The sequence below is a fragment of the Carassius gibelio genome, chromosome B7, assembly GCF_023724105.1.
Source record: "Carassius gibelio isolate Cgi1373 ecotype wild population from Czech Republic chromosome B7, carGib1.2-hapl.c, whole genome shotgun sequence".
Classification (NCBI taxonomy): domain Eukaryota; kingdom Metazoa; phylum Chordata; class Actinopteri; order Cypriniformes; family Cyprinidae; genus Carassius; species Carassius gibelio.
This window is the reverse complement of record NC_068402.1, coordinates 15,283,229-15,427,407: the sequence shown is the minus strand read 5'-3', so window position 1 is coordinate 15,427,407 and position 144,179 is coordinate 15,283,229. Positions and strand designations below refer to the sequence as shown.

General features: G+C 37.3%; 8 protein-coding genes across 15 annotated transcripts; 4 read left to right on the top strand and 4 right to left on the bottom strand.

Moving 5' to 3' along the window:
* The first annotated feature begins 2,022 nt into the window (after positions 1-2,022).
* Positions 2,023-18,323, top strand: LOC127961176 (growth arrest-specific protein 2-like). 2 transcript variants are annotated; one of them, XM_052560164.1, is made up of 8 exons: positions 2,023-2,157; positions 7,428-7,593; positions 9,807-9,916; positions 10,892-11,033; positions 12,939-13,002; positions 13,094-13,490; positions 13,600-13,707; positions 17,319-18,323. In XM_052560164.1, exons 2-8 carry the CDS (start codon positions 7,449-7,451, stop codon positions 17,526-17,528), a joined length of 1,176 nt encoding a protein of 391 aa, XP_052416124.1. In that variant the 5' UTR covers positions 2,023-2,157; positions 7,428-7,448; the 3' UTR covers positions 17,529-18,323. The 2 variants fall into 2 exon arrangements, with proteins under 2 accessions (XP_052416124.1, XP_052416125.1); XM_052560165.1 differs by having other exon boundaries at positions 2,060-2,157; positions 7,431-7,593.
* Positions 18,324-18,484: 161 nt separating this feature from the next.
* LOC127961175 (transmembrane protein 178B-like) lies at positions 18,485-29,166 on the bottom strand. The gene is made up of 4 exons (XM_052560163.1): positions 28,106-29,166; positions 22,146-22,259; positions 20,899-21,036; positions 18,485-20,718 (listed from the first exon to the last, which is right to left on the bottom strand). The coding sequence occupies exons 1-4, from the start codon at positions 28,887-28,889 to the stop codon at positions 20,468-20,470; spliced, it is 1,287 nt and encodes a 428-aa protein (XP_052416123.1). The 5' UTR covers positions 28,890-29,166; the 3' UTR covers positions 18,485-20,467.
* Positions 29,167-31,893: 2,727 nt separating this feature from the next.
* Positions 31,894-44,995, bottom strand: slc39a13 (solute carrier family 39 member 13). Of its 4 annotated transcripts, none has more exons than XM_052562047.1 (11): positions 44,803-44,961; positions 44,092-44,126; positions 43,140-43,518; positions 41,514-41,621; positions 40,407-40,540; positions 36,435-36,563; positions 36,195-36,284; positions 35,413-35,463; positions 35,063-35,195; positions 33,288-33,387; positions 31,894-33,163 (listed from the first exon to the last, which is right to left on the bottom strand). In XM_052562047.1, exons 3-11 carry the CDS (start codon positions 43,489-43,491, stop codon positions 33,088-33,090), a joined length of 1,173 nt encoding a protein of 390 aa, XP_052418007.1. In that variant the 5' UTR covers positions 43,492-43,518; positions 44,092-44,126; positions 44,803-44,961; the 3' UTR covers positions 31,894-33,087. The 4 variants fall into 4 exon arrangements, with proteins under 4 accessions (XP_052418007.1, XP_052418005.1, XP_052418004.1 ...); XM_052562045.1 differs by having other exon boundaries at positions 43,140-43,499; XM_052562044.1 differs by lacking the exon at positions 44,092-44,126 and having other exon boundaries at positions 44,803-44,995.
* A 16,915-nt stretch (positions 44,996-61,910) lies between these two features.
* On the top strand, positions 61,911-69,044 carry spi1b (Spi-1 proto-oncogene b). Of its 4 annotated transcripts, none has more exons than XM_052560795.1 (6): positions 61,911-62,268; positions 62,816-62,908; positions 63,008-63,086; positions 64,834-65,027; positions 67,847-68,015; positions 68,109-69,044. In XM_052560795.1, exons 1-6 carry the CDS (start codon positions 62,227-62,229, stop codon positions 68,420-68,422), a joined length of 891 nt encoding a protein of 296 aa, XP_052416755.1. In that variant the 5' UTR covers positions 61,911-62,226; the 3' UTR covers positions 68,423-69,044. The 4 variants fall into 4 exon arrangements, with proteins under 4 accessions (XP_052416755.1, XP_052416754.1, XP_052416757.1 ...); XM_052560794.1 differs by having other exon boundaries at positions 63,005-63,086; XM_052560797.1 differs by lacking the exon at positions 62,816-62,908 and having other exon boundaries at positions 61,912-62,268.
* si:ch73-314g15.3 (uncharacterized protein LOC368688 homolog) lies at positions 68,943-74,435 on the bottom strand. Its single transcript, XM_052560793.1, has 12 exons — positions 74,054-74,435; positions 73,487-73,575; positions 72,729-72,847; positions 72,464-72,566; positions 72,293-72,381; positions 72,018-72,167; positions 71,769-71,936; positions 71,620-71,689; positions 71,456-71,534; positions 71,209-71,362; positions 70,874-70,978; positions 68,943-70,639 (listed from the first exon to the last, which is right to left on the bottom strand). The coding sequence occupies exons 1-12, from the start codon at positions 74,158-74,160 to the stop codon at positions 70,589-70,591; spliced, it is 1,284 nt and encodes a 427-aa protein (XP_052416753.1). The 5' UTR covers positions 74,161-74,435; the 3' UTR covers positions 68,943-70,588.
* A 157-nt stretch (positions 74,436-74,592) lies between these two features.
* Positions 74,593-78,164, top strand: LOC127961606 (ARL14 effector protein). The gene is made up of 5 exons (XM_052560798.1): positions 74,593-75,312; positions 75,784-75,982; positions 76,100-76,240; positions 77,430-77,482; positions 77,674-78,164. The coding sequence occupies exons 1-5, from the start codon at positions 75,242-75,244 to the stop codon at positions 77,900-77,902; spliced, it is 693 nt and encodes a 230-aa protein (XP_052416758.1). The 5' UTR covers positions 74,593-75,241; the 3' UTR covers positions 77,903-78,164.
* A 1,293-nt stretch (positions 78,165-79,457) lies between these two features.
* On the bottom strand, positions 79,458-83,709 carry fshb (follicle stimulating hormone subunit beta). The gene is made up of 2 exons (XM_052560799.1): positions 80,702-83,709; positions 79,458-79,863 (listed from the first exon to the last, which is right to left on the bottom strand). Exons 1-2 carry the CDS (start codon positions 80,873-80,875, stop codon positions 79,645-79,647), a joined length of 393 nt encoding a protein of 130 aa, XP_052416759.1. The 5' UTR covers positions 80,876-83,709; the 3' UTR covers positions 79,458-79,644.
* A 1,979-nt stretch (positions 83,710-85,688) lies between these two features.
* On the top strand, positions 85,689-116,743 carry kcna4 (potassium voltage-gated channel, shaker-related subfamily, member 4). The gene is made up of 2 exons (XM_052562249.1): positions 85,689-89,275; positions 112,129-116,743. Exon 1 carries the CDS (start codon positions 85,932-85,934, stop codon positions 87,930-87,932), a length of 2,001 nt encoding a protein of 666 aa, XP_052418209.1. The 5' UTR covers positions 85,689-85,931; the 3' UTR covers positions 87,933-89,275; positions 112,129-116,743.
* Positions 116,744-144,179: the final 27,436 nt, after the last annotated feature.

The window sequence follows — 144,179 nt, the reverse complement described above, 5'->3', positions numbered from 1 at the left end:
AATTCAATATAACATCAGTACCTGTTCACACAACTGAAAATATCAATCTGATTACAGTGATATGGGTTTGCCTCTCTCAAGCCTGGGAAGCATCTCGAAACCCACAGGAATATTGCAGCCCCACCTAGTGACGACTTTATGAATAAATCGTACAAGGCTTCTCTTGCAACTGCGTGAAACATGTTTATTGTCTATTTATTTATTTATTTATTTATTTATTTATTTATTTATTTATAAAGAAATTGTAACTAAAATTATTTTAAATAAAAAAATGTTTTTTTTTAAATACTTTATTTAATTTAACATTATTGACACACGCGAAATGATGATACAAGAAACTCGTGGCAAATAGTTATATGTGAAACAAACTAAACGGTTTCAAGATCTGATGTGTACCAAATACGACGTCACTAATGGCACATTATTTGGCAACAGTAACTCTAATAACTTCACGTTCTCTGCAGCAGTGTACAATCTGACAGCAGCAGTACAGTAATTACTGCAGTTGCACCCTGAGGCCATTGACCCGGATGTTGAGTTGACGTTTTATGAACCGAGACTGCTTCACTCACTCTGTCTGCAAGAAAGCAATACTATAATTAAAGCTGTGCCTTTCCGAGTAAATTAAGACATGGCGCATATGGCAAGTAAATTAACTTACCTGCGCGACTGTCAGGCGCCATCTCTTCATGATAACCCACATGTGCTTGTTTTCCTCCCTTTATTCTGTTTTCACGTTTACTTTTTATGGTGGGTTTTGTTTCTTGATCTAAATGAAAGTTGTTGAATTTTTTAATTATTGAAATATTAATATTAATATTTAGATGTAGCCTAGTCTATAGTTGAGTGCATGACACGTCATGGATCTATATCGAGCATAAAGACTAAATGCTGTGGGAGAAAGAACTCCAATTAGTGAACTCCATCTAATGTGAATGGGCCCTACAGACCCCAGGGACCAATTGGGACAGGCACGGGCCTAGTGTTTCGCGCGTGTCTATCCATCACCAGACGCGTTCCTTGGTTGTCCAGGAAACGCACAATGCCGCCTTCTGTCACGTGTCTAAGCAGTGATCCCTGTCGTGTAGCCGAGGATCCCTAACTAGAGAGAACACACATTACCCGCCATAAACAACCGAGTAGGTGGAAAAAACAGACATTTCAAACACGCCCTTTCAGGCCTAAAACAATGCGTCAAATGGATGATACATTTCAAAACATTTCATGTTTCATTTCAGAACATCAACGCGGACACTTGAAATTAATTAATATATTTAAAAAATGCTTAGACCTGAGAAAATGTGCCAACGTTACTTAAGAATTAAGTTAACAGTGACGCAAACTCATCCCAAAAAACTTCTACTTAACGTTTTACAGCAAAGGCAATGCCGATTACAGTTTCGATGCCATCTGCTGGTTGAAGTAAATGAAGGTTCATGTTTTTTTTTTTTTTTATAAAAGCAAGAGATTATTTGAAGCGTGTATATGAACACAACGGTGGAATGTTACATAGATAAAATATAAAACCAACCAACAAATAAGGTCAAAGACTTTATCCACGCTGTAAAAATAGTTTTCACGTTCCGTAAACTTGATTTTACATAGGCTTTAACACGGATATGCAAATCCTAGGTGGGTAAACAAACAACAGAGGAAGTTTATCTTCTCATCGGACAGAAATATCATAGCCCTTATTCAAATTCATCCCACTGAAAAAAAAAAAAAAAAAAAAAAAAAAAAAACAGAATATTTCTTGATAATGCATCGCAAAATGTTGAAAATCAAGAAAATATATGTAGCCTACATGACTTTCATGCTAGCCTACTCTACCGTTTTTGCTAATAATGAAGAAATATATCAGCTGAAGATGACTAAACGTGTTTATTAAACCACAGTATTCTTCCTAAAGACATCGGAGAGACTGCTCCCAAAAACTTTTTTTTTTAATTGGACGAATCTTTATTACATTTGTATACATACGTTAGCAACCACTGGTATAGCTGACTACAAAAATATGAATGACTGTTAAACACGAAGCCACTGATGAATTTGCGCAGGTAGTGTGTGAATGCAACTTGACACCGAGCGCGTTTGGGGCAGAGAGTGAAAGTTTTGACAGTGACATTGTTGGCGGATCTGCTGAGGACACACAGAGAGGTAAGCACTGTATGCTCTCATGTTTTTGTCTTAAGATGTATAGCACAGAAAATAGATAAAACTGTAATTTAATATGATAGACTTAATTATTTATTTATTTATTTATTTGCAAAGGTCAACAAATTCATCAGTACTTACACGTTAGAGTGGTTGCTGTTACCGATCTGAGCCCAGATATATTTTAAGTTGTTTTGAATATCTTACAGATGGCTTTTCATAAAACCGAACTCTTTTGCTTCTTTTGGCTAGGTCGTTATCTGTAGATTATCTTTGGCTAGATAGCCAAAGAAATATAATGTATAAATTAACTGTTGCTGAAAATGTCTTCATTGTCAATGTTTCGTGACAGGCTTGATGTAGCCTATGATGTAAAATTACACAGCAATAATATCAATGTATTACCATCAGGACAGGACTTTATCTGTAATCTTAACTCTGCACTCATAGAAACAAGTTCAGTAAGGTTTTATATTTTCTGTGAGCGTGGGAAGGTTATTGCCTAATTTTTTTGTTTTACTTGTGGCACCTATTACTGCCTAATAAAGTTTCACTGTCACGGTAGTGCTCAGTAATGAGGACTGGAAGACGAGACAGTATTTGCAGTTCACGCAGAAATGAAACATATAATAGTTTAGTCACACTCGTGACATTCCAAACATGTTTGACTTTCTATATTCAGTGGACCACAAAAAAGAAAAGCTTTGAAGAAAGTTTGTGCTGCTGTCTGCCATATAATAAAAGATGACCATAAAAGTCAACCATAATGCATTATATTCTAAGTTTGTGTGTATTATTATATTATATTTTGTGGTATATTAGTAGTCATTTGAAGTCATTTGCTTTCTGTGAAGAATAGAATAAAACGTAGGCACGTGGTCATTTCATGAAAGTCTAAATGTACCCCTTTTAACGTCATTATATTAAAAAGACCAGTATGGGCTATCAGTTAAAAATAATTGCTATTGTGTTCCATGGAGGAAAGAAAGTCATACATGTTTTTGAAGACATGAGTGTGATGAACACACATTAAAGAGTAATACCACCCCAAAATGAAAATTTTGTCATTAATCACTTATCCCCATGTCGTTTCAAACCCATAAAAGCTTCACTCGTCTTCGGAACACAATTTAAGATATTTTGGATGAAAACCGGGAGGACTGTGACTGTCCCATTTACTAATTTGAGTAAATCAGAGTAGTCCCTCTGTCATCAGTGGTTCAACCATAACGTTATGAAGCGACAAGAATACTTTTTGTACTCAAAGAAAACTTAAATAATGACTTTATTTAATAATCTGTCTCCTCTTTGTCTCTTTGCACCACCGTAGTGCCATTTTGGAGAACATCCACTTAATGCAAAACTGCATATGCTGTTCAGTGTCAGCCACAATACAAGGATATGTTTTCTACGTGTATTACCACTTTGATTGGACTGAAAACTTACACAGAAGAGTGTACGCAGTTTGAATCCAGGAAATATTCTTCAAAATGGCGCTACGGTGATTCAAAAGAGACCAATTTTTTTATAAAGTCGTTATTTTTGTTTTGTTTGCTTACAAAGAGTATTCTCATCGTTTCATAAAATTCTAATTGAACCACTGACTGCAGATGGATTATTCTGACAATGTCTTTGATACCTTTCTGGACCATGACACTGACACAGTCCCATTGACTGACAAGTAAATTGCACTGTCAATTTTTTTTTTTGGTGAACTGTCCCTCTAAGCAAACTTGTGCAATGGCCAAACTTGTCACAAACTTGTATTTGATCACCTAATGCAAATTGTACACAGTTTGCTAGATACAGAGGGTGCTCATCTTTCACACCAACTAATTTTACTCCACATTCCCAATGGCCCCAATGAATTGCAAGTTTCACTCACTCTGTTTGTGGTTTTGATCCACTCACTATAAGCAGTGTTCCACTTACGGTGGTCTCTCAAGTTTCACTGAAATGTAGACCTTTGTTGTAGTCAAATTTGTTGAGTGCGCAAACATTCTCAGTTATATTTTGCTGCTGAAGTTCAGTTAGACATGCCATAATAAAATACAGCCTCTGTGTTGTTTTTATTCATGGATTTTCTCCAAAGTAGATTAGATGCCTTGGGTGTTCTTCTACATGCTTTGAAGCAGAGATCTTATCTTTACACCCAAATTCCTTGATAGAACAAGTACTCTACATTTTGCCTGTCAACCCAGTATTATGTATGGTAATATAAAGCCCTTTCTCCACTTTAACTCATGGCTGTAATTTAACAGAGGTAAGAGAAGCCAGTCTACCAGGCCAGAAGGAATGTGATTTATTGTGCTGGACGTACCCTGAACCTGACACTTAGATTGGTATGGCAGTTTGGATCTGTTTTAGCTTGTATACCTATACATGAGCTTTCAGCCTTAACTAAGTTATCAACCAGAACATGAGTAGATGACAATTACAGTCTGTGAAATTTGACTGTTTGATGCGGAGCTTGCATGAAAAATATAATTGGATGGGTGCAGCTGATCCTCTGTATCTCATGTGTTGTCTTGTGTCAGTGTGTATTAAGCAATGTTCACACCTATCTCTCGGCGGTGAACTGGAGCGTAAGTCCTTATGTGTGTGTTTTAGTGTTACGTGCATCTTGGTGTGTGTGTGTGTGTGAATGAACATAAAGCGTATTTTTGTCTGTGGGTTTGGATGAAGACCTCTTCCTCTCCTCCTATCTGAGTTTGGCGACGTTGCAGTGTAGGTGTGAATGTGGCACCTGTGTGCTGTAATCCTGTTGTGTGGGCTTCCCATGCTCCATCGGTTAAAGAGCTTCAGCCATTGACACACTAGAGGGCCTGGAGTTCAAGGCCTGTTTATGTTTTGCTGTTATTTAATCATTCATTCTGACAATTCTGTCTATTACTTCTGCACATTTCCACATCATCCTTGTCCACCTCCATCTGATTGGCAGATCCCTGTGATGATGAGATGATATATCATGCTTTAGTTTGATTGTCTTTCCTGTTGTTCAGGCGTGTTACTGAACTAATTGTGGAATTGTGGTGTCAAAGCCATGATGGTACTCTAGATTTATATAATTGTGTACAGTATTGATGTACAGAATTTTTACTGTACAGTATCCACCTTTTTCCTCAATGTCCGGTTCATTAGCGAGGAGAATAACAACGTGCAGTAAACGGTAAAACTCTTTGCAGTACAAACCAGTGTGTTCTTAATTAAGATAACAGATTAAAATAATATGATAGGAAACATCAATTGTTAATATTGAGCAGCAAAATGAACTGTTTTGTACAGCTAAAAATAGCTGGTCGCAAATGAGACCGGAAGCTAGACCCATAGAATTTACAAATGGTGGCACCAATTTTTACATCAGGAAAAAAAAATGGATATTTATATATATTGTTCAAGCATCTGTCCTTTTTTTGTGTTATATATTATTTTCATTGTGGGGACACTTAATTTACTAAAGCATAATTTGTGACTTTTTACTTCACTATTTCACTGATGTTCAATTCATAAATTAATTAGGGGTGCACGATAAATATCGGCCGATAATTAATGCGCATCTCGTCAGTAAAGTCGGTTCTCTAATCAGCTGTAAATTCCATCAGGTGAGTGATTTCACATAGATCCAGGAACATGTTGTACTTGGTGAAATCACGCTCACTGTTACGACCAACAGAGCCGTTGTTAACTGACAAGCTGCGCCACTGATAATGAACGCTATGAATGCTATGATAATGAATACTTTTGGTACTTTCACTTAAGTAGAAAAAGTAAAAGGAGTTATTTTACTGGAGTGATGTATCATCATGATATTTGTACATTAACTCAACTATAGGATTTCATCTCCCAGTTTCAGTTTCAGCTGTCTCTGTATCCTCTTTTTAATCACGCCACATGTATTATTTCAATTTTCTATTGTATCTAAAAAACCTTTGATACAAAGCTTCTCTTTTCTTTTTTGATCTTGCACTATTCTTGGGTGTAGAGCTTTTATGAAAGCTTCCTTTATGATTTCTCCCTGCTCACATGGAACCACTCTAAACATACATAACATCTCATCACCCCTCACTCTGTGCTGTGGAGGACAACACCTGATGTCCCAGAGTTTATGTGTCTTACTCTCCTCTTCCTCAACGACGTTCTCCTGGCAAGCTCTCCAACATCAGGCCCCTCTGATCACTCGATAGCTTCTGCTCATCCAGCTTTAGTAAAATAAATAGGTCTGGACTAACATTTACCACTAATTCTCTCTGCGCTTGTTTTGATTGCACACATCTGCCCTGCAGGTGTCTGCTCTCCTTCCTCTGCCTTACAAAGCCTTGGCAGTTATGGGAAACAGGGGCATGTTTCTACATGTGAAAGGCCCCTCTGATGAATAGTTACTTGAATAGGGGGGAAATTACAGGACAGAGCATTCTTCAGTTGCTAGGGATTGAAGTAAGACTTCTACATTAAATCCTACCCTGAGCTGGTATTTGTCTGTTTATGTTTGCCCCTTTTTTCCCTTCCAGTCTAGCATGACAAATCTTAATGGTTTTCACTGCACAGTAATTGAATGCACACTTCCAAACATTTTTAAAAATGTTTTATTTATACAGTCTTCCCTCATTCTAATTGTACTCTTCAGAAGATTTTCATATCCAGGTGATAATTTGTACAATACCTGGCATCAGTTAGACTAAAAAGCTGACTTTAAAATTGTAGTAGCATTAATTGCCATTACAATTATCCCTATCTCATCCTTAGCCTGTTTGCCTGTCAGCAAAGTTGATATTTGTCTTTCATTGCTTTGGTCAGTTTTAAAGAACAGTTGGAATGTGGCAGTTGTGCATCATTAGGGACAGTGTAAATCCAGCAGTAGGTTGAGGTAAAAATCACACACTGGCCTATATACAGAAGCAATAAGAGAACAGATGTGCTTCTATTATTCATATGTGCAGCATATTTAATAGTCCATTCAGCCTGCCCATTGCTGCAGAGGAAATGTATGCTAGATTATGTCTTCAAAGAGGTAACAGATTTCATCCAATTGCAGTTGATCTGGATTAATTTAAAACTTATTTAATTTAAAAAAATTTTTTTAAAGAAATTATTACTTTAATCAATCAAAGATGCATTAAACTGATCAAACATGACATTAAAAGGCCAACAACAACAAAAAAACAATAAGAAAGTTATCTGCCAGTTTGTTTTGGATGTTTTCTAGATGTTATCATTTTAGAAACAACATTCACTTTAATTAACGATATTGTTGCCCTCTTTCCTTCTCTATCCAGCAGTGCACTACTTGAGTCAGAATGAACTGTCCCTTCAGTCCCAGGTGGGAACCAGGACCTGACCTCTCCTGTCTGCACCAGTACAATGAGTGGCTGGCGTGTAGGCATAAGTCCAGTCTACTGCCCATGAAAGAAGATCTGGCCATCTGGCTTAACACAATCCTTGGTAAGAAAATAAAAGCATGTTCATATTTGCATAAGCATTAGTGATTTGTAAACTAATGTCCTTAAAAGCAATGTTAACCCAAAAGTGATACTTCAGTCATCATTTTTTCACCCTCGAGTCATTTCAAGACTGTATGGCTTTATTTCTTCTGTGGAACACAGAAGAAGATATTTAGAAAAATGTATAACCAAACCACATTGGTCATCCTTGATTTACAGTGTATCGGTAAAAAACTTTTCTCAAAATATCCACCACAAGCAACAAGGATGGAGAAGTACCTGAATATGGACAATCCTTAATGTAGGAGTGCAGTTAGCCAGAACTGGCTGATTGTAGTAAAATCTTAAACTTTAGGGCAACACTGAGTCTTTTACAGCAACCAAAAATTGCATTTGGCAGTTTAACACCGGAAAACTTCTAACTACAGCTACACATGAAATGTGAAGTGAAGTCTGTATGTGTTTTGCATTTCAGCTTTTCTGCCATATCATCATTTAAGATTTCTATTAAATCTTCTTGTGAACAAGAACACATGTCTATATATCTCAAGGTTACCATTTTTTCCACGGCTGATTAAATCCTGATTAAATCCTGCACAAGCCAACAAACAAGGATTATTCTGTCTGTCAGATCAGGAATATCATCGTGTTTACATACAGTCATTTTAATAGAATCCCTAAATTCCTCTGCACTTTGGATCAATGGCACATGCCCTGATAAAACCCCAAAGCAGGAATTGCCTTTATCAAAAGGAGTGTCTTATACGTGTACCTACGTGTCTTGACCTATGTTATTTGTTGTCAGAACCTTTTACTACTTCTGTGGGCTGAAGAGGCTTGATGAAAGCAACACACAACACATAAAAGGTCAAAACACTACAAAACCCTTAAGCCAACAGGCTGGTTGTTCCTAAATATACAGTAGAGACACAACAACCTGAGAAATGAAATGAGACGTGATACAACATCAGAGTTGTTGTTGTTTTCACCAAAGAAGCTGATGAGGGATTTCTCTTATTAACACATGCTTCTCTTCCTCAACTCTTCCTGTTCCTGCTGATCTCAGGGCAACGTTATGACTCTGTGGTTGGCAGACAGCAGGGGATCTCTTTGTTTCCTTACACACTTTCCCCCCACTCTATGCTAATGACCAGCCCCAGTCATTCTGCACATCAGGATTTCTGTTTTTGTTGTGGTTTCCCTCCGCCGTTGCCTCCTGTGTTCCCCCTCCCCAGGCCCCCTACTCCCCCTTCCCCGTGATGGTAAGCTCTGGTACCACTGCTGTGTTTGAATCTGTATGTACTTAACACCCAGGCCTCAGGAATGTGTCTGCACCGCCGTGAGAATCTCAGAGCGAGTGTACTTAGTGGATTTTTTGGGGGCATCTTCAAGTTGCCTTAGGTAGTGAAAGAATGGTAAATAAATGATGGAGAAGATTATTTGTATGGAAGTTAAAACAACAAGCATGAAAATTTTAGAGAAATGTATGTAAGCCTAAGTGTCAAAATGTATTTTATAGCCACCAGTTCATTCACTATAATTCATTCAGTGCCTTTATAACGTTACTTTTTAGTACTGGAAGTTTGTTGATCACTCTGAAAGGTGTCATGAAACTGCCTTTTTAAAATTATTTTGTACTGTTCTCTGAGGTCCACATACAGGATAAAAAACATAATTTAGAAGTAATAGGTTATTTTCTGTCCTGTTTTCATATGAAACGATCTGTAATAACAGACAAAGCAATAGTGTTCAGAAAATACTCAGTCGAATTGTGCCTTGCTTGTAAATGAATCCACAGTAAAATGAACGGAACAAAGGACCAAGTTCTTACTGACGCAGTCTAGTACTTTATTAAAAAAAAAGATTATTATTTGGTTTCTTCTGTGACCTGCATTTGTTGCTCTTATCATTTACCTATCAGTGGGCGGGGCTAAACAGGCAGCGATGTAGAAGCAGGCGTTGATCTTCTTCTCCAGAGGGAAAGGTGTTTAGCCACACTATTGCATCATAGAGTTGTACATTCCACAAAGGTTTAGCAGATTGGCTTCAATATAAGCTGTTTTTATACTAACAAAATAGTTTTGAGTTCTGAAACTTACAGGATGTTTTTATAACTCCAAGAACTCTTATATATTAAAAGATCAAGGGAATTCTGTTTTCTAAGTTTATGACCTCTTTAATGCTCATTTGTTTCTCTTAACACTCTCTGCACAGGTTTGGATATAACAGTGGATAACTTCATGGACAGACTAGACAATGGTGTCGTCCTGTGTCAGCTTGCAGAGGCGCTACAGGAGAAGATGGTTCTGGCCAGCAATGAAAAGGTGCTTATAGCATTAAACATTACATTTATGGGTAGTTTGATCAATGATTATGTGCTAATTATTGTGAATTAGTGCTAATAGTGTTTCAACGTCATCTGTATTTATGTCACTGCCAGGACTTTAGTCTCACTAATTAGCTGTATCTAAAAAAAAAGAAGATCCATTTGTCAGCCGCATACATCATCGAAGATGTCTCGTTTCAGAAAAGAAATAAAATGCACTGTTATTCCTCATGAGGTGTGATTTGCTGGAATGTCTTTTGTACTTTGGAATGTAATGGTTAGTTTTCTTTGACTTATACGGCCGACAAATGTAACATCCAGAGGGCTCAGCCTTCAAAATGAGACACAACATATATCACTGCTTTCCTGGCAATCTTTCAGTCTCTGACATTGACCTTCACCTGTGTATGTGTGTGTGTGTGTACTTGTTTTTCTATTCTGGTGGGGACTTAAACCTGAATACACACAGACTCATGGGGACTCGTGTCACGGTGGGGACCTAAATTGAGGTCCCCACGGGTAAACAAGCTAATAAATTACACAGAATGAAGTTTCTTGGAAATCTAAAAATGCAGAAAATTTCCTGTGAGGGGTAGGGTTGGTGTAGGGCGATAGAAAATACGGTCTGTACAGTATAAAAACCATTACACCTATGGAGAGTCCCCACAAGGATAGCAGACCAGATATGTGTGTGTGTGTGTGTGTGTGTGTGTGTGTGTGTGTGTGTGTGTCTCCATGCTGGTGTTGTGGAGGTGCATCAGTATCTGTTTTTTTCCCTCAGCTATTTAGAGACTAACTAACACTAGCAGGATAAAGCAAATTTCAAACACATGATGCAGGGCTTATTTTTGAACAATATGTTTTTTGAAAAATAAATGATCTGTTGTGCTATTCATATTGTTAAATATTCAAATGAACACATACTAAGCTAATCAGAGATATATTTATTTTCTTTTTTTTTTTTGTCCCATAGCCCTTTATTCGGTGTGTGATTCGCTGGCGGTCTGATGCAGCCTCTGGATCATTCTTTGCTCGAGACAATACAGCTAACTTTCTGTACTGGTGCCGTAAAATTGGAGTGGAGCAGTCACATCTGTTTGAATCCGAAGATCTTGGTGAGTACTCAAATCAGCATCTTATCATGAGACGTTTAAATGTTTTTGTTGTGCATACTTTGTTGATATATTCTGCCTTTGTGATTAAGACGACTAGATTCTTTGGTTTTAATAGTCATAATTCTGTGAGGTGATTCACCAACAATCCTGAGAAATCTGACCATGGATATTAAGCACAGAAAAATCTATGTTTCCCTTGTTCATTTTTACACTTTTTGAGATCATTAAGTGAGATGTCCAGTTACAATAGGCCTTACTTTCGGTCTATGCAGGCTGTTGTCCTGTGTGGCTGTTGCCCTAAAGAACTGCTGAATAGACAAGCAGTATCAATATCTGTGTCACTCCACTGTTCACTGCTTCACACCCCTGGCCCCCGCTGTCTATCACCCTGTGAAGAATAATGGAGAGAAAGAGAAGGAAAGAGAAATGAAAGGACAGTAGGTCAGGGGGAAAATGGGGAATGGAAAAATAGTCAAAGATAGATAATATAGTACAATAATAGATAAAAAGGAAAAGAGTGCGCCTTGAAAGGTTTTAAGAGGATAGATAAAATAACATAGCGTTCAAGAATGAGATAAGTCGATAACTGTTATAAAAACAACAAAACCCTTTTATCAGTCTCCTAGTTTTGGTAGGTTTACAGGTTTGTAGGTCATATTACATTGAGAAGGGGCTGAAATACTATAGTCTTAGAACCCGAGGGATATTTGCAGTGACAGAATCAGAGTTGATTTAAATTTGTGCCTGTGCATGACTTTTATATACTGTATGCACATGCCTGTTGAAATGGGTTTCATGAACTGTTTGACATTAATGAACATTCTATGTTTATTTTAAACTTCAAACCAGTCTACAGTGATACCTTCTCATTAGGACGGTTAATCTTGCCAACATTAATCATAGCTTTCAACATGGGGCTATGTTGGATTTATCCATTGTTTCTTTGTTTTCATAAGGATTCACACCTTCAAACCTTGTCAGAGTGTAAGGGAGACAGATTTCTGTTTTTGTTCTTGATGATACAAGTTTCAACAACCTTTTTATCCCTCAAATTAGTGTCTTTGAGTTTTTCCCCTTTCCACTGCACAACAAAGATACAGTATCACTATGACCTCTGCAAGGTTTGACTACAAAGTTTTGCGTCTGCATTGCAAAGGCTCATGGGTTGGGAAGCTCATGCAAACATATTTTAATGACTTTATGTGGCTGTTGTTAGTTTAGTGGATGAAAATCCTCTACAGCGTTTAGTATGGCTATTAACTTTAAGACAAATCATAGCCATTTTACTCAGTATATCTGCCTTGCATTCTAGTAAAAATATCAAAATATCCTTGAAACAAGATAAATATTTTTCAGAAAATTAAACCAGATTTAGTGAGAAGAAAATTCTTTACTAACAGGGTAAGAAAAATAAATAATAAATTTATAATAAGATAATTTGAAATAATAAAAAATGGCAAATGTTTTTCTTGTTTTAAACATAATTATTATTTTTATTATAGTTAATAGATTATTATTTTTCCTATTAAAAATAACTTGTCAATGTCAAAGTGTTTACATATTTAAAAACAAAATGTTGAGTATTATAGATTTTTTTTTATTTCAAAAATAGGAAGTAAAAATTGTTCCTTGGTACGATTATGGATACAAACCTGAGGTCACCCTAACAGTCATCTTCATTCACTTTACAGGGTTATAATGCTGTTATTTGAGAACGTTTAATTTTATTTATCTGAATGGACACATGCAAAGATTCCCAAAGCAAACAGACATTTGATGTCTATCAAAGCCATTTTCTTTTGTCCATTGTTACGCCCAGGGTACAGTAGTTGACATCATTTGAGCTGACATCATAGGCCTCTGAGGATTTTTTTTGTGTGAATGACAATATTTGTGTTTCACCAGTTCTTCAGAAGCATCCCAGGGATGTGTGCCTGTGTCTCATGCAACTTGCGAGGATTGCCTCGAGGTGAGTTCCTTTGATCCTTTAAAGTTGTTTATGTCACGTCATCGTCCTGTAACCATCTCTCAGTCGGAACTGAATGAACGTTTCCCTTCAGGTATGGCATTGAGCCGCCAGCGCTGGTCAAGCTCGAGACAGAGACTGAGAAACAGGAAGATGAGTCTTTGTCCCCAACCATGTTCTTCGCCTCACCACTGCCGTCTCCCTCCACCCCACCTGTTTTCTTCCCTCCTGATCCAGAGCCCCCTCCAGTCTCAACGCCCTCGTCCATCTCTCCTCCGAACCCCTCTCCCTCTCCTCCTCTGGCCCCTACCCCTCCCCCAGAGTGCACGTCCATCTTCTCTGACTCGAACACCCAGTCAGAACCTCAGCAAACTCCACCAAGAACACCGTCACCCATCAGGACACCCGTCAAATCAACGCTGCCCACACCATCAAACGGCCTTGTGAAGACTAGTGGGAAAAAGAGCAGCGCTAACCTGCTGGATGAGATTGTGAGTATTTTAAGCTATATACTGTATGCGGTTTTCCAATCCTTGGTGTACTGGTGCATGACCTCACGCTCATAAGCAAAAGCATGTTTTCTTTGTTGCCTTCTTTCAGGTGAGGCAGATATCAGAGGATCCACCATGCAAATGTCCAGTCAAATTCTGCATTGAGAAACAGCCAAAAGGCCATTATCGTGTCGGAGACAAAGTCCTTTATGTCAGGGTATGAAATGCTTTTTTCACCGCAGATTGCCTTCTTTAGCTGAAGGAAAATGTTATCTGCTATTTAAAATTGCCCACATTTGTATGGTTTCCTTTGAAAGATATGATGCGATATGTAAAATCATGTTTCATTGTTTGTTATAAGCATCAAAGTGTCAATAAGCTCTGCCGTGCTTTCAATGTTTCTTTTGAAGAACAAATGTTAGTTTGGAACCTGAAAGAACACAGTACTTTGTCAAGGCAAAGCCTCATGGGAGCTGGTGTTGCCTGGCAACATGAAGAAAAGGTTCACACCTTTGAATAGGGAAAAAGAAGGTTCAGACTAACAAATGTCTAGGATCAAGGCTGAAAAGTCTGTTCATATATACCAGAACAGAACACTAATAATGCACAAGAAACAACACAATAATAAAATGCCCAGTCATACTGAAAATACACATAGAATATTGTTTATATTAAAACACAAATTGCCTAAAAGCTTGTGCATTTTACTTTGCTGAAAAAAGGGCAAATGCATCTAAACCCTACAGGGATTAGTTGAATTGTTAACAGATTTACAACCTTGTCTCATTTGGTACAAACTCATTAAATGCCTAATTAAGCATCTTAGAATACGCTTACTTTATGTAAGTGTTTACTGTCACATTAATAGCCATTAAGCTGTTTGTGAACATTAATAAGAACTTACCTTGCTTTTTTTTTTCATTTTGACGTTTGTCTTTTAATTTCTTTCTGTGTGGAAACACTAATCAAACATTTACATTTACATTTATAGATCAAGTCTAAGTCAACACTTGTGTGTAGTCTCTCAGCTGAAGGGGAGAACTTAAAAAATCTGATGATTCTGTTTAGCAACCAATGATTGTCACCAGGTCCTCTTAAGCAAGAGTTAAAAGGCACCTTTGTACTTTCGTGATGGCAAAATTTGCCATACAAGCAGAATTCATCTATATGCTGGTGATTGATCAAGTCATTAGCAGTGTGAATGTATTCAGTCTTACAGCCTCGCTTTTGTTGGCTCCAGCCCTCCCTTTTATGATTTTTCAATCAGACAAATCCTTTAGGGCAAGAGTATGTGTGGCTGAGGAAGAAAAGCAGCCGCTTTCTGTCAGAGATCCAATTAGAGAGAGAGAGGCTTACTGTAGCACTCAAAGAGAAAAAGAAGGGGAGCTTTTAATATCATTTCTCATGGTTTTTCTCTCTCACACTTTTGTTGTTACATCCTGAGATAATACGAAAAAGAAGGAAGATCCATTAGATCATCACAATAGCTGAGCTGTGCAGCAGAAGGGGTGAAGAAGTGGCGAATCATTAATAAATAGGATTCATGCCATGTCTGTCATTAACAGGGTTGTTAATGGGATCATGAATACTTCTCTCTTCATCTCGGACTTGAAAGCACAATTCCATTTTAACACTGACAGTGAAAAGCCGTTTACCTTTATCTGACAAATCTCTCCTTTATAGGGACCCCACATTTACACTAAATGAAAACTAAAACAAGAGTTTACATCCTTTTATAGCACTTTTTATGCATCCATGTATTTTGGCTACACTCTTACGTTTATCTTGCATCTTTAACTGTTCAGTAATTAAGCATATATTCACCATTCATTGTTGCTACAAAAAAGGCAAATTAAGTCTAAGATATGGATCTCATCCAGGTGGATTGAGGAGGGAAGCAGAAAGCAAAACAGACCCACAAGGCCCTGGTGGTCTTGTTATTGTACTTTTCTGTAGCTGTTTGATGTGCTTTAAAAAACTATCTGTGTGTACAGAGTACAGGTAATCCTTCACGGCCATTTCTTTTACCACACGTTACACTTCACTAAAATAAAGGTGTGCACATAATATGCAGTTTTGTTAGTACACACATACTAGCTGGTTTGAACAAACAGCTCTGTCCTACCAAGCGGATGTGTACGTACTCAAATAACGAAGGATTTAGAAGCTACATTCTGCCATCTAGCGGTCAGTGCGGTAAAAACAGCACGGACGCTCTCGACTCTTATCGCGTTATTTTTTCAGTAGTCGAGGAAAAAGGCTCAAATCAGTTTCGCCGTCATCATATATAATGAGAACGAGATGAGAGGCTGAATGAGTCTTGTAAATGCGAATAATGCAGAAAGAGAGTGAAATTTGTCAACATTTTTTTCAGAACAAACATATAGCGTTTAACTAACACGTTACAATTTCCACTCTATCACTGAATTAATGCGTAATGTATACTTTAATTCGGCACTGTTTTATTTACGTACATGTCAGATTCGATAAAGGTTTGACTGACGCGGGGTTTTCTTAAACGGGCTCTCTCGTGTATTTGTTCACTCTCGCTCGCCCTCACCTCCTCTGTCAGCCTTGACATTTTAATCTGCTTGAAAACAGCTGAGACTGATCAGACCACGTGGTAATTAGAATTACCCTGCTTGGCACACGTGCGCGCGTGTATATATCCCTCTATTAGGATGCATCAAGCTAAAAGGGTTTGGAGAGGGAGGCACAGAACATATACATCTGGTTGTATTACCAGCAGCTTAACAGCTTTGTAATGAGGGGGCCAAGACTGATAAGGTGGAGGGGAGGAGGGAATAGATGACTGTCGGTGGCTCAGGGGACAGAGACACATTTCTCTGGAGACGTGACCCTTCCTGTGCTCTTGTTCTCAGTTTCAATGCATTTCTATTTCGTTTTTCTTGTTCTTGCTCTGGAGGGGTTGCCGTGGCAGCGCGCGAGGTTCACGCCAAGCGCCGTACGTGTGTGTGTTTGAAAAGTTAGTGTGTGTGGATTTGTCCTGCGTGCGCTGGTGCTCAGTTTAATTAGGCTTAATTAGATTTCTCTCTCTCTCTCTCTCTCTCTCTCTCTACTGGCGGGGATCATTTGCCTTTCATCGGATCTGCTGCATATTGGATGCAGACTGAATATTTTATGAGGAAGGAAGGGGTTATTAGGAAGATCATAAAAAAAAAAAGAAATAGCCTATATATATATATATATATATATATATATATATATATATATATATATAGGTGTAGATGTCAAATGTCTTTTATGTGCACATTTTGTTTTATCCTTTTTCCATTTTCATTCTTGAACTATGAATATTTATCATTGTTTACATTTTGTATATTTAATGCTGAATTTTCATAGACATGTTTAAAATGATAATCATATTGGGAAAAGTATTTCAGTATTTGTTTTGTGTTAATTACTTACACAAATTCAAGTGATTCAAATACTGTGACTGCATCGTCACCACAACAAAGTTTTGTCCTGAAGTTAGCATTAATGTATTGAAGAAAACAACAGTATCAGTGAATAGCATCAGATGCTTCAGATGCAATATGATGATATAAAGTGTGAAGATTAAGAACACAAACAAACAACAAAATAAAACAGATAAATGTAACTTTTTATATTTTATAACCATTTTTTTTATTATTGTATGTGAATTGCAATAATTTTCAAGACATCAATGGCAGAAACAAAAGAGTCTGACACATTTTCAAAAGTAATTTCCTTCACCTTAAATGTTACTGTAGGAATTATATTAAAAACAATTCTTGATTTGAGCTGTGATGGGGAACATTCTCTTGTGCTTTCTTGCTTTTACAGATGCTGAATGATAAACATGCCATGGTTCGTGTTGGCGGTGGATGGGAGACATTTGTTACTTACTTGTCAAAGCATGACCCTTGTAAGATGACTGAGATCCCTCGGCCTCGAACCAAAACCTGCAAGCCTAACGGCAGGTCCCCAGTCAAGAGAGAGCTGTCCCGGGACAGTTATCTGGTCGTGGGTACACATTCCCGCTTCAAGAAGTAATGTGACAGTAAATGCTACTTCTGTTAAATCAACAGCAGGGTTTTTTTTTTCTAGGAGGGAAGCAGCCCAGGTGGCTTGATCTTTTTTTTTTTTTGTAATTTAATTAATCTTTCTTCAGGGCAGTGGTCTTCAATCTTTTGGGTAATGACTCAAAAAAGTTTAAAAGTTGCAAGTTAAAAGAAAATTGCTAGCATATTCATAAAATTGCTTACATTCAGCCCAAGGCATGTTAATGTTGCATACTGGTGGATCTATACAGTACATGATTATATTAATACATTTGAAAGTTTATTTTTAAAGAACATTCTCTTTACTTTTGTAAGATAAAATTTTGGTAATGTGCTGGGTCACTATTTGATGTTCATTGTAAAATCTCACCTGACACAAAAGAATATTGACCCATATGTTTTTTACAGGGTATCTCATACTGTATCTCCTGGGTTTTGTTTACAGATATAAAGAATTTTTCATCTTGCCTTTTTTTTTTTTCTTATGTTAAATTTTAAAAGGTCAGGATCATTTACTGGGAAGCCAATGTTGGTTTACTTTATCTTTATTTTATTGTAACCTTTCATTCTGATTTATGGGTGCTGTATGCTGATTGTTTGACTTTACAAATTAATTTTAGTGTATTATAAATGAGGGTTTAAAGTGAACATGTTCCACAAAGATCCTCTAGGGGGTGCCCCATTTCAAATTATCAACTGTTTTTCAGTAATGCAAATACTAAAATATTGCCTTTCTATGTGGAAATTTGTGTAGAATAGAAAGTGTATTAAACCTGACCCACCTGCCTCATATGCTTCCATTCATGTACGCAGGATAATTATTATATACATTTTTTAAACCAAGCATGTTCTTAGTTCATTTAGCACCTGAAGTCCAAGTGTGCTGGAACATTCAAAACTATTTTAATAAATAAACTGAATGATATATAAATAAAATGTCCCTCGTGATGAAATGCTACTTACATTTTATTTCATAAAATAAAATCATAAAAAAAACCTGACAGAATCTAAATACACTGAAATGAATCAATATGATGGCATGCGAGACAATGATACTTGTTTTCTCCAGTTGTAATTATGAAATGAACTAGTAAAAACAGTTCATAATCAAAAATAAATAAAAAAGTTGTGCTACTTCAACGGTCAAAGAATATGGCAGCTTTTGTACAAACGTCTCTCATATCTCACCATAAATGACAAAACACCTGAAGCTGCTTTTATTAGAAAAGCTTTTTTCCCATGCTCTTTTTTTTTTATCCTGCCCAAAACATTCCCAATTCCAGACGTTTATCACAAATCTTTTCCCAAGTGGTGTTTATTACTTGTTTGCCACTATATTTTCAGTCAATACCTTATCTGCAGTTCATCAGAAAGGTCCCACTCAATGCAACACTCTCCTATCCACCTAAAGGGATTTGTTCTTTTGGCTTTGTTTATTTTATTTATTTGACAGATGTTTGTGCCAATCAGCTGTAAGCTTTACCCTAAAAAAGACTGGACTCCACAGTTTCCCTCAAATGACAATTTCCGAACACATTCCTATTTCCCACATTGTGCACTTGGAATACATCCACAGAATTGGCCATCTTTAAAGTCTTACATTATCTATGGCGTTTCATCCCACCGTGAATATCAATGTCAGTTCATTGTGCTCAAGAATTGATCTGGGATCCGTGGAGGTCTAAGAGATTTTGAATGTACATCTGGCAAAGACATGTGAGGCATTGGTAAATGATTTATGGAAACTGTGCTTTTCAAAGTAGCATCCTCAATAAATAATATCCATTGGTGAGAGAAGAATCAATATGAATTATTCATGATAATGTGGAAACACTTACTTAAAAAAAAGAGATATTACTAGATTATTACTAGAATAAAACCTTCAGGTCTGTCATCATCTTCAGTCAAATTCTGTACATAACGCTTTTCTATCTTCACTTATTGTGGCTAAACAACACTGAATTTCCTTTAAAATCTTGCTTGTGAAACTGTAAAAACTTAAAAACTGTATCTTGAGTATTCAGCAACATTCAGTTGTGCTTGGAAGGTGCTGAGCTCTCGTTTAACTTTGATTCTAATCACGTTGTGCTCTTAACAGCAATAAGGCTTCATGAGAAGTGATGTTCAGAAATACCCCCAAAACATTTTCATTAAGTTGGTGATTCACAGGCTAGAAATTCTTCAAATTTGGTCAGGTTCCTCAAAACAGCTAGCCATGAAATGGATCGTTACAATCATAACAAAGAGTGAAAAGGCTCCATTTATACCCCAAGCATTATTCATTACAAATAGACCTGAAATCTAGAAGAAACAAAGTATTTTTACACATACAGACTCTTTGAGGCCTTGGGAAATGTGCTTCTCAAAGCTTGAATGACAGAAATACTTTTTTCTCTCTTTTCCGTTGCTCCCCTCTTCACTCCAGACTCACAATCCTCCACACCGTCAGTCAGCTATAAAAAAACCTGTGCATTTGTCTTTGTCAAGATTTCTGTGCAGTTGTGTGATTTTGAAAAGAGAGCACCATTTTATCCTCTTGGAGAGAAGACAGTCGCCTCCAGCTTGCTTCTTCGTCATGAAGCAGAGCGGTGAACATTTTCATTGTTGTTTTTTTTTTGTGCCAAAAAGAACCAGAGTGAGACATGTGAGACTGTGGAAGATGCTCGTAGGTCTGTGCTTGTGTCTCCATTTGACTTTATCAGCAGTGTTCAGGCCATTTACAGGCTTCAACCTTTTAAAGAAATGGACGGTGTACACAAGTTGTGTTGACAACGGTGATCAACAAGAGCTCAAGAGTCATATGAACATGGAAAGAGAAATGATGTAGTCAGTATACTGCATGATGATGAATAGGCCAGATGCTTTGTCCTTGTGTAGACGCTGTATACATTGGTGAAAATGTTGCTGCAGTGTTGCTCCAGAAGTCTCGGATCACACAGTCCCATTTTCATGCCTGGATTTGTGGACTGTGGTGCGGGCCAAGGGGCTGCTTAAAGAAGGGGCCAGCGTGCATAAGAAACCGGCCAGCAGGGTGAGACCCAGTCCGCCCCAGGCACAGAACATGGACCAGCCATACCCATGACTGATGTCCTCCGGAAGGCCGTACAGGTAACGTGGGTAACGCGACAACTCGAAGTTAATGCCAGCCACACACGTGCACAGGGAGATAATACAGCAGGTTCCTGTCAGGGGAAATTACTTGACATGTATCATCAAACACTCATGAAACACCCTTTCTTTTTAGATCACAAAAATATAGGATGCAAAGCTTTTGATCTATTTTCAAAGCACCTTGTTGAAGTAAAAAAAAGTTACTTCTTTCTCTCTCACACACGCGCACAAACACACACTCTGTATCTTACCGCCCATGAGGAAGAGTAGTCCAGCTACATACTGCATGAGATCATGTTGTTGACAGCATCCAAGCACTCCGACGATCCAGCCAAAAAGGATGATAGAGACAGCCATGCCCACAAAACCTGCTGTCATCCTCCGCAGATCTGCAGCACAAAACACCAACATTAAGCCTCGTTTAATACAATTCATGGTTTGTAAGCATCTAGTGATGACTTTTATTACATGTCAAATATTTACTTTTGCATCCTCAATGCTTTACTTTTATTCATCAAGGCCTTTTTATTATTATTTCACATTACTACAAATGCAGGAATTACTATTTTACCTTATACAATTTATAAATAAAAAGCACATTTCAATGCACATCATTTTTTGGCCACACAAGGGCCAGATTAAATATTAATTTGAAAAAGGGTAGGGAAATAATAATAATCAATTTCTGTGCATATTACTTCTTGTACACATTATATATATCTTGAACAAAGTAATTTGTCACATTTGATTTTAAGGTGTCTTTTACAGTGTAATTATACATTTAAGTGCTGAGTTATATTAATTATTAAACTACATATTAGGGTTTGCTTAGGGTTACTTGCATGGAATTATGTATCATTTACATGTAATGTGTAACAAGGACACCTTAAAATAAAATCATTTGTCAATTCACTACCATTCAAAAATAAGTATCAATATTAAAACAATTGTGGTGATTAAAATTTTTGTGGAAAATTCTGGACAAACAGGAAGTCTGAATTAAAAAAAGAAAGAAATCTTCTGTAACTTTATAAATGTCTTTACTGTCATTTTAAAAATGTAATCGTAATGAATTAGTACTCAAATATTCACATCAGTGAGTATTCTATTTGTCAGTAAAGGCTACCGGGTAATATAAAATGTTTGACCTTTTTGGTGAAATAATGAATCATGTTTAGTTTAGGTAGACGGAAAGTGTTTATGTACGATGTCAAGCATAGGAGAGTTACAATAGTATCATCCATCCATTCTACACACATCCATCCATTCTGTCCTCTGTAGGGTCACGCACTGAAGTATCATATTTTACCAAAATATTCCTACAACTAGGCAAGGATCAATTACAATCTTTTCTAAGAAAAAACATGTGTTTCATAAATATTGCATTGGAACAAGCACATCACAGACACAATTGTTTATGCAATAATGAGCAGCTCAAACCTCAAGACGTGAATTTTGTAAATCTGACACATGTAAATAAAGAGACTGTCAGACTCACGCAGGGCATGCCACTCATCTTGCCGGATGGTCTTGGTGATGTTGACAGGAAGGTTTCGAGGCAGGATTGAAGAGGTGTAATGATACGTCACAGGGGTGCATCTCTGAATCAACCCTATTTGAACAAAACATTGAATCAAACATTGTACAGGAGTATACTCTTTAATGACATTTACAGTCACTGTATAGGAAAAGCAAATCAGTCCAAGGCTTTAATCTCCTGAGGATCAGCAGGTCTGTTGTGATCACAAAATGCCACAAGAGGCCCATGCATGTATTCACTTTAATTAATCTATTTCCTGGAGAGCAATTAGGTGCACATGATCAAATGCACAGGGTCATAAATGTCACAGTTGCATTTCACATTGATTTTAGTTTCATGTAAAATTAGAGCACGAGACTGTAAACCAAACCTACATCACTGAAACCTTTAATACTGTCTATAAATCTCTCAGTATTTGGACTGTACTAATGTCACTGAAATAAAGCCTATGACTGCAAAACTACTATTTTAAAAGGGAAGAGTTATGTTTGTTTATCTTAAAAAAATATGCCAATAAAAAAAAACAAAAAAACATTATGCATCAGTAAAAAAGTGAAGACTGCAATTCCTTAGCAGTATAACATTACACAGTATTTTTATTAAAGACAAGCACTTGGTTGGCCCAGTGAGATTTTGTGTCATCGCGAATGACATAAGTGTGAGTGTGTGTCTAGTGCTGATTGCCTTCCTCACTGTTGAAAATTGTATGACTCCTGAACAGGCGAGTGTAAACCTCAGAATAATTAACTTGCACTTCATGAAACTGAAACCATCTACAGTCATTTTCTTTCATAAGGTTTCCTCCTTCTGGACATAAAACAGGCTTAATCGGGTAAAAATTCAAATCTTTATCAGAGAAACCTAAAATATAAATCAAATAGCGTGAAAAGTTGCAATGACTTGCATAACGAAAACATTTCTGTTGCCACAGGCTACACAGGGTTATTCAAGGTACACTTTGTGTTGTTCTCCCCCACATCAACATTATTTTTAGCTTTCATCCAGCTGATGATTTGGTCTGGGACTGATTTGCATAAATCAGAGCAGGCATTCATGTTCTATTCATAAGTGTTGCAACGTGCGTGGTATGGTTTGACACTCTTCCAGTTGTTAGACTAGGTGATGGTGATGAAAGACATAAAGTGGGTTTCTGTTTGGATGCCTCTATATCACTCAGTGTTTTAGCTGTGTTGCAGTATATAGTTGTGATTGCCTCCTTGTTGACAGAGGAAACTTTCTCAGCCTACATTTATTTCAGATTCCTATGGAGGCCCAATCTGCATTGGAATAAAAATCACAACTTTTTATTTCAAAATTAAGCCTTTTTTTCATCTTCTTGTGATTCTGAGTCCATATTATGCAATTTAGACTTTTTTTTCAGATGTATTTTTTATATAATTAGACATATAAAGTCAGAATTGTGTTATAATAACTAAAATAAAGTATGATTTGTGAGATATAAAAACACAATTGCAAGTAAAGTGTCAATTACCTTTTATTATTATTATTTTATTCCATGGTGGAAAAAGTCTGAACTGTGAAATATTAACTTTTAGACCCAAACTTGGAATTTCAAGGAAAAGAGTTCTATATAGTACAAAGCTATACAATATAGGTCTGACTTTTTTTTTCTCAGAATTTCAAGAAACAAAGTCTGATTATGGGATAAAATGTTGCAATTAAAAAAAAAAATTTTTTTAGCAGAAATGGGCTTCCATAGATTCTCAGCATTAAACTTTTATTTTGAATACTTTCAAATTTTCTGTACATTGTCACTGCCACTGTAAAACCTCATTTGTTGTTAGCTGGCCAGTTGGGTCAAAGTGAGACCAAAGTTTTCTATCATATAATATTCCTTCAAAAGAAAAAGTTTCATTTAATAGAACTTGAACATGTTTTGTAAACAGACCTTTAAACTGATACATTTTACATAAAAAAAGAAGTGATAAAAAATGATCATATTTGTAAAAATCTTCTAACTTTGACAATTAAGTCAAAAGGATTTTACATTTTAGAGGCTGACACACAGCCTTTGTTTAAGACCATGTGGTTTTGTCTGAGACCGTCAGCCAAGACCCAGATCCAGACCAGGACGCTGAGTCACAAGTGAGTGACAAAAACTCCAACATAGTATATCAATTCAACCTGAAGGATATTAGGGAACTTGTGCTGGGAGCTAATCTAGGATGATATTAATCACCCGTTTACACTTCACTAAAAGCAATCATACATAATCTTCTAAGAGATTTGATGATGCAGAAACTTGCTTTCAGCAACATCAGTCAACGGAATGACTAAAACACAACAAATTGGTTCTCAATATAATCCATCAGAGCATGACCACATCCTGCTACATCAAAATGCCTAGTTTAAAGATGATTTATACACCACAGAATATAAAGCACAAATGCTGCACTTGAGTGCTTAAAACTGGTTTACTGGATTCTCTGTCATTAGAAGCATGCTGGGCCAATTGCTGTTCTTGTAGATTAGACAAAACAAGAGAGGAGAGGTCAAGGATAAAGAAAAGGATGAGCAGCCATTTAATTACAGTTTTAAAGAAACTGGACTGTGTTAAATTGATTTGTTGAAGTGTTTTCTATGAAGACTCAAAGACACAAAAGACATTGAGTTTGTTGCTGTACAGATCTGTGGTGAAGTGATTTGCACAGACCCTGTGCGTGAGCCGAGCCATTGTGTCATGTTTATCATATCTATGCGTCAAATATATTGTGACAGCTTGTTCTATGTCATAATCACAAACAGACACATCAAAGGCTGAAAATCTGTCACAAAGACACTTTGCGCACTCAACTGTTCATCCTCTGCTGAAGAAAAAGCATGTATTTTCCCTCTTATTTGTGTAAAAAATGAAAAACATAAAAGAATATCTGTGATCCGATGGAAACTACAAAGAGACTTCAAATTAATTGGTGTTAAAACAAAATAAAAGAATGCCCTGCAGATCAGTTCTTTGAAAACATCAAATTTGAATTTTATATTTTACTAATTTTAATGCTCCTATTGTGATAGATTACTCTTTAAAGATACTTAAAGGTACAATTTGTAAGATATTTGCAGTAAAATATCCAAAGACCACTAGGCTAGTGTTATATATTTTGTCCAGCTGATTACTAAAAATATCGCTAATGTTTTCAACTACTAGAAAATTCCCATTCTAAACAGTGACACGGGGCAGTGCAGTCGCCTGTCAATGACGTTAGTTCTTCTTCTTCTTAGTTTTATGGAAGATTGCAACCATGGCTTATCAGGTGCATACCGCCACCTACTGTATGGGACATAGAAACCACATGACAACAGTGTTGTGGACAAATGCGGAAGTAGCTTGGCGACAAACTTCAACAGAGATGCCTTTCTCGTCTGTGTATTACTTGACATGTGAGTTGTTTTGATTCATATCTTTACAGAAAAGGTATGCTATTATAATGATCAACAAGATTAGTATAATAGTGCACACACGCCAAATGCTGGGGATTGCGTATCTAGACCCGCGCGGGGATGCGTCTGATCCATAGTCTGATTGTGTCTTTGCATTGACTTTGTATGTAATCTACTAACGCAAATCATTGAACTCGTGTTAAATCTGATTTGATGGCCGTCAGCGGTTGGGTAGAACACAAAAAATCCCATCTTTCCAGGCTCCTTCTTAGCGTCATCAAACCACGTGATTGTTATTGTTTTGATAGTGCGCCCTCTAGTGGCAGGTCCTAAAAACTGTACCTTTAAAGTGCCCCTATTATGGGTAATGAAAGGTACAACGGGGAAAATAACAAAAGTGGGCGAGCAATATGCTAATGTTTAACAACTTGGGATTCATTTTAAAAATGACTAGTTTCAATGATTCAGAGTCGACTCTTTCTTTTAAGAGACTCTAACTTTATTCTTAGTGCACTTTTAGTTTTAAAACTTTGGAGGATGTTTTCATTCACTTAGAGCTTTGGTACACACTGCATGAAAGGTATTTTTCAAAAATCCATAATAGGGGCACTTTGACATTTAGTCTCATTCAGCCTTTTAAAGCATTCTGATATATTTAAAGCATTTTACATTTGGATAAGAGGACATATGGCGTACTATTTTCATTGGATTTAGCTGGAACTGTTCCAGTTCTCTAAGGATCACTGTCAGTTTGCTTTGGTGGATTTACAGTTCTCAGTTATTATATTATTTTGTTAACATTTTGGTCATGTAAATATCTATATTGTACTGTTTTTAAATTTAGGACCAAATATATTCATGTGGGATGATAAGGACAATGTTCTGGCTGCTTTATGTGAACACAAAGATAACTGTGTTGATAATGCAGGGTTGGTGAATACCCTGGACTATAAATCTTGAAGTGATGTATTTCTGGGTGTTGGCTCACAGTCTGACTGGAGTGGCTGCACACCATCACTACTTCATCATTCATGACATCTACAGAGCCACTTAGGGTGACCTGGGAAAATCAATGAACAAATTATTGATGAAGATATGGTCAAGTGAGCAGCGTTCCTTCTCTCTGTAATCCGCGAGAGAAATGGCTGCTGTAAAAGCTCACACTTAATATTTAAGGCCCGAACATAATGTGGAATGCAATCTTTATCAAAGAATACTGTACCAAATGAGATGAGTGCTGTAAGCCTCTTATATGTGAGATCAGTATTCATATAATAATAAGTAAAATATGATCATTTTACTTAAATCTAATCATCTTATGGATAATAATATCTGATAAACTATAAAGCCTAGTCTAGACATTCTTTATCATAAGAATAAAAAAAAAAAAACAATACTCATATTTGCTGGTATTGCATTTATATTTCACACTTGAACACTGCATTTCACAGTCCTTCCTCCTGTAATTTATTTTTGTTTTTATTGTAGTCAACCCTGAGCATTTAGATCACATGAGATTTAGAATACATACATTACATAACACATTCGGTGTTGCTTTGGTTCTATGTAAATAATTCAGCATCAGAGCAGCCTTAAACTTTCCATTGTCATCACAAAGTCAATGACAACATGCTCTTTTAAAAACAAACAATATGAACCAGCTTTCTGTGATTTTGTGCTTTTTGGTAGGAATAAAATAAACAGAGAAAACATTGATTTTCAAAAACATAAATAAAATTCCTTTATTGAACTGCCTACTTCAAGGTAGAAAACATTTAAAAAGAGAGAACAATAAAGATCTGGAAACTCTCTTTTTGTTCAGATATGCCATTCAAAAATAAATTAAAATGAATCTTACAAAAATGACTTTGATTCATGGTGAAGTTGAAAAAAAAATCTAATACCTCTGCCAAATCAGTAAGGTGTAAACAACATTCAGGTTTCAAAATCTCTTTTTTTATCATCTCAGACATCCTTATTTGTCATTGAAATTGCAAGGAAAAAAATTATATATATATATATATATATATATACACACACATGTAATAACTCTGCCAAATCAGTATGGTGTAAACACCATTCTGGTTTCCATGTCTCTTTCTAGATCTATTTTATTATCATAGACATACTAATTTTCCATCGATACATTAATGCATTTATATAGCAATACAGAATTAAATAGTCTGTAAGTGCAAATTTTCGCACTATAAAAGCAACCTTCTTCACACAGGACACATTCAGCACCTCGGATAGCGACATTAGAGATCTGATCGGGCCTTTCACATTTCCCGTCGATATCGCATCCCAACTAAACTTCATAGCAACATTACATAAAGGAAATGCCACTAAGCGGAGGTTAATGCCATGTAGGCATGGTGTAAACATGAAGAACCGACCTAACCCAATGGCCAAGTGCCCTGATAACAGTCGTGGGAAATTTACCCCTAAATTAACGTGCACATCCGTTCGCTTCAAAACAAAACGACTCTCAAAGCACCTCCAAACAGTGAGTAGCTCACCTTTGTAAATGAGATCCTCGGTCTCCAGGTCAAAGCCCTCGCGATGGCACTTTCTCCACAGACCGGAGATCGTGGAATTGAACTGGCGGCTACAGTGAGACTCCATGGCCGTCGCCGAAGCCGGAGCGTGCCGCTTCATGCGCGCCTCCGTCGCTTTCTTCTCATATCCCTTCGGAGGCATCTGGAGAGGCAAGTTGTGATTTGAGATGTAAATGTATCCGGGATCGTTACGCTTGTTTGCGTAGTTCTTACAGCGCTCGCGATGCCGCCGGGCATCCGTCTCGTACCAGTAATCGGTGCAGATGGCTATAACCAACAAGACCAGCGAGCAAACCGCCAAGAAAAGCCCCGCGCTGGTTAAAATCTTAATGGCGGCCATCTTCTCCGCTCGTTGGAGAACCCAGACAGACGCACGGTCCTCCCTCGGCAGCCGTTGTGAAAGGCGAAGCCAGAAAACACACCGGATCTTTAGCAGCTCTCGCACGCGGACATGACCAAGCTCGACTCCAGCTCGATGCGATCTATCGTGGCAGAGCGAGAGGACAGATGTGCTGCTTTTCCACCATCTGTTTTGCTTTTGAGTTGAGGAGAGGGGGAGAGATGGGAAGAGGAGAGGCGATGCGAGGAGAGGAGAGGACCAGTACCGAGTGAGTGTTGCTTGGTGTGAGTGCAATGCTCTCTCTTTCCTCTTGGGCCTAAGCGAACTGAGAAGAGACCAATTAGGTGCTTCACTATTGGAGAGCTCAGGAACACGAGGAATAAGTGATAAACATGAGAGGGTCATTTATTGATTACAAACTTGAGCACAGCATCACAGATCAAACCAGCTTTTCAAATATTTCTTAAAGACTGTATCCTATTCGTTCTCTTGCTCAGCTTGAAGTTTAAACATCTTTCATTATTAGGCTTATGGTGGGGCGTTCCATGAAAAAGGATGCCTTTTACATTTCGGAGAAGTGATTTAAGTAGCCTACATTTTTAAAACAATTTCTTATTGCCATCAATATAAAATGGGACCCAATCTATTTTTTTTTTTTACCCAAATCTGTCTTATAAACATTTACATGGTCAGTCTATGTTTTATAAATAAATCTCATTATATTTTCACTCTGTATGAAACCTGGCTTAACTCCCAAAATGGCCTTTAACCATATATTTATTTTAAAATTATGAAAGATAAGAAAATCTCCTAAAACACAATCTCTAACAAATAAAATAAAATATAAGATGAGATATAGTACTAAAAAAGTCATAACAGTACAAGAGAGTGCATGGAGGCATAACCTGTAAACCCCATTTCAAATCAAATCTAAAATAAAAGCTTTAATTATTTTTCTCCAAACAAAATTGGTGTATGTGCCCATTTTATTTGGTAACACACATTAATACGGCAAATATGAAGATAAGGCAAAAAAAAGCATTGTTAAAACAAAAAAGAAAAAATAATAATTTTCTTACCATGCGTTGCTTTCTTGAGAACAAATATCTATAATAAAACAGTAAAATTAATGTTAGCTATTCATTTTCCAACAGATGTTCACAAGATAAAATTTTTTAATTACAATTTCAGCATTTCCCTTTCTCAAAGTTAAATATAACCAAACACACACACACACAGAGAGAGAGAGAGAGAGAGAGAGAGAAAATGTCTTACATATTCTTTGGATTACCTGAAAATGTTGATATATTAGCACTTTCAGAAAAGTAAACAAAACCAGATAGAAAACTGCTCAAAGGAAACTCCCAGAAGACAACACGGTCTCCCGCCCACATACAGCAGCCTGTCTTCTGAAACATTCCCAGTCACAATAAATAAAACAGAACACATCCTACCCATACTAAAAGAACTGAGAAAGTACTTTTTTTGTACTGTGCTATGACAAAACACATTCACAGCAAAATCTCAAACTTGATAGACATTTGCCCTTCCACATCACATCCAGCGGGTGAAATGTTTTACAGTCTAAAACCTTGCATCTGTCCTTTCAGACGTGGTCTTTTTCTTTCAGTATTATTCTCCTTCACTGCTCCTCTCTGTATGTTTCTCACCATTTCCCCATGATCAGGTGCACTCAACTCTTATATTAATATACTTGTGTGAACTGTAGCAGCACTAACTCACCACCTGCCATCCATGGAGGTGGCCCACAGAGAGGGAGAGAAGCACTGAGAAGAGTTTCAGAAGCGTGGGAGGTTCAGGTCAACATACAGGAGGAAAAAAAAAATCACATTAGTATAAGCAGCCTTGTTTTAGGTGCCATCAAAAATGGTTTGAAGGACAAGACATAAAGCCTTTCAAATATAAAAAAGGCTACATATCATTGAGTAAAGTTCCAGGCAGTTTCCCACAAAAAGTGGACTCTGTCAGGGCAGATGACAAAGGAAGACAACCCACAGGCTAGTCGTTATGGCAACAGTCCCTTGCCAAACAGACTGTGTTGAAATAGGACAAGTGTGAACACAAAATCAATACCACCCCCTGATTCCCATATGACATTTCAGACCCAGACTGTGCAGTAAAAATGTGCTTGTGGCACGCATCTTGGCATAGCTGACAGCGTTGCAGAAATGCTTCTTTGAACACACACAAGACTTGGAGCGGCAGGCAATGCAAGCCATTTGTGAGTATGACATATCAAAAAGCAAAGACCTTGCAGACTGCATGGGACAAAATGGACTCAAAAAAGACTCCAAGCAGCTGTCATCCAAGCAAATAGCATCAGCATAGAGGAACAGTAGTGGAAGGCCAACGCTCATACAAACGTCACAGAAACATGGTCTAGGTTGCTAACGGTTCAACATGGTGGGGAGTCCATCTCACGAGATTGATTTAGCATAATGGTTCCTCCGCATGGGCATGTAACAGCAATTTAGCAGGTCATGTGCAACATATGCTGGAAACATCGAACCCTCATTATTGAATGCATTTTCCTACTTCGGGAAGGTACTGTATATGGAGTGTCAATCAAAAGCAGAACTCCTAAAGAATCCATTAACTTTAATTCAATAGAAAAGACCTGTTTCGAAAGGCACTCACTCAACATACATCACTTTGGTGTCACGAGCAATCTACTGTATGGTTCTGAATCTAAAAAATGAAAAATAAAAGTGAAATATCACAAAGATATGTTAGCAGTTTGATAAAACTGAAATAGAAAAAGCTGTTGATGGTTAAATGTATGCCAGAACATGGCCCTCAAACGTACCAAAGAAAGGTAAATCAAGATGAAACCGTTTTCGTCCCTTAAAGGGATAGTTCAACTCAAAATAAAAAGTGTCATCTTTTACTCACCCTTGTACTGTTTCAAACCAACATTACCAACATTGTTTGAAATGGTTTTATTTTTTGGGTGAACTACCCCTTAAATTGAAGTAACGTGTTTTCAGAATTTCTGTCTTTATTTGCACTGAAAATTTAATAATCTGATGTTAAAGAGGTAGTCACCTAAAATGTAAATTCTTTCATCATTTATTCACCCTCATGTTGTTCCAAATCTTTAATCAATTTTGTTCAGCTGTTGAAAATGAGTTGATAGCCATTGACTTCCATAGTATAAAAAAATACTACTACTGTGGAACTGCCAACTGCTTGGTCACCAACATTCTTCAGAATGCTAGTAAAGGATGAGATTTTCAGCAGTAGAGAAGCGACACTTTGCTAGGAGGCAAGCAAATGATTTAGATCGGACTGCTGAACTGATTAATACATTTCTACAAGGAATACAATGCTGGGAGCAATGCTACTCCTACGAGTAAAAGTTGTACAAATAAATCAGACTTCACAACAGTTTGGAATCAAACTGTAATATTTCTTTATTTCAAATATAACACTGTGAGGACTTACAAGTTCGACATTTTTCTTTCAACATGGCATTGTTTGCAGAATAAATATATATAATCTCTTTTCAATTATTTACAATCTGGCAAAGACTGTTCTGACCTGCCATGTGACACGTTCAGAACATTCTTTTCAGTAACAATCCATATACTCTACTCTTAAACAGACAATCCATTTATTAACCATTTTAGCTTTTGAGAAATGTGAATAAAATGGCACCAAGTCAGTTAAGTAAACAAAGTGTCTGCTTATGAATCCATCAATCTATTAGTCGAAATCACTCAAAACTATGTATTGCAATGCCAGGACCACAATGAACTGTACAGAAAATCAGTAAATTAGAGCTAAATGCAGCAGTGTAGTGGCTATCAGGACACAATCAGCATCAAGACTAAAGACTGTAAGAAAAGACAGACATCACGATTTAAAAAAAAATGACTGAGGAACACCTGAAAAGAAGGCTACTTAAGTATTTCAAAAGTGTTTGACAACAGGAGTGTGTTCACTGATGTATGTGCAATTAGGAATATGTAGTCATGCAGAGTGTGGAGGTCTCAATTTGAGCAAATGAAGCATGAAATGAGCTTGTATAGATTTCACTTCAACAGAAAGACTTCTAAAAGTGAAGCCGTATTAGTTTATCGAAACGCAATGATGATGACCATCAAAAATCTGATTATGTAAGCATATGTGCTTGTCTCTTAATAAAGGATAAAGTGTTGACTTGTGAAACCTGCATTCCATATAATAAGCAAATAAGCAAATCACATTGATGTAACCAACTGACATTGGAAATGTGTTTGACATAGAAAATAACCTATCAGAAACATGAAGAAGAATGCAAAATATTACCAATTGCAACCAGTTATTTTTGGAGCACCTTTTGCCCAAACCTGTTTTTCCCTTCACTTTCAGCTGGTGCTTGTCAGGCATGAGTTCAGTTTTAATCCGGACACAGAAGTGTATGAAGGAGAAGACTAAAACACATGGACACAGATGGAAACACCTGATTGTCAAAGCTGTTTCTTCTACATGGTCTTTGGGGGTGACAAAAATGATTTAAAGCATAACCAGTGGAGTGAATTGTCCCCAATCCTCCAACATGCTAGGTAGCACTCTTGATAAAAGCAGTTCTCGTCTGTGGCTAGTCCATGATGACTGAGAGAAGAGCCATGACTGCTATCCCACAAAACAACAGCAGAACCTGTAGAAAGGAGTTCCTGTGGGAGCAGGGCACATGATCGTGAACATTCAGTTTATTTCATATGTGAAGTATGGCAGGATTTTACTGTGGGAGACAAACAGACAGAAAGACCCCATTTCTCAGGGAAGTGGACACCTTACCTAGGGTTGGTCTCCTGTAGCAGATCAGGTACCACATTGACCAACGCAATGTAGAGAAAGCCACCTGAGGTGAAGGGCAAGATCCAGGCAGTGGCATTCTCTAGAAAGACACATGAGAAGAACCAACACTGAAGAATATGTTTGATAAGGTGCTTATGAGTTTTCCACAAATAAAAGTCTTGTTAGGCATGGAATGGTAAGTCACAAATAAGGAAGAACAACATTGCAACTAACAACAAATGTTGACAATCAGAAGAAACATGAAAAGCTTAAAGATATAATACATCTCTTAAGCCTTATAGAGACTATTATAGCAATCCTATATGATTATTGCAAATCACATTATGCGACACTGATCTAATAAACTTGGGTATGACATGCATGGATACTGTTTTATGATGACACCTACTAACCCGTACGCTATGTGTAAACATGGGTCATAGCAGTAAACACACTGGGCCTCATTTACAAAATTTTAAATAAAATAATTAACAAATTAACAAAAGGGAAGAAAAAACACTGTGCAACAAGTAGCCTAAAGGATTTAATCCATCTGATCGCACAGGAGCCTCACGCACACACAAACAACATTAAGTTCTACCATTGACTGACATTTCAGCCATTCATCATCAAACTAAAATGCAGTCAACCAAACATAAAAGTTACACTGTTTATTTTAAAAGGCCCGGTGTACATAAAATCAGCATGCAGCACCCAAACAAACATTTTTGTACATGTGAAGGATTTTACATGGATATTACAACATGAGGCAAGTGTAAAGCTATGTTTAAGATATATGATGAATAATAGTTATGCAAACAAACATGGCAAAAACTTGTGGTATGAGACAGATGTGAGCCATATGCCGTTTCAGTTTTGCTTGACATTTGTACGCTGTTATATTGTAATATGAATGCCACTATATAGCCTAATTAGTGTTATATTTTCAAGTTTAATATATCATTTTATAACTGCTTATTTTTAATTCTTGTTCTGTTCTGAATACCATTAAGTTAAAATATTTGTTGTAGAGTGAGGGGAACTATATAGACTGTTTATATTTACTAGTATTTTAAAAATACATATAAATTACGTCCTCTTTTTGGCCGGGTTTCATTTCTCGGTGTCGTAAACTCTAGGGGTGAGGTTTCTAAACTAGGTGTTTTTAGGTGCGTGATATTCAAATGACGACTGTTTTCAGCCGCCACTTTTATCAACATGGGATTATTCATACTGTACGACATAGGACCACCGATTGGAGCCAAAATCACAGAAATCACCATGACTGTTTCACGATTTGCCTGACTGGGACAGCCGAAAATCATTGCAGTGTGTCTCGGGCTTAATGCTCACAAAGTTTGCATTTAAACTACTGTAACAACAGTAACATGAAATATTATTACAATTTAAAACAAGTGTTCTCTATTCTCAGCAGCCATTACTCCATTACATTATTATCAGTCTTCGGTGTCATGATCCTTCAGAAATCATTCTAATATGCTGATTTGGTTCACACAATAAAGATTTATTATTATTATCAGTGTTAAAAACAGTTGTGCTTAATTCTGTGGAAACCGTGAATATTTGTCTTCAGTATTCTTTGATGAATAGTAAGTTCAAAAGAAAAGCATTTATTTAAAATAACATTATATTTATTGATTTCTTACTAAATACAAGTTAGAATTTTTGGTTTTATTAGAAAAATCATAGTGACCCTAGACCTTTGAACAGTAGTCTGAGAGCGGAGAGATGTCTTGAGGACTGTGGTGTCTCACCTGCCCCATGCTGTGATTGGGAGCAAAGAGCAAAACATGCCCCCAGGACTCCTCCTAACGCTGTAGAGAGCTGCATGCGGGCTGCTTTCCAGCGGTCAAATCCTGCTCGCAGCAGAATGGCAAAATCTCCCACCTTTCCGTAAAGACAGAAATGTGTGCACAACAACAGAAATTGGTAAGTCCTGAGTACTATAAAGTATTGAGACATTTCACTCTTGAATGACTACTTGCTCATTCCAAGTCACTAATATTAAACAGTTATCGATCGGTTAAAAATTAAATGCATTGTTCCTGTATACTAATTACCTGGCTGAAACTCAACAGACAGAGAAAGATACTGACTCACGTACCTCATGAGGGATCTCATGAAGCAGAATAGCGAATGTTGTTAAGCAACCGACCTGTTAGGACAAGTAAAAGAAGGTATCGTAAATATATTGTAGTATACCCTTGTTTTCTAATTCAACCAGGGTAGGGCAGCAAAATCATATTTTATAATCCAGACCATGTTTATTTGCAAACATATATGTTTAACTGAATGTCAACAGAGGCTAAAACAGTGAAATGGCACAGTTCTCCATCTAACTCTCCCTTGTATTACTGCAGCCAAAAATGTACATCCAGGCCAGTGAGCAAATGTGTAAAAGTGTGTTTTTCTGTGCAAGTATAGTGGTTTCTGTTGCACCAAGTCCATTTCCTCTGTAACTCCCTCCCCACGCATGCTGGGAGCCTTATGCTTCTCCACCTGCACTTCAGCTTCACAAAGCCATATATATATACTGCTGCACTATAAATATTCCCACACATCACAAACATCTCCATCTCTCTGTTTGCAGTGATTACCATTGACCAAAATAATTATGGGGGATGTGATTAGTTTAAGGTCTAAAATGCTTAAAAGTGGCCAACCCATATTATATTTACACAGGCACTCTCAATCTATTTATAAAGCACATAAAGTCATAATTACCAGACATACAACTGCCCTAAACAGATCTGTTCACATTAATAGTGCACTCTATAGCAGGCTGTGCTAGCAGCAACTGGCTTTCCTTTACTTTACTGAGATCTGTAGTAGTAAGAATGAAGGCTGAATCCTATTTATATGGAATTGATCTCTGTTTGCTCTTACCTTTCTGCTTACTAAGAAGCTCCCTGCCACTGCCAGCCCATGAGTGAAGTTATCAATGCAGTTAGCAAGAAGGTTTAGATAACCACTTGTCTGAAAAATAAAGAAACAAAGTAAGAGAAAAGATAACAGGTAACAGACACTTAAATGCTGTATGATTGGCTCCAAGGAAATGGTCCTAGTACTTGTCTGTAATAATCTAATAACCCCTTAGACAAGGCATGATTTGTGTGTGCAGCTTACCTTTATTTTCTTTGGCTCTGTGTAAACGCTGATGTCAGTCTTTGGCTTGGAGTCGGAGTTGTTGTTTGAGCAGATGCCATTTGTTTGTGGCGACACAGAGACCTCGCTGCTCAGATCTGTTGAAGACGACTAGTTTGGAAAGAGAGGGAACACCACAGTAAGTATTTCTAACAAACCTGGGTCTCATTTCACAGCATTCAAGAGCAATTTTAACTACTATCAAATCAAGATTAAATCGAATGCCAAGAAAACTGAAATAGTTACACTACTATTGAATGGTTTGGGGTCAGCAAGATTGATTGATTTTAATAACACTTATTTAGCAAGGATGCATTGTTATGAAATCTCTTGAGGGGAATAAGAGACTTCTTCCAAAAAGACTTCAACATTTTACCGACCCCCAACTTTTTAAAGGTTATGTACAAGACCCCCCCCCCACCACCCCAACAATCCAAATTTAATACAATTTTATTCGCCAGTACTGCATATTTTAAACATTTATTCAGTGCTACATGTTATAAGTACACTGCTAAAACATGTTCCATTCATTTTTATAAACTGAGGAAAATGTTTTGTGGGAATTTCCAGCACACCACTACTCTGTAGACTAAGGAGATCAAACAGACTTTTTTCTTAGATCAACTCATCGCCACACTTATAACACTGAGTTGAGCTCCTACAGCTTTCTACAGAGCATTACCAATTACCACAAATTTAAGCATGTGTGTGATTAAAAACATTTCTGCTTCTAAATTCACATAATTCTTACCACGGGTTGAGGAGACAGAAATGGCTGACAAAGGCTGACTGTGAGAAAACAATCGTCCTTTATAGCAGCAGGTATTTTAGATTGTAATACCAGAACTAGACACTTCCTCCCTGTTCTAGCCCACAGTCTGTAAGGCCTCTCAGCTGTGGTTTCTGTGCACCGTGGCTGACTTCTGTGGCCCGTCTGTCTGCTGATGGCAGCTGCTTCCTGCTAGAGGCTATTTATAGCTACCCAAACAGAGCAGAGGCTATCAATCAAACTCCCAGGTATCCCGTAAGCAAGGAAGAAGACTCAGACATAAGCATTCACAAACAGATTCAAGTCATAGACCAAGTCAAATTAAAAGTTATAATTAGAAGGGAAGGGGAGGGGGTGTGGTGGACAGGGCACTGCAGGTCCCCTCTGTTTGCTTGTGATCTTAATGTCCAAGGCACTGAAGACTCACGCTAAAAAGTGAGAGGGCTGATGTCATGTCTACACTCGAAAGGTAGGCAGAACAAAACGGTAATTCGTTTGTTTTAGGAAGCATCTAAAAGCAAATATTTCAAGGCCTTAAGCTGTTATATCCCTCAGGGTGGAGCCCAAAAAGTGAGAAAGTATGCATTTGTGTGTGTGTGTGTGTTTAACTGACTGATGCAATATGCTGAAATAAGGCCGGAATAAAAGGGGTTTGGTTGTTCTTCTTGAAAGCCAAAAACAGTCCTGTGGGTATTTGAATGGGACATGAGTTGTAAAGTTCAAATATCCATCTGACGAAAAGTGATTCACGATCCGTGACCCTACAACATTCCTATAGCATCTATTATTCAATCAGGACTATTCCCTCTCTCTCTTTGTGTTTTCCCCGAACATCCTAATCTTTAATAAACAAGTTTAAACAAACAGCTGCAATAAACCAGTCAGAAGTTTAAAAGACATTTAAAGACTGATGAACTTTTTTTCCAGAAACTCAACATCAAAGACAAAACTAGTGTTAATTTTGTCAGCTATTTTCAATTTTAGTCTTAAACCTTGTGCACATCAGGACGATTATCGCGTGCACTTAACACCAGCATTCTTCGACGCATCTTGTGTTCATACCCAAGCGGATTTCACTGCCAATGAGCCGAGTAAACGTGCAAATTCACTCTCTGACATTACATGGTGCTTAATGAAAAACCAAAATTGAATCCAATTTGATCTGCAATTCTTCTACATAACTCCCCCTTATCAAGATTTTTGTAGTCGCTGTCGCGTTTGTCAAAGCCTTTTGTGTTCAGACATCAATGAGACCAGCAGATCTACACTCAACTTGCCTCGATGAATCTTCTTTGTCTACTTACTTCCTCGTCATTGTTAGGAATCAATTTGTGCTCTGCAAAACCGTTTTGTGCTCAAGTGCCACCAAGTCATGTTTTATTGTAACTTCAGCAGCTCCAGACACATGAACAAAACTGCCAATCTCATTGGTCGGCCAGTTTTAACAAGGCACGTCAAACTAAAAAAAAATGAGCCCGAAGCATTTTAAAAATAAAAATTATAAAAAATAATTTTTTACACCTGCAGTTTTGCGTATTTTCAGTGTGCACACTCACACTGCCGCCATTTGTTTAGTCAACAGGTGTTAAGCATCGATGATAATCGTCCCGGTGTGTACAAGCCTTTAGTCTGGTGTTAAATATACTTGATAGTTTTTTATCAAATTTAGTCAACCTTATCCTATTTAATTTTAGTCAACTAAAATTCTCACCATTTTAGAACTCATGAAAGCTCGGGTAGTGGAGGCTTGGAGAGCAGTCCACAATTAAAAAAATTTTTCAGTTTTTTTTGACAAAAAAAGAAAAAGATTTTGGTAAAGTTTTTATCTTTTTGAATACATTTTAGGCTTGTCTTCTTATGTCCATGAGATTGCATGTTGATATAGTCTTAGTTATCATTATAGGCGGAGTTTAGGAGGGGGGTAGCACCATTTTGGAGAATATCTGATGGAAGTGAATAGCGTACGTTGTTCTGTGTCAGCCACGCCACAAGGAACAACATACGCTATTTTGATCCAGCGTATATTCTCCAAAATGGCGCTATGCTAATGTTGAGGAGATGAATTGTTTAATGAAGTAATTGTTTTTTGTTTTTTTACACAGAAAAGTGTTCTTGTCGCTTCATTAAATTCAGACTGAACCACTGATGGCAGATGGACTATTCTGATGATGTCTTTCATAATTTTCTGAACCATCCTGGACTGTGTATTTTACTTGGCAGTCAATGGGACAGTCACAAGCCTCCCGGTTTTTATTCAAAATATATCAAATTGTTTACCCCCAAAAAGACAAACAAAGCTTTTACGGGTTTGGAACGACATGACAAAACTTTCATTTTGGGGTGAAGTAACCCTTTAAGACTCACCCTCAGCTTGTGACAGCTGAAGTGGATCTTGTGAAATGTGTGATTTCTCTTGATCACTCTTGAAAAACTTAAAGTACTGAAGGACAAATATCCAAACTTTTTCAGACTACTGCAGCTTGCACTCATGCTGCCAGCTGGTTTGCCTAAATCAGAAATAAGATTCTCAGTTATGAGAACAAGAAACTGGCTCTAATCTTTAATGGAACAGGACAGATTCTCAGATATTTCTCTACTGCACATAGAGAACAATTTAATTGAAAATTTATCAGAAGAGATAACGTTAGTGAAAGAAAGATAGTGGTCATTATGCAGCTTGGAAAAAGAGGCGGCTTTTTTTCATTAGGTACTTTTTTTTTTCTTTTTACTCTTTGTATAACAGTCATTGTTAATTCTAAATGAATATAATTTTTAAGAATGTGTGTTACATAAATATATGAAATGTTGAATACATGCTAGTGGCTCTCTACAAGTGGGTGCCCCCACACACACATAAAAGTGTAACTCAGCCAATGATTATCGTTTATTGGCCTTATTCTGAAAAAGCATAGCTCAAAAACATTTTTAAGCTCAAAAGCACTTGTACCTTTTTTTTTAGTTAAATAGAAAAAAATAAATAAGAATAAAAACTGGGCTATAATTATCGTATACTACAGGATGGTTAATGTGGATGTATAAAGTGTGCAAGTCTGTAGAGTGCATAACTCCAACATCGTGCTTTGGCTCCCCCATGAGGTTCAGAATTGCATTGTTCCAATGTGGACAGGAGTCAATTGAACTGATTCAAGGTGCTGGAATATGTAAGAACAACACATGTAACTTACTTCAGTTCTTTGGCAGAAAGCTTTGCTCTCTTGGTCACTGTCTTCATCTGGGAATACTTTTTCCAAAATGAGAAAGGACAGCAGACCCCCTATCAACCACAAACCCTGCGTATGATAGTGCCTGTGGGACCCATCTATCCAACACATGCAAACACAAGTTTTATTAATTTTTTTTTTTATAAACAAAGAAAAAATAAATAACTTCATTAAGCTCTGTCCAATGCTGTTATTGTTTACTAAAACCACTTAAAAACCTTTAATAAAATAAAATATCAGATGAAAAACTTTATAAAGGAATAACTGTATATAAGAAATGTTGCATTGGAAACTAACTGAAATGCATTAAATATATCAATAAATGAAATGCATTAATAAATCTAAATGAAAATGTAAAAATAAAACTAATAAAAAATGATAATGCATAATTACTCAAATTAAAAAGAAAACTGAAAAAATAACATTAAATAACTGTATGCTTGTATACTATAAAATAGTAAAATAACACGCTCTCTGCCTTAAAAACTGTACTGTATATTGAACAAACTTGCCTTTATTAATAATATTTGAAAAGCTTTCAGCATTATAATATGATCAAACAAAAATATCAACTATAATAGTAACAAAATACACAGTGTGGACTTCTAAAAAAATGTAAATAGCACTGTGTGAGCCTTGAATCCCAAAAATTAAGACATATGATCAATAAAGGGACTAACATTTGCTTCAAAGTAATTATGACTAAATGCCATTTTTCATATCGATTTCAGTACCACAGTAAATCTGTGAAACTGGAGCAGAGATACCAGAGAGAAAAGGGTTTAGCAAAGGTCAGTTACTACACACTATTGATGTTAAAATTTTAAAAAGGCATAGTCTCATGCAAAACAATGTAAGGGATTCCCATTCAGGAGAGAGAAACGGGGAGGAGATGAATGACAAAACCACAGGTTTATACCTACTGGGAGTTACAGGAAGGGTTATTAAAAAAAACAGACCAAAAAGAAACAGAAACCGAACTGAGATAAGACTAAGAAACAGAAAGATCACAAAGATTATGATTAATGCATGAGCAACAACAAATGTTATATATAATGTGAAAATTCTTACCAGGACTGGAAGTGTAAGCCCAGGCTTCAGGAAGGAGATGAAGAAACACGTCGCCTAAGAGACCACCAATGGCAAAACTCAAGAGCTTCTTCAGCTTCTGACACCCAGCTGCAAACAGTGAAGAGCATCAGGGGAAGTTCATAAACAAACATTAGCAGAAATGCTTGATATGCAACACTCCAAAGATCTTGCCGTGTTAAGCAAATCGAGCAAATCCTTCACATAAAGCAGATGGTGAAACCACCATACAGTTGCAAAATCATTCTACAAGTTCTTACATTTAATTATTATTTTGTTTTTCATACAGCTTAAGCTCTGAAGCTGCACAGCTTTAATAAGCTACTTTTGCAACTGTAAGAGCTTATGGGAATATACAGTAACAGACATAAATTATCTAAATCCAATACTCCAGACTGCTTTGGAAATCATGTGGTCAGTCTCTGTGGTACAGGACACACTTATAATTCAGGCTAACCCTCTTCTCCCCTGCCCATTGCAACCTCTACTGGTAAATCAAAACAGACCTTCTCTTAAGCCGGTCTACTTCCTGACACTGCCAGAATCCGGTCTATTTCTGCATGACTGATATCATCGCAGACAAAAGCTTCACAGAGCAGCACTGCGCTCTGCACAGATCTTTGGAGTGCGACCTGTCAACCATATAATGTTATTGCACACTTTTTGGCATGGTTCTTTTGGGTCTTCTATTGAACGTCCGCTAAATCAAGAACTATTTAGACAAGCCATGACAGGTGTAGCTGAACAAATTCTTTTATAGGTCAAGCATGCTCACACAACACATTTTCCTCAGTGATCGCTGAATACTGTCTCTACAAGATTCTTCATATCAGTTTGGGCAAGATTCCTAAATGTAATCTAATACAAACATAGTTTAAGGAAGATTCCATGAGGTCAGTCCCCAAAATGAACGGGTCTGCTCATGACTCTAACATGTAAAATGTTGCATTTTCTGTGCCTCCTATTAGAAACAAAACCATAGATAAATCCAATAATTCTATTGACTGTACCTATAACCTTCTGTGACCTTGTGTTTAATTTATAATTAAATTGACTATCAAAAAGTTATTGTATTAGTATTATAACCATGGCTGGGAAATTACTTTACCATGGTATGAAAAACTAAATGTGGAACCAGGCATAAGCAGGGAAAATCCCACGGAGAACATGAGCTTTAAGTCAAATGAGCTCTGATTTAATGTAACCAAACAACTGAGGACCTAAATCAGACTACAAGCCTGTAATAATAACAAACACGTGTCTATTTGTCACACTAGGCCTGATGTGTGACCAGAAAATTTGAACAATTTTTCCTTTCTGCTCACAAACTATAGATGACCTGCACATGGCCAGAAAGACTCATCATTTTTCCACCTCTGATAGAATGAACAAAGAAGAGACACAAAATACTAGATCTCAGCCCATTAGTCTGCATAAGGACACTGTTGTGAATATCTGGACCAGCTCTGAATGTAACACAATGCTACCTCTACCTGATCTGCTCAGCATGTAACCTGATCCTAGATTAGCTGTTACAATGAGCTATTCACATACACACAGAGTCACAGACCTAGATCACAAAAGCATGCAAGCATAAGTTTGACTTACCCTCAGATTTTAAAGCTGTTCCAGCTTCAATGGGTATCACTATGAGTGGAAAGACACCACTGAGTCCGACGGCGATCGATCCCACAAGGGAACAGAACCAAACATCCAAGTTATCTATTATGGAGAACAGCTCGTTCAGGTACTGGAGGCCTAGGAGGTCCTTAATGCACCATGGTCCTGGTCCTGCAGGTGCAGTCTTTGCTTGGGCCACAGCAGTCTGAGCCATCATCTTCCCACCAAGGGATGACGCCAGTAGGGCGGCGCCAAGGAGCAGCACAGCCAATGCCCAAACGGGCTTCTCCTGTCCTGCGCTCATCAGCCCAGACCTCCGCAAAGTATTTGGAAGAAACATGTAGGGTGCTGTAAGGCAGAGAGGAGCCTTCAAACAAAATTTCATGAAGTGGAAAGATTAGTTGAGTTTGAATGAGGTTTAGGGTTTCTTAGACCCAGACTAAACCAATAGGCTAGTTAGCTTATTGTGGTAGACAATTAAAACAAACTTCGCCCCCACCAAGATTCAGCGTTACATCTCTTAAACTGTATTACTATTGGATGCATAGAAATTCTAAAACTGACTACTCACACTTAATTTTTACGCTTTAACATTTTAACCACAGCAACTTTCAAAAGGATGCAACTTAATTTACTTTACAAGTTCAAAACAAGTGCAACTTAACACCTTAGAAATGTATGTACTGTGTCTGTAAGACATTTATGTTGTTTAAAAAATATATATATATAAAAAAGAAAAAACAATTTGCAATTCCAGGGGAAGCCTTGCCCTCTAGCTTGGCCTCCAAATTGAAAGGTCTGGATATGGTGACTAAGTGCTTCCACTCCTATCTACCCCCCCCCCCCCCCCCCAAAAAAAAAAAAGCCTATACACCAAATAAAAAGACACACATTCAAAAGACCATGGCAACATGAGTCACAACCTACAAAAACAGCACACCTTTTAGGTCCTTGCTGCCAACACAGGAAAATAATCTACATAGAGATGAAAACATGATATCAGATAATGCATTAGAGTCAGGCCAAATACAATCCCTTCAAATAGTGTATAACTAGCACCCATAACAATGAGGATAAATGTATTCACCGGTCTTCAGCAGCTGATCTTTATACAATATTGAAACATTGCATTTGAGTTTAAATTGTCTTTATTTCACAAATATGTAAAGAATATACACGTGAAACCAACATACTTTATATTTACTTAAACTCATGCTTTAATCATACATACTTTATAAACCTGGATATACGACCTCCGTTATGGGTGGACGAAAATGCAAATGTAACAGTAACAGAGGAGCAGGTTTGGACGGTCTGTGGACGTGCAGGAGTGGAGGGAGCGGCGAGATTCCTGACAAATTCCAGCCCCGCTGGGCTTTAAAAACACGCCAAAGTTTGCTACGGTTCTGCGTTTGTCTGCTAAACTAATTAAAACAACAAGAAGGCCCAAAGACAAAATCGTCCATTTTATGATAGCCTACTTATTGGCGATGATGAGTCTGTCTATACGCAAAACACAACGTTGTTGCAATGTTTCTGATAAAAACAACGGTGCACGCAAACTACATCGATACAAAGTTGAGTGCCTTGGAAAACAAACCGCTGTCTACAAGATAAGCAGCAGCGGAAAAAAAAAACCGTTTGGTCTTACCCGGCTGAAATTCCTACAGTTTTTCCTCCGGCTTGACCCTGCCATCCAGGCACTTCTTGTCTAAGAGCAGGAGCACTGCAGCAGACAGTCTCCCGATTTCCCTCCTGAAGGATTTTCCACCGTCAGCCACGTCTCACCGACCGGAAGTGCATTTCCATCCGGCGCAGAGAGGGGCGGCCTGAGCGCGCGCTTTACCATAGACAGAGGAGGAGACTCAAGTAGCAAACATGTGAAGAACGTGCTGGAAGAATATGGTTATTTAACCCGCTGAAAAAGGGCAAAAGGTAATAATACAAAAGTACTTCAGTTTAATCAAATCTCTATTCAGATGGAAAGAGTATTGAAACAACATAATAACCTTCACAAATCAATACTTTTATTTTTTGTAAACGTAAAGACAAGGCCTCTCCAAAGGTTGTCTTGATGAGCTTCTGTAGTTCATCTTTGTATTGTCTCTCCAGACGTTTGTCTGAAGTTTAGTTACTGCTGACTAATTAAAAATGAAGGATGAAAAGTGAAGATAATTTTCAAACTCAGGTTTTTGAAGTTTGTCTACAAGTAGTTCACCTAAAAATGAAAATTCTGGCATCATCGATTCACCATCATGTCGTTCCAAACCTGCAGATGAAAAAAAGTGTACTAAATTAAAGGGTATTTCAGTGGTACTCTCTATAATTTACTTAAAGTGCTCTATTTTCACATACTAATTTTGTACTTAATATGGTAATATATATATATATATATATATATATATATATATATATATATATATATATATATATATATATATATATATATATTTGTACTTCTTAAGATAATCTTAAGAACATGTAAGCATACCCAGCTCTGCTATTTTCATACACCATGAAAATGAACTAAATATATATATTTAGTATTTAATTACCACTTGTGGTAGCACACTAAACTTGAACACATCTTTCATTTACTCATCATACATAGAAAATATACATATTATTCAAAATATAATAATAATAATAAATACATAAATTATTTGTATTGTATTATACATTAAATATTTTATGTCAAATGTAGGCCTATAGTAAATTCATTTTTGCCGTTTTTGCCTTTATTGGGATAGTACAGTGTTGAGGACACAGGAAGCAAAGTGGGAGAGAGAAAGGGGGGTGGGATTGGGAAAGATTTCGAACTCAGGACACCTTCTTTCAAGAACAAGGTTTACGAAGCTGACCTTCACTATAGTTGTTAATGGAGTCCTTTAAAAGTACAGTCTAGTACACTATTAATATGTAATTTGTAGCACTTTTCCCACATTTAAGATATAGCATTTTATGCTAAAAACATACTTATTGTTAAATTATAATTGTATGACACATTTAACCTACAATTAATATGTTTCTACTGTATTTTTCATGAAAATCCATTAAAGTAGAACCTATTGATAGTATATCTAACAATACAAAAAAATCTAACATTTTATGTTAAGTGTTCATGTAAGAAGTGCACATATAGAACACTTCTGTATATTAGGTTTACTTTATCTGACTACACTTAAAATGTATTTAAGTGTTAGTGCTTATTAGTGCATTTATATTATGTGTGAGTAACACAGTTTGGAGAAGTACTGTAAATATGCTTTTAATAAGTGTATTTATTGTGTGTAACTTTTACAGTTTTATTTAGCAAACATATAAGAATGTATTACAAATTTACTTGCTTGTATTTAAGTAGTTTTTAGTGCATTCAGGTATACTGTACTTTTACCTGGGCATATGAGATTCTTTCTTCTGCTGAACACAAAAGAGCATATACTGAAGAACATATTTAACACTGAATATGTTCGACAACATTGGACCATTTTGATTTTCAAAACATGGACAAAGCTTTTTTTTTTATATATATGCTTTTGGAAAGTTTTTTTTTTTTGTAATATCTGAAAGTACACTCTTAACATAAGTCAATCAAGCATTATTTAATTATATAACTGTAGTAATTAAAACTTGATAACCATGTATGAATGCATATTAGTCATTTTAACTGAACTTTGGACTGGTGCTGGAGCTGGAGCTTTTTTGGTCGTTCAGTGTTTCTGTAAAAGAACATTTGGAAAAAACGAACAAAAATACTGATAAGATAATAATGAAACGAATTCTAAGAACAATATAAGGGTACGTTCACACTGCAGGGCTTAATGCTCAATTCCGATTTTATTTTAAAAATTGATTTTTTTGCAAGGCCGTTTACATTTCCAATTAAATGCGACCTTTTTGTGATCTACTGTGTGAACGTGAAATGACCCAGAAGTGACCCGCATGCGCAGAAGAGTACTCAACGGTGAACGACGTCACTCGTTGTTTGCGGAAGTAGCTAACGTTAAACATGGATGTCAACAACAGTGTAGTCAACAGGGGAGCTCTTTTTGCAATATTACAGTTACTTTCCCAACGGAGCCAGCACAATTACAATCTTCTCGTTTTAAGATGAAAATTAAAAAGAAGGAGGAGAGCAAGGTTTTTGGCCATGGCGTTTTGTGGAGCAGTGTTAGCAACGTCGGTACAGAGAAACGCGTGGGTGCGGAGCATAGACAGTAAAAGAAATGGACACAGCGACCCCATTGGAACTCAATTGAGACAAGTGAAGCCCATTTTTAGCATTTTTTAGCACTTCCGTTTCTGACGCGCAGACTCAAACTAAGCTTGATGACGTCAGCAACCTGTCTGACAGATGTAAATCTTCTAGTAGCTGTGCGTGCAAACTGCCATCGTTAATCTTGCAGAGACGGCGAGCTTGAGCGGGGATTTCTTTGGCGTGAGTGAGCAGGAGTAAGTATTCTGATTAATTATTTTGTATAGTATTTTAAAATGTAACGCCAGTACGCCATATTAAGTTAATTGCCTGCGAGCTTCTCCTCCTGTCTGTACGGTAATGCGACAGAGAGTCGCGTGGTTATGATGCAATCGTTAGCCTATTTTTACAAAAACTGTTTCAACGGGGCCATAATGTAACATAGAAGGTAATGGAGCCCTTTATACATTGTCATGTATCTTTAGAAATAAAAAATAGAGTCTTTAAACGCCTCAGATGCAAAGTTATTCGCTGTCAAAGTGACGCCAAAATGAATGGGAGTCAATGGGAATGCTAACGCCAGTGATGTTCTGCTACAAGATGGCGGCACGCGGCCGACTTCAATTTCCGGTTGACTTCCTTGCCGCCTGGTGCGGAGTCGCAGCTAGGATGTGTGTGGCTCTTCTCGTTCCCGCCTACGTCAACGCAGAATTATGACGTTTGTAGCGTATCAATGATGTACGGGTCAGATACATGTGGCCTAGCCGTTCAGACGGAGATCGCATTTCAAAAGATCAGATACGTATCGGATTCAGGACCACATACCCAAGTGGCCTGGGTCACATTTGAAAAGATCGGATCTGTGTCATTCAGACTGTCATGAAAAGATCAGATACAAGTCGCATAGGGGCAAAAAAATCGGAATTGGGTTAAAGAGCTGCTGGAGTCATGAATATTAATCAGGTTGTGTGCGTTCGCTTGAACTGATTTGCTGAAATCAAAACAGGGATGATAATAGGTGAGTGCAAGCCAATGAGATTGCCGTTTGTGCATTAGTTCCACCCACTACCGAAAATCCGGCAGTTCTTAAAACTGGAGAGTTCCAAAGGAACGCCGTTATTTTGACAGGAAACTACAACAAAGGATATAATTTACATGTAGCTGCTCTTGCTGCTCTCACCAAAGCGATGGCGAGTTGTGCGCCTTCACACTAGAGTTTACGGTAGTCAAATACAGGTGCGCTGCACATCCATTGAAATGAACTGAAAACTATCACAGATCGTTTGACTGAGATTGAAACTCTGAAGCGTTAAGTCGGTGTGTTCGCCGAGTGAAAACATATCTGTGCTAAACTTATACTTAGCCTCCAACTCACACACTGGCAAGAAAAATCTGAGAATTTATCATTATCATTGGCTAATATAAGATCTCTTTAAGTCGCCCAGAGTGAAGATTTAGTCGCATATGCGAGTGACTAACACACAATGTAGAAGATTGTGAACTCCTCAAATGATGACAGATCTTTCATTTTCGGGTGAACCATCCCTCTATTTGGTCGTTTATGCTGCTCCTGACCACAAGATGGCGCAGTTGATTGATGTGTAAAGTCTGGAACACAGAACACAACATTAAGCCCCCTTTCCCATGCTCTTCCCAAAAACATGGGAAACAATCAATCATTGTCAAATCACATACCATAAAAAACCTTCAATAATATCATTATCTCTTTGAGTCAACAAAATAGCAAATGTAGAGATTGGAAATATCCACCATATACTGACTCAGGCCAAAACTCACTGCAATTAATCATTCCCTCATTGAGAGTATCCCTCATTGAAACATTGCTATATAAGTCCTTTTTTTCAGTCAGTGTCAAAGTATTTTGATTTTGTTATGGCTAAGAGCGGTTTAAGACTCACTCCATGCTCCAGATGATACATGGTGTCTTGAGTCATTCTGGCTTGACTTGAGCAATACATTTAGAAAGAGGAACAGTTTTTGAGCCATGGTGCCCACAGAACTAAAATGACAGGGACACTTGTGTCTGTGCCTATGTGTATGTGTTTTGTCTGTCCAATCATATTTACATGTTTGCAATCACCTCTATGTAACTGTGTGGTTTTACATTGTTATTGGTCATTCATTCACATTGAAATACACTATTACATTGCAGAAGCTATAAGAATTCAGTCTTGAGTGTCATGAGACTCTTAGTCATCCAAAGTCAAACATATCTAAGCTATTGGTGTAGTAATCCAGATGATTGTTTGTGCAGAATTTTTACGTGAGGATTTAGCACATGACAAGCAGCCCATGAGACACCATCATAATATTGTGTCATATGAATTTATTTCAATAAATATAAACATGGCTCAATTCGTTTTGTGTCAACCAACTCAAAAAGTGATTTATAATATTTTATTAAATATTTTATCACTCATGAAACTAATCAGGGGAACTAACTAAAATGACCCATATGATGACACAAGCCTTTGACCGGTTACATCCTGACACCATGTTAGTGTCAGTATATAAGGTCAGCTCAAACAATGCAGCTAATATAAAGCATTATGTTTTCCTCAGTAGACAAGTACGTTTTTAGACACTTATTTTTTTCAATATAAGGGCCTTTCACACAGCTTAGATCCATAAATAAATGTACAGTACTAAAGTACTTGGGCGAATTTGAACAAACTCTTTCCTAGTACCATTTAAAGGGTTGTATTTGCACCAACAGTGTGTACTAGGATGTGATGTAAGCTGGTCGACAGCGATGCCATTTATATGAGACATTCAACAATGTTAACAAAAGGAGGATGAAGGACACTGTGTTTTTGTTGTGTCTCACAGGTTTCACAATAATGGACATGTAATGATGTATAAATAAAGCGATTGAAAGAATGGAAAGAAGGAATCTCCAGCGACATCTGGCAGTGCTAGATTTGCTACAAGTGCCTGCACTTCAGCGTACGCCCAATTTATCGTTGTTCTTCATACTTGTAAAATAAGTTGACACAATGTTTACAGTAGGTTACACAGTGTTTTAAACCATGGCAGATGGGGGCGTTTTCGAACGCATTTGACCAATCAATGTCTGCGTGCGTCACGGTTAGTACCAGTTAAGCTGGTTAGACCCTGCTCTAGAGTAGGAACTAATTTGGTTCTCGAAAAAGGCAGTCCGGTACTAAAATCACACGAAAACGCACAAAAGTGGGTAGTTCCACAATTAGTTCTGGTACTATGAAGGTTCCAACGGTGCGAAAGACCCTATAGCTTCAGTCTGAATGAATTTAAGTTGAGTCTCATACAAAGATTTCATACAGCTTGTTAATCTGTAAAACAATGAAATAAATCGTACTAGTTTGTTTCCTCTGAATTTTTTCAATGTAACTCCAGTAGTAGAGAAATGGTTTGAAGTGTTGTACGAATGGTTTCCAATGCTCACCTTAGATCAGTGTGGTTAGTTGGATGTCCTGTTGAGTCAACATGACATCACTTCCACATCCATTTTACTTCTTTATTGTGACTGTTCCCAAGTAAATAGGCACATAAAGAGGTGTGTGTGTGTGTTAGTGTGTGTGTGTGTGGGCACAATTGCATAGTGAAAACTTTTAATGCTAGTGTTTGGATAGAAAGTTTGAAATGGGGAATAGGTGACATTAGCCAAAAATGACATTAAATGGGGCCAGTTGTGATTTCATGATGTTGTAAAATGTATGTGGTCTTCAGTTTCTGTCTGTGACAGAGGTGGAGTGGTGTTCATCTCAGTTTCCAGTTGGCTTTCCTCAAAAGAGGACAACCATGTAGATTATCTGGTTGTTGTAAGGTATGTTGTCTATATGATTGTTTTTCTTTTTAGAAAGAACAGCTGCAACATACTGTATAGGTGTACTACTGTACAACTTCAGGAGAGGTTGCTTAGCCCCCAAAAAACTCTGTATTTACTGTATACTGTTTTTTTTTTAAAGAAACAGTTTCATCATCTCTGACACTATTACTTAATTCACTGACTCTCATACAAATTTTACATTTGCTGTTGTTAGCAGGATATGACTGGCCATTTTTAAAATGTATACCAAGACCAAAACTATAGCTCTTGCCATTTCCACATTTCCTGTTAGAATGTGCTGTATTTGTGCAAACCAATTTTAACACAAACACACACAAGGATCTTATCAGGTATTAAACTGGATGTAAGCAAATGTCTGAAGCAGGAGGATTTAGTCTACAGATTTTCTGCAGTTTCTATGGGCCTTTCCCTTTTCACTGCCATAAAGTGATCCATGGCTCTTTCTGCCTGAAATTGTACTGCTCTACGGCATTAATCCATTCAACTCACTGCTAATTTCAGCCCAGACTCCATTCCTACCACTCATATTGTGGTTCTGTAGTAATGAACAACAAAAGTGTTTTTTGTACAGTATGTCTGTGTCTACAGTGTATTCTGAAGATTTTTTCTATCACATCCTACAGTGGCCACTGGTTAGTATGTTGGTCTAGGTGTCTGTTAGTGCAGGTGTGACCACTTGAGCTGGACCCAGGGAGGAAGTATTGAACCTTACAGGAAGTCTGCTTTGTTAAGATAAAAACATGAAGCCACCCTCAGGTCAACCGCCCCCTCCACAACAAGTACATGGACACAAATTCAAACACACCTTACTGTTTGATGTGGTTAATTTTGCACACCAAAACCACAGAGATAAAGAGCAGATAATTTTATATATCCACTGTGTTTGAAACCCTCCGCTTCTGTATATTTAATTTAATTCAAATTTACCTGTTGACCTTTCCAAAGACATATTTGAGAATACAAAAAGACTTATAAATGAATAAATGGAGATCCCCTTGAAGAATATGCACTATATTTAAATAATACTGGGACACATGACCATTACACCAACAGGGCTTTTAATGAATTCTAAACAAATTAATATGGAGTTGGTCCCCACTTTGAATCAAAAACAGCTTCCACTATTCCAGGAAGGCGTTTCTACACAATTTTAGAGTGTTTCTGTGGAAATTTTTGTCCAATCTATTTATTCAGCAAAGCATTTGAGGTAAGGCTCTGATGTTGTACGAGAATGCCTGTCTCACAATATTTGTCCTAATTTTTGTTATATAATTTATTTAAGTGTTCAATGCGGGCCAGTCAAATTCTTTCACACCAAACTCACTGAAATGTGTACTGGACACATGTTTGAATAGTAAAGGGCCTTCCACAAACTGATCCCAAAAAGTTGGAAGCATAGCATTGTCAAAAATATCTTTGTATGCTGAAGCATTTAGATTTCCCTTCACTGGATGTAAGGGGCCTAGCCCAACCCCTGGAAAACAGCCCTGTTCTGTTATCTCTCCACCACCAAACTTTACATTTGCCACAATGCAGTCAGGCAAGTAATGATCCTGGCATCCACCAAACCCAGACTCACCCATTTCCACTGCTCCAGAGTCCAGTAGCATGTGCTTTATCCCACTTGGCATTGTATTTGGCGATGTGAAACTTGCATGCAGCTGCACAGTTTCTGTGCTGATATTAATGCCAGTGGAAGTTTGGAACCTTTCAGCTATTGACTCTGCAGGACGTTGGTGGCGCATTCTATGACTATACAGTATGTGGCCTTCCACTTCCACTCTGAGACGGGATGAAATTTCATGAACTGACTTATGGCAAAGGTGGCATCCTATCACAAAACCACACATAAACTCACTGATCTCTTCAGACTGACTCTTTATACATGTCTGTAAATGCAAACAGCTTAGCTAGGTGCTTGATTTTCTGTGGCAGTGGATCTAATTGAATCACCTCAATTCAGTAATTAAGAGCTGGGTCCCACTTTTGTCAATATAGTGCACCTTTTTTAGGAGTATCTTATTTTTGAATGCACTTCTCTTTTCGAATGGGCAAATCCCCTGTAGTCATATTTGCTGTATGATGAATTAGTTGAACTATTTTTAAAAAGAGCTTAGTCACTATTAAGATACAAAATATTTGCTACAAAGGTTGCACCAAAATTAAACTTATCATGAAAGCACTAGTGGTCGACCAATATTGGATTTTTAACACCCGATTGCGATATCTTGGAAAGCAGGGGGGCCGATAACCGATATAAAGCTGTGTGTGTGTGTGTGTGTATAATTTTTTATTCATATTTAACAAATTTTAAATCATTTGACAATGGATTAAAAAAATAAATGTGTAAACTAAATATACTTATACTTTACAAGTTTAAAGCATTCAAATAGCATGGACCGACTGTCACACAGAGAACAAGTGATCATGCTGGATAAAAATGTACATTTTACAAGATCTCACAGTTGGATTCGACTAAGTTTGCAAGGTTTGTGAAATTAAATATTCATTAGTCATTCAAAGATTTGTTTAAATGAAGTTTAATAAGTATCATAATGTTTGCCTTTCTCTTGCTTATAATATAAAATAAATCATTATAATACTTTTTGTATACATTAATTCCTTTGTTTAACCATTTTATCTGATTATTGGACAGACTTCTATCCATATTAGACAGAACTGTTAACACTGACAGTAAACGAAAGAGTGTGAGCACTGTGTGCGCTAAGGCGCTGCCGCTCTTAGTGCCATCAAAATAAAAGTTCAGTGCGCCATCAAAATAACACATTGGCCAAGCAGAAAAATTTATCGGCAGATGCCGATATTTGAAAAATGCCAAATATCGGCCGATATTTCGGCCTTGGCAATATATTGGCCGACAACTAGAAATCACCATGAAAAAAAGGCTTTAAATGTAATTCAGATTATCCTCTTTAAAATATATAAGCTAATAATAATTTTTTTTTTATGTAGATAGCATTTGAACATTTATTTACTCTTGATTTAATTTGTATGATTCATATGAACTGAATGATAATGGTTGACTATGTATATGTGTGTTTATAAATATCTATAAATAGTTATTTGACCGTAATCTGTTGGTGGATTGTTTGTTCTGTAGTCAAAGTAAGTGGAAAATGAGGAATTGGGAATAAGAAGTGAGAGGTTTGGATGTTCCCCTGCTGGCCTGGTCCGAGGCCTGGTTTGTGTCATTGTGAAAGACAAGGAGGCCACCAAAACCTCCTCTTACTTGCAGACAGGAAATAAAGGCTACTCTGTGGCAGGTCCACTGCATGGTGTTAGTAATATTTTACATTCCCAACAGGTGCTCCCTTTTCGAGAAAGTTTTTAGAGATCTGAGAATTTGTGTTCCTAGGCATACGTACCCACAACACATATATAAATCTGACCTATGGCACAGACGGTTTGATATGCCTACTTTCAGTTCTGTGAATTCAGTGAGGCTGGGCCCAAAAAACAAATACCCTTAAAAATTGAAAGCTCATTTTGTTGCAGTAATTAAATTAAAAGAAAAGAAAATAGCTGAGAAAATCTGGAGAAGAACCTCAAGGTGCTAGACTGCATGCAGAATTAGAGAAGTTTCAAGTTCCCCAAAGAATTCTGTGATTTAAAAGACTTTCCTTGAAATTTCTATGCAGTCGGACCCAAACAAGTAATAAGTAGTAGCCAAAAATCTTGTGAACTTTTCTGAGTTTTTGTAATTATTGTCTACAGCACTGTCTTTTACATTTTGACATTAAAAGGAGGAGAATAGAGGAAGTGTTTTCCCTTATAACCTCATGGGCAAAATAATATATTACATTAAAAATATTTTATCCAAAGTGCTTATAATTGTAAAGAATCTCATAATTGTTTTGATTTTGATATTTATATAACATAACAAACTATATGACCTCAATCAGAAAACGAAGTATTAGGTACTTTAATTTGAAAGTAATATTTCAGTCTCCCACATTTTAAATACAATTCCCCAAATGAAGCTAATCATTTATTTAGTCAGTTAAAAACAAGGTTGTTGGGCATTATAAAAGCTTAAATTATTACTGAACTTGAATTAACAAATTGTGAATAGTACTGTATGATTAAGATGACAGATCTCACAACGGCTTTTTATACAGCTTCTTGATGTCAACATGAGCATGTGGACATCAATCTGGTGAAACTTCAGGCAAGACCGGTCATTATTTAACAACATGCACTTTTGCAATCCACCACACAGCTTCCTGTTTTTCTTAATATACTGTGTGGTCATAAGAACCGATGAAGCTGAACTGGTCTGCCCTGTAAGAGAGAACAAGGTGCCTGGGGTCATCCTGGTCTTTCAAACCTTTTACATTTTGTCACCATTGTGAATATTATTTTAAAAGAGCAACAAGGCTTGGATTTATTAAACCATAAAAAATATATCATTGCTTGTGTTTCAGTAAAAACACACATTTGTAACTCTCATTCAGTTACGCTGAATATGTGCTTCAGTTCTGCAGTCTGGATGCACACCATACAGCACAGCTGTCACAATACTTGCACAGCTAGGGAAAAATCTCACCAAGGAACCTCAGTAAAGATGAGTCTTAAGCCAACGTTTTAAGTGCTTTGCCCTAGAAGCCTAGATAATTATTAAAATATTGTAATTTATTTTTGTTGTGGACAATTACTATGACCTGTCTGTTCCATCAGATTTTCAGCTAGCAATGTTCGTCAGTCAACTAAAACATTGGTTCAAGAAAGAAAATTTACATAGTCTCAAACTAAAGCTCCTTGTGGTAACTAAATGTTCTTATGGTTAGCTGCTTAAACTTAAGAAAATATGACACAAGCATAAATGTACAGACACAGGACAGCAGACAGATGTGTGAATAAAGTGTTATTAACACCCATGGTGCAGTATGGGTGCTGCGTACAAGAACTGCAGTGTTTCCTGCACTACTGGTGTGTAATGTCTTTATTGTTATAACTGTACACACACACACTTCTTCTGAAATCTACTGGAATCCTAGCCTGTCACTCGCTTGAAAAAGCTTTCGGATCACTGACTGGTTTTCATGTAGTCTCTGTTTGAAATTTCACAGAATATGTTAATAAGAATTAAATCTGGAGATTGAACAGGCCTCTCAAGGACGTTCTACGAGCAATGCCTGGAGCATAGTCTGAAGCTTAATGATCATTGGATTTTACAGTAATCATACCAGACTTTGCCAAAATATTCTGATGCTTCAAAGAATTCATGATGACCACTTCCTGCAACAGCAAAGAACCTAAGACTGGTCCACCTCAATGTTTGACTGAGTTCTTTTGCTAATAAGCATTTTTTCTTCAGTGCCCACAAATATTTTCTGGTACAACATAAGGCTGTGTCTCGGAAATCTTCATGTAGCTTTAGACTTACTATTTAAATTCTGTAGCATTTATGAGAGCTCTTGAATTCAGCACATTCATGGGTTACATGCATGTATATGTAACAACTCTAGCTAATTCAGTTTTGTAAATGCAACACTTTTGTTTTTGCCCCAATTTTTCATAAGCTGAATTCAAAGATCTATGACTATTTCTATGTACACAAAAGGCCTATTTCTCTCAAATATTGTTTACAAATCTGTCTAAATCTGTGTTAGTGAGCACTTCTCCTTTGGCGAGATAATCAATCCACCTCACAGGTGTGGCATTTCCAGATGCTAAATAGACAGCATGATTAATGCACAGGTTTGCCTTTGGCTGGCCACAATAATAGGGCACTCAAAAATGTGCAGTTTTATCACACAGCACAATACCACGGATATTGCAATTTTTGAGGGAGTATGCAATTGGCATGCTGACTGCAGGAATGTCCAGATGAGCTGTTGCTTGTGAATTGAATGTTCATTTATCTACCATAAGCCATCTCCAAAGGTTTTTCAGAGAATTTGTCAGTACATCCAACCGCCCTCACAGCTGCACACCATGTGTAACCACACCAGCTCAGGACCTCCCCATCCAGCATCTTCACCTCCAAGATCGCCTGAGACCAGCCACTGAGACAGCTGCTGCAACAATCGGTTTGCAGAACCAAAGAATTTCTGCAAAACTGTCAGAAACCATCTCAGGGAAGCTCATTTGCATGCTTGTCGTTCTCATCAGGGTCTCAACCTGACTGTAGTTCATCGTCATAACCAACTTGAGTGGGCAAATGCTCACATCTGATGGCTTCTGGCACTTTGGAGAGGTGTTCTTTTCACTGACGAAATCCCAGTTTTCACTGTAAAGGCAGATGGCAGACAGTGAGTATGGCGTCGTGTGGGTGAGAGGTTTGCTGATATCACCATTGTGGATCGAGTGGCTCATGGTGGCGGTGGTGTTATGGTATGGACAGGCGTATGTTATGGACAATGAACACATGTGCATTTTATTGATGGCATTTTGAATGCACAGACATACCGTGATGAGATCCTGAGGCCCAATTTTGTGCCATTCATCCACGACCATCACCTCATGTTGCAGCATGATAATGCAGCCCCATGTTGCAACGATCTGTACACAATTCCTGGAAGCTGAAAAGATCCCAGTTTTTGCATGGCCAGCATACTCACCGGACATGTCACCCATTGCGCATGTTTGGGATGTTCTGGATCGGTGTAAACAGTATACCCCGGACCCCCAATACAGTAAAACTGCAAAAATCTATCTATCCATTTATCTATCCATTCATCCATCCATCGATCCATCCATCCATATATATATATATATATATATATATATATATATATATATATGTACACGAGCATAGTTTTTCAGATAGATATATATATATATATATATATAACAGAATTCAAACCTCTGAGATCAAAAGTTCATTCTTCTCGCATATGCAAATGATACAAGTTGGTTAGGTAGTTATACTTCTGTGTAGACGTCTGCTTCACTCAGTGACTTTAAGGCCTCTAAAGGTCCTCATCAAGCCATTCACTTGCATTTACAGGAACTGAATCTGACAGAAGCCTCCTACTTCTGCTTTTCTCTCTGATACCCAGAGTGGGTTGCTTTATTTGTGTGGGTCTGTGTGAGGGTGTTGTTCAACCAAACAACAGGTTTGGTTAAAGTCAAGACATGCAAGACCTTTACCAGCCAACAAGAAACTCAAACAAATGGTGAGATTATTACTCATAAGAAGGGACTCATTATCTACCACTGATAACACTATGCTCCTTTTGCTGACTCTGAAACCATTTACAGTTCTCCATTCTCCATCTCCGGTTAATTGTTGTATTTCAAATTAAGGGACTTGCCTGGATATTTCTGTAACTGTTGCACACATGATATGTCTAGCATTGAATGCACAAAGGAATTATATTGCGTTTTAAAGGTCATAATCTACAACCATCACCGAGAAGGACGCAAAAAATCTCTTATTTCAGATCACTGAAATTGAGAAGTGAAATTTCTCTCACTTTCTACCTGCTTTTTTTCAGTCAGGAATATAATAGTGTCTTACATAAGCATGTTTCCAGAAGAAATAATAGTCTGTAATAGTATATAATAGTAATAGTAATAATATAATAATATAATATAATAGTCTGTAAATAATAGTCATCATTTGTCATCTTCACATTATTCCGAACCTGTCTGGCTTTCTTTATTTCTTCTGTGGAACACAAAGGAATCACATAGGTTTTGAACAGTGTGAAAGTGAATTTTTGTTTATGGGTAAACCCAAATACTATTACACTTAAACTCCATTGGTCAGGTTAGCGTTTTTAAATAAGCAAAACTTTTTTCAGCAGCCGGTGACACTATGCTGGGAAGGGTGTACAGGTTTAAGCAACACATTCGCAGCTTTCCCACAGTTGCGCCATGCTAAGACTGGCAGGGAGAATGAAGCAAGAGCTAAAGGAGCTGACGCTGAGTGGATGAGGAAAGGCAGTGTGGGTGGAACAGGGCACTAGAGCTAAACATAGTCAAATGCCTCAAACACTAATGAAGAGCCACCAACAAATTGGAGAATGAGCCAGATTATTTACATTTTTGTTACGTGAAAAACAAAAAGTCCATTTTGAAATATTTGTGGAAAATGCAAAGCCCGATCATATCCAAATTTGAATAAATCCAATCACAAGAAAACATCTGTGGGGCTCTGAATATAAAATTGGAAAATATGGCAATGTTTTCATAAAAAAAAAATAATAATAATAATACATTTTCACACATGCATTAAACATTTGTGTGCACCTCTTGAAATAGCGCTGGAAAAAAATAGACTGGCAATGTAGCTGCGACACATGCAGCGTGTATTAATATATGAAGAAAACAGCAAAAGTCATCAGTTTTAGCCGGGTGTGCAGGCAGCTGTGCATCGCACCAGGGCCGCAGTAAGCTCTGTGGTTTGGACAGCTTGAATCGTGGTGAAACGAAGCAAATACAGTAGCAGTTTGAAAATAATTAAACTTTATTTAGAAGTACAGCGATAGGCTGAACGCAAGATTCCCAAAAGTGTTTAGTGCATGCTAAACAGATGAAAGAAATTTTTGCAATACGTGTTTGTACTGGTAAGTATGCAAAAAGTAATTTAACAAAAAGGGCACCGCCTGCAACGATATTCTAAAGTTAATATACAAATAAAAAACTAATGCTGATTTGCAGGAACAAAAATGTCTAAAATGGAAATTCTGCAATCACCGTTCCAAAACATTTTTTTTTACCCATGAAACACATCTGTGACCTTTTTAACAGTGAAACACAAAGATGAGGAATGATGATTGTAAATATGAAGCTTCAAAAGCACTTTGAAGTTCTATACTTCTAGTTACATCATACAAATCTTATCATACTTCTGAAGTCATATGCATACTTTTTTTCAAATTCAGCCCAGAAATGAATTCATTAAGCATTCCAATATTGAACTGGCCGTTCATTCTGATGTGCATGCAAGAACTTCTTACATGCAAACCTAAGTGGTTCTCTAGCATCCAGAGTCTATTACATGAATTGTAATGTCTGAAAGTGAGTTAAACAAAAATAAATTATTAGAATAAAGTTAAATGTCAGTCAGAATTAATATGCAGTGCTCACTTGGTAACACTTTACAATAAGGTTCCAGATGTGAACATTAGACAAGTCATTAGGTATCACTGACCAACAATGAACAGTTCTTAATAAATATCATTTTATTTATTAGGTTATTGTAATTCATTCATATATTTAGTTATATTTATGGAAATGTGTATTGCATGTCTTAATGTATTAAATGCTGCAAATCCATGTTAGCTATTGCATACCTAATGTTATACAGAATCTTATTTTAAATTGTTGCACTCCATTTATTTAATTATTCAAATCAATTCATAAATGTATTTGTCAGTAACCTGACGAAAGGTTAAATCTTTGACCAAAGGCAACCAAGAAACTACCACTTTTTTTTTTTGGAGGCAAAACGTGTGCAATAATTATAATATGTGCAAGTGTCTGTGTGATAACAGCATATCAGTAATAATCTTATGGGTCACCACAAGCAAGTTGACAGGATGATCATGTTTGCATCTAGACAATGATTAGCAACAATTTCTCATTTTTTGTATAGACACATACAATATAAATTTAGAGACGCAAGTTATGGCAAAACATAGTTGGATAATCACCTATGGGTTATGGGTTAATAACATAATTTTTCTCCTAATATTTTTTTTTCCTAATAATGCCATCTAATATTATACTAGTATCTCAATTTGATGTAAAACAGAAATTGAATCAGTAAATGAATCATACAGAGATACTATTGTACATAAAATTTTATATTTAAAGGGCCCAAAGCTATGCTTTGGAGTTAAAAAGTATCCCATATATAGAAAGAAGAAGTGTGCGTGCAAACACTCACCAAGATAAAAGCAAAAAAAGTACAATCTTTTGTTATGTATGACATTTTTATCTTTATCTTCATGCTGCAGCTTAGCTTTGTGATAAGTTTGACATAGTAGATGAGGAGACTAAGCGGTATTTCATACAATGCACTATATTCCAAATCACTGAACATTTTCGATTATTTCAAAGCATTCACTGTAGACTACAGTAGATCAACTGCCTATATGTGCAACTTTCTCTTCCGTAAGTGATTTTAATGATATTGTTAATTGTATGACCAGGAGAAAGGCAGACAGAAGGTTTGAGACAGGTGGAAGGTTTGATAAAAATAGAAGATGTTTCATCATTGTCATTCAGGATGTTGTATCTTCTGTCTCAGCATGTGATGCAGATAGGAAATGCAATACCATCAGCCATCTTATCTGTTACCTTAGGTCCTCAAAGAAGCCCCGACTCCGAGATGTTAACATCAGTTTTTCCTAGTTTATTCATGAATCTGTTCATTTAATTTGAAGTCTATTGGGTAGGCTTAATTTTTGTTTGTGATATATTTGTCCTCAGATTTGCCTTATTTACTGACGGTTTCACCTGACAAAAATCATCTATCCTCTAAAAAAATAGGAAGCCTTTTTTTAATTGAGAAAAGTCTGGAAAGTTTTTACATAAAACATTACATTTCCAAAAATGGCACCAATTTTAGTGTATTTTCATCCCGCATTAAGGACTTTCTATAGAACAACAAGCACCATGGAGGTGGACAGGAAGAAGAGCGGTCAGCTGAGCTGTCTCTGATTGGCCACTGGGGGAGGTGACACTTTACGCCTATTTTGACTGCAAAGATAAAATCCCCACCTGCCATTACCCTAAAATCAGGAACCTCCAGCAAATACGCACACACTTACCCACACACCCCCAAAATAAAGAAGTAACAAACAGAAACTCTGTCCCTTTTCTACGGCCACTGCCAGGGTAGGTTGCCCTCTGCAGTGTATCTCTGGTTGGCTTCTTTTTTGGGCCTTTGGATACCTTTGAGGCCCCCCGCGTGATAAGGTGCGTGAGTTAGATCATTGGTTTCATTTGGTAAGAGGAAATTTAGTAGAGTTGAGCAATGGTACGAGGACAGTTTTGAAAGCCCTTGAGAAAGCATCAGAGTTGCAGATCGCGTGTCAGGCGGCAAGGAACCCATGCTGCATCCGTACAGAATGGAGGGGTACATCATCCCACCAGTGAGTATTTTTTATTCATATAATGTAATATAAATGATCCTAATATGCTGCCTCCGCTGTTAATACGTAGTTGCATACATAATGCACTTTTTGTTATATTTCTGTCATCGTGTCAAACGGCACTCCAAGTACTTCGTGGACATACACTACCGAATGAACAGCTTGATCTTTTGTCTTTTTTGTAATATTTGTTTGACATCCATCAGTCTTTTATATCGTTAGGATGTTTTGTACATTTTTTTGGTGTGGTTTATTTAGTTATTTATTTATTTTTTACAAATGTTAAATGTAATTGTGCCAACCACTTCAAATCAGTCTGTTGAGATTCATTTTTCTCGTATTGGATCTAAACATCTTGTGAAGTGGATCAATAAGAGACCCTTTGACAGTTTAGTTAATTCATCTGGGTTTGGATATTACCGACTGCTAATCAACAAATGCCTTTAAGTATAGCTAACATGCAGTGATATGTTTGTTGTAACAGGCTATGAATAATGAAAAAATAAAGTGTTCTCCAAACTGTATAATAATCATAATTTCTACATAGAAAGAAGAGAGTAGAGAAAGAGTAACCTGGACTGGCTGGATGTCACAGACACCGTCTGTACAAAAAGATTACTGGGCAGTTTTAACCAAAGATGTGAGGCTTTTCCAATATGGTACAGTGTATTAATATTTTGATACTGGCTCCAGTCATTCAGACTGCTAACCCTTCGTCTCTTATTTATTTGCTTAGCAGCAAACAGAGGAAATGTTTGAAGCAGAGATGTATCGACCACCAATGGAGTATCAGTATATCATTGATGACAGTCAGAATGGTGAGTTTGCATTTTATCCATTATTTCTTGTAACTGAAGATATACACACAGTCAAAAGGTGGTGTTTGTGTGTGTGTGTGTGTGTGTGTGTGTTTTACTCAGAAAATCTAATAACATTCCACAAAAGGATTCTGTTAATTGATATAAAGTAATGAAACTAAGTTATTATCCACAGTAAGACTAAGAAAATGCCCGTTTTTATTAAAATAATAATAATAATAATAAATAGTAATAATAATGGTGTTGATAGCTGTTGTCTCTGAGCCTTCACTCTTGCCCATTCACTTCCCAATGTTATTATTATAATCAGGTATGTGATACCAAAATAAAAGTCATTCAGAAATAATCAATCAAATAATCATAATCATAATCATCAAACAATGGTCAAAATGAAAAACCCATAAATCGGATTTTATCATCTAAAAATTGGTCAGTAAATTTAATAAACCAACAATTAATGTAACTGGATTAACACCTGTATTTAAACAGAAAATTTAAAACACAATTTTTTTTTTCCATTTAGATTTTTCCCCTTTAACACCAGTTAAGCAAAGTGCTTTGACTAAATGCCCTGCATTTTTAAAGATGTCTTCTTATATAAAATCAGTTTCATAGACATCACTTACACACTTGAGTGTTATAACACCTTAAGAGGCCCATGTAAACAGTATCTTGTTATATTAAGCTAACGGATCAAAATCACACCCAGGGGCAGCTGGGACTGAACTGTGAGGGGACGTTAGGAGAGCGAGCGAGTGGAACCGGGCGAGTGACCTAGCACAAAGCAGGAAACAGATGCCTCTTTCTGACAGACAAGAAAACTACAGACGTAGAACGACAAATATCCCCAAGGGCTTCTGTCCAAAATGAGACAATATAGCAATTAAGCTATGTAGGCGTCTAAAATAGCGTGATAAACAGTAGCAACAGTTTCTGACTTTCAGGATGAGGGTGGGTATTGCGTTTCGGTATTGTATAGGACTGTGAGAATCGTTTTTGATACAGTTTATCGTGACCTTTGGTTAGACCTTAGTGTTATTTAGTCTGTCATTTCGTCAGACAACTATATGCCGATTTTGGAAGAAGTTAAATGACAGGGAAACCGAAAACAGCTCTGAGTTTCATTATATAGCAGTAAAGAAGTGCCGTGTAAAATTTCCTTTTCTTTTTCGCATGACTTGTCAAACCATTTATGTATCAGCTATTTTCTGTTAATTAGAGGAATGTACAAATATTTCTTCAGAAAATGCAATAAATGTCAAATACAGCTTGACTACAACATTTATGAATATAAATTTCGTGAAATAAGATTGCTTGCAGTGGTGATGTGGGGAAAATGATTGAAAATGAAAACACAGTCAAGTGACAGATGCACAAAAACCTTCTGTGGATTATTTTCTGTTTCTATATGATGAGACTTAAAACAGATAAATAAAAAAATCTAACCGTTAAATACAAATGGCAATAAAAAAAAAAAAACATGCTTGAGGCTATTCAAAAACTAAAGGAAATGGTGGTGTGAACAGGAAACAGGGCGACACTCGAAGTCCCAGGGCTTACAGTGAGAAAGTAAATGTAATTTCTTGCATGCGATTGAATTGACAGACAGAATAACGTGACATGGTTGATTTATCAGTTGCTGGTATTAGTTTACACAAAGAGCATGTGACGCATTGTCATATTACTTTTGCGTGTTAAAAGATGCTTTCTGCTGACCCTCCATTTCAACTTCACTGTCCTTGTCTAGATCACGCTTGGGATTATAATACACATCATGTCCATCCAGTGGATTTCGAGAACCTGCCAGAGAGCCACTTCACAGAGCTACAGAGCGTACAGCCACTACATGCATCGAATGTGCATCGCTTCCCAGACGTTGAGTCGGGCCATTTTATCGATCCAGGCATGACTGGGCATCACCTGACTCTGCCCCCTCCACAGGTGAGACCCTCATTATCTATTAAACACCTGCTAATAAATATCACATCACTCTCATGCCTAATTGCCAACACTTTCTTCCATGTTTTGATGTCCTTACACAAATTTTGTGAGAGCTTCGGTCACAATATAACGGATAAGAGTAACCATTTTGTTGAATACAGTGCAGGAGACATTTAAGAACAGAGAAATCTTGCTTGTATTTCTATAAAACTGGGTTTAATAACTTTTATCTGGTGCTACGTGACACAAGTGGGTGTTGATGCTGGTTAGGAGGTTGTTGAAAGCATCTGTGCCCAAGCTATTGCTCAACTAAGCCTTATCCTGACCAAAACTCAACACTGTCACCATAACTGCAGTCTGCACACATTTATCAACTGCCATTATGCAGAAAAGCCCCACTTACACAAACAAAACCACTCTTTATTGTGACACTAGCATACAAGCGCACAAATGTTACAGCTTGAAGACAGTTAGAACGGGGCTTTGCACACTCACAAACAGACAAAATGCATGATATTAGCATTTATGTTGAAACCATAAGGGATATTAAACCTTTATTAGTTTGTTTTAAGCAGTTAATTAGAAAATAGCTACATTATGGAAACCTTCTACACTGGCTTTGATGAAAAAAAATAAAAAAAATAAAAAACATGGTCTGCTTGCTTGACCTTTTGGTGTAGTTTTTGCTGATATTTGAACCAAAAAAAAAGGATATATGTGTATATTGACTGCTCTGTGGGTGGAAAATCAAAGAGAACCTCTTGAAAGAGATAATTTAAGATCTCTTTTGCATAACGCAGTGATTGATTTCCCTTCCTTTGGTTGGACTTCTTCTTAAAGGCAAACTCTAACCATAAAGTCTATCGCAAAAAAAAAAGCTTTTCTTTTGCAGATGTCCTTGTAGGATGAAACAGAGATCTGTCCTTGTCAGAATGATGTACTGCCCATCATACAAACTCAGAGACATTGGAAGCTGCATGAAACTTAGAAAAAAAAAAAGTCCTGGATTTTAGCTAATTTTATAATAACTTTCAAAATAATAATTTGGATGTTTCGAAAGAAGTCTCTCATGCTCACCAAGGCTGCATTTATTTAATCAAAACTAGAGTAAAACATTAATTCTGTGAAGTATTATTAAAAATTATAAAATTTTAAATAACTATTTTTTTTATTTTATTATATATTTTTTTCTATGATGGCAAAGCTGAATTTGCAGCAGCCATTACTTCAGTCATCAATGTCACATGATCCTTTTAGAAATCATTCTTATATGCTGATTTAGTGCTTCAGAAACATTTTTTTTTATTATCAATGTTGAAAACTTTGCTTTAGAATTTTTTTTCTTCTTAGAACTCTTTAATGAATAAAAAGTTAAAATAAAATATATATCTTTGTAACAAAATGAAGGTTTTAATAACACAAAAACCATAAACACAACATAAAGAAAGAATCATCCTTTCAACGTTAGTTTAACATTACCTTACCCAAATTGGTAATTGGTACATATTTTCTTGGCCATAAATAGTGTAAACCTTGACTGCAGTAATTTACCATATTAATCATAGTTCTGCCACAATTTAAGTTATTAAAGTTATAAAGTACTGTGCAATCTCATTCAAACAGTGTAAACCATTTTTTTTTAATTATTATTTTGATGTGAGCCTAATGCCAAGCAACCACATTTTTAATGCCAAACCATAAAAATAAGTGTTATTTTTTCCCGGAAACTGCAGTTACTATGGTAATTTCTAAAGGGGCTGTTCTGTGAATTCAGCAGCAGTTGTTCTGTAGATAAGTTATTTACACCTCAAACCCTAAGCAACGACAGCTTTTTTGCATTTAAGCCTTGTATGTACAAATATAACTATCTTGAGAAGAGCAATGCTGCTTTCTTGAGTAGATGCGTATCACTGTATCACACTGAAAAGTGTTAACTACAGATGCAAGTATTATATACATTCTAAAAACAGGCACGTCTGTAAGGGTTTAAATGCACAACGCTACCATCTGACTTCTAGGCCCAGCACAAATTAAGGGTGTATGACTTTTGTCTTAGTAAACTCCTAATTTACTGTTTATTAATAGTTAGTAAGGTGGTTGTTAAGTTTAGGTATTGGGTAATTAGTTAACAATAGGCATGCTAATAAACAATTAATATTGAGAATTAACTAAGGTGTTACCAACATTTCCAAAATAGTATGACGATCATGTGTTTGTGAGGACGCTCTCTTCAGACTTTTCAACTGTCATGTCGCAAGAAATTGCCACCCCAGCACTGTGTGTGCAATCGCATGAGACGGCTATGATCCTTGACACTTTGGGTTTCTGTAAGGGCTTTTTTACAGTGAAGCGGTTTAACCGACTAACAACTGCTGTTAACAAACAAACACAAAATATTCTGTAGCTTTAAGTTTCACTGCACTGTTTTATCGGCAATATATAAAAACGTAATGTTCCTCTTTCTTAATGTTGAACAAGGCTGAAATCTCCAGATGACACATTTCGAACCACCTGATCGCACAGACATGCTTTCCTCGTGTATAGGGAATTCCCCTCGTTAAAATAAGGCTTTTTAAATGGTTCTTGCTATATAGAGATTGTGTTTGCTATATTGTTCTGGAGAAAAGTCTGTTAACAATGTACTGGTCATTTTTGGCCAGGATGTACATTTCAAGATTTTTAGAATCTTCAGATGAGCATTTCGATTACTGGGTACCAGTATGAAAAATAGTTATAGAATTTAATTTAATTAATTGATTCTAATTGGAACATTTTTTCCCCTATGTGTTCTGATAATTATGTACTTTATGTCTTCACAGATGACATATTTGCCACGGCCATCCGTGTGTTACCCTCACAGTGTACAGCCGTCTCCTCTCCAGCGCAGCTCGGATGACGATGACCCCGGCAGTCGCAGTCCTCCATTAGAGGTGTCTGATGAGGAGTGTATGAGAGACCACATCACATCAACAACAGGAGGAGAGCACGGTAAGGACAAAAGCCAAGACCAATCTCACCTCATAAGGACATGTGGATCTTCTAGAATCTAGATGTAGGTGCTCATTTCCTTTGTTCTTCAAGGTAACAAGAAGAAAATTCGCTTGTATCAGTTCCTGCTGGACCTTCTGCGAAATGGTGACATGAAGGACAGCATCTGGTGGGTTGACCGAGAAAAAGGAACATTCCAGTTCTCTTCCAAGCACAAAGAGGCTTTAGCACACCGCTGGGGCGTACAGAAGGGTAACCGCAAGAAGATGACCTACCAGAAGATGGCAAGGGCGCTGAGAAACTATGGCAAGACGGGAGAAGTCAGGAAGATCAAGAAAAAACTCACCTACCAGTTCAGTGGAGAGGTACTTGGGAAGAGCCATACAGAAAGGAAGATTTACATGTAAACATTGGCCTATCAATTAAAAAAGCAAGACAGAGGGAGAAAAAACTTGGAGAAAACAAGAGAGAACCTTTTTCCTCTATGAAAAGGGCAAATGGACCAGAACACTTACCATAGTTATGACCCTATGGTTTGAAAGTCGACGATGATATTTTTCCTTCCTTTTTTTATTATTCACCTTTGCATTAATTAAGTAACTTTAAGTCCTTTAAATTTCAGTAGCTTTTGTGATGCAGGACCAACTTTTTCACGTCTGTGTAGTGTGTACATATGGAGAAAGGACACATTTAAAGAGCAGATACATTGACCAAAATGGGTAGTTTTTATAAATTAGACAAAAAGCTATTCTCGAGTTAAAGACAGTTGCAAACTTCACCACCACGCATGATGGAAAAAAAAATCACAAAAATACAAAAAGCAGAAGTGAAAACCAATGACACAGGCTCACACAGCACGGAAAACTCTGTCACGTCTGGGTAACACACACACACACACACACACACACACAGAGACAGATTCTATGCTCATGTTTGTACAGTCTTTATCTCAGCATTACATTCCATCTGAGGAAAATGAAAAATCTTTATAGAACCATGACGAATAAACATTAATTGTGAATAGAAAAAGTGAGTTTGCTGTAAACCATTTGTTCAAAAGGCTGTTTCATATTTCAGGGTAATTTCTGGGCCATGCAATGACTCATTGCAATTCTTTAAATATAACCTTAAAAATAACAAGAATCAGAGCCTAAGAGCTGTGGGGAAATCTTAGCGAACAGAACAGACCCAATGCATAAAAAAATATTTCAAATGACCTTTTTACAATAATTGACACACATTTTCAACTCTATGCTAATGAGTGTTTGCAAGGATTGAACAAAATGTTCAACTCTATGCTAAGAACATATTTACACTTACGTATCTAGGGCCAGGTGGAGTGAAAATTAATAGTTCTGTATCAAATGGATGATTAATTACTTGGATATATGTAAAACCAAGTCAGCATACTGTTGTTGCCAAATTAATTTTAATGGTATTCTCACCAAACACATGAACTTTCAGGTCGCACACCTTCATCAGACATCCTTTGGGATCAACAGTATGCCAATTTTGTTTTAAACTTAATCCAATTTCATGGTTTTCTGTTATTATTACTTTTTTATTCTATTAAAAATTCCTGAATATTAATGTGCCATATCGGTTATTTTTGGATGTGCATGCTTTTCTGCACTTGGATTAAGTTTAAAACAATATAAATACAATACCCGTAAACCAAATATGAAAACCTTCTCGAAAAACTATTAGTGAAAATCCAGCTTGTCAGCAGCAGTGTAAACCGCACCCCTTACACAGAACACCTCAGCTGAAAGCAAAACAACCCCCGAGCGCCCCCTGTCAGCAACAACACTGAACTGCTGAAACGATATTTGATGTGCCCCATTATGGATTTTTGAAAATTACCTTCCATGCAGTGTGTAAATTAAAACATCCTGTTAAGTTTAAACCATGTATAAAGTTATTGTCTCTCAAAATAAAGAGTTGGCTCTGAATCATTGAAACGAATCGGTTTTAAAATGAATCCCAAGCCATTTCATGTTGACATCAGCATGAAATATTGCCAGCCAACTTGTTGGTCCTTTCGTGCTGGTCAATGTAAATGCTAATTCATTCTTTGCCACTAGGTGCTGCTTTTGGAGCGGTAAAAATAGCGGTTTCCCTGGTAACTCTGTACAGAAAGCAGCACTGCACTCACAAACACTGCTTCATCAGGCATTACATGCAAGAGGAGATTAAAATAAGATCAATCACGGCAGATTAGCATCGCGGAAAGGAGGGGTTTGGAAAAATGAATCATTGAGCAAATCACTGGGGAGTCGTTGAACAAGTAAGGTAAAGATAAATGCATATTATAATTATAATGAAAGTGTTTTTTGACCTTGCATGTTATTAGGAACCAAAATATGAATCTTCCATTACCCATAATAGGGGCACTTTGATAATGTTTATTTGCCTAAATAGTGGTTACTATGGGATGGTGGGGTCCATATTCCTGGACTCACAGATCCATTCTTTTGGTTTCTTTACCCTCAGGGTTCATCTGATGAGCATACAAGCACACTCTACATTAAAAGTCCTTTTTACAGAATGCAAAACAGGTTTAATAAATCCAATCAGGAGGTCTTCTGTAAGCTGCTGGAGGGCTTGACAAGAGGAACATACCACTGTGGGTAAAGAGGTTGAACATGATTATCATTTGGTTTAAGTTACGCAGTCAAAAAACAAAACAAAAGTATAATAAAAAAATAATAATAATAGTAATAATAATAATATATATATATATATATATATATATATATATATATATATATATATATATATATATATATATATATATATATATATATATATATATATTAAATAATAATTCTGCTGAAATTCAACAATGGTATGTATACCTCTTCTGTCATCCCTGCTGTCCTCCTTCCCTCTGTGTTGAATGGAGGCTTCAAAAACCCTTTGAAATGCAACTTCACCAATTCATGGAACATTTTTAAGGAATCCTAAAGTGTATTGAGGGAGGGAAAAACAGCTTTCAAGCTAGGAACTAGACTTAAGACTTTCTTGCTTGGAAACAGACTACTATCTAAGCATTTCAAGCCTATTATCAAAGACATGCTTTAAAAAATAAAACAAGATTTTATGATGAAATACTTCACATTCACAGTCATATATTTACATTAATGGTACTGTTACATATATATTTTTTTTATTATGTCGTTAGATCTCTTACCCATCCTTCTTTTGAGCAGATGTATGTGAACCATCTCAGCCCTGCAGCCACATGTGTGATCTCATCTGCATAAATGACCTCCAGCACCTTCACTGAGCTCGTGTCTCCCTGAGCAGCGAAGCGGGACAGAGTCTGGGGGTGCACATCTAAACCTCTGTGAAAAACCATGCGCAGATACAATTAAATAGATATTTTCAGATACATACATGAAAATAACAGAATCTGACAGACACGATATGTGTTTTACCTGGCCTCGTGGACCATGTGCACTATAGCTAGCCTCGCCAAAAGGTCATGAGACGTATCTGTTGCCGATTGCCACAAACCTTTTTCCAAAGAAAAAAAGACTAATAATGAATCTCTAACATCACCCATGTTGACACAAAGAGACAAACACATGAAAACACTGACCGTTGTGCACTGGTAAAGCACCAAAGAAGCTGCCGAGCTCCATAATCCTTTGCTCTAGTAACTGATAATGCTGCAGATGTCAAATGATTCAAAGTTACTAAGTTAGCTTTTAGCCTAAATAAATAAAAGGTGTAAACATGTAGACAGACCTTGGCTTCATCTCCTGCTACCTTGACAAAGTCATCAAAGAACTGGCGAGGCAATGGCTCACCATTGCTCAATCTGAATGTGGAGAATCTTGCGATCACATCCCAGGACAGGTCTATTGCCCATTGCTCTATATTAGCAAGAGAGTGCAGTAAAGCAATCCTACTCGCCTGTTGAAACATTTTTTCCTAATTACACTCTAGCTTTCTACTGAAGAACATAAACTAGTGTCTGACTAAAACAAAGTTTACCAGTGTGCCACCCTTGCCCCGTTTAATTTTTCCAGGCTCCACAACAGTCAGATTGTCTTTTCTGTTGGGCTGCGCGGGGGGGCTGGCCTCCCCAGTTTCTCTTATTTTCCCGCTGCCCCAGTTCTCTTGCACTATCTTGGTCAATGAAACCTACACAATACAGAAAAACCAACAAGCAGTAGTTGTATGACGATTTATTTTGGCCAATCAGAAAGTGTGATGTGGCGAATGATACTGTTTAGTCAATCACTACACGTTGAAGGACATTTCCAAACCTTTTCCTGTGGGTCTGCCGTGTGGAGGATTTTGGTGGCCCACATGCAAAGTGTGTTTTCTGAGGAAGTTATTTCCACAGGCAAACTATCTGCAAAGAATACAGCACAAGCATGCATTGTGTACCATAACATGTCATACAATTCATATTTTTGTATTCTGTCATTGCTTACCTTGATGAGTTATTTTTGTCACTGGGATGGGACAAATGGACAGTGTGCTCTGGGTATTTATATACACTTTTCCATCCAATACACGGACATCATACACTTGGTTCTGGTGATAATAATATGAGACACATCAAGAATTCTAGCAGTTTGATCACTGTAAGCTAAATGTATAGATCACACAGTAATGAAAAGACAGGATGAGTAAATGACAGAATTTTATTTTTTTGGATGAACTATTCCTTTAACCTGGACCATCATAAGAACTTGCCTGCAGTCCAGTGGAAGAGGAGCCAGTTTCAAGGCTGAAATCAAAGTAATGCCATGGGCAAATCAGTGCCAGTTTCCCATTGCCCAGATCCTCAATATCACCCTGCTCAAGTGGGCCCCCTGTTAAGCAATGGATCATTATATTCAGATATTAAAACAATTCTTTCATTGTGCTGTATTACAGTTACACAATATTTTCACCCAAAATCCATAATTAACTTACATCACTGTTTTGTCAGAAAATGCTTTTAAACGTACATGCATTTAAAAAAAATCTGGATAAATAAATTAAATTACAGATACAGTAAATATAAAACAATATGTCTAATGTATCACTAATGTTTCATCTAGGAAGTGGAAGTTACATCAAACCATCTAGAAAGAGGTTTCTCTCAGGCTGATCATACACAGGGCAACTGATACTTTGGGCAATGTTGCCATCATTAGGGAACCGGGTCTCATCTAAAACATCCAGATAAAAATGTGTTACCCATTCTAAATGGGAAAGTGGCCAAGCAGCATTGGTCCAAAAAAGCCGCCACGTGTATCATCAGCATCAAAACTTTCTGTTTAAACAAGGCTTGTGTGGGAAGTCAGAAAAAGGGCCAAGATGGTGATAACAGTTTGTGATGGTCGGATGACAAATTGAATCTAAAACCAAAACTGGTCCATCCAAGAAAAGTCACATGCCGTGCCTTGCCTTGCTTTGCCTACGTGACGCACAATAAATATTTGTATCTGACTACAGTTACAACTAACCTTCATGTGGGCAAGATGAATCCATAGCCCAGAACTGATCATCCTTTGTATGCACCAGGACTATATGCTCTCCATCATCTGAGTAAAACCTTAAAAATATCGTTATTCTCGTTATTTTATTTTTTTAAGAAAAAAGGTAAATGTGTATAACGTTATAGGAAGAAATATTACACTGACATTAATTTTTTTTAGCGAAAATACAAATATCTATAATAGTCAACATTTGAAGTGGATCAAAACCTTTCATCAAAGTTGTCCTAAAACCAAAACAATGCCTGTTCTTGTCTTAGGACAACTTTGATGAACTTGATCCTCTTCAAATGTTGACTACAGTATATATATATATATATATATATATATATATATATATATATATATATATATATATATATATATATATATATATTCATTCTCTAATACATGCAAGTGGTCTCACTTTAAAACCCCAATGCATTCCTCTAATTTAAGACATATTTCCCCTATTTTAAAATTACGTTTTAGTATAACATTCAAAACAGATGCATTTTAACAAATTCCTTGTCTAATTCCATTTTGACAGGCGCTTACTTCGTGCATGGTGACGTAAATTTAGATTTGTCTCCGACACACTGCCAGTTCCCCGCCTCGACAATGTCTTTCAGCGCATCAACTAAATCCTTCTCGAAGTGATCCATTCAGAACCTCCTTATACCTTCCACTACGTTTCCAGATCCATGTGGCTAGCAAAGACTATAGAAGTCAGTATAAGGTCTTTGTGGCTATAATAAACACTGAAGGAACTGTTTATTAGTCTTCCGGTTACGTGTTTTTTTTTTTTTTTTCAAAATAAAAGTTACAAGTTTACGTCTTTATTCTTTTTCATTAGCTTATTTTTGAAGCAAGTGCTCTTTTCAAAAAGTATTGTTTTGACTATCACATATTGAAGGAATGGCTTATCTCTTCGTAATCAAAATACTTTACGAGATCTCCAGTGAAACTAAATGGATCTCGCTGTACAGCGCACACGTGGAGGAGAGGAGTGGGTGGGCAGAACCCAGAATGACGGCATCATACAATGACGGGCATCCAGGGAAATTAGAAAATAGACACGCTGGCAAAAGAAACAACAAGGAAAGAGCATGTTGAAGTCCAAATTAAATGATCAAAAACAGAAGGCAAGAGTTTGGGTGTGGAAAAAGATCATGCAAAAATGTCAGCAGCAGCGGGATAATGATATCAAAGGGAGACACCTGTACGTGACATGCAAACTATGATAGGTATGGAAAGTAAAAAGAGAAATAAAAAGAAGGTGCAAGTCAAAATAAATAGCCTACGGATTGGACATTGCAAGCTAAACGAAACTTTTCATGGAAAACACCCGAGAGGACTATGGGACGCAAGTCAGGAGTCATCTTTATATCATGTAAAAAATATATACAAGAAAGGCAAGCGTTCAAGAATCAGCTACGGGAAACAGGTATAGTTGAAAATAATGAATAAATATCGAAATAATGATCAAGGACGGATATATTGTTAAATTGTCTAATGAGGACTGGACTGGAAGGACGCATTTGAAACAGCAGATGGCAGTAATGCAACACTATGAATGCCAACTTCCATTAAACTCCAACGAAGAAGAAAAATAAGAAATAACTGCGCATGCGCAGTTAACAAAGTCCGCGTTTTGATGCTCCCATGGTGTTGCTTCTGGAAATGATTGTAGTTCGCGTGGAACAATAACAGTTTTTTTTAAAGTTTTAACACGATTACAACACCATGCCGATCTCTTGCTCAGCTATTGATTGCTCAAACCGGTTTGCCAAAGGGTCAGAGATCAGATTTTACAGGTAAGTTAACTCAACGAAGATAACACGATTTTTTGACACGCTTGATCTTTGTGTAAAGCTTCACTGTTTACATGTGCATGCTGTAAATCCAGATAGAGGTTTTACAGTTAACACATGACTCGGCGTAAGTGTAAAATACCTAAAATACTACTTTCTATCTTGAGGCAGCACAATCTATACGCTTATTGTGGCGCGTTGTGTTTGTCTGTGCTCCTCTTTTTACTTTCAATATACATAACGTTAGTCTTTCAGAGATGTCAGCAGAAATTGATATTATGATGTCATAACATAATTAACTAGCTTGTGTTATGTTGCCATAAAAAAGGACTTGTACCAGCTGATTATGATAGGTCCGCTTTTTAAATCTCGGTGATTTGCACAGCTTGCTAAGCATCAGAAGCCTTGGTAAACTGTATTGGGAGCAACAGTAACCAATGGAGTTGCAGCCACCGTTTCTTTCTCTCTCTTCAGGTTTCCAATCAGCAAGCCTCAGCTAGCCGAGCAATGGGTACGAAACCTTGGGAGAAAGAATTTCGTTCCCACTCAGAACTCCTGTTTGTGCTCGGAGCATTTCCAGACCGACTGCTTCCGTGACTATAATGGAAAGCTGTTTCTCAGAGAGGATGCTGTGCCAACTATTTTCGCAAGCTCTGGAGGAGATGGCACAAAGGTGTGTTTCTTTTGCATTTAGTAGAGTTATTCTTGTAATCCAGTTCAACAACATCAATGTAACTTCTTCAGCAGTGCCAATCCACTCATTGTTTTATTCACTGTGTATTTCTCACAGATTGAATTACGGAAAAACAGAGGAGGCTTAGTGGCAAAGGATGCAAATGATGCCAGTCGGTTTGGTTCACTTTCTGATAAAGACCGAGCCAAACTATTCTCAAAAGACCGAAGACAGCCTATAAGAGACTCTAGCATTAAGGTAACACATGAACCACTGAATATGCAATTACTAACACTGGATAATGTATTGGAAAAAAAAGAGGCAGATTTGATGATTTTCAAACCATTCCAGACATGTAGTTTGTTTAAGGAAAACCAAGTCTGCATAAATCTTTTTTTTTTTTTTAAATAGTATAGATGTATAGATGAAGCTGTATAGATTGTATAGATGAAGCTGTAGCATTTATTATTATTATTATTATATTTGCAATGTAAGACTAGACTAAACCTTTCTGGTCATTACTTAAGAGCTTATGTTATAGTAGTTTTTTTCTGGCATTTTTAAAATGATTAATAAAATGGAATTCTCAATTAATTCTTCATTCAAAATTATAGTAGTCAGTTTCTGCCATGGAATAAAATAAATACAAACTGAAATGCTGAGTTCTCACAATTCCGTTTTCTTTATAAATTCTGAATTTACATCTCGCTCTTCAAATTTTTTTTCAACCTGTTTACTGCTCTCAATTCACTTGTTTTTTTTTTTTTTCGCCACTGTATTTTCGTACTATAAGTCGCACCTGAGTATAAGTCGCATCAGTCCGAAAAATACGTCATGATGAAGAATAAAAACATATATAAGTCGCACTGGACTATAAGTCGGATTTTAGAACCATGAACCAAGACAAAACATTACCGTCTACAGCCGCGAGAGGGTGCTCCTTGTTTTCAGTGGTAGACTTCAGGACCACTGAGCAGCATAGAGCACCCTCTCGCGGCTGGAGACGCTAATGTTTTCTCTTGGTTCATGTCAAATTAATTTTGAAAAGTCGAACATGACTATAAGTCGCAGGACCATCCAATTTATGAAAAAAATCGACTTATAGTCCGGAAAATACGGTGTGTATATAATAAAGGTAATTTGACTTCTCTCACAATTCAGCCTTTTGTTATCAAAAGTTTAAGGTGTATATCTTGCAATTGAGAAAAGTTAACTAAAGTCACAATTACCATGTTTTTTTTTTTTTTTTGTGTATCAAAAAAACTAAATAATTTAGAAAAATTAAGAATTTGTGTTTTTTGAGAAACTCTGAAATGTGGTTGGCCACAAGGTTGTCAAAGCATTGCTTTCTAAAATAATTGGTGCCATTTTAAAAAGGATCAGCTATAGTTCAGCTGACTACTTTTTCTTTAGTCAATCAGCTGTTTTTGTTTCTTCTTTGTTATAGAGCAGAGGTGTGAATGACCGGAGACGTGCAGGGAAGGTCTCTCTAGGTGACAGGTATATGTCTTTCTAGATTCTCAAACTCATGAACACATCACCTCAGCCATAATAAAGATTAGCATATAAATCACGATTGCAGTTAATTAAATTCCAGTTGTATTCAGAGTGTTTGATGGTGTCTTTTAAACATTGGAGAAGAAAAAAAATAAAACTTACCCCATTTTTTGCCATCTTTCTTGTCCCTGCAGACAGACCATGTCTCTCAAGAGTAAAGTGTATGACAGCAAAGGTCTGTTGATCTCCTGTGGAAGGGATCTGTGCGACTGTCTGGATGTGGACTGCATGGGTTGCTTTTACCCCTGTCCCGAGTGTGGATCGCGGAAGTGTGGAGTGGAGTGCCGATGTGACCGGAAATGGTTGTATGAGCAAGTGGAGGTAGAGGGAGGAGAGATCATTCGCAACAAGTTTGCAAATTAGCTATGACACTACTTCTACTTCTGAGCAAAAAGACCGTCACAGGCTTGGTACATGGACATTGCAGAAGTACCTGCTTCATTTGCTATATTGTTTATTTTTTAATGTAAAAGTTTAATGTTGTCTTGTGTTTTTGCTGCTGTCACAGCTGTGTTCATTTTTGTATTCTTTCCAGGATTTCCACTACTTTGTTGTAATGCTGTACCTCTTTCCCCCCCTCTAAATTTTTCACACTTCCAAAAATAAAATCTTACTATAAGGAGAATGCATGGTGCGGATTCATAGGGTTTACAAATATGATCTTTTAAACTCATTTAAAAATATTTGGGAATATTTCTCTCTTATCCGAATCACTCCGTCTACACTTTATTTTGTTTAAAACACCAAGCATAATATGTAGCCATTTTATTATTTAATTTGTTTTGAAGTAAAACAAATACACATTTTTAGCTCTTTGATATACTCCGTAAACCGACTGTGATGATATCCAGAAACCTGTTGGTTTACTGCAGGGCACTTTGGTGTTTGTTTGGTGATATCATATATTAGATATTGTCTAAGATGTTTTTCTAATTGACCCATTTGTCTCAGCCTGCACATTCAGCGCGCTCCACCTCGTGTTGCAGTGCTAGGAGCCAGGAATGTCAAGATGAAGAACAATCTGTCATAGGCCCAGTTTGCCTTGTAGCTCCACAACAATAAGAATGTACAAACAGCAAGAAAGTTGACTTGAAGCAGGGATAATGTATTGCAAAAGCGCTCAAATGAGGCAGATTTTGATGATTTACAAAACATCCCCATCTAGACAGGCAGTTCATCTAGGGAAAACTGCCTGGGTGAAGCTTTTTGCTGTGCAAATAACTGGCAGTGCAATTTTAAAGATGAAGCACTGATATACTTGTTTAAATATTACAATACTTGCAACGTAAGGGGAGAGTAAACCTTTTATCGCCATAACTTGAGGCCTTGAGGTATAGTAGGGATTTTTTGAGTTTAAAATCAATTAGTCAAGTGAAATTTAGACTAATCCTTAAAATATTGAAAAGTGCTTGCAGTGTAGTGTCTCTTGTTTTTATCATCTGTTCCTCTTTATTACCATACATGTGATGTGCCCTAACCCATTTCTCTATTTATATGTAAGACATTACCCCTTTTTCCGAAAACTCTTTGATATTCATGCTGATTCACTACTAATTTGATTATGTAAATGTAGGATGGTTTCAATGAGTTTGCTCAGCGTATCGGAGAAAGCATCCTCACAGAGAGAGATTTTTACAGTTGGTCTCAGAAGGACAATTATAAGCTCTGGTAAAAACGCACCAATTTCACAAGCAAAATTAACGTGTCTGTGTGTGTAAGCGCTTGGGAACAGATGGTTTATCACAGGAAATGAGTTCTGTTTACGCTATGTGAGAGCTGTTTTAATGGAGCAGTTTGTGCCTGACTGAGATTATTGATATCAGAGCGCACAGAAGATTCCAGAAACACAACGGGATGAAACAGCACCTCACGGATGACCTGTCAGGAGCTTTGAGCCAAAGCATCTTTAATACAGATTTAAAAATTCATTAGATTTAGCCTTCAATGGGTTCTTGCAGTATGTTATATTTATTGATGCTTGCAAATAATATTAAAATGTTATATATTTTGTTTCATTCCATTATGCAATTTACATAGTATTATGAAATATTCAGAACTGTACAAAAGGCTTTCAAAGTTGCAGATGGGGTGTTTAGTTTCCTTGTCTAATGTGCATTGCAGCCGAGTGTCTGCTGGCTGAGGACTCCACAGTCTGTGATGTCAGAGTTACACTTGCTGCATTCACAGCTGAGGGCCACTGGGTAAGTGAAAATGGAGTCAGCCCTGGCAGGGCAGCCTTTGAACTCATAGGTCTCGTACGTCCATTCTCTGAAGTTACAGGTGTTCTGGTAAGACAGCATCAGTGGGCTACGGTAAACACTTTCCTGCCAAACAATAAATAGAATGCATTTTAGTTCCGCTTTATCTGGTGCAAGAGGAAGAATGAATGTTGTATAAATAAATAAAAAAGGTCTGCATATATACTATATAGAGAAAGAGACAGAGAGAGAGACATAACACAGACATACGGTAGATCATTTAATGTTGTTAAAACAGTCTCTTATGCTTAGTAAGGCTACATTTATTTAATAGAAAAAAACAGTAATATTGTGTAATATTACACTTTAAAAAAATAGTTGGCTATTTTACCATATTTTACCATATTACCATATTTAAAGTGTGATTTATTCCTGGGACGACAGAGCTGAAAATTTAGTATCAGATCATCCTTCAGAAATCATTCGAATTTGCTGATTTGGTGCACAAGAAACATTTCAATGTTGAAAACATTTGTGGCATTTAATGTTTTTTTTTTTTTTTTGGGAAAGTGTGACAATATACAAAGTTTGGGGTAAGAATTAAAAAAAAATAATAATAAAAGAATAGCCTACTTTTATCCAGCAAGGATGCATTCAGTTACAGAAAAAACAATTATGTTACAAATACATGTCTATTTTAAATAAATATCGTTGTTTTGAATTTTTTTTTATTCATCAAAGTATCCCGTATCAACAAAAATATTACACACACACAAAAAGGATGGATCATGTGACACTGAAGACTGGAGTAGTAACAGCTGAAAATGTATATATATATATATATATATATATATATATATATATATATATATATATATATATATATATATATCAATTCACATATATGTCATATGTGCACAAATCCTTTTAAAAGCAAGGTGATAAGAATAATACTTAATCCTACCTGTGTTTTGCAAAGCCCGGCACAGGCAGTGGTGTCAATTGTGATGCAGCTGCCACATTCCTCACTTTCCACGGTGATGGAGATATTGGTGAGCCGACAGCTGGACCTGCATTCCGATCCTGACATCATTAGCGCCGGCAACAGAATCACCATAACAACGAAGCGCATCCTCATCTGGGAATCAATGCGAAAGTGTGCAGCTAATCTAATAGAGGTACTGCAGTGGATAAATTATTAGCGTTGCATTTTGTTTCCATCTTGAGCTTTACTACTTAATTATTATTTTTAATTATTAAATTTTTTTAATATAAAGAAAATCACTATTGAAAGTACAATCTAACTCACAAAGCCTGGACATAAACAAACAGCTGGCTAATTTATTATTAATTGAGCAACTAAGATGAATCAATTTAAATTTGGTTTAGGAAAAGCAACTATCAAACACATTGAAACTGAAGACAAATTACTAATATACAGTTCATGCTAATATCAATATAATTGCTAAAATACTAATATATAGTTCATGTCAGTCCTACCTGCTGGAGTTTCGCTGAGACAAAATCCTTTCAGCTCAGTTTATGTGGACACTTATACCCTCCTGTCAGACGTGACGCCCACATCTAGTTGAGAGCAGCCATGTCTTATCATACTACTGCGTTTGCTTTTGTGGAGGTGGCACAAATCCCCAAAAGCCCTGTGGCCATGGCATTCAGTCTGGAAGAGGCTTAGACAGAACAGGATCCATGTAAAGGCCACCACTGATGTTTTCAAGGTCAGTGTTCTGCAGCACAATTCCTGGATTGAAAATCACTGGAACAACAGCTTGTCATCTCTAAGAGATCCACACACGGTTGCTTTAACAATTTATTCCTGGAGGATATATATATATTTAATAGAAATCCATAAAATTTTAATCTCCACAGCATCAGTTCAGTTTTTACCTGGCGAACTTTTGAAACAGTCATAACAGATGGAAGTGATGTTTTTGTTTGCTTTAACCACTCTATCTATTGATATTTGAAAATTATATTGGGATTGAGATGCTCATTTGAAATGTGTAATGGATAATTTGATGCATTAAATTGATAAAGGATGCAATAAATTGATCAAACGTGACAGGTTGTTCAAATGTCTTTGACAGATCATAGACATTTAGAATTTTAGATTTAAAATACCTTTTCATTTAAGAAATATCTGTTTCAAATGAAAGCTGTTCTTTTACAATTTATATTATTTATATTATTATTCTTTTAAATAATACTGAAAATCATGTATTATGATTTTGACAAGAATATTAAGTGGCAAAGCAGTTTGTTTTTCTGTTCAACTGTTTTTCAAATGTTGATGACAATAATAATCATTATTATTAGCAACTGATCACCAAATCAGCATATTAAAATAACTTCTGAAGAATCGTGTGACACTGAAGACTGGGTTGATGGCTGCTGCTTTGCCATCAACAGCAGCATTTATTTTAAACTAAAATCTCATAAATTAAAAATAATATCGTTGCTCTTTTGTTGATTGCTTCCATTGTCCTCATTTGTAAGCTGCTTTGGATAAAAGCATCTGCTAAATGGCTATATGTAAAAATATAAAAAACCCTCAAATTCAAAATGTTTACTGTCACTTTTGATCTGTCTAATGCACCCTTCACCAATTTAATGCATGAAATCACCCATTACTCTTTTCAAAGCTTGTGAGCATTTCAATCTCCATTTCATTTTCAAATACGAATGACAAAAGATATATCTAGTGGTTTGCATAAAGACGTATTTCAAACATAAAATCTTCTGAACATTTTATATACAGCATATAGTCTTTGAAACTGTCCTCTGCAAAATAACTATTCTAGCATTCACTCTATTTGGCAGCAGGCCTAGTCATTAATGCCTTGACCGTTCTCTATTTTAAAGTTTAAAGTGCCCTGGATTTTCATTTTGATTCTGTTCATTGTCTTTAACAGATCTCAGTCTGGCTCTACGGCTTTTCATCTCCAGCTCAACCTTGACAAAACAAAGCTCTTTTATCTTTCAGCCGCCCCCAGTCTCTTTCCATCGCTTTTGAAGGTTGTACAGTCATTGACTCCTGATGTGTCCACATCTTGGAAATTGTCCAAGATGACCCACTGACCTTCATCAATCATGCTGCGACAAGTGCCCTATCCGAATAAAGCTTTTTAATGTAGAGAAAATCTGTCTTTTCACTCCCATCAGTGCATCCAAAATGCTTCTGTCTGACTCTGTATATCCAGTAATTCTCACATTTACTCAGGTCTCAATGTACCTCTCACTGCTGCTCAGTCATATTCAGCTCATTCCTGGAATACAATGCAGTCAGCACCATTATTGGAATAACTATAAGCCATTATCCAGTCGCACACCCACAACCTTCACACTACATTCAGAATCTTTACTCCCTACACATATAAAGCAGCCATACTGTGTGCTTGCACACAATGACTAAATGTTGTCTTGTGAAATACTGCCCCCTTTTATTTTGTATAGTGCCAGCTGCAGATCCAATACAGAATAGACAGTAAGCATAGAAAAAAAAGCATAAGCCAAGTCCAAAACAAGCTACTTAGGTGGGGTATTTGAATAATAAAACAACAAGCAAGAAGTCAATTTGTCAAGATAGTAAAGGTTGGTCAATGCACACTATTTTAACAAGAGAAAAAGACAATGTCTGCTGCATAACTAATGAGCTGGATCAAACAGCACAATCATCCTGATAGCACACACACATTTCCCCCCTACAACAGAATATGTCAGACATGAGTTTTTGTTGAGCGTTTCTCTGTCTTGCGAAAAAAAATATTTGTTTTCCAGGTGATAAATATAAAGGATTTGTTGCTTAAAAACAGTGCTGCTGATGAAACTGCTTTTCTAAAGCTATCTGTTGTAACATAGAGAGCAATGAGAAACAGGCAGGTGGCTAGTGGGAGTTATCATTTGCATTTTGCTAGCATACAAACATCATATGAGTTTAAAGCATTAGCAACCTCTTCTGAGTTTAAAATTTAGTTGAATTAATATATATATATATATATATACATATATATATATATATATATATATATATATATATACACACATTTACAGTGCCACTGTTTCCTGTATGATTTAATGCTAATGACAATACACTCACATATGATCATATTCTAGATAAAATAAGATAATTTGTCCCATATTACCATTGTTCTAAAGCCAAACTAAACTGATATAAAATATTAGATGCAACTTATTTCAATAAGATGACAGCTTCTTTTTTAACATAATAAATGTGTGTGTTATATTTTACAACAAAATAAATTGAAAACTGTGATGAATCCTGTGCCTCCTTGTGTTTAGAAAGAACACCAGTTATTGCAAATTCTAATAAATGTCTTATTTAATTTACAGTAGTTACATCAATATTTAAACTTTGACATCTCAAAGATAAATGTTTTAAATATTTCATTTTCTCCTCAAGTTTTCAGCAGATCCAACTGAAAACTCCCCACGCCCCCCCCCCCCCCCCCCCCAAAAAAGGAGTTGAATCTTTTATTTATGTTCTTTGCATAAACACTAGCTTGTTTAATGGAGCAAGGAAGAATGAAGTGCACAGCTCTCACAAAACAATCACATTCATCTTTTTTTATGTTGTGTTTACATTCTTAACTTTTTCCAAACGGTGGCTATACATAAGCAGGCCGTGACAGAAAGTGTATGAGGCTTTTTGACAGAGCCACACACCGGCTGCTTAGCGTGTGCAGCTCGTGCTCTGCAGCAGTCCCCCGGGTAGGCAGTTGCGATGAACTGGATGTCAACAGATGCATAAGGGGCTGTCGAAGTTTGAGAACTGCAGCAGCACACCGGTGCGCGCCTGCCACGACCACAGGGGGGCGATCGAGGTCTTTCCGCGTTGCGCAAACGTGCCTCTCGCGGCGGAGCGCAGCTCCCCAATAACACGAGCACAATGGTCAACGGGCGAGACTGAGCGGCAGACAGATGCGCGCTGCGCATACTTACCTAAGGCTATTTCACATGGCATCCTAAAACTTTGATACATCTCGATTCTGACGCTGCTCGTGTGATTTATGGAGCCACGCAGCATGCTCTCGGTGGCAGCACCTGCTTTTTGGTGAGTGCGAGTCCAGGCTTAATGCAGCGGTGCATGCTTTTTGGGGAGGGGGAGATGGGCAGGTGATGAGAGATCCTGTTGAATAAAGACCCGACGGCGAGCCGTGACCAAAACTGTCATCCTTCGAATGTGATCACACCTGACTGCTGAGGTGTCATGTTCTGCGTTTGGCAACGTCGAGGAATATCTGAGCGCGATGGAAATCTGCACAAACCTGGGATGTACATCCTCAGCCGTCTCTACCTTGTTGTATTGAGGGTGGAAGCTGAGAAGACATCCTCATATGATTTCCTACGTAAGTGGCTCGAGATAAAGGAACGTGGAGTGCATGAGAGGGCTGATAAATTGCGTGCGACGACTGTTTATAATTAATTGTCAAGAGATTTTGGATCAGTAATATCACGCGCAGTATCCTGTTTCCATTCTTGTCTGGCCTGTTACAATAACGATGTGCCACAGTAGTATTGTTATTAATATTATTATCAATATGTAGCTTAGGATGTCTTTGTTAATGATGACTTTTTCCAAATGTTCTGCTCATGTTGGTGTAGATAGGCTCCATCACAGTCTGCTTGGGCTACATTTCGATAAGCAGTTTGCATTCTACAACACGTTTTTCTTTTCTTTGCAGCTGTTGCTGGTGTCAAGCGGATTCAGTGATTCATTCATAGCCACCGAAGGGGCAGAGGACGGAGCAAACCTACACCCCACCCCTCCCTCGCAGCGAAGATGGGAACCAGTGATTTCATATGGGAATAAAGTCTCTTCCGAGCACCTCAGATAACGGAGCTCTCCTCCTGCATTCGGTTTCCTTTTGGATAACACATGCGCGCGCCGCGCACATGGATTCTAGAACTGTTGGACACCTTTTTTTCTCATTATGATGACGATTATGATGATGATGTCACCAGAAGCACGTCGCTTCGCCACAGTTGTAAAGTCCAATCACAATAAGTAAAAGTGCACTGAAAGAGCTTAAAGCACTTCCGAAGGCAGCGGACCTGCAGTGCCAGTGAACTGCATTTATGAACTTGAGGCCGTCTTTAGCTCAAGCTCGTTCTTCAGCCCGTTGACCATCATTCTGAACGCTTTATAGTTTGAGAAGATGGAGTTTGCTATGGTCGGCGCGGACAGCGGGGGCTGCAACACCCACCTGCCCTATGGATATGCCCAGGCACGCGTCAGGGAGAGAGAGCGCGAGCGGGAGCGGCAGTCTCGCGCAGCGGCGGTAGCCGAAGCCGGAACGGTCGGAGAGGGAGGTGGGTCCAGCGGCCATCCCCACAACCATCCGCATCAGAGTCGCACCGCCTCTTCAACGAATACCAACAACAGTAGCGCCGGGACCGCCTCGCGCCCCTCCTCCTCCTCCTCCTCCTCCCAACAGTCGCAACAGCAACAGCAGCAGCAGCAACACCACGAGCCGCTACAGCAACTTCTCCGAGAGCGAAAAAAGCAACGAAGCGTCGCGCGCTGGAGACGGAACCGCGCGGCACTCGGCGGGGATCTACGCCAGTCAGAGTTGGCGCTCCTAGGATCCGAGGAGGACATCATGATCGAGGAGGAGGAGGCGGAGGGCGAGGAGGAAGAGGAGGACAGGGGAAGCAAGAGATCGACTTTTGTCTATAACATGGATTATGAAGAGGAGACGGTTTCGTTAACAGACAGGCGTCCTCAGTCCGGCTACGAAAATGTTTACAACGAATATGGCTGCTGCGAGAGAGTTGTCATCAACGTGTCAGGCTTGAAGTTTGAGACCCAGCTGAAGACACTCGCGCAGTTCCCAGACACGCTCCTGGGCGACCCTGAGAAGCGAATCAGGTACTTCGACCCTCTGCGTAACGAATACTTCTTCGACAGGAATCGACCGAGCTTTGATGCCATTCTGTACTTCTATCAGTCCGGGGGGCGCTTGAAGAGACCCGTCAACGTGCCATTTGACATCTTTTCCGAGGAGGTCAAGTTCTATGAACTCGGGGAAGAGGCGATGCTCAAGTTTCGCGAGGATGAGGGCTTCGTGAAGGAGGAGGAGAAGCCGCTGCCCGAGGACGAGTTCAAACGCCAGATCTGGCTGCTCTTCGAGTATCCGGAGAGTTCAAGTCCAGCCAGAGGGATCGCGGTCGTGTCAGTGCTGGTCATCGTCATATCCATCGTCATCTTTTGTTTGGAGACATTGCCAGAATTCAGGGACGACAAAGAATTCCTCAGCCCAGGTAAAAACTCCACGCAGGCGGACAATGGATTTACGCCGTTCAACGACCCATTTTTCATCGTTGAGACGGTGTGCATCATTTGGTTCTCGTTTGAGATCATTGTGCGCTTCTTCGCGAGCCCCAGTAAAACAGCTTTCTTTAAAAACGCGATGAACTCCATAGATATCGTCTCTATTTTGCCTTACTTCATAACTCTCGGCACAGACCTCGCACAGCAGCAAGGCAACGGGCAACATGCAATGAGTTTCGCGATCCTGAGGATAATACGACTCGTCCGCGTGTTCAGGATCTTCAAACTGTCTCGGCACTCGAAAGGTCTCCAGATCCTGGGGCACACTTTGCGCGCGAGCATGCGAGAGCTGGCGCTGCTCATCTTCTTCCTCGTCATCGGCGTCATCCTGTTCTCCAGCGCGGTGTACTTCGCGGAGGCGGACGAGCCCTCGTCTCAGTTCACCAGCATCCCAGACGCGTTCTGGTGGGCTGTAGTGACCATGACCACGGTGGGCTACGGGGACATGAAGCCCATCACGGTCGGGGGCAAAATCGTGGGCTCGTTGTGCGCCATCGCTGGTGTCCTGACCATTGCGCTTCCAGTCCCTGTCATCGTGTCCAACTTTAACTATTTCTACCACCGGGAGACTGATAACGAGGACCAGGCGCCCGTTGTGGAACAGCCCCCGCCGGGCTGCCCGTACTTTCCGGATTTCCTGAGAAAATTCAAAGGTTCCCCATCGGGGTCGTCTTTGGGTGACAAGGCGGCAGAGTACATGGAGATGGAGGAAGGAGTGACAGAATCTCTGTGTGGGGCAGACACGCAAAGCCCGAGTAGAGGGAACGGTACTGACTTAGGCGGAAAAAACAGTTCACAATCACGAACCCTACAGACAGATGTATGATTATGGACGAACGATAACCGCCTCGGGAGGTTTTCATAAAGATGACTGCACAAATGAATCAGTTAACAGCACACATGCACAACTTGAATACATATAGGCTATCCAGTACGCACGTGCGCAACACAAGGAGACGCTCTCTCTCTCTCTCTCTCTCTCTCTCTCACACACACACACACACACACATATACATGCATACACGCACTCATCAAGTTCTGGACCTGAGCTGAAACATTTTTGCAATGTGGCTACTTTTGTAGTGAAACATACCCTGTAATCACGTGACAGGCAACGCAAAAACCACCAGCTTTACGTGACGTGGAGGTGTCTCTATCTGCCCACGACTCCCGGTTCATTAATGAAGGCAACAAAAAGAACTTGCATAGGCACTTTATGAGTTACATTTGTCAGTAATTGTAGGTAAAAGAGGCGAGTTCTTCTTATCTAATGCTATTATGCAATAACGTTTAAATTGTTTGCACTATCATCAGTTATGTTATGGTCTCCCAGTTTAAAGCAGAGGAAAGGACCAGGTAACATTGAGGTAGAGAGGGAGGACACTGAATTGAAAAACAACTCAGTAATCATATTACGACTTGCATTTTGGATTAATTCGAAATACTAGCAAACATATGCTGCAGTCTTCTCTGATGAAAACCAATTCAGCTAATAGTAATGAATTATTTTAACGTATTTGAATTATTATGATTAATTAAAAGGCAGCATACTGCGTAACTTAAGGCAATGTTATCTTAAATCCCATTATGGCAGCAATGTGTCAGTATGGCAGTGTTCAGTATGTTCTACACTCTGGTAAAACTCCTTTTAGCACACACCCTGTGTAGTTATTTGTGCTTTGTCCACAGTGACTGAAGAGTCATTTATTGTCAGTCCCTTTTGTGAGTATTGGAAAACAAATCAGTCATGTTAGTTTTTGTTCATTAGCACAATATTTGAAACAAACAGCATAATTCATCCATCATGAGGATTCAGTCTTTCTAAGCATCACAGTCACATTATGGCATACAGAGGCCAAAATAACCGGTTCGCATTGTCTCACAAAGTAAACACCTTGTACAACAGAGTCAGCGACACCATGGCTTGAAGGATCCGTTTGGCCACAGTTTTCAAGTTGCTGTCATGGGAGTATATTTCAAGGGAATGCTTCATGCAACTATTTGTCTTCATCCCTTTACCAAATGACACTGCATCCCTTTATAAAAATGCTGGCGGAAATGTACAGCATGGAAGGGAACATGAACTTGGTGGACTTCATGCACAGCGAATTCTCATCCTTTTGGAGTGCAGGATGACCACTGAGCATGTGCAGTGCTTGCGGAAGCCAGGTAAGCCATTTCTGCATTAAGTTTTCTCATTCACACAATTATCATGTTGTCATCATACTCTCAGTTTAGTAACACAGCATCCAGGTGTTTACATATCTGTGTGAATCTAATAGTTGTCTGTTAAGGCTAGGAACAGGTGCTCCACGTGATCTCAGCATGCATGAGATTTCAACTCTCATTTTTTCTCGTTTTATAATAATGTGTCAACAATGACTTGAATTGCTTAGCAACAAGGGGCTTATTGTCAAAGAGACGACTAACTGTGCTGTGTTCCCTTGGAATCCAGAAATCCTCATTGCTCATTAAGTGTTCCGAGCTTCATTCTCTGATGTCATAATAGCTGTTACTGTTTTTTGTAGACATGATAATTACAATTTAATCTCCAGTAAATGATATTTTGTCTTTAATAAGACATACTCTTAGAACACGCTACAGGGAGATAACTGTGGCCTCCCTCGCCATGCTCATCTCTCACAACACGATTACTTGGCCAATGTGTACTTGTGTAAAATATGCACACTTGATATTAGATTATCATAAGTGCCTTCTGTGTCATGTCAGTCTAGTGCCTTGTGGGCTTGTTACAAGAAAAATGGCTGTGTAGGTTGATGAAAACGTAACCGACAACTGGCATTTATCAGCTGTTAATGCTGTCAACTCTATAAACTACGCTCACTATGTACAGTGTCCTTTTTGAGGAGTGATCCTCTTACAGGTTGTAGTAGATGCACTACTGATAACAGGTTATACAATGACATTCAATTACAGGCAAACTGCTCTGCCTTTAAGTAAAAATTAAAATTAAAATAAGCATATTATTACTGTCTTAATTATTTTATCCATATAGTTCAAAGAGTTTTAGGTCTTGTTATGAACAGTTCATTGTTAAGAAGTCAGTCTTCACAATCTTCATCACATTTCATGATCCAAATGTAATAACTTCCCCTTGCTTGCTTTTCTTTCCTGATGTCACTTAATCTGCACAGAAAATCTGATCATTTTAAACAATAGTCTAATACTTAAACCAGGGAACTCATTTAACAAGCTCATATTTGTTAAAAATCCACATCTAGTAAAACGTTTCTAGAAATCAGGTTCTTTTCTACATTTTATTGGTAAATGTCCAGCGTCGCTTGGAAATGCATCATATTAGGGATTTAAAATGGGTTGTGACCATTCATTTATGTTGGCTTCAATATTCAGTATTTAAACATTCTCTATGCTAAAGTCTATCTATCTAGGCAAGTAAACCGTTAAAAGATCTGATAGATAATTCGGTGCAAAACCATGCAAGGCCTTATATGTAAGCACAAGAATTTTGAAATCAACACGAAACCTCACAGGGAGCCAGTGTAGGGATTCCAAATTTGGAGTGATGTGCTCTCTAATTCTGGTCCCTGTCAGGATTCGAGCAGCTGAATTTTGGACATACTGCAGTTTATTTAGGGTGGTTTTTGAAATACCTGCAAGCAAAGCATTGCAGTAATCGATGTGTGAGAAGACAAATTTGTTGATCAGTTTATCGGCCACAATAAAGGAGAGCATGGGGTGAATTCATGCAATATTTCTGAGATTTAAAAAAATGGCATTTTAACAGTGTTTTGAACAGGGGGTCAAATGCTAAATGAACATCAAATATCCCGCCCAGGAAGCAACAGCTGGATAATCAGCCGGTTTTGAGTGAATGTACTCAATGAACTTTTCACTTTTATATGGTCTATCTGACTTACATTTTTCACACAAATGCTTTTTGATACATATCTCATGTTTTTGTTTACAATGTTAAGGTAATATATTGGCTGCCCCATTAATATAGTTACAAAAATAAGAAGTGGTAGTGGGTAGTCTTTGCACAAATCTTTGTTTACTGTCGAAATCTGAAATAATATTCAGTGTAAATAAAAATATATTGATGGTTCTTAAACATGCAGTACTTTTGCACATATATGCGTCGAACCCCATATTCATGATAACCCAGGCTATTAAGCACTCATTTACAGGTTAATGTTGCATAGCCTGTGGAGAGGTGTTGCACTAGCTCTGTGTCTTCATTTTCTGCTGTAGATCATAATGAATTGCACCAATACTTCACAGCACTAATTATTTGCTGTGCTGAACATTTTTAAAACGTTTGGTTTTGGCTGTGAAGTATGGCTGTGGCCCGTCTTGAGCTCTTTTAAGTTTCTCTGGGCTTGAAGGTTGTTGTTAATAATCATTGCGTCCAAAAGATGAATCTGCTTCAGCTTCAGAGGATATTTTCTGAAAACAATCTGTTGTGCTGCAGTCCAGGCATTCGTTAAATGGATACCAAACTAAAAGTTGGCTTCTTTCTCAGACTTTATTATTTGGCATCCTTCTCTCAATCTGTCTTTCCCTTTTCTTTCTCGGTCCCTTCGGTTTGCCTCTTTATCTACAAGGCAGAAGCCTATCCCTCCACTTGTGGCAGCCTCCTTCACTTCTTGTAAAATAACTTACAGAATCACAGCGATGAAAAACAGAATGTAATTCCTGTGAGATCAGTGGACTGTTCAGTTCACAATGCATGTTATTTGTTTAAAGTGTAGGTCCATGTGTGTGCGCTCGCTTGTCTGCGAGAGTGTAATAAATCAATAAAACCCTTCAACCACATCACCTTCATAAATATCAGGCTCAATGCCACAGTAAATGGATATTAAACTAGATTTCCTGATATCAATCACCCATGACTACGAAAGACATTTTGCCATATTGATAGATCAGTGTAACAGCACTCATTCCCACAACACTGACTCTCTGTAAATATCAAAACTGGCATTTGAGCAGTGTGGAGAGCCAGAATAATGTGGCTTTAGTCCAACCGAAAGCAATCAGCGTTACTCCACTCAGGGCATTAATTAGCTGCCGACGTGCATGTGTGTAGTATGACACAGACGTGTAGCTGTACTTGGCTTGATCACCATACCCACACTTACATTGGGGCTTAGTGGATAATGGGAAAATAAACAGCACTATAGATTAGAAACTGAGTTGTCAAGGCAGATTTTTCACTCCATAATATTCTCATCTTCTCTCAGTAGAAACAACAGTGTTGCATGTGTTGAATCAGTTGGGCAGAAAAACGCTAGCTAGTTAGCCTTATGTGACCTTAAAATTAGCAATTTTATTTCTGCTAAGTGCTGTCCTCTAAACCGCTGTTAGTGTCAAGTGCATTGTGTGGCCCCAAGCACAGGTGGTGTGATGCAGATGACAAATTGTTCTATGTAGCAATGTTTAACTTCTTCATGACACAGAGGTACATGTTCCTGCCCAGAGGGGTTCAAACTGGATTTTTAGGATCATAGGGCTTGCTAGTGTCAGTGTACAGAGAGGTCTGTGTTTGGATGCGTCCCTCAGCTTAGAAAAAGTTCAGTAAGAGGGTGAGTGATGTACAGTTTAAAAGGAAGAAAACCTCTTTGTATTTATGTTGGTTTTGAAATATATCAAAACCTTTTTTTTTAAGCTTCAGTTTAATTAGGCATTTGAGCAGTGTGGAGAGCCAGAATAATGTGGCTTTAGTCCAACCGAAAGCAAAACCTTTTTTTTAAGCTTCAGTTTAATTACTCATGTGATGCAAACATCAAGTAAAATATGATGTGAGTGTACACATCTTAATCATTATTTCAAACAAGGTTTTAAAATATATTTATCAAGTTATGTACATTGCATTTTGTTGTGTGTGTGTGTGTGTGTGCTCTTGTTTTTGTGACATATCAGGACTCAACTCTGTATAATGACATGGGTATGACACAGGTATTACAAGGAGAGGGTGACTTATGAGTACATAACCCATGTCCCCATTTTTCAAAATGCTTATAAATCATACAGAATGAGTTTTTTTGAAAAAGTAAAAATGTTTCCTGTGAGGGTTAGGGTTAGGTGTAGGGCTGGTTTAGGGCCATATACAGTTTTTACAGTATAAAAACCATTACACCCATGGGATGTCCCCATTCCCCACTTTTCACAAAAAAAATAAAACGTGTGTGTGTTGCAACACATGACATTTTACAACCTGAACTAAACTTGCCTCACAATGCAAAGGTCAAATCATCTGATATTTTAAGAAACTTATTGACCTTGACACACTATAAGGCCGAGGGTCTGCTGGGGTTCGCTCTATTATATCGTTTCCTATTTTATGTTTTTTCCCCAGCACATTAGTTGCACCACATGACTCGATCAGCACAGTTGTTTTTACCCCTATATTTCTGACTTTTTAAGGGTAAAAAAAATCAGCCTAACAAAATTAATTAATTAATTTGATTACAGAAATAAAACCGTTCTAATCATAGAATATATGTATTCAAGTCTCTGCACATGAAAATTGCATTGTAATGTGCTTTTTAAATAAATTATTTGATAGGACAGAAAATAAGTTACACTTCTTTGACCCAAAAGCTGATTCAGTAAAAGATTTAGTGCTTCTAACAGAAGGGTCTTTCACCCTAAAGTCATGTCTGCTGAGGTTTGTACACTCATACACTCATATTTTCCTGGAATACAGACAGAGTGGCTCTGCACCTGGGTGTGTGGAAGAGCGACTTGATGAACAAATCTTCTGCTTATATTCCATGAGTAAGATCAGCTTCTATAGTTGCTCGGTTCTATTGATGTCAGCATATCTCTCCTTGACATGTTTGTTTGTGTGGTTGACTTGTCATGGGCACGAACAAACACACACACACAGACAAAAACACTTCCCTTCGGGGTTTAATAACACTCCCGTAGGGCAGGGCACTGGAGGTCAGGATGTGTGTGTTGCTGAGCAGTTCTGTCTTGTTGGGTTGTATTCCTCTCATCTGATGGCTTATGCCCGGAGGGGTCAGGGTGCATTGTCTGTACTAATAGGACTGACCCCTCTGATGAGAGACCCAAGACGGGACACACGTAATGGGACGCTCTAACAAACTTCACGACCTTAGCGGAGGTCAGCACATCATCACTTTAATCTGCATTCACATACAGCGTGAAGAAGAGCAAGTGAATGAAAAAAGCAATCAAAAGACAATTCCAAAAGCTCCTGAAGCTATTTAGAAAATCATTTTTAGGACAACCTCCTTCGTTAGCGTAGAATGCGAACATGCAATTACTGAAAACATTTCCATTGGAAATGAAACAGGTGTTCCTCTTCAGCTGATCTGCCATTGTATATTGAATTATATGTGTACTATTGTATATGTGCTGTTGGTTATGTGACCGGTCTGGACCTTCACTCTGCATTGTGTTGATAATTTAATGAGACTGGACAACAGAGATTCCTCATTCTGAATGAATAAAAAGGTAAATTCATGGAAAAAATTTTAATCTGTGGCCTTTCTCTACAATTACAGAATTGTACCTTTCCCCAGACGTGCTTACTGCAAACTGTCTTCATATTACAATTTTTAAATGAACTGCATGTGATTAAATCAACAATATTTAAAAAAAATTCTCAATAACATCATTCTCAATATAATTTACAGAAACATGGAAAGAAAACATACCTGAATGACTGTAAAAAAGGATAATTTTAGCCACAAATCTATATCTGGTCTATAAACACTAAAAGAAAATACATCCTTCATGTTACACAATCTCTATTAGTGTTTCAATAAGATTAAACTGTATTAAAAACAAACAAACACATAAATCACAATAAATTATACTTTTTAAATGTATTTTAATTTTTTTTTTTTCTTTTTAGCCAGCGCTCCAGCAGAACTCAGCTTTCCCCAGCCGCGCTTGCCGCCAACTGAAGGAAATCAACCGGAACCTAATTGTTAAAGGGGCCACGTAATTAAAAACGAAAAGTAATTATAACAAATATAAAATAATTGATAATAACAAAGGGAGAGATTTTGTGAGAAATCTATAAATTAATATAACACCTGTTACAATTATCACAGTACTGTGATTGATGGTTACTTGAGTTGTTTTTCATTTGACCGACATATGCTGGAGAACACACTTCAATAATGCTTAACGAATAGGATATGCAATCCAAATTAATTCTGCTCAGGTCTGCTAAATATCTTAAACAGTACAATCTGAATATTGTAAAAGATGCCACTAGAAGTTTTGAAAGACTACATTTGATTTGTTGTCAGTTTTGAGTACGTATAAAACACTGTAATTAACATAAAAAAAACTGTAATGATTGAAGGCAATCCCTAACAAAGACATTTCTAGCACAAGTAGCATCATTATATCATTATATCATCCCAATTGAACTCCACCTGTGCTACAAAGATTTTGGAACAGGAGGGATCTCAGTACGTTATTCTCAATATCTCAGTTTTAATGGACCTGTTCATTATATATATATATATATATATATATATATATATATATATATATATATATATATATATATATATATATATGTAGTTATTAGAGTTGACAGCAAGTCGATTTGTTTCACAGTTTCCTTGTAGGTTTCTTAAAAGACTTGTATTTCCACCAAGACAGAGGAGATGGACAGACTTTTTAAGACTATTTATTGCAGCAAAAGTAACTTGAAGGGAAAAGCATTTTATACTAAATACATAGGCTACTTAGAACACAGCAAATAATTTAATAAAAGCAGTACGGCCTGAGATGGGGAAAAATACCAATCAATATATTATCATATCTAAATAACATGTCTGCTTTTAGTTGTTTGGTTTACCTTTTTTCCACTACCTTTATGTTACTAGTAAAACTGCACTATTTGTATTTTACAGATAATGATTTAAAGTCATTTTGTGAAAAAAGATGTGAAAAATGCATGCATTTATTCAAATGCATGTACATTCATATGAGATAGCTTTTATAAAAGCTGATATATTTGACATACAGTGGGCGCAAACTTATTAAAATTACATGACCTGCCAAATATTACACACTTTACCCAGGTAACCCTACTTTGACACTTGTGGAATAAATCATGTCACTGACTGTGAATAGGGCAGTTCTGAGTGGTCAGTGCAATGAGTTGGACCAACTAAATGAATGGTTTGAACACACCTGTAGCAGTTACAGGTGGTGGAGTATTGGCAAAGCAAATGATTTGTTACAGCCCTAGTTATAAGTTGCATCTCTGCAAAGAAACATTTCCCAAATGCATAAGATCGAAACATACAACGATTCAGTTTCTTGTCCTTCCTTGTCAAGTTATTCAAGCATTGATTCCCTCCAAATTACACCATCTTTCAAGACGTGACATTGTAGTGTCCTGGGGAGGTACTGTGGCCTTGCATTATAGTCTCCAATCCACAGAACACACACACACACACACACACACAGGAAAAAGGAATTACAAACTGCATCAACTGTGCCCTGATGTAATTCCTGCTCTGTTTGGTGGTTATATGCAGACAGCAAAGTCAAGCGGCAGTCAGTGACCTTCTGACATTCATGCACTCGGAAATACAGCATGGAAACTGCTGAGCTGTAAATGCAGCAAGCTGCCGCACAAGCAGTCTCATAATTTCCCGCAAGTTGTCTATGGATCTTATAGCAGCTGATATAGTGTATCAACTTTTAGCATTTGCCTCGCATCCTGGCCCGTTTTACAGCTATTTTTATTTCTCCTCTGTGCTGAGCAAGGAAATCTTCATTGTTGTGATAATTCTGGTCTGAATGTTTATCTTGGTGGGTTTCCTGTGCTTTAATTAGCTTGTCATGCTGCCCCCAGAGAGCAGGCAGAGAAACTGCAGTTTAGGCCTCTGGAATTAGCCAGCACTTCCTGTCTCACTATGGGACAGACATACTGCTGTTAGCATAAACGTAGACTAATGTGTTTTTGTACAATTATTTATAGTACTGTTGTGGAGGGTACAAGAGTATCTATGGCTTTCTTTGAGAGATTTTTATTCGCTTCATTTAGTTGTTCTGCTAATCAAATGTTTAGTGTGGATTTGCTTGTGGAGGACCATCACAGGGAAATAAATCTGTTTTAGCAACAGAATGTTTTCTTGTTAAACTATAAAAATTTATTTGCTGCTCTGGTGATGTAGTCCTCAACAACAAACTGTTATGAAACACATTTGCTTTATAAAATGTATAGCTTAACGGCAGAGGCACTGGCAAAATGAGGTGACAATAATGATATATGATAAATGTTATTAAAATCTCATCCAGCTTTACACTGTGGATGTAATATGGTGACACCATAACCGTTCACCTGCTATGGTGTTTATATTGAAGTTGTTTTTGATTCTTCCCATCATAAATGCAAGATGAGTTTACAGTAATTCAGACTACAAAGTGATAACTCTAGATTAATCAACACTCAAATGAGAAATGCAATACATTAAATCAAATCAAATCATCGATGTATTAGAATGACTGTATTGTATTTTGTCTTGATTGCTGGCATTGCAAATCTCTGTCAAACTGTGCCTACAAACTTTACATATCAATTCACATAAATCTATTTCCACTCTAGAGTTACATACAGACAGATGGATGAGGCCTAGCAAGAAGATTGACTTCTCTCGTGTTGTTTTGTCTGCAGGAATGGAGGGAGAGTTATTCTTTCCTTTCCATTCTCTCTCTCTCTCTCAGCCTCTGTACAGCTATAGAGCTGTCTTAGTTTGGGGGACGAAAATGTTAATGTTGCCATGGAAACCTTAGCTAAAATCTATTTTATGGTACTAGCTCCAGAGTTAAGTGTGTGTGTGTGTGTGTGTGTGTGTGTGTGTGTGTGTGTGAGTGAATGAGAGAGAGGACTTGCTTGTTCCTTGATTGAAACAATGTTTTCTTTATTCTTTTTTTTTTTAGTTAAGTTTTGCTCTAACTAGATGATTGGTGTTAGATGATTCAGCATAGACAGAGTTAGTTTTGTGGAGAGGTTTTGTCACAGAAGTAGGCAGTGAATTAAACAAGGCATGAACTTAATTCATTTTTGATGTGACCCAATATTATTAAAAAGTAGCGTGTTCATCAAAAGAAAATATGCTAGCATTGGTTTCTTGTTAATACTAGTGTAATTAATAAAATATTAATTAAAATTCAGAATGAATTTACATTAGATAAAAGTGTGGGAACACTTAACTTGACACCTTTTTAATAATAATGCATCATTGAAGGGTTATTAAAGGGTATAAAGCATTGTGTGAGTTGTAATACATTATATCTTGCTGTAAATAATTATAAGTGAACTTAAAAAGCAAAGCGTAACAATGAATCGATAAGTTTTATAATGTATTAACTGTGGTTACAATTATTCATGAGACGAACTGCTTTTAGAATGCATTATATATAAAGGCTTTAAATAAAGTGTTACCAAAAGTGCCACTCCTTGTAAATGAAAGTGGGGTTGTGAGGAGCCACAAGTTATATCTGAAGCGACATATACTGTGTCCAAAATTAACATCTTGCCAACTGCCAATAGATAGTGGATTTAGAAGACTGTAGAGAATTAGTTGTTTTTTCCTTGCAGATTTATGGCAAACATTGAAAGGCCATCATGTCACTCACAGCATCAGATATTGGCCAACTTCTACTCTCTGTGTGAAATTCTGTCTCTTGTAATAAAAACATTTTGGTGGCTTTATGCAAGTAATCAGTAAGTCACAAATGCATCACATCAAGCAGTTCAGTAGAAAAGCTTAGTTGATAGATGTGCAGGACAAAAAAGTCACTTAATGAGCTCATCTTTTTATGGTAGTGTCCGGAAAGATCACACTTCCATCATTATTAGGCAGTCACTTTAGGAGAGTGCTTGTATGTCTCATTTGATTCCCTTATGTCACTTACATCAAGTAGAAATCAGTCAGAGTTTAACTATCATTCTTGGCACTGAAACAGTGCATTATGTTACAGCTCCTAATAAAGCTAGCAGTCAAATGCCAAGAAAATCCATTTATTTTTCATCTATACGTAAGGTATGTTTACACTGAACTGTTTAATGAGCAGAGGGGACATAAATATATTTGCAGAGTAATCACAATTGCGTCAGATGCAGAATTGTTATCATGAGAATTTATAGGGGGAAAAACATACTGGTTGTCATGGAAACAGCAAAGTTTAAGACACAGAAGGAGAGGGGTAGATTTCTACACCGTTTTATCCACAATGGTCATTCTAACAAAAGTCCTTCATTTTCTTCACATGCTCAAACAACAATCTAACATTTTCAGCCCCTGCCACTGGAGGAGCCGTGCCCCTGGCTCTTCTTAAACAGCTATGAGATGCAGGTGTATTTGCCCTCCATCCCTCATGCTGTGTTCTCTCGCTCAGTTACCTGGGTATTGTTTATAGTGATTCCATATTCATTGCAGTGCGGCAGACGCCACGACTCGGCTCATGATATCTCTGCCGCTCCCTCAGGCTTTGCTGTGTGCAACATGTGGAGCACTTAAGTGCTTTCCTGCTCCTTACTGCAGGAGAGAAGGCTAGATCCCCAAGCACAGCTCATCACGGCAGCTGCTGCCCTCTTTCCACATGGATTTTGACAAGTTTCTCCCTGTCGCTTAAATAATGCAAATTCTCTTGCCCCAGCTTAGCACAGTTAACCACAGAGACACTGTGTGTGAGTTATGACAGCATCTTTGTTCTGTATGATCTGACTCTCGCCTATACCAATTAGCCGGTTTGTGTAATGAAGATAATTGAGCACTTTTAATTGTAATATTATTGCCAATAGAAAACTTTTACTCATCATTTACACCATAAACATCATTTACATCTTCATGTCATTCCAAACCTGTATGACATTCTTCCTTGTGTGAAACATAAAATATTTGAAGAATGCTGGTAACCAAATAGTTTCTGTTCCCATTGACTTTTTGTTGTATATATATATATATATATATATATATATATATATATATATATATATATATATATATATATATATACAACAAAAAGTCAATGTATATATATATATATATATATATATATATATATATATATATATACAACAAAAAGTCAATGGGAACAGAAACTATTTGGTTACCAGCATTCTTCAAATATTTTATGTTCCACAGAAGAAAGAAAATCTACAGATTCGGAATGACAACAAATGTAAATTAAGACAGAATTTAAATTTTTGGGTGAACTATCTGTTGAAGTAAATCATAGAAATGTGTTAAAATGCGTTTCCTTATGGTTCAGTAGTGAGCAGTTTCAAGCAGTTCCCTGCACAATGCATCATGGACTGTTTGCTGCCCAGTTCACTTGTCTAATCAGAAACAGAATACTCAAGAAAAAAAAAATGTTGTTTAAGACTTGATTTTGTTCTTCAGGAATTGATTGGATTGTTAAAAGGGGGTGTTACAAATCAGAATGGTAGCTGAACAAATTCAGAGTTACAGGATTAGTTTTGAGTTGACAAAACCAAACCTCTCCAATCTGACTTTGTTGGTACCATGATGCTGTTCATCAACTTTCTATGTCAATTCGGGCTTTAATCCTGAGTTTGTGGAGCACGTGCACATGAATGTGTGACATCACTGGCGAACAGCCAATCACGAGCCTTGCAATACAAAACAAGTTTGATTTACTTCTCGCGAGAGACCCAGCGAGATTCAAAACTGAAGGTTAAAAGTTTTGCTAAAGGTTGAGAGATTGAAGAATATGACAAATTTAAATGTCATATGAAAAATGAAAATAAATGATCTTGCTCCATCAGTGTAGTCACAAGTGGAACTTGTTAACTTAGTTTATACTGTGGCGAGTGGGGCGGGGCCGAGAGGCATGGGAACAAGGAGTGAGGCCAGGTGTAGTGATTGAAGATGAGCTGCACCTGCGCCCCACCGCCAGTATCGAGTCCCATGTAGGAGATGGAAGGAAATAAAACTGGAGCAACGACCGTGAAGGAGGAGAGGACCAGGCCTGGACATTATTTTATGTTTTGGTTTTTATTTGCGCGCACCAGTTGTCCGCGAGGGGCTGGTGCGCTGTTTTGTGTTTATTTTGAATATTAAAGTTTCATTTTGATTGTGCGCCGGTTCCCGCCTCCTTCTTCCCGATGATAAGGAAGTTTTTATTATTACAGTGGTGCTGTACCGGCATTTAAGCATAAGTGACCTTTAATTTGGAGCAAGATAAACTGGAGTGACTTTGTGTCAGACATGTGTCACTTCTCTCACATCTGATTGGTTCACCTTCAGTTTGAGATCTTGAATCCAGAACATAACCTGCCCCGGAGCAGGTTAGCCGTGCAGCGTAAGATACCATGGCAACGAACACCGATTAAAGCCAAGCTACTTTCATAGTACCTAAAACCCAGTGTTGGAGGAAACTAAGCTGAAACATAGCTGGCTAGCCACTTAATCCAGCTTCATGGTACAGGCCCCTGGTAGTTTAAACAAATAAGGGATTTGTGATATCAGCCAAAAGCGAAAGTCTTTTCAGAGGCAGAGAATCTGAAGATTACAGGTTAAGAAGACAATTTAAATCATTTTAAATATATAAAATATTTTTCAGATTATTCTACCCCAGTGCAATGTAATATTTGTTTACAAATCCTTAAAGGAAATCATACATTTTATTATGTGAATCTTCTTGGGAAGTCGTGGCCTAGTGGTTAGAGAGTTTGACTCCTAACCCTAGGGTTGTGGGTTCAGATCTTGGGCCAGCAATAACACGACTTAATAATAATAATATATTTATTTTGTATAGCGCCTTTAAAAGTAGCTTTCTCAAAGCACTTTACATACAAGCATAACTCCAAATGAATAAACACAATGTAAGTACAAGAAAAGAAACGCATAAAATCAAGTTCATGTAAAAGCAATCCTAAAATAAAATGTTTTAGGTGCCCTTGAGCAAGGCATTGAACCCCCAACTGCTCCCCGGGCACTGCAGCATAAATGGCTGCCCACTGCTCTCTCTGTGTGTGTGTGTTCACTGCTGTGTGTGTGCACTTTGGATGGGTTAAATGTAGAGCACGAATTCTGAGAATGGGTCACCATACTTGGCTGAATGTCATGTCACTTCACTTTTTAAGATGAATGTTTTATATACTTTAACTGTAATTTACAAGAACAAAACAAACAGTTAACTGTTTCACAATTATTTGTTTAACAAATAATCCTCAGTTAAAGTGTCATGATTCCCTTTATAACTGTTAATCTCTCACTTTTAGACCCCACTAGATTCCTGTTCCCTCAGATCATTCCAGTAGATTCTTGTTTAGTTCTTGTCTGCCACCACCTAGCTGTCCTGATTTCATTTAGATGAGGCTTGAAAAATGGCAGTAGACTGCAGTGCTCATTGTGAGCATGTGAGGGAGATTTGTCTCAGTCTAGAAATACTCTTAGGCTTCAAATACCATTGTAGATGAAGTAGGCTGTATAAGAAGTGGATTGTCCAGAACAGTAAAGTGAACGCATGACACTTTCAGGCAAGACGCTTCATAAAATGATGTTGACACACTGTAAAAGTGACATTGCTGTGGAATAGTAAGCTTAAAAGCAGTGTGAGCAGCACTTATGTAATAATAAAGTCAAAATGTCCATTAAATCTGTGAATTGGTATATACTATGATATACTTATATTGGTTTTGTCTTCACTTGTTTAGTCCTCAAAAATGGTCATACTTTAAGGATTCTTCTCTTTCTTTTCTTGAAAATGTAAACATTTATTTTATTAGTTTTTCTTTATCTGTAAAGCCACAATATATACAGCTCTGTGATCCAACTGCTATTGCTTTATTCATTTTTATTAGCTTGACTGCTAATGTAAATGGCATCTTGAGCCCTGAGAGTGTTCATTCATCTGTCACAAATTGCAATAACCAAACACGAAATGCATAATGCTATGCCTCAGTGCATATGACAGAACCGAGTATTCCTGCTACAGATAGTGTCAGGCAAAGCTTTATTGATTTGTGCGTGTGTATGCATGTTTATGCACATGCATTTATGTGAGTTTGTGTTTGGAAGAGGCAGAGAAAGCATTTTAAGTCCAACGACTGTGCTGCTTAGACGCTGACAGCTGAATCATAGGTTGCTAGGGCAGAAGGAGAAAAATCAATGGCTTTTAAATTCACTTTGTGAGGTAATATCAAAGGCAGTGACTGTTGAATCACAAATAAGTACACGGCTGCTTGCAGGTGTTATGCAGAGGCCGGGTGAAGGGAATGAAGTGTTATTTAGAGGGTGTTTTCAGCATGCACTGGGCAACAGCATGATGAAGATGCCTGTCGCTGATAAAAAAATAAAAAAAAAATTCTCAAGACCTCCCACTCACCTTCACTAAATGCTGAAAAATGTCTATCAGCCGCAACAGCTTGAAATCTCAAGCTGACAACCCATCAGCACACAATATTGTTGTTTCATTGGTTTTGAATGCTAATATGGTGCAGTCGATTGTGCATTCATTGTTGATTTCATCACTCAAAATGTAAATATTTGTATATTTAATCTTATATATTTATTTGCGTTTTGGGGCAGAATTATCTATATGTTTGATGGGCGGACTGTTCAAAAAACCTGTTTGACAACAGTCATTATTTTCCAATTCTGTTTGGTGATGCTGTAGTGCATAAATGATGCACTTTTCTTTTAAGGGCATGTTTTGGAGTAATTACATATGGCTACATTAAAAAATATGAGACACAGTTGGGTGTTGGCATTGTCTTTTCTGTTAGTGACACCTTCTGTTGTGTTCTGCAGTTTATTGCTTTAATCATCCACTAGCTTTGCAACAGAACCTGATCTCTTATTGATTTCACAAAACATATATCAGTTATGGGGGAGGCTATGGTTTAAGATTTGACATGAAAGTATTTAATCTTAAGATCAAATCCCCCTTTCACATTCCATTAACTATCATCATTTTGCCCTTGAGCAAAGCACGTTATCCTGTGTCAGTATCTACACATTCATGTTTACTTGACATTGTATAACTTCTTTTCAGTGGAACACAAAAAATGGGGCCATTGGGCTCTGAAAATACAATAAAAGGAGCCTATTTTATTTCGTGGGCCATATTTTCATTATTTCAAGTCTTTTAAATCAATACAACAGCTATTTATGAAGTACAGGCCCTAAATTAAGCAGGTGTTCACAGAAAAGTCTCAAATTTTGCAGCTTATGCACTAGTGTGCATTGAATTTTAGTTTTTTTTAAGAAACCGTACTGAAAACATGAATTAAAAATGTCAATAATTATTAACCTACAACTCACAAGCATTTGTTTTATTAGGACAGCAGTAGTACAGGGTATATTTAATGTAGTGGTCTGTGACATTGTGTTAGTCTTGCATTGTACCCCCATTCGCTGGAAGGCCAGACGTGTTTCTCATGGCTGTACAGCGAGACATAATTGGCATTAGGCAGAGCCCGTCTGAGGCATTAGATCTGTCTTCCTCTAATAGGGATGAAGGTCATTGGCAGCATAAATCTAGCACATGAAAAGAGATGAAAACGGGCACGGGATGACTGCTGATATCATTTCTGTTTCAGATACGTCTGTGTGATTGATGAGGCTGAAAGCAAACAATAAATCTCCTCTCAGGTGAGGAGAAGCAGCAAGGGAACTGACACACTTGTGTCCCTCCTTTAGATCACCTGCAATCCATTTCGGCTCTGAATGATCAGACATATTGGCATTCGACTATATCACAGATAGAGAGAGGTGTGAATCAAAGCAGACACTCTTGACTTCATAATCTCTGTCAGCATCTGCATGTTTGTTGGTTAATGGATTTATTAGTAATGATTATATAGTCTGTAAGAGACACTCTGTAATTGCTGTCTCATAGATCATCCAGCACCAATCACTTATATTGATCTTCCTTACAGACATCAAATAAATGCTGTTTTTCCATTCATGAAGGAATAATGAAAAGAAATTGTCACTGTTTCTGCAAAAATTTTGAATAGCACATCTATTTAAAACAATAAAGATGATATATATTTTTTGAGCACCAAATCAGCATATGTGTCCCTGGACCATAAAACCAGTCTTAAGTGTACATTTTTCGAAATTGAGATTTATACATCACCTGAAAGCTGATGCTTTCCATTGATGTATGGTTTGTTATGATAGGACAATATTTGGCCGAGATACAGCTATCTACAAAATCTGGAATCTGAGGGTGCAAAAAAAATCTAAATACTGAGAAAATTGCCTTTAAAATTGTCCAAATGAATTCTTAGCAATGCATATTAATTCTAATTACAAATTAAGTTTTGATATATCTACAGTAATACATTTACAAAATATCTTCATGGAATATGATCTTTACTTAATAGCCTAATGATTTTTGGCATAAAAGAAAAATTTATAATTTTTTTGGCTATTGCTAAGAATAAACCCCAGTGTCTTAAGACTGGTTTTGTGGTCCAGAGTCATACATTATAATGATATCTGAATGATGAAGTGATACTGAATATGTGAGTAATAGCTGCTAAAAGAAATCAGCTTTGCCACTACAGAAATAAATTAGATTTTAAAACAAATAAAATAATATAAATATAGATTTTTTTTTTTTTTTTTTACATTTTTTTTTAAATTGTAATAATATTTCACATAGTTTTTATTGCATTTTAGATCAAATAAAACTGACTAGGTGAGAATTATTTGTAAAAAAAAAAAAAAAAAAAAATATATATATATATATATATATATATATATATATATATATATATATATATATATATATATATATATATATATATATATATATATATATATATATATTAGCGACTTTAAACATAATATATATAATATATTAAATACCTATAAATCAATTAATCACCAAATCTACAAATCATATACATTTTCTGATATGGGTAAATTTTGACATAAACTGAGGTGAACGCAAACCAAATACCAGCTTACGGAAATGAAACAAAACAGCTTAATTGTGTCTTGTTTTTTTTATTTGGGTATGCGAAGTTGAGTCCAGTGCCAAGAGAGAACGCTGAATTAACTGAAGCTTGATGATTTAATTGAAACATTATTTTACAGAGGAATTAGTCAGACAGTGATGTCCTTATTTGGACATGTAACTTCCCAAGTGTTTATGTAAATTTCATGCACACATCTGTTTGTACATTTTATAATTTTATTGCTAGAGGGAAAGTGTACAATTAAATCTGTTAGATTTTATCCATTTTCACTATTCCCCTAATTTAAATCTATTAATAAACACTGCCTCTGAGCAACACCACTGACAAGTCTTTTTTAACGTCATTCTGAACATTGCCCTTTTTAGTCACCATGCTGCTACGAGAACGTGTTTGTTATCACTGCCAGAAGCATCAGCTAAAAATGGAGTTTAATAACCCTGTACAAGATAAAACGTCCATGCACTGTCGCAAAATTGGCTGCTCATCCACTTGGGAATGCACTGTTTCGTTTTCCTGAAATGACATGAACGTTAGAAAGGTATAATGGCAAATAACCTCTAATAACAGCTCTCTGTATATTCACTTTGAATTGTGCTTTAGTCTACGTGGAAGAAAAATAAGATGTGTTTGTGGTTCTGAATAATTTATCCATTGTCTTAGCTACTTTCTTTCTGTTTTTGGCTAAATGTATTAGCTAAATTTGTGTTCTTCCCATTTTCAGTATTCAGCAAGCCGGGTGTGTGTTTGACATGGCAAGTGTATGTGTGCTCCAGTCTCATTTTTACCCTGGTAAATGAACACTAATATTCAAGGTCATGCTTCATTGTGCAACTAAATTAGTAAAAGGGTTTTAAGAGCTTAATACAAAGTCCTGTGTCACATTACAGGTTGTACAGTGTATATTCAGCGTACAAATTGATCTACAAATGGTTTTACATGTGTCATATTTTGGCTGTCCGACTGTCAACCCACTTAGTTTCCAGGATTAGAGATGTTTGTGATGGATGAATCAAGAAAGCGATCTCTAATTGTAAATGCTCTGCTGTCAAACTCGAGGCTGTCCGTAGAGAGAACAAAACTTCCTCTGATTAAAAATCAATAATTGCTCGACAGAGCATAGCACCTCATGTTGCCGTCTTCATTGTCTCTCGGAGACCCCCGAGGTGCCACTGACTTCATCAGGGATCGATTCTCACTCCTGTGTTCTTGATCAGAGGCATTTGGTGAAGAAGAAGGCATTCTGTGTAGATGCCTTAGTTGTACGTGCTTGTGTTTGTGCCCTGTTTTGAGTGGGCGGAGGACGTCTTTGCTTTAATGATGTTCCATAGCCCCCGTCCCTGTGAACGGGATGCCGCTAATTCGCACTGACGGTCTGTCATAGAGTCAGATGACTCAGAGGCACATCAGGCACATGTGCCTCCATTGTGCCCCCCCCCCCCCCCAAATCAGAATGCCAAGGGTTCCAGCGTTACACTCCGTCACATACTTACTACATGCTCTGCCTGCTACATGGATGCCAGCCAAGAGAGGGACAAGAAGAGAGAGAGAGAGAGAGACAGAGGGGAAAAAACAACAACAGCAGCTATGTAGGCATTCAGGCAAGTAAAAGAGAGATACATTGCTCATTGCGCAGGACAGATCTGCAGTGATAAATGATGTGGATTTCTGCTGTGGACATTTTGTTTTTGATATATATATTTTGAATATGTATGATTGTCTAGTTGCGAATAGCAGGTTTTAAATGGATAGTTCACCCAAAATAGAAAATTATGTCATTAAAATTAGCTACTCACCCTCATGTCATTCCAAACCATGTAATAATTAGAAAATAAAATGCTTTTGATCATCTGAGACTTTTGTGACCCTGCATAGACAGCAACACAAGGCCCAGAAAGGTTGTAAGGACATGGTAAAATAAGTTCATATGACATCAGTGGTTCAGCCTTAATTTTATGAAGCAACAAGAATAATTTTGTGTGCAAAGAAAACAAAAGTAATGACTTTATTTAACGATATCTTCTATTCCGGGTCAGTCTCTGCCGCATGTTCATGACAGTACCACGATGCATGCGTGTGCATATATGGCATGCCACTCTTGTAAACACACGCTGACTGACACGGAAGAGAAGAAATTGGTAAATAAACTTTTTTTTTTTTTTTTTTTTTGTACAAAAAGTATTCTCGTAGCTTCACAACATTACTGTTGAATCGCTGATGTGATGTGGATTATTTTAACAATGTCCTTCCTTACTACCTTTTTCTGTGCCTTGAGCGTGTCATTCTGTTGCTGTCTATGCAGGGTCAGAAAGCTCTCGGATTTCATCAAAAACATCTTTATTTGTGTTCTGAATGAAGGTACATATATACCTAGCAAGACTACTTGAGTGTCATTATGGCTGTGTTGGTATTCAGCTGTTGATGTTTAGACCAGCAGTGCAATTGCTAATGTGATATTGCTTTTATACAGTTCAACAAGCACAAAATTAATATTAACTCACGTTTTAGACTCTTATACTCTTAGTGACTTTGTTTTTGCTCCGCCCACAAAAGTTCAAAATAAAGCCACAGTAATTAGTTATTCAGCTGTTTTTGTGGCATTCTTGAATGAATGTTTGTGTTTGAATGAATCAATTATAGTAAGTCACTCATAAATACATTTGTTCCTAAATAAATATGTGTTTGAAAAGAAGAGGCTCAATGAATGATTCAGTGACCTTCTCATAAAGACAGTAGTAACTTAAAGCCTTCTTGAATGAATCAGTTTCCCCACCCCCAACAAATTGATCAAAGAATGATAAACTTGTCACCACCTACTGGTGTACTGATGAAATCTGCAGAAAGATCCCAACACTAACACACAGGCTAAGTGAATGAAGCAATGAAAAGTCCTAGTACTGTTGGACTGTATATCAACAATCTTGGAAGGCAGCTTTCAGTCAGATTGGAGAGTAACTCATTTGCATACATAATAATGAAGTTTGATTTTGGTTACAAAAACGAAGAGTGGTGGGTGAGTATACGAAATAGAATTATTGTAAAAAGCACTTAATTCTGAATCGAAATGTTATCTTTCTTTTCTGTTGATCCCAGCTGTACAGTAAATCTGAGTGATGCAGCTTCAGCCTCGTCAGAGTTCATGGGATTTGTGGTTGTTGTTGGATCCTTGTTCACAGCACAGAAAAGGCAGGAGCGCTAAAATTAGCTACGGAATGAAATGTCTCAGAAAAAGGAAAATTGGACTCAATTACTGGAGAATTCCTTATTCAGTCATGTTTTGACCTCTACTGTGCCAGGAAAATATGAACGTCATTTAGTAGCGGAGAGAGGAAAAAGAGGAGAGCAGCAAAGAGAGAGTCAGATGGAGAATGTGTATGTTAGTCGGGGGCTCTGAGGGGTACGCTTGTTTCCTGTGGCATGAATCAACTCAGAATATTGTGGACTGATTAGACCATATGCTTGGTTGTTTTTATACGTCTGACTTCTCAGCACAGAAACAGATCTCACACATTTGATGGCTTGCCAGCCCAACGCTGTGCCAGTGTTTGTCAGTGTTTATTTTTTACTTCATAGTGTTTATTGGAATTTCAGCTGTAAGAGAAGAATTAGAAATACAAACAGGCATTTCAAGTAGCTTAGACATGCTTGCTGAAGTCGGTCCTCCAAAATAAATAAGGCTATTGCACACACAGTTACATTATTCACTACTCAACTACACAACTGTACAGAACACAGTAACTGCACACTAATGATCTTCTGTTCGTTTTTAGGTTTAAATTCTTTTTAGATTACTCTATTAGATTATATTATTAAAATACCTTTTGTAAAAAGTCACTTTTTATTTTTGTGGTAGACCGTTAATTTTTTTATGATTTTGAAACGTCTCTTATCCTCTCTAAGGCAGCATTTATTTATTTGAAAACATACAATAAAAACAGTAATATTGTTTAGTATTATTACTATATATATATATATATATATATATATATATATATATATATATATATATATATATATATATTACTGTGATTGCAAAGCTGATTTTTTTTAGCTGCCTTTACTCCAGTTTTCAGTGACATGCTTCAGAATTCATTCCAAAATGCTGATTAGTGCTCAAGAAACGGTTGTGAAAACAGTTTTGCTTCTTAATATTTTTGTGGAAACTGTCTTAAATTTTTCTCAGGATCCTTTTAAGAATATAAAGCATTTATGTACATTAGGAATCTTTTTTGTAACATTATAAATGTCTGTCACTTTTGACCAATTTAATGCATCCTTGACACCTATTTCTATAAAATGTAAGTGTAAGTTAACTCGCTATTATCACTTTTCTTATTTCTTCTTTTTAGAGAATGAAAACATTTTTTACTGTTCAAAATTCTTTACTTCTCATTTATAGGCAAACAAAGAAAAATTAGCATGCCAGCTAAAGTAGCAATAACTTTGAAGAATATATCAGTCATTATTTTGCTTTTTGTATCATGTTTGACTGTTCAATGCAGAAGAGGCTCTGAAGCATAATTTGTGGGATGTTCTCCTACATATTTTTGCAAAAAGGGCCTGACAGTGTTCACTGGCTGGCAAAAGCTTACGTTTCTAGACTAAAAGTGATGTGTTGGCTGTGTTCTGGTGTAATCAGTCTATCATTGGAGGTTGGATTATTCATCTGTTCTGTTGGCCATCTTCTCGGACTTAGATGAGCAGCCTATGCAGTGTCTTGCCAATTTGGTATGTGACATGGCCACTAGCATGTAAAACCAATGACTCTTGTTCTTGCTGCAGCTGGCATTTTAGGCATTATGGAATACAATGAGAATGACTATTGTGGACTTTCATGCGTTCATGGAATCAGCTTATGTGGCATTGTTTTGTATGGACATCTGTGGTTAAAAGTAAGTTGTCCTGCTGTAATTCAACAAGTTGTATTTTAAACGACTTAAAGGGATAGTTCAACCAAAACTGAAAAAATCGGTCTCACCCTCATGTCTTTCCAAGCCTAAATGACTTTCTTTCCTCCATGGAGCTCAAAGGGAGATGTTAGGAAGACTGATATCTTTTTCCATACAGTGAAAGTAAATCTTCTCTTGAGGTACATTCTCAGAAGTGGTTTTTCAAAATTCTATTTATTTTTATATGTGTACTAGTATGCTTTTGTGTTGAAGGGCAGATCTCTGGAAAATATTAGCTTAGGCAAATAGCAAAGTGCAGGGATGGGTAGATGAGATGGAAGAAGTAATTATACTGTTGTAAACTTGTGATCCAGAGTAGTGCTTTCTCTAGTGAAACCTGAGGTAATTTATTTTGACAAATTTCCTAAAACTTTTACCTATTTATTAGGTGTACATGTTTGCATTTTTATGTTGGTTTGTTTTAAACATAATGTGAAATGAAAGGACATTACAAAAGACATTTGCATTAAATATAAAACGGTATTTATTTTTTACATCAGCTGCATGAATTTTATTCTCATATTATGAAGATTGCATTCTGGTTTAAACTAAAAGTTTGGGGTCTACAAGATTAAACTAATTTTATTCAGCAAGGATGCAATTAGTTGTTTACAAACAAATTCTATTTTAATTGAATGCTGTTCTTTTGAATATTCCATTCATCAAAGGACTGTGAAATATGTATCATGAAATGAAATATGTATCATGGTCTACCGTGATTTCTTAGTTACAACCCCAAACAACAGTAGTGCAACATAATAAAAATTACTTCTCTGCACCCTTCAAGTGCTCTGTCCTTCTGAGTGAGTAGGGCACTTTTGAATGAATTCACCCCTAATCTCATTAGCTTGTAGCTGTTGATGATTAATGGTAAAGTATGCTCTTTACAGGTGAAGGTTGTCTGGGTTAATGTGCCGGACAGGACAATCTTCTGTGTGTCACTTGACACTGCACTTCTTTGTCACTGTAAATACTGACGCTGTAATGACAAGACTGAGGGAACTCTTACTTTAATTTTCTACTAAGCCAACTGAAAGAAATGGACTAAAATCTGATGATAGACAATATAAATGATACAAGCTGTGTCAGTAGTCAACATTTTTGTTGTATCCTTTCTGTTGCAGTGTTGTGAGTCTTGCCTATGAGAGACTTTTCCGTCAGCCTATGGACTCCTACAGAGGGGAACGGCCATGGCTGCCAGTCAGCGGATGGCAAGTGGACGGGACAGTCCCGCCGACGCAGGTGTCACTGAAGATCCTGCTGGACATCAGATAGAGAGTGGACACTGCAGCCTCTTCGACGAGCAGTAAGACAGGAAAGTCCATCATCAAGCCAGGTGTCAAACTGCTTAAGACCCGCCCCAATAAATGCCTTAAAGACACAGTACACTAAATCTTTATGTAGAGGAACCTGCAGCAGGAGACTTCTTAAAAAAGCTTGACATGTTTTCTTTTTCCTCTTTATGAGTGAATCAGTGTCTTGCAAGAACAGATGTGAATATTTTCTTATAATAGAGAAATATTTGTTTGGGTGTAATATTGCCACTTGTTTTTTTGTGGTAGGCCTGGTGAAAGCTGTTAAATATAAGTGAAGGGAAAGTCTACTGTATGTCTGTCTGTGGCAGCCTCTTCCATCTAGTTTTATCTCTTTTCATTTCTTAAACCAAAAGACTGCCAGCTGGAATGGAGAAGTTCAGCGGCAGTGCTAAATGATGTCAGTTTTGACGGGTCACACATCTAAAGTATGAATGCAGGGTCAAATCACATTCCCCTCAGCACCTTCAAGAACAATCCGCTTTTAGATTAGAAGAGCTGTTTTTCATCGTAACCCTAAATGTATTTTAAGGGATGGTTCACCCCAAAATTCAGAAAATATGCTCATCGTGTTATTCCAAACCCATATGACTTTCCTTTTTCTGACAAACAGATTAGTGTTTTTTGTCCATACAGTGCGAGTCTATACGTTTGCATGGACCTAAATGATCAGTTTCAAATTAAATTTGTATCAAATGGCAAGGTATGGTGTAAACTTGAAATAAATCAATGAACAGGACAAAAATAAGCACGTAAATGTTTGAATCCAACCATTTTCTCAGCTGGATTCAAAAATACCATGTGAACAAACTAATGCTTACATTAATGTTTTACATCTTACGATCATGCATATGTTAAAGTGTCTTCCAGGTCTTACATATATGTCCGCTTTTTCAATATTTGAATTGGATTGCAACATTTAGGGTTCATTTTAGAATCGGACTGAAACTATTTCAATTGCTTCACAGAATAAAAGTAAGTCATTCAGGTTTGGATCAACATGAGGCTGACTCAATGATAGAACTTCCCTTTTTATGTAAACAGTCCCTTGATCACCCAGAGGCGTAACGCATCAGTAATAGTCTTTGGACTAATAGACCTATGTTTGGTGGCCTTGATGGTCTCTAAGGTGCAGATAAATTATGAAAGTTGGTATGCGGGTGCCATCAGGTTTGGTGGACAGCTGGTTATTCATTTGAGTTGGTGCATTACTGGACTGATGCCCAGCACTCAGATGGTGAGCTGAGTCTGCTTCTCTCTGCCCGCATCTACTTTAAATATCAGAGTTGGGATTATAAATATTAGCTATCAGTTAATCGCAACAGAAATAACACTACTTTGCTGTTGTGAACTGGGAATTTTGGTATTGCAGTTCAATTCGCCCCTTTTGCAATACCCTCTATAAATAGTGCCCTCAAACAGAAGACTGCAAATTACAGTGCCACACACCAACAGCATGACAATAAAGCCACATATAAACAGATCTTCATATTCCCAGTTAACTAAGACTCTCTCTGTTTGGAGACACAGCAACAGAAAGAGTCGACTGCCCCGCAATCCTCCGTCTCTCTTTCTTTTCATTTGTCTTTTGCTTTCCCTCCCTTGCCTATCTGACATGCATCCAAGCATGCAGACTTATGCACACAGTTGTCTTCTCTTTCTCTGTCCGTTTCTGTCTGTCTGTCTGTCTGTCCTGTTGGAAGTACTCCGAGTAGACAGCGTGTGGGAATTTTAGGATAAACGTGTTCTGATCTTATAGAATATAAACACAAACAGTCTCTAGAATTGACCAGCTGCTTCGTTGTCATGGAAATCCATTCAAGTAATCTGTATGCAAAGTTCTATGGAAGTGTACTATCTATTTTTTTAAATCTAGCCTTGAATATTATATAACCAAAGTTGAACCCTGAAAATCTATGTTCTATGTTCGGACCTCTTTTTATTTCTTGAAGAGATTTAGACCTAGTGAAAATAGATGCACATGAAACACGACGTATGTACATAAGCAGATCTCTATTTTATTGTGTCCTCAAGGTCACACGTCATTTTAGGCAGATCTACTTTTTGACTGTTAGCCTTATTGAGTCCCGGGCCCTTGTTTTTCTCTCGTTCTCTTAATTCCTAATGGTTCTGTGCACCTTGTGGAAGCCGCTCCTGCTGGTTGCAGACTCTCTCTCCTCAGCTTTCTCTTTTTTAAGCGTGTGTTAGTTCGTTGACTGGACTCTCTAGCAGGGGACCACTTGCTGAGTGCTTTTCATTAACTGAAGCCGAGATCATCAGGTGGATCAGCGCCATGAAGCAACTAAACGTGGAGCATTGCGTCACGTCACATGTGACTTTGATATGTAAATACGTGTTAGTGCTATTATGATGTCACCACGACATGTCGCGCTGTGCTTGTTACATTGGGAACAAAAGAATTCCTTAACATCCACAATGCGATGCGCATGGCTCTTTCATTACACACTGAGTCAACAGCCAAGAATTACCAGCCAACCATGAGGAGACTTTGTTACCATGGAGATGCTCTGCCAGTGCTGACTGGTCAGCTGGCTTTGGAGGAAAGGAAGCTTTACCCTGTGAAAAAAATTACCTGCTAAACAACATAGACCATATCAGCACATCCTCTCATTGATTCGATCAATTATTTTGTTCATATTCAACTTGCTGTGATTAAACAGTGGCTTATGAGGACTGAATTACACAGGAATATGCAATGCAATGGAGAGAAATCTAAAAGCTCACTTATTATATGCACACATAATATTATCTGAATTCTGTTTGACTGTTAGGGATGCACTGAGAATAATAATAATAAAAAATGATTGTCATGGCTTATAGAAAATTAATGGCTATTTTCTCTTTATAATTTTTTTACATTTAAAAACTAAAATCAAATGTTTTTGAGGTGTTACAAGTGAATTTAGGCCTCACAAAATTGTAACATAGAAAATATTAATTTTAAGATTTGCTAAAAGTGTTATTGGATTAGTGTTTTTAAAAACTTCAAGTGAGCTTTAGATGATGGCTAGGAGTAAATAAATGTAAAAATGGTGGAAACAAGCATGCACAGATATATATTCATTATCGGCCGATATTGATCCAATACAGGGGTGTCCAATCCTGGTCCTGGAGGGCCAACGTCCTGCAGAATTAAGCTCTAGTTTGTTCCAGCATACCTACTTGGAAGATACTATAATGCTGAAAATCTTAATTACTTTGGTTCAGGCATGATTAATTTGGGTTGGAACTCAACTGAAGGACAGTGGCCTTCCAAGAGTGGGATTCGACATCCCAATCCAGTTTCTAAATTAAAAGATCTCTGTAATATTTACTCATATATTGTGCATCCCTATTTGATGGCAAAACAGCCAGAATCCTGCTACTGTGTGAGAGATGCTGAGACAAAATGAAGAGAATCCTTAGAAATGCAACTTGAAATATAGCAATCATAGAATACCTGAGACCTTAGCACACTAATGTGATATTTGATGTACCGTATGAACAATAATAATAGATAAAAAAATATTGTGGCTTTCATTACAGCATGGGATATATTGTACTTTGTGTACAAGTGACTGTCTGCTCATTGTTAATGAATTTCAGTGAGCTCACATACGTTCTTCAGAATCATTTGCCATTTTTTTTCACTTTTGTAAAGTGTCGTAATGGACAGAGTTACCTGTGTAACGCTTGGCTGCTCACCCTTGTCTCCACACAGTAACAAAACAGCAGGAGAACATGGCTGACTGGAAGAGATCTCTTTCAATTACCAGATCACCTTACTTCTAGTGTCCGTCCTACAGCAATGTATGCAGCTACAGGTCACTAACACAAAAACAGGCAATCGCACATCAGAAATATGAATCTAATATCAGATCTTTTTGGTAATCACAGGTGGACCTCTGTGTATTTCCGCTTTGATGAGAGGTGTGTTGGTGTGTGTTGGGTCAGCTTTTGTGCCTCCTAACAAGCATGCAGAGGGAGATGCGCTCGGTGAGTCTGTGTTCTTACGCTGAACAAACAATCCAGACGACAGCAAAGTGTATAGAATTACCCCCTCAAAGAAGTAAATAAATAACCAGATGTTCCTCTATTCATGTGAGTTTTGGATAGACTTGCCCTTTCTTTCTGCATGATGCTTTGGTTTCGAAAACTTGCATCCTGATTGATGATGTATTTGTGTTATTTATTTATTACTGTTTTTTTTTTTTTTTGTATATTGGAGACCCTGTATCGTTTCTTTCTTTCTTTCTGTTTCTTTTTTCGGGGGTTAATTCATCAATCTTCTGGATTTTTCTACATGCATATCATTTTGTAGGCAGCAATATGAGATGTGATGGAAATGAAATTATGTGCAATGTTGAAAATTAAAAACAAAACATAATATATTAAATAAAAACAAAGAAGGCCATTTTTTTATCTTTCCTCTGTGTGTGTGCATTTTTGAATGAATGATTTGGGTAATCTAACTCTTCATATTTTATTAGCAGTCATCCTGCTCCACTTCTGAGACTCAAATCTCCATTTGTGTGCGTGGCAGTTGATGTATAGCATGAGTCTAACCCGTCCCTCGCCATGTGCTGTCTTCGACTGAGGCCTGTGACCAAGGACAAAGTTTTGCCATTATGGGACATTTTCTGCTGCAAGGCCCACAGACTTGTTTTTTTGACACCTGATCCTCCAGTCATTCATGTACGGCAGCATCTAAATATTTAACATGGAAGGTGCATAAAGCAATTACTAGACTCTTGGATTTAGTCCAGACGCAGTAGCCAAACTCCCACTGAAGACAATGTGCCCGAGCTCACACCCTCCAAACAAAATATCTATCTAGGGGTCACACGCATATGCTCAAATGCGCCGATGTAAACACAATAGCACTTGAATGCTGATGTGGTCCTTCCCCTTTTACACACAGTCACTTGTCCACACCAGTGGACCAAAATAAATGAGGTGTTAATTAGTCCCACTCTTATCTGATGCCTTTGTCTGACTTCAGGGAAAAGTCACCAGTGGCTGGAGGACGAGAGTTAACAGGTACTAGGGTACAGGTGACCTTTCTACTTTAATTATAGATCGTCCCGCTCTCTGTGGGTTACTTTATTTACTGTAAACTGCAGAAGCTGACATGGAAAGAGACAGATTTGTCTTTGTGTGTTTGCATTCCGCCTTGAAGGTCAATGCCTGTGGACTCTGGGCTACGGCCACAGGGTGTAAATCAGTGCTGGGTGCTGATATTTATAGATGAGCGCCCATCATTGCTGTCTGTAAAACGGGGGTGAACTTGCCAGAGGACCCTGAAACAATCTGTGAGGTCTTCCCGCTCAGCGCGTCTGCTTTGGCACACTTACGTAACATTTCCGACGTGGAATGTCAGCTGTCACATTCGCATTAGCTGTGTCCGAGCATGCTTGTTACCATTGGCCGGAACAATCAGGGTGCTTAAGCTCATTTATGGCGACTGGCTCGCCAATGAGATAGTCCCATTTGGTCTGAGGAGAGCAATACTTTATGCATCACCCACATGCAAGGTCATTGAATGAAACAGGCCATGAATGTCCTTCTTGCTGGCTTTGAGTTGGAGCTTGTGGCTGTCTTCCAGGAATAGGCCACATCACTCAAAGGTGTAACATTAAACCTGACACAGGACAATAACTAAGCACATGGTGGGCATTCTGAAGCGTTCACACTACCAGGAAACATGGCAGTAAGCGGCTAGCCTTATGACTAACACTGCTGGAAACATAATGCCGGGCCCGTTACTGTCCCTAGAAATTCTACACCATTTTACACTCCAACAGTTTCCTTTAACTTGACTCTCTCTGTGGCGTAACCTTGGTCCTTCTCTCTTTGCACTCTAATCCTCCCATTTTAGGTACCCCCAACTCATCTTCCGATAATGTCCAATCTCTCTCCTGCTATGCTATTGTGCACTCTTGCTCATCACGAGTCTGGACCCTAATTACCAGCTCTTTTCCCAGGGCCTCTTCAGACAGCGTTTGATTCTCAACCAATTAAAGCAATCAAGTGATAATCAAAATTTTCATTTGCCCAAAAATGATTGCCGGTCATGGGCCGAGGAAGATTTAGGCTAATTATTTCCCCCTTTGGACAGCAATTGAGGAAGAGATCAATTGTGTTTTTACATCATTTATGAGATACTTGTTTAATAAATGACATATGGTCTGTGATCAGTACTTACTCAACTGTTAGATTATCATCTTGATGCTTGTCTTTTAATTGAAAAGCTTTGAATCATTATTTTTGACAGGTTGAGTTCAAAGGTCATAGCTTCATTGTTACTTTATGGTGCAACGTCAAGTTCAAAGTTTGATAAAGTGTTGACGTCAGGCTTGTGACTGAATTGACAAATGCAAATTCCAATCCTGTTCATTTAATTTGAATTAATTTTAAAAAACAGGATGAAGAATTTTACTCTAAAGTAGAAACTAATTTCACTTACTAATTTAAGTTTGTAGAGGTTAGGCAATTTTTATTATTATTTTTTAAAGGTTTATAGGTTGCATGGCAACATTTTCACTGGCGTGAGAAGATGGGTAGACAAATATATAAGAATAATAATTTAAAAAAAATTTTAATTGTCAGGCAATAAATTAACAATAAAACAACAACAAATATTTTTTTTACACTATATATTAAGAAACATATATTCACTATTTATTAAGAGTTTCCCCTGAATAAACTCCTAATTTGCTGCTTATTAATAGTTATTAAGGTAGTTGTTAAGTTTAGGTATGGGGGAGGATTAAGATATATAAAACATGGTCATGTAGAATAAGCCATTAATATGTGCTTAATAAGTACTAATATATATCCAATATTCTATGTATATGTATGCTAATAAGCAACTAATTAATAGGAGGAATTGGTCCTTAAAATAAAGCATTATTTTATTTTATGATATGGAATGGAATAGACCAGTGAGGCAGCACTCTCAGAATGCATCACCTGTGAGAAATCTCTTTGAATTACAGTTCAGTAAATTCCTCTTCAAGACATTCCAATTCAACTTCCTCTGGTGTGTGGCCAATTCAGTTCCAACACGTGAGTTTGAAGGCAGCCAATTATTCCAAACTTTGACTTATGTTGATGGATGATAGCAATCAAATTGAGTTACTTTTCAGTAAGGCGTACAAAGGGCTGACAACATCACTTCACCCTTAAATCTGCTGTAACTACATCCTGTAATATTTGCAGAGAGAAAATCTGCTGTCTTGGCAACAGAAGCCTCTTTTGAAATGGGTCCCTTCGGCAGCCATGAATATATGTTAGACCAGTCTGGTAGCTCTGCAGGACTATGTGTAACAAAGAGAGCGAGATAAGAGGTGCACAGAGTAAAAAAAAAAAGACTCCAATAAATGAGTTGGACAATGGATGACAGAGCAGAATAACAGTCAAGGGACAGTTCCACGGGAATGAGAGGAAGAGATAAAATTGTGAACGAGTGCAGAAGAAAAAAAATGTATGAACAAGAATAGGAGCATGACAGAGTGAATGGAAGTAATGCTCTGGCAGAGAGAGAAGACTGTTGATGCAGAAACGATTGAATTGTAAGAGAACAGAACACATAAGACCGCACATACTCAGCCATCCATGACACACACACACACACACACACACACACACACTGCCACGGGCATGCGGCCCATCCTCAGCCGCTCTGTGCAATTACTAACATCATTCTCAGCTCTGAGAACTCCATACATGGGACTCATCTTAACACACCCATAATACCAAACCGGCCTCCGAGAGATAGGGAAATGAGGACCAGAGAGCGTGATTCTATATGACACTCGTGCTCTCGCGGCCAGCGTGAGGCCTTGAAGAAGCTAGTGGGCTGTAGCTTGGAGCTAAGGCTTAGTGACATGGGTAAAGGAGGAGGGAGGAGGGCTTTTTGGTTGGGAGAAATGGAGGTTGGAGCACAAGAGCATGGCACAGACAGTTTGTGACACGGGAGGCGGGCGCTGTCTTCCATGCACTGGCGGTGAAATGCACCCGCATGAGGTGTGAAGGGAAATTTCTATTTGTTGTCATGGAAACTGCCAGTGTGAATTGTCTGGAGCAAAATTACAAGTGGAGGAGAGGAGAAGAGAGGGAACGAGAGAAGAGAAGAGAAGTCACATGGTAAATCTATTCAGGGGGGACCCTTTCTTTCATTGAGACTGTAAGATTTGTTCCTTTTAGAAACGAACGCACCTTAGGGCTGAAGTGCACTCTTTCACTATCAAATATAAACTGTTATTGCAAAAAGCTCTGTCTTTTGCTCACAGCCAAAGCGTTCAAACAGCCACTACAAACATGAATAATTGGATTTGTCGAGTTTCTGAAGTTGATATGATATATTACTCATCTCTAGCTGCAGATATTCATATAGGCTGTATATTCCGAGGTGTTCTTCTTCTTACAGCGGAATAGGTGTCGGGTTACATTTATTTTGATTGTGAGCGACTGAATGGTACATTCATGCCTCTGAATAGTGCACGAACACAGTGGTGCAGAAGCGCTGTGCTTAAGCGGCTCTATTTTAGAGGATTTATACTGGGGCGGGGGGGTGAGACGTATATTTCCAATAAGCATTCGTCAGAGTGATATATAAGGGTGTCAGGCATTGTCAATCATCTACAATGGATATTTCCATTTGCCCGCTCAACCTTTCGGAGCACACAATGCGCCGGGTTCTTTTGGAAAGGCCTCTGACTGACGCACAAACACATAACAGACACATGCACGCACACACTTTCAAAGGCTTCTGCCACTCATCGGGGGCCTGGGCTGAACCTGAGCAGCAGGAGTCTGCCTGATATTTTCTGCTGTTACACCCCTGACCTGCCAGTGCCCTCATCGTCCTAGGTGGCCACGCGTGCATGTATGCTTGTGTATGCGTGAGACTGGGGATTAGAGTTACAAATTACATTTCAGACCGAATGGGAATGAACACCACTCTACACAGCTCAATGACTGTTCAGAAATGACCTTAAAACAGTGCCACAGAATTCATGTTGAAGTCATGTTGGTCAGCCAAAACAGTGGCAGCTTGTTGGCCATGCTTGGAATTTTACCAAAGTACTCTTTATATTTTATATTTATTACAATAAAATATAATCATATTCATTTATATAGATAAAGGATAAATTATAACTTGTTTTGAGGGAACATTATATGAAAAGTTTCAGATTAATATTAAAACAACAACTACATTACATCACGTATTTGCCTTCCTTAAATGCACTCCAAATCAATTTCAAATAAATGTGGACAAAAATGTGCTCATTTAACAACATAGATATCAAATTCAAGCCTTGTTTACAGCCATGCTAAGTTGAGCAGTGGTCATGTGATGACTTTCATGCATTGTAAAAAAAATCCTCACATGTACACTTGCATGATTAACAATGGGCAGACATTTATGAGAGCAGCAGCATAAACATTTCATGTTAAAGGGGGTCAGCTTTGGATTCAGATTTCAATGAGGAATGCTCGGAGGAGGTTGAGATAATGCATGGGGGTGATGTGGAGAAAATGGGAATTTTTGATCCTACAGTGAGTCACTAGCTGATTTCAATGAGGACAGAAGATTGTGTGGTAATTTGGGATGAAATAGCAATGAAGCGACAGAGACTGCATGCAGAGAACATCTCTTGGAGAGGCTGGAAATGCAAGTGACATGAGGGTTTTATGCAGGCATGAGGTTTGATTGACAGGACAGTTTAAGGATTATCTGAATAAGTGTCATAGTTTCCTATTGAAGTTATGCCATGTTGAGATTTGCCCCCTGTGTTGATGCGTGCAGCGGCGCTCATTTTTAGAATTCCTCTTTAGCATTTATGGTGCATATAACTGCAGCATTCAGTGATGAAGTGTGTTGCATAACAGAGGTTCCTAAACTATTTCCTGCTAGGACCTACTGTAACTGGAGAGGTAATGAATCTTAAAGTCCACCAAAAACTGAAATATGAGAATAGATGCCTTTGTTTTCTTATGGTTCACTTTTTTCATCTAACCATTCCATATTATTAAATTAGGCATGCCTTTTTTCAATTTCAGTGTATAAGGGTCATGATAAACTATAAAAGATACAGATTAAGATAGAATATATGTACCATTCTACAGAATAAAAACTGCAAACCGCTGTCCCACAACTAAAAACACATTAAAAATCATTTAAGTATTCAAATCTTAAATGTTTACTAAGATCCTTCTATTATCTATTAAAATTTGATTTAATTCTAAATCTATTGTTCTATTTAATTCTAAATCTATTGTGAATCAGACTAGTCTGGTTGTGCTGTGTGATCATCTATTTAGAATGTGAGGAGAAGTGCAGCTGAAAAGCGGTTCATGAAACAGTTCAGTCTTGTCAGAAATGTTCAAATACAAGTTATGCCCACCACAAACTTGTTCACTGAATTTGAGAAGTTTTTGTATTTCTGGCATGGCATGAACAAATTCTCAAACTGTGGGCCACTTCTTTTTAGTGTTTGAGAAACGTTACCCAGAGGTGTAACTTTGGACTCGTTGTCCTGCGTTTTGTTGCACGTCTAGTGCAAATCTAAATTTGGAGTGTGCAGGTAAGTGGTATGCAGTGTAGTGTTCAGCTGAGCTATGCTGAACTGTGTTGCACTGTGCCGTCTTAGCTTAAGCTGCTCTGAGGGAGCTGTCAGTCAGTCCTGTATATGGCTGAGCAGCTCACAGGCATGGGGCATATCATTCAGCCTCACAGAGAGAGTAAGTGAGAGAGAAGAGACAGAAAGAAAGAGGGACACTAACAGTTTCCTATGGGAGCAGAGCAGTTCACTTCCAGCCTCACACTGTTAGAATACCAATTCATTCATCAAAGACTAAAACCACGCACGCACACGCACACACACACACACACACACACACACACACACACACACACAAACACACCACAAGACTCTTTAATTTTGCCATGTACAAAGCTATTTCAATGACACAGACTATTTATGTTCTCTTTTCTTTTGCAGTGCTTTGCTCCCAAACAGTGAGTCAAGTCACAAATGAATTTCTCATGGATGCTTATTTTTTACAGACTGCAAAGACAAGCTCATATTGGCCCCCAAACCAAGAAGTCCTTGATAAAAACGGTCCGACTTTTTAAAGATCTTGCATCTTTTCCTCCTTTTTCATGGACAGAAATAGAATAAAATAGCTTGGGGGGAAACGAAAGGCATCCTCCTGTTGGAATAGCACGCAGGCTCCGCCTGTAAGCCTGGGCTTTGCATAAAATGAGCATTGATAAATTTAGCAGCCTTACGTAACCATTCCTTCCTCAAATTCAAACTGATGAGGCAGGGAAAGATATTTATTTCATTCTACAGAGCTTCTATGCTAATGAATAGTGGAGAGGCTTTGAATGTGTCACACTGTGCTGGCTAAGTGACAGGCGGAGAGGAGCTGGGATTGGACTTGGCTAAGCTCAGATCCACACGCTGTCTCTGTGATGAACAGGAATACCTGCGGAGGGTCTGCTGCTTGGCCGTGGAATGCTCACGGAAATAAATAAATGAATTCATATAAAAAGCTCTTACATGCTGGGTTGAGATCTGCATTCATTGTTTCGGCTACAAACATTTTGCCTCAGTTGTAGTGCTGAGTTCCAACTCCATCTGGAAAACTTGAGTGTGAAAGCCATTCAGCGACGTGCAAGGTAACACACTAAAATGTCGCCTGAACATCTGTTTATTGTCTCGAATTTGCAGAGATTTGTAAACGAGCTTTCTAACCTAATTCTACATAATGGCATGCGTTAAAAATGCTCTAACGTTAGCGACTCCTCGGGTGAAGTGAGAAGAGCACAGTGAGGTTAGATCAGAGGAAGTCTCTCTCCATCTTCACCGCAGCTATCGATAAATTCTTATTGGCATCGTGCCTGAAAATGTTTACAAGCCATCACTGCTGTAAATCCCTCTAAAACATCCATCCTGTGGCTACTCACCCAGAGCTGCTCCAGGGTCTACTTATCTTATGAATGTGTACAAGGTGTGTGTGCATAACTCACCCTCTCTGCTGCCATCACTCCCAGGAACATATGTGATCCTAATGTGCTCTTCAGCTATTCTGTCACACTGCCTGCGCTGCCTCGTATATCTAACATTTTATAATGTAAGAACAGTTGACTTGTGGTGAAAAAGTGCACTTGTGTTATCACGAGACAGAGGAATCATAACTGTAATAGATTGCAAAGCAGCCATGTTTTTAATGCATTATAAAGTATAGGGGAATAAAATATGTTTTTAGCCCAGCAAGAATGCAGTCTGGTTCACATTGTCTGGCCCTTATGTATAGGGAAGGAAATAAGGAAACTACTGTAGAAGCAGATAAGACCAAAATAAATTCAGATAAATATAAAGGCATGAATAGAACTATTTGATGCAAAATGTTTTATAATGATGGAAAATGAAAGCAGGAAATACCTGTAAGTAAATCTAGAAATAAGGACTGCCTACTTTATATCACCTACTAAAAAGTAATTTATTAAAAAAATACATTACATTACAAATACAATACAAGTATAGTTCAAATCGTATTTACTGACATATCATTCGAGACTGACATAAAAATGATTATGACACTTTATTTGGAGAACTTGTGCACAATGTGCATTTCTTATTATTAAGCATGAAATGTGTTTTAATGTCACTACTGATGAGGATTGTAGCATCATCTTTGAATAATATTGGTCTTTAAATGCAATGGTAGCACTTTATTTTACAGTCCTGTTCCTCATGTACATACTATGTACTTATTATAGTAATTACAATAACTATGTAATAACTAGGTACTAACCCTGAACCTACCCCTAAACCTAACCCTACCCCATCTAGTTACCTTGTATTACCAGAACTTTCTTAGATAAATACACTGTAAGTATACTATAAGTACATGTTAGTACACGTACTGTAAAATAAAGTGCAACCAATGCAATATATTTAAAGTGTACAAGAAGTATACTAACAATAGTTCCAATCAAATATAATTCAGCATATATTTATTTTCACACAATTAAAGTTATACTTATAATGAAATTAATGCTAAATACATTTTAGTATGTCTATTTTTCACTGGAATTTACTTTACTAAACTTTATTGTTATGTTTTAACTTTATTATTAATACCATCAATGTATATTACCATATATGATTTTTTTCTAGACCTCTGTTTTGTTGCTTTATTTTTGTTTAGATAGTTTTCATTTGAAACAAAACTGAGCCCAAATGACCAGGTTATATACTTAAAGACAGCTAAACTCCTTCAAACACTCATTTAAAAATAAAGGGGAATTTGATATATGCCACTTGAGAAGCCACTGTAATCGCTTCTAAGACACTGCTTAGTGTTTCACAGGGAAGCGTTCATGACCACACAGCAACAATCATTCAGTCTGTCTTCAGTCTCACAGACACTCTCCTGCTTCAGTGCGAAACGGCTTCATGATTCAGGAGCAGCGTGAGACTGCTACTTGGCGCTAGTCACCAAGACTGTAAACTCGGCAGGGCCCAACAAGACGGAGAGAACCGGCAAGCTTTGGCACAGGAGGCAGATGGAGAGTTGTCTTGTACCCAGTGATGTTTCCTCAGGAGGCTGCCAGAACAACACAAAGATGCCAACGGCTTCACCACGGACACTAAAACAGTTGTTTCACAATCACAACACACATGAGAATACCACATCCAGCTATGCATTACTCATTCTGCATTAATATAGGGGAGAATCACATGCGGGACTGTACACTACTCTTCAAATTTAGTTTGAAATTTGGAGTCAGTAAGGTTTTGGAATGCTTCTGTGAGTCTCTTTGGCACGCAAAGGCTGCATTTATTTGATACGAATACATTCAAATCAGCAATATTTTGAAATAGTATCATTTACATTTATATAATGTATTCTATTTGTTTTCTATTTTTACAGATTTTTTAAATGCTATTTGTTTCTGTCATGACATTATTCCAGTCTTCAGTGTTACATCACCCTTCAGTAATCATTCTAATATGCTGAAAAGGTTCTAAAGAAACATTTTATTATTTTATATTTTGAAAATAAGTGTAGCAGTGGGAAAATATACTGACAAGGATATTATAGTTAAAACCAAAAACTAAACCATAAAAAATGTTACTTGAAATAAAATAAAATGTACCTGAAATAAAACTAAATAAAAAAATGTAACATTTTATTTCAGCAACTTGATGTACTAAAAACTAATAAAATGGAAATGACTAAAACTATAACCAAAAATATAGTGAAAACTGTACATTATAAAAATAAATATAATTAAAAAAATGTATGAAATTGATAAATTATCTCAGTCACACTAAAATAGCACTGCTAAGTATTACTTCAATTAACAGAAAAAAAGGTGGAATAACGTTATGCTCGGTGATTTCCAGGAGACAAGTAAATGGGAGTGGTGTCCTGACATTGAACTGGGTGGCAAAGGACAGAATCACACATGCTGCAAACAGATGGCACATTTGTCCTCAGAGATGCTTCTCATATTTTTATCATTAACCCATATTAACAAAATATAGTGTATGCAGCAGCTTTTTGTTTTAATAGAGGGTTTACTCTTTGGCCAAGGCAGGTGTCTCTGGACGATGTTACGCTGTCATTGCATCACATCTGGGCAAAATGTATCTGGTGGTCCTCCAGTGAATCATAAAAGGGTCACTTCTGAATGTCGAAAAACTCCCTATAATGTCTTGACTTTCAAATATAATGCTTGTCATTTAGTGTAATTGTTGGCTTCACTTTGGCCATCTTGGATCAATCAAGAACAGCTCTAATTGTATTGTAAAATCACTGGCTGGTTTCTAACAGTGCAATATTACAATGTATTATTTTCTGCAAATGTAATGCAGTAGCCCGTTTACCATTCACTTGCCCCTTCCAGAATACTGCCAATGCTTCTGCTCTTTGTGATAAACTGATCCCCCATCAGTCATCTGAATCAAAGCACATCCAAATCCAGGCCACATCCCAGCCAGTGTCTGAATTAAAGCCAGCATCCTAGTCTTACCCACTTCAGACCCGCAGTGACATGGGCATTTAGCTTGGCCTTTCTCATACATCACCTCGCTGAGTGGAACACGAATTTAAAACTAATAAAGGTCTTATCAAAGGTTAATTCACTCAAAAATGTAAAATGTATTTTTTTTTTCTGACCCCTTGTGACAAAAATAAAAATAAAAAATACATGTTAAAAATACAAATAAATGTTTAACTCATATGACTCAACCACACAATTGTACATCTTGCAACGTCATACAGTAAGTACCTCTGAGCGCAGAACATACAGACATTTTTGATTTATGTTATGATTTAAATAATAGTCTGTAAGATTAAAATAATAATGATAACACAGAAGAAGATTATTATCTTATTATACTGTTTGATTTTAACAAGACCAAATCAGAACATTAGAATGGTTTCTAAAGGATCATGTAACACTGACGTAATGATTGCTGAAAGTTCTGCTTTACCATAACAGAAATAAATGTGACTGTTTTTACTGTTTGTAGCCCTTGGTGAAAATTAGATTTATTTTTTAAAAAATCTTACTGATCCCAATCCTTTAAATAATAGTGTAAATATTACAATTTAAATATTATTAAATATTATTTATTGGCATTAATTTAAATATTGAAATTGGCGTTGTGTCCGTTTGACATGACCAGTCATCACTGGTGTCTGACGTTACATGTCTATAAGTCCCATGTGTAAATAATCCATTCATCTGACCTCTCTGTATGGACCTATTCCACATTATTCCTTTGTTTTGTTTTGTTGTTTTTTTGTAATATTTTGGCATTGTTCAGCACAGATAGTCAGAGCCAGGAATCTTTCACTCCCTGCAGCCACCTGCCAAAGCACATGAGTGCCACGGCAACGGTTTCATAACGACACAGTCATCAGTGAGATGTGGATGAGTTTGTGGGCGATGAACTCTTTGGCTGACTCTAAATAATGACATATAGCAGAGGTGTATTCTGACCTTCTCCTGTTTCACTCTATGAAGATGAATATACCTGTGCTGATTTATAATTCAGAAAAACTTCCAGAATGATCATGAAGCAAATCATTTGTTCTTTGGCTCTGAACTTTGCATGACTATTTTTTCTATTTTTATTTTGAGTATACATTTTGATTGATCTTTACTGAAATTATGCTATATACTATTCAGTATTTACCTTGGTTCGGGGGTCATGGTCGATTACAACAGGGAAAACAAATATTTACACTTAGATGTAAAAATACTAAATATTATTATATTATGTTATACATATAAAATCTGCAGTACATATACACAAAATATATTTGATTTAGTTTATAGATAAACAAGGGGAAAACAACAAAAGGAAACTCAAAACTTTATGGCATAAAGCAACATCCTTGTTTTCTTTATTTTACAAAAGCACAATGTCACAATGTCATACACAAATAAAAGCAGACCTTTGCACAGTGATGCATTATTAATAAGACAATAAGTGTTTAAAATTGATTCTGCTGGAATAAGGAAACAGTTGAAGTGATCGCGCCAGTGCGTGCACACACACACACACACACGCACACACACACACACACACACACACCCACAAAACACATCAGTTCCAGCATTGCTGACTTGACAGCATATTTGGTACTTTATCAAAATAAAATACAACATCAGTCTGGTCACCTCTGTGTCACGGCTAGTACGCGACTGAAACACAAAGCCAATAATTTACATAATAAATAACAGTTAAGCATTCAGATATGTTATGTTGCAAATATGTAAATATTATTGAATATTTGGATTTGTGCCGAATGAGAGAGGTAGGATACATGAGCACAAAGCTCAATTTTGCAAATAGTTGAGCCTTTAAAGTATACTCCTTTGCCAGTCTGTGAAAGACGCATTCAGAGTCAGCACATGATCACAGTCTAGTGGGCTTTGTTTTCAAGTGTGAAATTCGTAGGATTCACTGTTCTTCTGGTGCCAGCTGGTTATTGGTTATTGGTCTGTAATATATATATTACAGACCAAAAGTTTGGACACACCTTCTAATTCAAAGAGTTTTCTTTATTTTCATAACTATGGAAATTGTAGATTCACACTGAAGGCATCAAAACTATGAATTAACACGTGGAATTATATATGGAATCATATACATAACAAAAAAGTGTGAAACATCTGAAAATATGTCATATTCTAGGTGTCTCAAAAACCTTTTGCTTTAATTACTGCTTTGCACACTCTTTTAATTCTCTTGATGAGCTTCAAGAGGTAGTCACCTGAAATGGTCTCCCAACAGTCTTGAAGAAGTTCCCCGAGAGATGCTTAGCACTTGTTGGCCCTTTTGCCTTCTGTCTGCGGTCCAGCTCACCCCTAAACCATCTCGATTGGGTTCAGGTCCGGTGACTGTGGAGGACAGGTCCTCTGACGCAGCACCCCATCACTCTCCTTCTTGGTCAAATAGCCCTTGATGCCTTCAGTGTGACTCTACAATTTTCATAGTCATGAAAATAAAGAAAACTCTTTGAATGAGAAGGTGTGTCCAAACTTTTGGTCTGTACTGTATATATATATATATATATATATATATATATATATATATATATATATATATATATATATATATATACTGTATATATCCAGTCTGTCTGGAATGACATGAAGAACCAGAACAAACTGAGAAAGACTTAATCCAGAAGAACTGTGGTAACATCTCAAAGATGCTTCAAGAGACCTACCTGCAAAGCTACAGTACTGTTAAAGTTTTCGTCACTTGTGTAAAAATGTTGTAAAATTAACATGCTGTCAAAATATGTCATAAATAGATTTTCTTCATCAATTAACTTCTTTTAACTAAATTAAATCAACATTTGGTGTGACCATCCTTTGTGTTTACAGCAACTTTTGCCGTAGGTGCACTTGCACATAGTTTTTCAGGTAGCTTTGCAGGTAGATTCCTTGAAGCATCTTGGATATGTTAACACAGTTCTTCTGCATTTAGTTATTTAGTTATAGACTATATTTAGTCTTACCTTTTTATATCAGCAGGTAATGAGCTTGCTGCTCAAAATTCAAACACTTGGCTGTAGTGTTTGCTGTATAGATCTGTTACAGGGTGATTCTATGTACGCTATATATGGTGGTTATTCATATATGTTATATGTGCAGCTGCAGTATTTCTTACATGCTCAAAGAATGCTGTGGATGTATTATATATATATATATATATATATATATATATATATATATATATATTTCTTGAAGAAAGCGTTAAAGAAATCTCCAGCCTGGAGAAGGTTTTGTCAGTACAGCGACCCGACCCTCTAATGTGTATCGGGTACTCTTTTTACCGGTCCATTTCACTTTGTTTAAATGACCGGGTCGCTCTTCCTTTCTATTGAGCTCCCAGTAGTCCGTCACAGGTTAGGTTAAGCCTTAGGCAGCACTTAGCTTGGTTGTATTCATGTCTGATATTCAAGTGGTTCAAGGCAGCAGCAGAGACATGATCCAACCAATCTGATTAAGGGAAAGTGCTCGAGCACATATGTCCCATATTGCTAGATTCAAAAATGTTGTGTTTATTTAACATTTTAAGCAGCAAAATCTAGCTAGCTTAAACTTAAACAGTCATCATAGACATTGCTTGGATATTGGGTAAATGTTTTTGCCAGGATTCGAGGAGCGTGTGTGCACTTTGGGATTCCTCCCACAACGTTGGCTCCTCAAGAGCAGTCAAACGCCCACCATAGCCCTATCTTTTCATCGCTCTTTCGCGTTCATCTTAGCACCAACTTGTGCACATGAACGCTGTGTTGATCACTTGATAAATATCGTGATTTCAAAGGCAAAGCTTCTAGCCTGTTGAAAGAGCAGGTTCATTCGGTCTATTGCAAATTAGCTCTGTTGCAGCCATGCACATTATCCCTATTACAGCCTCATCTGCAACTACATGCTCTGAAAGCTCGAATGAAACAATGTAAAGAGCCACTGAGTCACTTCAGCTGAACACCAACTCTTCAGTGAGCATACAAACTCACATATGAGTCATCATTATCCAGCCAGTATCTGGAATGACATCACCGTTTCCATACAGCACTCCAAAGTGTGCTTAATAAATTAATCCGTAGTTATTCGGCTGAGAATAAACAGCTCTTTGGGAAATGGTAAATGGCCGCATTTAAAATCATGGAATGAAAATGACATTGTTTCAGTTCTCATCAGCAGAGCTGTTGTGTATCATCTGCTGATCATTGGAGTTTGCACTAAACGTTTCATATATTTTTTTTCACTAGCGAATGGGTTTGATTTTCAGGGAATGCATGAACTGATAAAAAGTAAGTCTCTTTGGATAAAAGCATCTGCTAAATGCATAAAGGCATCTAAAAGCTATTAAGGTGGAGTATCACAAAATAAGTAGGTCGCTCACAATAATAGTAAGCAGTCATGTCTATTGAAAGTGTACACAAACAATTATGTACCATTAAATGTTCCTGAATAAACTGAGCTGTGCTTGAGTATGTTTTGCTGTAGTGTGTCAGTAGAAAATATATTTTTGCCATTAATTATAATAATCCAGTGAGATTTTTGTTTGCACAAGGAGTCTGACAACAGCCAAAGTTCTAGGCACTTGTGTAAAAATTCTGTAAAGTGTTATTTGCTGTAAAGTGATATTTTCTACTGACACACTACAGCAAAAGATAGAAATAACTGACTTAAAACCATTTTTTTGTTGGTGAAAATACTAGTGGCCTAAGACTTCTGCACAGTACTGTATATATATATATATATATATATATATATATATATATATATATATATATATATATATATATATATATATATATATATATATTAGGGCTGTCAAATGATTAATTGCATTCAAAATAAAAGTTTTTTTTTACATAATACATGTATGTGTGCTGTATATATTTATTATGTATATATACATACACATGCATGTATATATTTCAGAAAAATATGTTATGTTTATATATTAAATATATTTATAAAATAAATTATATAAATATATAGATAAATATTTTCAATATATATACTGTATGTTACATATACATAATAAATGTACACAGAACACATACAAATAATATGCAAACAATATATATATACACACACACACAGACACACACGTATAAATGATGTATATAAATACACACAACACATATATATATTTAAGCACTAGGACTTTGATTTGCCTACATGTTAATGTTACATATTAATGCAACCAAAACTAAGATGAAGTCTGTGCCTAGTACCATTCTAAATGATATAAAATACTGATTTAGAGAAAGATATATAGAAGACACTCAGATATATAGAATTATAGAGATTTACTGAGAAATTGTGATCAAACATAAAGAAATGAATGTTACAAAAACAGTACCAGTAAAACAGTAAAAAAAAAAAAAACATAAGAGGTTGAAAGGACAATGCCAGCATGACGGATGTAGTTCATTTGTTTGGTTACCTCAAGAGGTCAGGTGTAAGCAGATGGTTCTTGGCCAGAATAAGCTGCAATGTGGACCAGATTATTACCAAAGATCTGGCTAGACGAGGCTATCACACGTAACCTTTCAATGACGCAAGTAAATATTTTTTGTATTAATACCTCTCTGTGGTGCTGAATAATTAGTTTGGCTTGGACTCATTTTTTCTCTGGTTCCAATAAGGACCAGATGTGTTCTCCTTTTCCTCTGTGAATGTGTGTTGTTGAGAGCAGTGATGACTGAGGATTGCTAGGCTTTAGTAAGGTGCAGAATCTCTGTAAATGTTTCCTGGCTAGCTTCCTAGCTGCCATATCCTTGCTGAGTTCGCCCAGTTGCTGCATACAGTAAATGCCAAAAAAAAGGCCTGCATTCACAGAGAATTGTGGGAAAATGACAACCTCTTCTTAGAGGGGTTAAACTCACAAACCAATATACAGTTTAAAACATTTTGCTAGTGTGCGCTGTTAAGTATAATTGATGACAGTAATGATATTTTTTTTTATAAAAAAAAAAAAAAAAAAGAGATGACGATGTTTAGCTTCATAAATCAACTTCAGTTTATTTAAAAATGAATCCAAAAAAGTGACAGAACAAGTACATGTGTTTTTATAAATCTGTAATGACACCTCAGGCTGTAATGTTCACTGTACTTTTCAGTTGAGATCAAAAATTTGAGCTGCCAAGAACAACTTTCAGAGCATTTCTAGACGTCTGGACTGATCTTCAGGCTCACTTTCACTTGACTGAAGAACTTAATCCTTGACTTGAATGAATTTAGTCAATAATCAGCATTAATGATACATTCTGCTGATAAAAGGTTTAGAGCTGAAACTCTGTTGATTGAATCTCACTGTGGGTTCACAGATTGAGCTTAAGCTCATCAAAATGGACTCTCTTGCTTTCTATCATCCTTAATTCTTTCATTTCTGAAGTCCAAAATGTCTCCCAAAACTGCTTCACGTGGCATAAGAGTGGGTTTTTGAAAGACATGGAATAATAGCATCAGGTTTTCCGAAACCCAAAAGTGTTTGACAACAGCAGCCTGTTGTTTTGTTCACAGTGGGTCCTTATGTCACCTGGCTGTAGGCCTGGAGGATATTGTGCGAGTTTTGGCTCTTTGGTACGCTGTGGTAGTCTGTCATGTGATGCCAAAAATAGATAGAGCTTCCCTCAGTGGACTGGAAAAAAATGATGGCCCGGTGCAAATCCCTCCAGAGCTAGTGTTTTCTAGGAGAGGATAAAAGTGTCAGGGAAACCGAGCTCGACTACATTCAGCGGAAGGGTCACCCTTATAGATTCATCACAAATGTGCATTTAGCACTCACACTTTCAAACTGATTTGAGAATAGCAAGTGATGAAAGAAAATGTTAAGAATGCGTTTGGGCTGGTCTATGATAATTAAAATGTCAACACATCTTTTCTCTCATGCAGGAAAGCCAGAAATTCGACATTTTAAGTGTTCATTTGTCTGTATGAATAACAGATTGTTTAGATGGAAAGTTTTTTTTGGAGGCCCATTCTTTCAAAGCTGTTCTTTTGGTCACTATGTCAAAGAACATTGAAGAAACAGGATGTTAGTTACAGCTGAAAAATTCACCACTATTTCTCTGCAGTTTAGACTGAATAGAAAAAAGTATGAAATGTACTGAATGAAAGAATATTAGTATTGACTGTTTCAAAATGTAGTATATCTGCCTTTATAATTTGATTTATAAAAATGTCTAGCCTCCAGACCGGTCAGGTATGATGCTCCCATTATCCAAAGAACAATTTGGTAAAATGTTTATTGAACAAGCATTTCAAGATGGTTGCAATACAGAGTTGGGCTTTAAAAAAAAAGCATAAATTAAAAGTTTACTGTTCTTCGTTGGTGGAATTAGAAAAATGACTCTCCAAAGGGGATTTTCAGATACCATACATTTTGGCATCCCGTTTCAGTGAATAGATCATAAAAGAAACACCTTTTTTTAGTGTGAAGAACATATAAGAATAATAAATGTTTCACTGTAAAGAAAAGTTTCTTAGATGTTACAGGTTCTTCATAGAATCATGAAGGCTAATAAAGAAGCTTTATTTTATTCTCGCTGATGACATTATTTTAGATCATTTTTTAGGAATTTGATCACTTTAGGAGTCTATCGGGGTACAAGATAAATTGGACCAAATCTGCTTTAATGCCAATTAACAATATTAAAGTTAACTCTCCTATCCCCTCATTCATTCCTATTAAAGGTTCTTTCATCTATTTGGATATTACCATATATAAAGACATTCATAAAACTGCCAGAAACAATTTTAATAACATTTTAGTCAAGATCAGAAGTGATACTCAAAGATGGAATAATCTTAAAGTCTCTCTTCAAGGCAAAATCTCCACCGTTACCTCTGCTTAATTTTCTTTTTTCTATGCTGCCGCTTTCTTAAAAGTTACTTTAAGGAGATCAATTCCATAATTTCCCAGTTTATCTGGAATGGTAACCCAGACAGCAAGCAGTTTCGGCCCAGGTCTGGCCCACATCTGGCCCACATGGATTTCATGCGGGCCAGATGTGGGTCGGTTCTGGGCCAACACTATGTTGCTGTCTGGGAAATGACCCAGAACAAAATTTGTCATATTGCAGCATCCTATACTTTCAGGAAGATTGGCTGTGCCAAACTTTGAATTATATTCTTTGTCATTTCAACTTAAGGCTCTTCATATTTGGATTGATCCTCAAGATCCTTCAAGATATTTTATTTGCTGGCACAGGAAATAAAAAATTATAAATATAAATTTGGCCCGGTTGTGGCCAGTTCTGGAAAAGGGTGGACTTATACCTACGATAACCAAGGACTCGTTTTGTTTACCAGCATGATCATATTTTGTCTTTTTTTAGTTACGCTCTGCTCTCAAGTCCTATGGAGTTCCCTGGGCATCCCCATTTCCTCTCATCCTATGTGGGATTGGTTTTCAGCTCCCTCTGGTCGGCCAACTGTTTCTTTAATATATAATAAACTTAACGATCACACTGCAAAGCCTCTTTCTATTAAACATATATGGAATTGTGAATTAACCAATTTTGACTTATCGTCGACTGGGAGAGGTTGTGGTCTAATCTAATATTTCTTAAAACTTGGCTCATCATCATAGAGCATCCTTACAAGAGGTTTAAAATGAAACTGCAATCAATCTATAACTGCCATATCTGTAACACTGTATCATTTTCTCCACGTTTTGGGAATGTCCAATTGTTCAACTGTCCAATTCTGTTTTGTCCTTTTTACTTCAAATTGATTACACATCAAATCCAGGTTTATGTCTTCTCAAAGACAATTCTAATTCCTGTATAAGTTCATTAAAGAAGAGAATGCTGTTTGCTGGTTTTACAGCTGCAAAGATGACAATAATACAAAACTGGTTTACTCTGCACATGTGTGCAAAAACATTTCGGATTCACAGCCTCCTAAAAATAGTGACTTGTGCAACAGCACGACTGAATAAGGCTGAACCTTGTTCTATCGATGCATGACAATGTTCTTCTTCTAAGATTTTGGAATATATAAAAGGAATTTTTCAAATTGTATAATTATTGATGTGTCTGTTGCTTCCCCTTTCCTGTTTTGTTTGTTTGAATTGATGTTGTTCTGTTGAATTAAAAATAAAAAAAGATCATAACTTGCTGTCATCTCTTTATTGCTGAAGTCTCAATTTATGCAAACGGTACAAGGGATACCAAAAGCATCTGTTTTCTTGAATGACCCAATAAATTCTAGTCTATTTCTTGGACATTTTGTCTTCATTGTACAAAAAGTAGTGGGCATATATAAATACTCTTTCTAAACAAGAACAACACCTGACCAGATGCAACAGGCAATTTCATTAAAGACTGACACACCCGGGATTAAACCAAGCTGACAATTTGTAAAAGAATGGAGTCACGAAAAACATGTTGAGTTTGGAGGAGAAAAAGAGAATAAAAGAATGGTTAAAGAAAAATGGAGTGAAAAGGGGCACAGAGAGGAATGCAAAAAGAAAAAAAAAAAAATCGACCAAATCAAGAAATAAACAAACTCCTGCTCTGGCCGGCATCCATGCGTAAATCTCTGCATGATTATCTCAAAGTGACTCATTTTCCGTACTCTGCATGTGGATGATGTCATTGGTATATTTGGGGTACAAACAGAGACCATACGTGCATTTGACATAATGGGGTCTGACAGAGTTGGTCACAAACCAGTCTGCCCTCATCTTCATTTGAATAGTGACAGCCACAATCTGCCCGAAACACACAGACCCAACACACACACCTACACACACACACACACACACACAAAGGAAACTTGTGTCTTTATTCACCCATTGGTCACTACAATGATGCTCTGTAAACTATATTGGTTCTGACAAAGTCATCAAAGATTTTTGAGCAAGACCTGGACTTCATGAAAACTGAAACCAAACAAGGTTTGATTTAAAAGTAAACTGAAAAGAAGATATCTGAGGACTAATATGTTCACTTCCATTGTTTTTTTTTTTTTTTCGTTTTTTTTTTTCATGAGATTTTGTGGCCTTGTAAGTTGGTAGTTGGAAAGCTTTGAAATGAAAAGAAGTCCTGGAAATCAACCAACAGGCAAACAGGCAGAAAGTACAGAAAGCCTGTCTGAAGTCCCATGATACATTTGCTTTAAATGGGTTTAAATGAGAGCTGGAGAAATGTGTGGTATACCCAAGGACGCGTTCCTTTCACTCATCTTCCCACCACATCTCTCTGTCACTGACTGTCATTCAACTGCAACACAATGATGAAAAGTAATTGAAGTAATTTCCCAATTGCTTCTGTGTGCTGTAGATTTGAATATCATCAGTGTCTGTAAACATCTAGGATGCAATGATAATGAGAGTGATCTACGGCCCTGCTAGAGCTGGGTGGAATAATCACATGGAGACGTTTCAGTCCGAGAGAATCCGTTTTCTGTGAGATGTCCTGGAGGCAGATGATGCAACAGTGCAGGGAGAAGGGTAGAGCTAGTCACGCGTTTGCTAGTCCACTGTTTTCATCAGACATGCTCCCCTGCAAACAGGACGTGTGTCACCAACACTGTCATAGCAGAACACTCACTCAGCACGAGCTAACGCTCAAAACCATGCACAAACACAAATAAGTGAAGGCAATTACAAACACAGTTGGCCGCGCAATATTCCCATACACAGACTAACACACAGGCTTATTATTGAAACAGCGGAATAAATCTGATTTAGTGGTTTTCATTGCATATTCCTTTTTTTAAATAAATAGACTCATGTTTAACCGACATATTAGCACATTAGACTTTCAAATGAGCACCAGTTATGCTCAGCGCTTAGGAGGGGCTTGGCGGATGTCTGACTGAGACACTGCCATGATGCAAACCCTTGCAAGTCGGCAAATCAACCTCCATCTGCAACCTAAGATATCATAATGAGTTATTGAGCACAGATATACCAGACAAAAACTTATGCTGGCTACTATGTTCGCAATTGTGAGAAGAGTCTTAAAACTTGCATTGTGGAAGCTTGCAGGAATGATTACATTTAATTGATTTATGTAATTAAATTGCATGTTGTGAAATTGACTGTACACACACACACACACACACACACAAACTACCATTCAAATGATTGGAGAAATAATAAAAAAGAAACCAGAAATAAATAGTAAACCTGTTTTATGTTTAAATATAATTTAAAATTGTATTAATTGGAATGCGATGGCTCTGATGGTATAAGCTTAATTTGAAATTACATTTGAAAATTTAGTTTTAAATTAAAGCTACATTTTTTAAAAAGTTGTAATTTGCTTATTTCATGCTCAGAAAACATTTCCTATTAATATTATCAATGCTGAAAACAGTTGTGCTGCTTAATATGTTTGTGGAAACCATGATCATTTGTGACCCTGGACAACAAAACCAGTCATAAGTTTTTAGATAATGTATACATAATCTGAAAGTTGTAATAAGCTTTCCATTGATGTATGGTTTGTTAGGATAGGACAATATCTATTTGAAAACCTGGAATCTGATGGAAAAAATCCTTCCGGCCCTTAAGATTTTGAATGTAGTGTGTATGTATTACACATACATACATACACTATATATATATATATATATATATATATATATATATATATATATATATATATACACACACATTTCTTGTGTATTTATTTGAAAACATCACTTTTTAAGTCACAATAATAATTCAGATACACATTTTTTTTTAGGCTGTTTGGCTATTTTATATCTATTTTATAACATCAGCTGTTGGAATTCTTGATAAACATCACAAATTTGCAGATGGAACAGAGGCGTTCCATTCATTTATTTGCTAAAAACCAGCTCACTCACAGATTATCATTTCAAGTTCACTTTTTCAAGGTCATCCTGACCGAAATGTTCGAGTGGGTGAGTGATTCACTCTGCAATTAGTCCACCAGTTTCACCTGATTCAGGCTGATTTACAGACCTGCTGTGAGGATGAGAGGAGGACACATCGTGTGACGTAAACAGCCAATCATCGTACGAAAGTGAACATGATACGCTGCCATTACCACATTGACAGCTTTGAACGGCCAATCACAACATCACTCCTGTGCTCTGCACACAATTCTTATTTATTCACCCTCATTTATTTTCGCTTTAAAATTTTTTGAAGAGCTCCTTTGTGTATGTAGGAGCTTGCCTGTTTAAAGAAAACAGTATAGCACTCGAGACAAAATTTCATTGCTTTTGTGCAAAACAACCCCTTTAATGGCTGTGAGAGGCACTCTGTGTGTGTGTACATGTGTGTGTGTTAGTGTCTGTATGAGAAAGCATGAGTGGAGCGAGTGAGCCTCTGATTGTGGTACCACTGTGCATCTGGCCTCCACATTACATCAGATATGTGTGACAGCTCCTCAAAGCCTTCAGGCTCTGAGATCCCCTGCCTTAGTGCATCAGACCAAGTAAAATTGAGTGCCATGATTTAAAATCCCCATGTATCCATGCAGTATTAGCCTAGAACTACTCATTAACGTAAGCCAAAGGTCAGCGGGAATCAATTTGAATTCTGAACAGGTAAGACAATGGCAAAACAATCTTAAAACACAATTTTACAGACTAGTGAGTTAAATCACGCCAATAAAATTGAAAACGTTTTGAAACCTCTATTTTTCTACCCGGCATCCCTCAGCACGAAGCTAAAAATCAGGAGCAACTTCCTCGCTCTCTTTCTATCCGTCACACATCCTTATATAACTCTAATAAAAGGCACAGCTTGCGATGAGGATTTGATTTAGTGTGTCTTTGGAGTATTCAGAGCCATGTTGCAGCCCGTGGCCCAAGAGGAGAGTGAAGGAGATGGGAGGGGGTGAGGACTGGAGACTGGACACACTCATGTGGAAAGGAGGATCTGGCCTGGAGGGGCTCAGCCGACCCTCACATCCCTATCTCGCTGTGGTTACCACACGAGCCTGTTTATGTGCCTGTGTGTGTGTGTGTGTGGCCACGTCAAGGAGGGGATGTCTCTAAGCCAATGAAATTCAAAATCTGAAATATGTGGGTGAAGTTAACCATGCATAACCATGTATGAATGTGTGGCTGAGCAAAATGTCATATTTCTATGCCTAGCTAGACACGCATGTCCCATGAACAGGGATGGCGTTGCATGTTCATTCAAACGCTCATGTGATTTAGACATAATTGCGAGTGTGTGACATGTTTGTGTGCACGACTTCCTTACAGAATGCCAAGGATGGACACGGACCCGTCCCAGGCTGACAAACACATGCTGATGTAAAAGTGTTTCAACACGCACACACCTTGCATGACAGTGCTTCGTTATGACAAATGGAAGCAGACGTGTTCTGCCCCGCCGGCCCTCCTGTCACATCCTCCTGCAATGACACACAGCAGAAAGGGGGGCAACTCAGATTTATTCAGATAAGATAATATAAAAAGAAACAAACAACTCATACTTAGTATTCATAATCTAAACAACGTCTGCAGAGAGAGAGAGAGAGAGAGAGAGAGAGAGAGAGAGAGAGAGAATATTTATACACAGCAGCACTCTACCTACCTTGTATTTCTATAAACAGATATATTCACATCTGGAGAGCTGTGGAAGTGCCCTAAAGATCAGGTGATTGGGAATAAGGGACCGGCCAGTCAGGATATTTGGCTGGGTGTCTCCTCTGCAGCACAACTTGCCTTTGACTTTGGAGCTTCTGTCTCAGTTGCATCGTTAAATTTGGTTCGCTGCACATTTTTTTTGTGACTACTTGATATATGCTGTCCTTTCCATGAGCATTTGTCCATGAATAATCAATCAAGTACCTGGTTTATAGCCAGTAAAGCATCTTTACAGGTACTAGAGTAGCTGCAAAGAGGGGAAAAAAAGAAGAAGCTTTTCCTACATTTTGCCTCAAATGACTCCATTTTGGCAATGGATTGTCATGCTTACAAAACTCTTGCCTGTTAATGTATCCAGGCTTGAGTTGAATCAGCGACCGGTGTCTGTTCTAGTGAAACTCTCCATCAAGTCATGTTTTATAATCTAATTTCTTTATGGATCTATTACTGCGCCGAACTCATCCATGCAAGCACAATGTTTGAGATTAATGTAAAATCGACTTACATAACTTACTTACATAATGAGACTAAGTTAAAGGCAGCGATTTATAACACCCTTGAGAACTCAGTAAAAATATAGGTAACACTTTACAATAAGGTCCCAGAAGTTAACGTTTGTAAATGCATTAACTAAAATGAACCAAATAATACTAATAAAACAGTTCTTATTCATCTCTGTTAACACACATCATTGTTAGTTGTTCAGGTTGGTAATTGAATAACATTTTTGTAATTAATTAATAAATGCTTACAATTATTTAGTTCATGTTAACTAATGTACTGTACTTAACTAATATTAACAAACAGGACGCTATTGTGAAGTGCCACACAAAATATGTAATAATAATAAGACAAATGGAAGCTCCTACATAATAACACTGAAGTTCTCTAGAACAACACAGAAAATTCCCTCCAGAGTCAAGCAGCGCGCCGCTTGTTTCCCCTTCATTCCACTTCCTTCCTTCCCTCCTTCATATTCAGCTTCTCATTTATTTTACAGCCTCGGTTTGTTTCCAGCAGGGACAGCGGCTTGACAGCCTAAGATGGTGTAGCATTTGAAAACATACTACACGTTTAACGGAACATAAAGTACAATCAGGCTTAAACTTGTTCAATTATGATACACGCAGCAGCATTCCAACCAGTGTTCTGCCTATCACAGCGGATGAATACTTAAGACCGAGCCAGAGGATAAAAGTGCATCTAGAACAGAAGTTTAGAGTCATAAATGTTTCAGCGAGGCCGTGTTGTGATGTTTTTTACATCCTATTGCAATGGATGCTTAAATTGGTGGCTGGGGGAAGCAGTTGATGAGTGATACAGTTGTGATGAAGAGGACAAATGGGCAGGAGGACCCTGCTACCCTTAAAACATCCACCTACTGTGAGAAACTCTGCAGTGTCAGAGTGAATTAGAGCAGCCCTGTGGGAAGGGATGGATGATATGTGTGAATGACAGAGTGAAGGGTAGTAATGGATTATCTAACACTCATTTCATGACGTCACAACAAAAAAACCCACCTGCTCTGTCGATGTGAGATCATATCATCATGGTGCGACTTTCATCTGGACCTAAAAAGACCATGACAAGGAGTTTATAGTGTTGATTCATGCACCCAACCCTAACCCTAACACACGATTTACTAAGCAGCTAACCATAAACGTCCATTTATTACACAGCCACTCAACTAAAAAATATGTGGACATGAAATATTGATTTGCAGTAAGTACTCTTACCTATACATAAGACTAAAATATCATTATTTACTAACCAATCGGCATAGCAACTAAACTATTTTTACTAAAATTGCTAAATGAGGCACTAGTAATGCCATTTGCGTTTGTTTGAAAAATAGAGTCAATTATGAGAAGCATAAAATCATGTTCTCCACTGAAATTGTGACCATGCAATCATCATTACAGTGCTATTCTAATAAAGGGTATATCTGGACATTTAACACAGACATAATTGCAGTACATTAAAGATTGTTGTGAAGATTGTTGTAGGGTCTATAAACTTAGCTATCAGCCTTAAACTAGCTTATCCTAGAACATAAGCCAACTAAATAAGATGGTGATAATGGTCATTATAGTTCAAACGACATATAATGTGATTTTGTAGTCAGTTGTAATCAGGTAAGAGAGTAGCCATTAAAATTTCTTTGAGCCAAAGTGATTGTTTGGGGTCCTAATAGAGACCCAGTGGGAGGACCCAATTTCTCACAACACGTGGATGAAGAAAAATCGGGTCCCCCTCACAAATGGACCTTTTTAACAAGACTGTGATGACACATTTCAACAGCAAGCGGCATCATAAATGTTAAATTAAATTTTGTTTATTTATAACTCTATACTTTATATTATATTATATTTTGTGTCAAATTACAAAAAACTAGTAAATGCTAATGCAAGGGTGTTTGTAATGCAGTGTCTATGGGAGGGACAGTACATTTGACATTCTGACTGCTGTCTTCAGTCTCTATCAATTATTTCCCTTTTTTTGAATGTCGTGAAAACAGTATCATGGAGTTTTTCTTTTGCTATTTGAGCAAATGGGAATGCAAAAACATTTTTGTGCAAATCTCCCATTCACTGCTCTCGAAGTTAACCTAAATATGACGACTTTCACTGCTGAGAAACCCAGAAATGTGTAAAAGGTCTATGGGTCTGCAATTTAGTAATAGCTATTTGTAACTGTGGCTTAAACGGTATTAGACAAGCATGTTGGCGCTACTGTCGCCTGTGTATAGTAAAACAGGTGATTATTAAAATATTAGAACACATCCAGAATATAAATGTATTGATAATTTACTCACCCCCAATGTCATTCGAGATATTCATGTCTTTCTTTCTTCAGCTGAAAAAAAAAAAGTTTTTAACACTAGGCAGACCCATTTGTGCATTGTTCATGACAGTGGTTTCAGTTACCAGCCTGATATACAGCATTTCCAATGGGTGATAATGATTTTAAAGAAATATCTGCCTCCTGGAGCAAGCGACTGGTCAAACACGATCAAGTATCCCCAATAAGCTCCCAACAGTTGTACATTTTATTTGAATCTACAAATATTCTGCACAATATGCTCTAATATGCATGGCGTAGTATACGGTCACTAGCAAAATGATTTGGATATATATATAACTTTAAATGGGAAAACATTACATGCCACACTTGAAAATAAGCTGTCCTCATCAACACAGGG

Coding starts and splice junctions, on each gene's coding strand:
- LOC127961176 (XM_052560164.1), top strand. CDS start 7,449: ATGAACTGTCCCTTCAGTCCCAGGTGGGAACCAGGACCTGACCTCTCC. Junction 13,003..13,093: donor CTTGCGAGGATTGCCTCGAG/GTGAGTTCCTTT, acceptor GTTTCCCTTCAG/GTATGGCATTGAGCCGCCAG. Junction 13,708..17,318: donor ACAAAGTCCTTTATGTCAGG/GTATGAAATGCT, acceptor TTGCTTTTACAG/ATGCTGAATGATAAACATGC.
- LOC127961175 (XM_052560163.1), bottom strand. CDS start 28,889: ATGACCCTCTCATGTTTATCACTTATTCCTCGTGTTCCTGAGCTCTCC. Junction 22,260..28,105: donor CGAGGATCTCATTTACAAAG/GTGAGCTACTCA, acceptor TTGTTCAAATAG/GGTTGATTCAGAGATGCACC. Junction 20,719..20,898: donor ACTACTCTTCCTCATGGGCG/GTAAGATACAGA, acceptor TTCCCCTGACAG/GAACCTGCTGTATTATCTCC.
- slc39a13 (XM_052562044.1), bottom strand. CDS start 44,847: ATGGCAGGGTCAAGCCGGAGGAAAAACTGTAGGAATTTCAGCCGG. Junction 36,285..36,434: donor CAGAGCCAAAGAAAATAAAG/GTAAGCTGCACA, acceptor TTTATTTTTCAG/ACAAGTGGTTATCTAAACCT. Junction 33,164..33,287: donor CTACAGGAGACCAACCCTAG/GTAAGGTGTCCA, acceptor CTGCTCCCACAG/GAACTCCTTTCTACAGGTTC.
- spi1b (XM_052560794.1), top strand. CDS start 62,227: ATGCTGCATCCGTACAGAATGGAGGGGTACATCATCCCACCA. Junction 62,269..62,815: donor AGGGGTACATCATCCCACCA/GTGAGTATTTTT, acceptor ATTTCTACATAG/AAAGAAGAGAGTAGAGAAAG. Junction 65,028..67,846: donor TGACTCTGCCCCCTCCACAG/GTGAGACCCTCA, acceptor ATGTCTTCACAG/ATGACATATTTGCCACGGCC.
- si:ch73-314g15.3 (XM_052560793.1), bottom strand. CDS start 74,160: ATGGATCACTTCGAGAAGGATTTAGTTGATGCGCTGAAAGACATTGTC. Junction 71,535..71,619: donor TGCTTTACCAGTGCACAACG/GTCAGTGTTTTC, acceptor CTTTGGAAAAAG/GTTTGTGGCAATCGGCAACA. Junction 70,640..70,873: donor CAGCAGGGATGACAGAAGAG/GTATACATACCA, acceptor CTTTACCCACAG/TGGTATGTTCCTCTTGTCAA.
- LOC127961606 (XM_052560798.1), top strand. CDS start 75,242: ATGCCGATCTCTTGCTCAGCTATTGATTGCTCAAACCGGTTTGCCAAA. Junction 75,983..76,099: donor CTGGAGGAGATGGCACAAAG/GTGTGTTTCTTT, acceptor TATTTCTCACAG/ATTGAATTACGGAAAAACAG. Junction 77,483..77,673: donor AAGGTCTCTCTAGGTGACAG/GTATATGTCTTT, acceptor TTGTCCCTGCAG/ACAGACCATGTCTCTCAAGA.
- fshb (XM_052560799.1), bottom strand. CDS start 80,875: ATGAGGATGCGCTTCGTTGTTATGGTGATTCTGTTGCCGGCGCTAATG. Junction 79,864..80,701: donor CCGGGCTTTGCAAAACACAG/GTAGGATTAAGT, acceptor ATTGTTTGGCAG/GAAAGTGTTTACCGTAGCCC.
- kcna4 (XM_052562249.1), top strand. CDS start 85,932: ATGGAGTTTGCTATGGTCGGCGCGGACAGCGGGGGCTGCAACACCCAC.